This window comes from Camelus dromedarius, chromosome 2, assembly GCF_036321535.1.
Source record: "Camelus dromedarius isolate mCamDro1 chromosome 2, mCamDro1.pat, whole genome shotgun sequence".
Classification (NCBI taxonomy): domain Eukaryota; kingdom Metazoa; phylum Chordata; class Mammalia; order Artiodactyla; family Camelidae; genus Camelus; species Camelus dromedarius.
The window spans coordinates 117,423,217-117,566,900 of NC_087437.1; the positions used below are offsets into that span (position 1 = coordinate 117,423,217).

The 143,684-nt window shown below is 46.6% G+C and overlaps 2 protein-coding genes and 1 non-coding gene across 8 annotated transcripts in view; all 3 read left to right on the top strand.

Annotated features, from left to right (window-relative positions):
• The first annotated feature begins 22,932 nt into the window (after positions 1–22,932).
• On the top strand, positions 22,933–62,998 carry IGSF5 (immunoglobulin superfamily member 5). Of its 6 annotated transcripts, none has more exons than XM_064476041.1 (9): positions 22,933–23,106; positions 26,504–26,581; positions 33,496–33,813; positions 38,473–38,772; positions 48,261–48,401; positions 51,118–51,142; positions 54,301–54,401; positions 55,674–55,747; positions 62,137–62,998. In XM_064476041.1, exons 2-9 carry the CDS (start codon positions 26,524–26,526, stop codon positions 62,230–62,232), a joined length of 1,113 nt encoding a protein of 370 aa, XP_064332111.1. In that variant the 5' UTR covers positions 22,933–23,106; positions 26,504–26,523; the 3' UTR covers positions 62,233–62,998. The 6 variants fall into 6 exon arrangements, with proteins under 6 accessions (XP_064332111.1, XP_064332108.1, XP_064332127.1 ...); XM_064476038.1 differs by lacking the exon at positions 22,933–23,106 and adding an exon at positions 23,159–23,245; XM_064476057.1 differs by lacking the exons at positions 22,933–23,106; positions 38,473–38,772 and adding an exon at positions 23,159–23,245.
• A 38,405-nt stretch (positions 62,999–101,403) lies between these two features.
• TRNAV-AAC (transfer RNA valine (anticodon AAC)) lies at positions 101,404–101,476 on the top strand. The gene has a single exon. It is a non-coding gene; the product is annotated as a tRNA-Val (tRNA).
• Positions 101,477–104,508: 3,032 nt separating this feature from the next.
• Positions 104,509–143,684, top strand: part of PCP4 (Purkinje cell protein 4) — a 54,702-nt gene continuing 15,526 nt past the window's right edge. Inside the window, exons 1-2 of the mRNA XM_031459812.2 lie at positions 104,509–104,616; positions 129,577–129,628. Of these exons, the coding sequence (XP_031315672.1) occupies positions 104,608–104,616; positions 129,577–129,628 (61 nt within the window). The 5' untranslated portion in view covers positions 104,509–104,607. The remainder of the gene's footprint in view (positions 104,617–129,576; positions 129,629–143,684) is intronic.

The following is a 143,684-nucleotide window of genomic DNA, read 5'->3' on the forward strand; positions in this document are numbered from 1 at the left end:
CATCTGGCACAGCGGTGCTCAGGCTACTGCACAGTCAGGTTGGCAGGAGCTCACATTTACCTTCCAAAATCTCTGCGATTTGGAAGGGGCCCAATGAGTAAATAAAATGGAGTCGTTTCTCTGGGAAATACAGTTTTTGATTTAGTTTCTTGGCCTGGAGGCAATTTTTTAAGTTTCTGCTGGACCTTGCCACTGTGGTAGCTCTTACCTCACGGGACAAGGAATCCAACGTGGTAGAGCAGAGTCCCGGGGCGTCTCAGATGAAGTGCCACAAGCCGAGCAGTTGAAACAAGTCATTCTCTCCCAGCTCTGGAGGCCAGAAGTCCACGGTCACGGTGTGGGCAGGGCCGTTTCCTTCCGAGGCTGCAAGGGAGAGTCTGTCCCAGGCTCTCCCCCAGCTTCTGGGGGCTGCTGGCATCCTTGACGTTCCTCGGCCTGTGGAAGCATCACCCCGACCTCTGCCTCCGTCTTCACGTGGCGTTCTCCCTGTGTGTGTCTCTGGGTCCAATTTCTCTCTTTTACAAGGACACCAGTTAGAGCAGATCAGGGCCCTTCCTAATGGCCTTAACTGATTACATTTGCAACAGTCATTTCTAAATCAGGCCACGTTCTGAGGCACTGGGGATTAGAACTTCAGAATATGAATTCTGGGGGAAACACAATTCAACCTATCACATGTGGGTTCTGCCAGCTCCCAAGTCTGTCCGTCCCAGTCATACGCGGAGGAAGGGGTCCGACCCTGGGTGAGCCTGTGCACCTGCTGGTCCTGGGCCAAGTCTGTCTTTATTTTCTAGCCCCAACGTGCCCCCAGCTCCAACCGGGGTGGCCTGCTGATGCTGCGAATCCCTGAGTATCAACAATCATAAACAGCAGTCCTCGACCGCGACCGTCCCCTTTCCTCCATGTGCAGTCACCCACGTTGGTGGCTGGAGGTCCCTTTAGGGGGACGACTGGGGAATTGTGACCAGATGCTTCCACTGTGATGTTGAGGGTCTCTCCTCCCGAGAACCCAGCTTCTCCTTTAACGGGCTTCAGCCCTGAGGACTGGCTGAGGTACAGAAAGTGGGCAGGGGGCTGGTACCGGTCCTTGGCGGCTGCCCTCAGGGTCCCCATCACCCGTCCTGGATTTTGGTTGATTGTAGAGATAGGGCACTGCCCCACCGGCTGCTCGTCTGTGTTGCTCCTTGGAACACAGTCCTGGTACCACCACCTCCACCGCTCTCCTCGAGCTGCACCCCCAATCTTGTACCTGTGACGATAATTGCATTTGAGTGGCTGCTGACTGAGAAATGCTGCCCCCAGGCCTCTGAAGTTTGTGGGTTCCCTCCCACTGCTATCAGGGAGCCCCGACCTGCTGCAGCATCCTGATGTCAGCCACCCCTCAGCTGCCCAACAGTGCCAGTGGCCTCTCACCTGAGGACTCCTCACCACTGTCCTCCAGTCGGTCCCCAAGAACACAGCGGATGCTCGGCTGGGCTGGCGTGGTCAGTGTGTTTGGTGTGCCCACGTCTCTGAGCCGTTTGAGCCTCCTCCGTCTTCTGCATCCTCAATTCTGGCATTTCTACTTCACTTAATATGGACTGTCCTCTCCACGTTTCCAAGGGCTTCTCCCAGGGGCACATCTGGAGGTCTTGGCAGGGCGCTGAACTCTGTGAATATCCCTGTGATGTAGGAGCATTTCCTTATGATTGTGAATTTATTCTGGACTAACAATACACATAGCTGGTTACCAAGTGGAATTTTCTTTTTGTTAAATTTCAAAAGGCCCACAGGACCCAATGTTCGAAAATGCTTCTCTTCTTCTGTTTTGCAGATGCACATTTTTGTAAGGTGCTTTTTCTGTGTGTGTCATTTATTAACAGAACTGTAAAAGGAATGATTTACTGTTTTCCCGGGTGCACTGGCCTGGAAAAATATTGTTCTCTTGGACCAGTTTTTGCTTAGTGTCTGCTGGTTCCTGAACACTGGGGTCTTCAAATCCCCCTTGAACGTGCTTTTCTCTCCTTTCCAATAAAGCGAGAAGAAAATCCTTCCTTTTTGTATTGAGCTTAGAATAAGCAAACATCGAGTTGGTGAATATTTTAGATTTTTATTCTAGTTGACCTCTTTTTCCCAAGGAGAGTATTTGATTCTCTCAAGACATAGAACTGATGCCAGAAACCTCTCTCTAAATGTAAAGAAATATGTGCTTTTGTTTTCAACTGAGTCGTGTCATTCCCACTTTCAGAAAATTTCAGTCCGAGCTACCGAGGTCCATATATTTATCTTAATAATCAGCCCTGGTATGTGTGTATTCATTCATTCGTTCACTCATTCACTCACTTGTTCATCCATTCATTCACTCACTCGTTCAATCATTCCCTCACTCACTCATTTATCCTTTCATTTTTCATTCATTATCCATTGAGAACTTGTCTATCCCTGGTACTTTTCTAGAAGCTAACGATGTATTGCAAGCAAATGAGAAAATAGATCCTTGCCCTTATAGAGTACAGAGAATGTTCTGACTAATTTTAGCCTGAATTATGAAAGTGGGAATACAATTTTAGTCTATTTGAGAAGAAAATATGGGTTTTATAATTAGCATTGTTTACAGTCGTCTTTTTTCTGTCCCAAATTTAAGGTGAGCATTCATAGAATTACTGAGTCATCCAGTCTCACTGAATAAAATGAAGAGTGTGTGTGTGTGTGTGTATAGGTGGGGAGTGACACCTAGATATGTTTATTAAGGTAAAATTTTATGTGCAACTTTCCCCTTCAGTTCATCACCCTGCAGTGCCATCTGGTGGTTGAAATTAAGGAAAACATTTCAACATACATGGAGACAATTACAGTATAAATTGTAATTGACAATTACAGTGTAAATTGTACAGTATAAACATTTGGTCCCTGTCCCTGTCGTGAACATATAAGCTATCATCCAAACTGGGAGAGTTTTCAGTGCAAAAACGGGAAACTATTAATGATTTCCCAGGAGCAACAGGGATAAACCAAGACTGTCAAAGGCAAACCTACACGAGATGGCAAGAGTCTGATGTTAATACATTGGGCATTTCTGATGCACCCATATTCTACATAGATTATTCAATAAAACCCACATAGCAACCTCATGAAGCGTAAGTTCAATTATTATCCTCATTTTGCTGTTGAAGCCATGGGACTTGCAGATTTTCCAGATGAAACAGAGGATGTCCATTTAATTTCAGACAATCCACCAATGAAGTTTTAGTATAAGTATGTCCCTAGCAGTCAGGTAAGCCACAATCATTTTTAGTATAAGCATACCCTATGCAATGTTTAGGGCATATTTATACCAGAAAATTATCTGGTGTTTATCTGAAATTCAAATTTCACTGGATGGTCTATTTTTGTTGTTGGTGGCGCTGTTTTTTTCCCTAAACCTGGTAACTTGAGCTTGGGGAGGTTAAAGAACAAACTTAAAATCATTCAGACTGGAACTAGAATTTGAAACCAGCTCTTGCTTCAAGTGAAGCTCAGGCTCTCGAGTGCCTGACTTCCGTCTGGCAAACGCGACCCCTCCTGACCAAGGTAGGGAGGCGGCCGGCCGAGCTGCTCAACTGTTCTTCCTTCTCCAGTGAAAATGTAGGGCTGGGCTGTGTAGCATGTGAAGGCCCGGACCGTAATTTTTAGCAGTATAGTTTGTTTTAATTTAGTGACCTTCACAGAATTTGGGGGTAGAAAGTGTCTTTGAGCCGTGGAAGGATGCCGGGAGACTCGACAAAATTCCCACATGGTCAGATGGAGGTGCCAGTTTGGAACTTAGGTGCCATGTGGAGGATGTGAAGGCAGGAGAGTCACACTCAGAGCCCACAGTGTGAACCAGAAATTCTTTAAAAAGATTTTTTGATTAAAAAATGCTAAATTATTTATTATTTCTAATTTTTTAATTAAAAATTTTTATGAACCAGAAATTTTAAAAAAATTTTAGTTAAAATTTTAGTTATTTATTTTTAAATTTTTAATTAAAATTTTTATGAATCAAGAATTCTTTAAAAAATTTTAATTAAAATTATTTATTAATTTCAATTTTTTATTAAAATATTTTTATGAACCACGTGTTCTTTTGTTGTTGTTGTTGTTTTCAGCATCAGAGGATAGTTTCTGATGTGCAGGAATTCTTCCTTTTGAAAACCTTTTTTTTTACGTATATATTTTTCACATATATATATTTACATATATGTATTTTTTCTTTTCCATTAGAGCTCATCACCAGAAATTGAATATAGTTCCCTGTGCTATACAGTAGGTCCTTGTTGTTTATCTGTTTTATATATAGTAATGTTTATCTGTTAATCCCAAACTCCTAATTTATCCTCCCCCCCCCCCGCTCCCCCTGACCCCCAGCACAGTTTGTTTTCTATGTCTGAGAGGAATTCGTAAAGGGACTTTCCACACTCACTTCCCAGCAGGAGGGACACAGAGGAGGGGACACACTAAGGTCCCCAGGGATGGAGGCCTCTCTGATCCAGGCTGGAGGCCAGTCTGTGGTCGTGAGTGCTGGGCCTCAGCCTGAGCCACAAGCTTCTAGAATGTGTGTTTAGAGGAACCTCCTTGTCCACAAAGGCTTCTTAAGAAACTTACCCTCCAACCCACAGATAATACCCTGGCAGCTATTTTTGTACTTGGTGGCCCATCCCTGTGCCCACAACAGCAGGTGGCAGTGGGGACATCTGACCCAGGTGGGTGATCAGAGTCCATCCCCCAGGAACTTAGAACAGGGACCAAGACATGGGTTAGTCTCTAATGGGCCCTTGAGGAAGAGATGAAACCTGGGAGCTGGGAGGGGCCTGAGAGGGGGAAGGTGGGATGGAAGAGAAGGAGAAGGGATGGAGGGAGGAAGGGAGGAGAGAGGGAGGAAGGGAGGGAGCAGGGAAGGAGGAAGAGGGGGAACCTGTGGCTTCAGCAGCACCTGAGAGCCAGGCCTGGCTTCCTGTGGCCCCCAGCTCTGGGTCTGGAACCTGCTGCCCAACTGAGCATCATGTTCAGTTCTGGAAGCTCCTGAGACCTCCGTGCGCTCCCAGCAGCAGCTCAGCCTCCCTGTCTGTGTGATGCTCTCAGCACCGACATCCTGGGTGACATCCAGCACGTGGCCCAAGAACCACAGCCCCTGCCCACAGGGCTCCCTCTCTTGTTATATGCAGAGGAAAACTGCGTTATCTCAGTTTACCCAGAAACAGGCTTCTTTGGAGGCTATTCTCCCGGGACGTCTCCCCTATCAGTGAAATCCTGGATCTTAGCCTGAGAACCATGCCGAGTCTACCTCAATGACGTCAGAGTTCCTCAGAGGAGGCGGCCCTCGGGCCTGGGCTGCAGGGCCCTCACCCCAGGCCTCTGTGTCCGCTCCCCGCGTGAGCCCTGCCCTGCAGCCACGAGGGGTCTGTTACATTCCTGCCTCGGGAGCAGGCACTGTCCTAGTCTTCTGGGTATCCTCTCTGTGGGACTGGGGAGTCTGGTGTCAAAGAGGTAACAGGTGACTCTGGCTCCCTCTGAGGTCTTCGCCATCTAGTGGTCAGGTGTGGCCAGTGGCGAAGTAGTGCACAGGACAGACGGCGTCCGCTGGGAGGGTGAAGTAGTATCATCCGCGAGCCCCCAGGAGAGTCAGAGGGCCCCTGGGGACCAGCAAGTGCAGTCAGAAGCCACGTAAGTCAGAGAACAGGAGACTTGCATCTGTCGGCTGCAGCTAGAAACCTGGCCGTAGTGGACACAGTGTTGGCTTGGCCCCCATCACCCCGCTGTGGACTGTGTGGAGTGCCATTTCCTCTTGTGACCCTGCTCATCAGCCCACAGCGGACTCGCCTGGAGGTGAACACCAACTAAGATGGATCAGTGAGCTTCTGTCCTGGAGCTCTGGATGTGGCCGGAAGGATACAGTCAGCCTTTGTCCAGGGCTGGAGGTGAATGCCGATGGACTGGGGCTTTTGATGGAAGGACAGCAACAGGAGCTGGTCCTCATCCACACACAGAGGCGAGGGTGGCGGGGAGACGGAAGGGGTGTGGGGTCGGGCTCCCCCTGGGCCTGAAGCACGGCGCTGATTCTGTCCGCGATGTCGGGAGTCACTCGGCGGTCGGCGGTCCTTACAGTAAGTTGCTCACTTTTGTTCAGATGATCCGTGTTGGATTTCTGACACTGGCAGATGACCAGACTTGGATAAATGCACATTCAAAGCTGATGGTCACCCCCCTCAGTGAGTGCTGATCAGACCCCTGTCGTCAGGGAGCCGAGGCCCCTCCAGTCCCCTGAGGTCCTGGACAAGCTTGTGGGGAACCCGCCTGGCCGCGGGGTGGATGGAGGAGCCAAGGCCTCTGGGGTGACCTGAAGGGCGTTGGAAGGCCACGCATCCCCCTCCTGCCTACATACCTTCCCTTAGCACGTGTCCCAGCGCCTGGGACTCTCCCAGTAGGGACCCGTCACCCAGGTCTTGACTCTCCTCCCTCCTGACCATCCCCTAATACATACACCTTGCGGGAGGGCCAAACCGCATCGCCCACCCCTCGCTGCTGTTAGACTCCACACTTACACTTGTGGGATTCATTTTTATTGTACACCTTTCTCCTCCACCTGACTGTGAGCTCTCTGAGGGCAGAAACCATGTCTGTTTATGTCTGTGCGGCACAAAAACCAGACCCTGACAGGCAACAGGTGCTCCACGTGTGCTGAGGAAATGAACGAGTATCAGGACTGCCTGTGTTGTAAACGACAAAATTCTGGAGGCGACTGCCCCTCTCCCAGGCTTCACTTGGGCCAGTTCTAGCACAGAAGGAGACCCCAGGCTCCCCCTGCCTACATGTTGGCTTAGCCGAGGGCCAGCCTGGCCTACTTCTCTTGCAGGTCAAGGTCAGGCTGATAACCGATGGGCGTTAACTGATGAGAGACAGAAGTAACAGACAGGAAATAGAACACATATATTTCTTGTGTATATAATACCCACAAATTCGATGCACACAGTGCTGCCCAATAAACGTCATTTGTCCCTAATACAAATATTACGTGTAGGCTACATGGGGCAGCCCGCTTGGCTTGGCATTCCTGTGCATTTTCCTTCCCGCTGTAGGTCCTGGTGTGCGCGCTGGCCCGGAGAGATAGAGACGTCATGCCCACCAGCACGTGAACGCCCAGCACTGATGCTAATGTCACAGAGCAAGTTTTGGCAATTTGACCCATGAAGATGGTTTCTTGATGATTTAGTTTTCAATTGACCTTTTTTTGGTCTTAGGTGTTTTAAAATAAACTTTAAATTTTAGAATTGCTTTATTTTTATTTTAATTTAAATTTTAACCCTTTTAATTGAAGTGTAGTCAGTTTACAATGTGGCATCAATCCCTGATGTGCAGCATAATGTTTCAGTCATACATGTATATACATATATTCCTTTTCGTGTTCTTTTTCATTATAGGTTAGTACAAGATATTGAATAGAGTTCCCTGTGCTCTACAGTAGAAAATTGTTGTTTATCTATTAGAATTGTTTTAGATTTACAGAAAAATTGCATATAGTCCAGAGGGTTTCTATATACTACCTGCTTAATTTCCCCTATGAAATGAACACCCTATATCTGTATGGGACATGAAAAACATCCAACCCCAAATGAAGGACATTTTGCAAACTGTCTGTCTGGTTCTCCTGAAAACTGTCAAGGGCATCAAAAACAAGGAAAGTCTGAGAAGCTGTCACAGCTAAGAAGAGTCTAAAGAAACATGATGACTAAATGTCATATCGGATCCTGGATGGAATTCAGGAAAGAAAAAAGGACATCAGAGGAAAACAGGAAATCTGAGTAGAGCCTGGGCTTTAATTAATAAGAATGAATCATTAACTGTGACAAGGGTACCAACTCTCTTGAGCTATTAGTAAGCAGGGAGGGGGTGGTACATGAGAACTCTCTGTACTATAAAAGGGATTTTTCGGTAAATCGAAAACTACTCTAAAATAAAAAGTTTATTTAACAAACAAAAAATCCATGTGGAATCCGAAAGAAACCAAGAAACCACCAAAAAACACCCCTAAGCTTTAGATACAGAGAACAGATTGGTGGTTCCCCAGAGACAGGGGGAGGGCGAAATGGGTGAAGGTGTCAAAAGTTACAAAATTCCAGTATAAGTCCTGGGGATGTCATGTACAGCATGGCAACTGTAGTTAATAATACTATATTGCATATTTGAAAGTTGCTAAGAGAGTAAATCTTGCAAGTTCTCATCAGAAGAAACAAATTTCGTTAACTATGTGAGGTGATGGATGTTAACTAGACTCACAGTGATAATTTCACACTATATACATGTATTGAATTATTATGTTATACACCTGAAATGAACATGTTATATGTCAATCATATCTCAATTTTGAAGAAGTCCAGATACTTAACAAAACAAGCCACCACCTCCCTACCAGAGAGGAACCCTAGTATGCAGTGGTTGATGGGTTGACCAGCAGGGGGCAGGAACCTGGCCTGTAGAGAGACACCTGAAATCACATCTTTCAAGATAAGGGCAGTTTTCTGGGTGAAGGATTCGGTTAGTGAAGCACCTTCTAAACTTTACCATAAATTTCCTAATGAAAAGACTGTGCAGGAGAGCAGGAAGAGCTCGGGGAGACTTCAGAGTCAGAGACAGAGGCAGAACTCCCGGCTTACTGATGGTGTGACTCTTGGCCACGCAATGAGATGTCTAGAGCCTCAGTTTTAGTCTCTGAAATGGGTATGATAATACCCACCTCTCACGACTGTTGGGCTGATTGAATGAGACTGTAGAAATGGCCCCCTACTCAGTGCTGGGCCCCAGGGAAGCAATTTCTCAACTGTTCACCAACATTGAGCCCCACAATGGGTACAAATCACAGGGAAAGCACATTTGAAAGTGGAAATACTGTTTGAAAAACGTGTTTAGCTCAATAAGTTAGTTTTTTTTTCAAGTACCTATACTATCTAAAGCTGGAACACCAGTATTTTATTACCTGTTATAGGTAATTGGGATTTGCCTGCCAATAATTGATTAAAGTGCTTTAAAAATTATTTACAAAACAGAAACAGGTTCCTAGACATAGAAAACAAACTTTTGGTTACCAGAAGGGAAAGAGGTGGGGAGGGATAAATTGGCAGTTTGGGATTTGAAGATGTTAATTACTACATACAGAATAGATAAACAACAAGGACCTACTATATAGGACAGAAAACTATATTCAAATACCTTGTAATAACCTATAATAGAAAAGAATATGAAAAAAATACATATATGTACAACTGAGTCACTATGCTGTACACCAGAAAATACAACGTTGTAAATCAATTATATGTCATTAAAAAATTAAAAATAAATAAATTAAAAAATTATACTCTCTGCAGTAAACTTCTGTATCTTATTTGTGTTCTTAATTTGGTTCAGAACAGTTTAAGTTAATTCTAAGTTTGATATTACCATAAATTCCAAATTAAAGAAATCTAAATCCATGAGATTTTAATTTGTGGTGAAAATAACCAGGTACTTAAACAATGTGGTGTCCTCCGCTCCGTGGACCACATCCCTCTCCTGATAGCATCAGGTCTGCATCTAATGTGGCGGTGTCAAATACGAATAATGCACTTCTCTCCCACTGCTAAGCCAGGTGGTGTACTGATCAGTGGGGAGCAGGGAAACTCACATCCAGAACACCCTGGAAAGTGTCCGAAAGACCAAAAAGGACTCAGAGTGACATGGTAAAATAAACAAGCATCTAGCCAGCCAGGGTGGTTTCAAAAAACTTTCTTTGTTTTAACTTTGCCCACAATGATGCTTTAAATGTTGAGATGTGTGCTGAGAATCTTCTGTGAGAAGGAGGAGCAGAGAACTCCAAGGAGCTACAGCGTTTCCAGAATGATCCTCTTGCTTTCCCAGATGACAAAGTGGTATGTACATTTGTAGCAATCTTGGAATGCACAATTAAGAAAAAAGAGAAAAAAATGTAAACATCCTTTGTAGCTTTCCTTTTTCCTGCTCCTGCTACCAGCTGAGTCTACAGAGAAGACAGAAGGAAAGACTCTGTGAGCTGGTCCAGGACTCCTACCTCTGGACTGCTCTCTGCAGGAGAAAATGCCTTATGTGCATGAGCCCTGTCATCTGGGGTTTCTCTCAATATGTTTGAAGCACGTGTGGCTGACATCATAGCAAACATTTACAACCTAGGGATGTGTAATAACGAACCTACTTGCCGTCTCATCAGGTTAGCGAATGCTGTGAGGTGTTCAGTAAGACTCAGTTGGTCTATGTTTTGTTTTCTGCTAAATGTGCCTGATTCAGCCATTGTGATTTTCCACTCTTTCAAATAAAGAGATCAGGGGTCACTTGCCCCATGGCTTTATTACAGAGCCTGCCGTACCCAACTGGAATGGAAAACTCTACTTCTGTATTGGAGGCCAAGATGTTTAAACATTTTTGGATACTTTTTGCAAAGTCATAAAACACAACTAACACAGGAAATAGTAACAACTCACAAATAGCTCTTGTTGTTAATCATTTCAAACGGAACCAGGATATTTCTCCTTTCACTGTGCAAAGGCAAGCCCATTTGTTCCCCTGACATAGAAACTCCCAAGTGATTTTCAGCGTTTGAAAATGTTACCTCTTTCTTCTCTGCTGGGCTTAAAATAAAAGAGCTTCTGACAGTCCCAACATGTGAACCAAAAATTCACGTTTTAAACACTTCAACAGATTCAAAAAGAAGACAAGTTTCTTCCTCTGGAGACAAAACAGGACTAAATCTATAAAACTTGACTTTGGGCCAGATGACCACTTTTTCTACAACTAGTCCATTAAGTGAATTTGGAAGCACAAACACAATGTTAATTTTAGTAACTCTGACTTTATTTTAGTGTCAATTAGGAAATCATGCTCATAATTCCACAGATACTCCACATAGATTTAGGATGAGACCAAAGGAGGTAACTGTCTTTTAAGCCGGAAATCAAATCAAATTAAAGTATGAGGCACACGCTGGCTGTGGGTGGCGGCTGCTCCTTCACGCTGGGCTCCACGGAAGGTGAAACTGGTCCAGGTGACAAGAGGTCACGGGCGCCGAGGACCTGCAGGATCCCGGAGGGAGTGCAGGCAAGGACGGTGCCAGGCACTGGCTGGCGCTTTAAGTCCCTTCAGTCCATCTGAGTGAAATGTGATAGACATGTTTAATGTGAGGATTGACATTGACATGAGGTTGATATGAGAATGACACGGGGGCTGTGATTTTTCCGCCACTGCATGTTGTCTGGTCCCTAACTCCCTCTTACTGTACTAATTTTTAACCGTGTGTGTGTGTGTGTGTGTGTGTGTGTGTATGTACACATACGTGCAATCAACTCCAGCGGTTGGGGGCGGGGTGGTGCAGAGCGGGTAGAGTCAGAGAGGTGATGAGGAAAGACCTTGATTCATAGGTATGGACTTTGAGAGATCTCCCTCTCATTCAATCTGTGAGTCAGAGCAGTTAAAAAATTAACCAGAAATTCAGAAATTGGTTGGAGACCTCTGGTAGGGACCTAGAAGAAGGTACTGAGTATAGTTCCCTGTGCTGTACAGTAGGACCTTGTTGCTTATCTATTTTACATACAGTAGTTAGTATCTGCAAATCCTGAACTCCCACTGTATCTCTCTACACACCCCTTCCCCTCCGGGAACCATAAGTTTGTTTTCTATGTTTGTGAGTGTTTCTGTTTTATAAATAAGTCCATTTGTGTCATTTTTTTGGAGATTTCACATATAAGTGATATCATATGGCATTTTTCTTTCTCTTTCTGGCTTACTTCACTTAGTATGATGGTCTCTAGGTCCATCCATGTTGCTGCAAATGGCATAATTTCATTCTTTTTTATGGCTGAGTAGTATTCCTTGTCTAAATATGCCACAACTTCTTTATCCAGTCATCTGTCGATGGACATTTAGGTTGTTTCCATGTCTTGGCTATTGTAAATAGTGCTGCTATGGACATTGGGGTACATGTGTCTTTTTGAATTAAGGTTCCTTCTGGATATATGCCCAGGAGTGGGATTACTGGGTCATATGGTAGTTCTATTTTTAGTTTTCTGAGAAACCTCCATACTGTTTTCTGTCGTGGCTGCACCAAACTACATTCCCACCAACAATGTAGAAGAATCACTATTTTACAAAAGAGAAACTGGGTCTGGTAGTAACTTGCACCATTTATGGCCCTCAAATCCATATCCTTTCTAATTACCCAGGACCAAAACTTTGTGTAGCAAACCTTGAATTTCCCTAACGGTCTCCAGCTTTTACCCGTGAATCCTCTCATGTTGGTTGGCGTAGAGATTTGGCTGCTAAAGAGACCAAAATAACAGTGTCTTGAACAAGGCAGATGTTTATTTCTCTATGCAAAAGCCTCCATGGGAGGCAGCCCTGCTCTCCAAGAGCCTCCTCAGACCCCTCTTAGTGCTCCCAATGCCCCTGGGGGTGTGGTTTACACTGGCTCCTTCTCACCCCACTCTCCAGCTGGTAGGAATGTGCGAAAACAGAGACAGGAGAACAGACTCCTCATTAAAGGCAAGATCCCCTCACATCCCACTGATGGGAATCGAGGTGCCCAGCCATGCTTCACTGCACAACAGAAGGGCTGGGGAATCAGCCTGTATTTGTGCACAACTGAAGAGCAGGATTCTGTTGCCATAGAATATGAGAAAGTGGATGTTGGGGCATGTCTGCCATCGTGCACGGGGTACCCCTTTGTGCATGGTGCTGTATCAAGCCTTGTTGGGAAGAGAAAGATGAACATATCTTAGTCCCTGAATTCCGAAGACAGAGACCACAAAGGGGAAGTTCTGTTAGCAGGCAGAAATGGCCAACGTGTTCCATGGAATGGGAAGAATACAGGAGCACAGATAACCCAAGTGTGATCAGCAGCACGTACTGGATGAGAGAAAACACACAAAAAGAAAGAAAGAGGGAAGAGAAAGTAATATTAAGCTAGTTCAAGACTTGAGATGCAGATCTCCTCGGGATATTATAAAAAACCCCGAACCACCCACTGACCTCAACTTCCATTTCTGGAGGCAATACAGCAGGTGAATAAATCAGAGTTGGGGCAGGAGAGAAATGAGACCAGAGAAGGTTCACTGGACTGGGGAATTTCAGTGACTGGTGGCAAGCCATTGGGGAAAACAGTGAGTTCAGCCAACACTGGTTTGTATCTTGGGGCTGCCAGAACAAAGAACCACACACTGAGCGGCTTGAAAGAACGGAAATGTATTGTCTCAGTTCGGAGGCCAGAAGAAAGAAACCAAGGTGTCTGCAGGGCCGCACTCTTTTTTTTTTTCTCTATTTTTGTGGTTTCTTTCACTTATCATGTTGCTTTTATTTACTTATTTATTTATTTATTTATTTATTTATTTAAACATTTTTTATTGATTTGTAATCATTTTACAATGTTGTGTCAAATTCCAATGTAGAGCACAATTTTTCAGTTATACATGAACATATATATATTCATTGTCACATTTTTTTCTCTGTGAGCTACCATAAGAGCTTGTATATACTTTCCTGTGCTATACAGTATAATCTTGTTTATCTATTCTACAATTTGGAAATCCTGGTCTATCCCTTCCCACCCCCCGCCCGCTTGGCAACCACAAGTTTGTATTCTATGTCTATGAGTCTATTTCTGTTTTGTATCTAAGCTTTGTTTGTTTGTTTGTTTGTTTTAGATTCCACATATGAGCGATCTCATATGGTATTTTTCTTTCTCTTTCTGGCTTACTTCACTTAGAATGACATTCTCCAGGAGCATCCGTGTTGCTGCAAATGGCTTTATGTTGTCAGTTTTTAATAGTATTGAATAGTATTCCATTGTATAAAGATACCACATCTTCTTTGTCCAGTCAAGGGCCATACTCCTTCTATAAACCTATAGGGGAGCATCCTTCCTGGCCTCTCCCAGCTTCTGGTAGACCCAGACATTCCATGGTTGATGGCAACAGGATTTCAGTCCCTGCCTCTGTCTTCATGTAGCCTTCCCCCGGCGTCTCTTCCCACTGTCTTCCCTCGCCATATGTCTGTCTCTGTGTCCAAGTTTCTCCTTTTCATGAGGACATCAGCCAAGTTGGATAAAGGGCCAACTGAATGACCTCATTTCAACTTGATTGCTCCTTAAAGGCCTTATCTCCAAATCACCTCACATTCTGAGGTCCTGCAGGTGTGGATTAAAACTTTTTTGGGGGGGAAACACAACTCAACCCATAATGGCTTGCTTGATAGATGTTCATAGCTGAAGGCAAAGTCAGTTTAACTCTCATCCTCAGAAGCAAGAAAGATCCCACAACCAGAGCCCACGTTACCATCCAGCGAGTTTCATTTCCCAGGCAGCTTGGAGCCCTTGTGTCAGCACGAATTGCCAAAAAAGGGCGATGTAATCATTTTTAAACCACACGCACCTGTGATGTGTCAAGCCATTTTGACATGCCTAAAATGAGAACTCTGCTGTAAAAATAGGAGAAATTAGATAACGGTGTTCCAAAGGCATTTGATACTTTCCTATGCTTTGGAATTCGTTTTCTAAAAAATTATTTGTCTTTGAATTGTCTACGTTCACTTTTAAGGGCTACTTTTATTTTGCTTTTTGTTCAACCGTTAATGTATGAACTGTATCAGGCCGTGAATAGGGCAGTAACTAAAATGCGGACCCCCTGGCTTGGGGCTAGGGCACCACTAGAAGACTCCCTAATTTAATAACTGCTTTGAAAAAATTTTGCACATTTTGAAGCCCTCTTACCCATCAGCAGGCACTACTCTTTGCCCAGCGACAGAAACCAGGTTGCCCTTAGAAAGCCTCTTGTCACATGGAGGACACCTGCTGCCTGAGGTCTAGAGCTGGGAGCCTGCTTGGTGAGGATGTCCTTGTAAACACAGGTCATCCCTGCCATTCCTTCAGGGTTTCTCCTCAAGCCAAGATGATCTGAGGGTGTGATGACTTTAAAACATTGACACCCCTTCCCCAAATTCTTTGACATCTTCCATTGAGGAGGCCTCCCTGAATCTGGATTCTGTGACTTCTCAGCCAATAGGATACAATGGGATGATTGCAGTAGGAAGAACTCTAATGACCCCGCAATAACCCCCATCTTTGTACATCCTCTCCCTTTTGAGTGACGCCACTCCTTGATTATGTTACATTACAGGGTGAGAGGGAGACTGTCCAAGTGGACCCCGTCTAACCGCATGTGCCTTTTAAAAGCAGAGCGGTTTCTCCAGCTGGCAGCACGGGGGAAGCTGGAGATTGGAAGCAGAAGGGGGTGTGATGCATCATTGTCGGCTTAGGAGATGGAGGGGGTCACGTGCCAGGGAAGGCAGGTGACCTTTAGGAGCAGGTAGTGGCCCTTGACTGACAGCCAGCAAGGGAACGGGGACCTCAGTCCTACAACCACAAGTAAGTGAATCTGGCTCCCAAAAGAAATAAATTGGCCAGACTTCTGACCTATAGCACTGTGAGATAGTAAATGGTATTGTTTTAAGTCACTAAATTTGTGGCAGTTTGTTATCAGTAACAGAAAACTAACACAGTGACATTGCCAGTTTCTAGGTCCAGGATTTAAAAGACTAGTAGCTCCCCATCTCTTGTATGATGGGGCAGTTGCTCTTGGAACCCAATTGTCAGGCTGTGAGGGAGCCCAAGCAGTGCATCAAGAGGCCCATGTGGAAAGGAGTGAAGATCCTCAGCATCAGGACCAACCTTCCAGCGTGTGAATGAGCCGCCTTGGAGGCTGGTCCAGCCCCGGCTGATCTGTCCCAGCTGACACTGTGTGATGCTGGGCAGGTCGTCTCTACTGAGCTCTGCCCAGGTTGCAAAATAAACGATGGCTCTTATTTTAAGGTACTAAGTTTTGGGGGTGATTTAAATAGAGTGTGAATTTTCTGCTGTTTGTCCTGGGCCAAGGCAGCTCATTATGTCCCTAGTGACATGATTGATGTTAGAAATAACCTAAATAAAGACATGCTGGCAGGAGAGGGCAAAATGGCCCTTGTGACTTTAAGGACACATTTTTCTAGTCAGCTTTCCTTCTGAGATTGTGTGATTGAGGAGTGCAATGGACAGAGAGCGTTCTGCGAATTCCTTCTTGCAGAGGGATGTATTACCTTTGTACCCCAGTTAACCGCACTCACGAGAACGGTGATCTTCAGTGCTGCTGAGGGGGTGGTGAGGGAAGCCGTCTCAGACACTGCATGGGCTTGTAAATTGGCGTAGTTCTGGAATTGAATTGAACTCTTTCAATAATTGTAAAATGAATAATGTTTGGACGTAGGATTCTAATTCAAAGGGCCCAAGATGAGGTACATTACCAAACGTAAACAAAAAGGCAAAAAACCCAACCCTCTACATAAACAAATACGTTCATCTCAGTATCATTCGCGATATTGAAAAGCTGGAAACAACATCGTGTTTAAGGGTTTGGGCATTCTCCCAGTTACTATGATTTACTTATAATGATATTATGCAACATCACGTAGCATATTACTATGAAGCTATTAAAGCAACCCTCATACATGGTTTTTAATAATATGGAACGATACTTATTTATTGTTAAATTTAAAATGATTATAATATTGTACAAACAACATCATATTCTATTGTACAATACATGAAAGTATATATGGTTGTTCAAGGAAAAGATTTCTACCTATTAAAATACAGATGCAATAAACCCACACTTGGAAAAACAAAATGAAAAAAATAGAGATGCCAAAAAAAAAGTAAAAAAATACAGATGCAATTTAATGTTTAATAATAATTACTTAAATAACTGATAGGACATCCATAAAACATAACACTTTTTAATCCACTTAAAATTATTTCATAAAATGCATAAATTTATGGAGAAACACGGAAGCCATGCAGGCAAGTGGCTGCATGAGCTTCTTAGGGCTTCTATTACAAAGCACCACGTATTAGGGGACTTAGAACAACATGCGCTTATTGTCTCACAGACACGGAGGCTACAAGCCTGAAAGCAAGGTGTCGGCAGGGCCGGGCTCTCTCCGGAGGCTCTAGGGGAGGGCCCTTCCTTGCCTCTTCCAGCTTCTGGTGCTGGCTGGCAATCCTTGGCTCTCCTTGTCCTGGGACCGTATCCTTCCTGTCTCTGCGGCCGCCCTGTGTCTTCACATAATCTTCCCCCTGCGTGTGTCTCTGTGTCCACACGTCTCTCTCCTTGTAAGGACGCCAGTCATGCTGGATTTAGGGCCTTCTGTAAGCCAGTATGAGCTCACCTCGCTTTAACTAAACACTAAGACCCTATATCCAAATAAGGTCACCTTCGGAGGTTCTGGGTGGACACACCTTCTGAGGGGGACACACCTTCTGAGGGGGACACTATTCAAGCCAGTAGAGTAGATTAAGTGAAAAAAGGCAAGGTTTGTGGGCAAAAACATATATAATAATTCATTAAAAAGTTAAGAATGATCCATGACATACGCAGTCACATGCTCAGACCCACAGGTGCACATCCATACACGTAGAGGACTGGAGGGTTTATGGCACTCTATGGTGGGTCTCCTTGGGTGGCAAGGTCCTGCGTTCTGCTCAATGATCTTTGCGTACGTTTCTGAATTTCTACATTTACTACATTGACAACACATTCTTTGTGTAATTAAAACAACAACGACTGAAAAAAATTTTGGCCATTTAAATTGTCAAAAATTAAAATAGCTGACGGTGTTGGCTGCATTGGACATTAGCTGCTAGGGGTAATGTAATTATCTTGGAGAGCGTTTTGCTAATCTAGGATGTTTCGGACTTCCTACAGTGTGCATGTCTTCCGACCTAGGGACTGCATTAAAAAGAAAAAAAAAACTTTGTTCCTTAGTGTAGTTTTGGGTTCACAGCAAAACTGAACAGAAGACACAGAGAGTTCCCATGTATCCCCTGCCCTCACACACGTATAACCTCCCCCCATCAGCCCCTCACCAGAGGGGTACATGTGTCCCAACTGATGAACCTACACTGAAACCATCCAAAGTCCTTAGCTGACCTTAGAGTTCACTTTTGGTGTTGTACATGCTATGGGTTTTAGAAAATGTAAAATGACATGCATCTAATATTATAGTCTCACACAGAGTATTTTCACTGCCCTAAAAATCCTCTTTTATCCTCCCACCCTTAAAGATCACCGATCCTTTTACTGTCTTTATTGGAGCAATTGCATTTTTCAGACCTGATCCCAAGGAAATCATTCGGTGTCTAAGCTCTGACCCAGCTGTGAGGACGTGCACCACCAAGTGTAATGGTCGGAAGTGCAAGTTACGTGAAGCCCGACAGCAGGAATCTACTGAAATAGGTGACGCATCTTCATTTGACGAAATCACGCTTAGCCGTTAAAAATAATGCGAGCGTTCACTGACCGGGGCAGAAGCTTATAATGTATTAAGTAAATTATGATTACTAAGTAGTAGATAAAATATGAACCTTTTATTTTTAGCAGATACATGCCATGCTACTGACTGCTTGTCTTTACATGTTGAACTTGAGAGCAATCAGTTTTAAAAATTTCCTCCTTTTCTGCTCACCTGAATTTTTTCTAGTTTCTCCATAGTTAATATATATCATTTGTAATAAGGAAAGTAATGGAAGCTACTTGTTAACAATCTATAATGCTTACTTAGGGGTCATGTTTTCAGATGAATTTTGTTTTCCTCTTTATATTAGGTTGAGCCTAATATGAAATTGCTGTCTCTGTAGGTGAAAAAGAGTTAAATGTGGGCACTTTTGTAACAGGGAAGAACAAATTTGACTTAATATTGGATCTGTTTCTTTTGCTTTAATCTTTGTATTCTATTGCTTTTGCTACAGGTTAATCACTAAAAGAATATTGCCTATGGCTGGATATATACAGGACAGCCCATTTTCAAGGCTTAGATCTTTAAAGGTACAACACTTTTCCATCCATACGGAGCTAAAAAGTTGCAGAAAAGAGAATAACATTTGTCTTGTTGGAGATTTATAGGAACATTGTGACCAGACCTGTGTGGGCAGCTGCAAGAACAAAGGATTCCAACACCAAGAAGTCTGTGACAACCAGCCACACCTGGCCCCTTTTTAATATAAAAGAAGCCTGAATTCTAACTCAAGTAAGTTTGCTCTTTGGGGTCCCAGTCCACTATCTTCTCAGCCTGCTGGCTTTCTGAATGAAGCTGTTATTACTTGCCCCCACACCTCATCTCCCGATTTATTGGCCCGTCATATGGTGAGCAGTATGAGCTTGGACTTGGCAACACTTTTATATGATTCAATCTAAATACTTTAAATATTTAAAAAATATTCTGCAGAGATCACACCACATGTTCACTTAAATTCCTCAAAGAGCTCCTGTAATGGGTTTGAAATCATGGCTCTCATACAAATCTAAAAGGAATGTGTCCCAGATTTTATTTAACTCAGTTAATAAGGGAACAAGCAAGGTGTTACAACAGATCCAATGGAAAATTCAAAGGACACACACGTCTATGTACCATCATGAATGCTGAAAAATTTACAGATAGATGCAAAACTGGTTGATATCTGCAGGGCAAAAGTCAGTTGCATGTTCACCAAGGTTCATTTGCATTTCTACACACTGGGATCATCTGTATTACCATCCGTTTGTTACAACTGTACATTAGTCAGTGTTCTCCGGGAGCAGAACCAATCGGTCATTCATTCACTCACTCATTATGAGAAATCGGCTCATGTGATTACAGAGGCTGAGAGTCCCACAGCTGCCAGCTCCCAGAAGAGCCCATGGTGTCATTCTAGCCCAAGTCTGAAGCCCTGAGCACTGAAGGACTGACTGTGTCAGTTGCAGTTTGAGTCCCAAGGCCTGAGAACCAGACGCACCAACATCCTAGGGCAAGAGAAGACTGGTGTCCCAGCCAAACGGTCCAAGAGACGAGATTCCCGCTTCCTCCATTTCTGTTCTATTCAGGCCCCCTGTAGATTAGGGGAGGCCCGCCCCCTCTGGGGAGGAATCTGCTTTACTCTGTCTACTGACTCAAGTGCCACCTTCGCAGACACAACCAGAAATAATGTTTAACCACGTATCTGGGTGCCCCATGATATGTCAAGTTGACACAAAAAGTAAGCATCAAAAAATTAGAATTTTCAGTAGCTCAAAGACAGCAGCTAACCCCACAAACTTGTTTGCCCATTTCAAAGTTTTTCCACTTACCCTTTTTATATCTGAAGATCAAGACAAGCCCCTTGCCTGAACCCTTGGTCTGGACCCTGTGTCCCCTCTGGGCTCATCTGAGGTCCCCTTGGCTCCCCACCTAGTAGCATTCAGGTTCCATAAGTCTCTTTAATGTTCTCAGGGTCCCAGGCCTCCTGCCACCTATCCTGCTGCGGAGGTGCACATTGTTCCCTCTGCCCCAGGAGTGGTTCCCCAGCCTCCACCTTCCTACCCAGTTAACTCCTGACATGCCCCCCCCCCACACTGACCCCGGCTCAAAGCCAGTTTCCTCAGAGAATCTCCCCCCTCCACCCCACCTCTCATCAAAGCTGCCTTCAGAGATTTTACTGCAATTTGAATTACAGTGTAAATATGCTTTATGTAAATTTGAGCTTTGTGATTTTAAAATAGCCCGGGCTAAAAATATTAGTAAAATCTCTGAAATGAGCACCTCCCAGATTAGAATAAAAAGTCCCTCAGGACCACACAACTTGAGCTGCATTTCCAGTGACTTGTAGGTAGTGTCTCCACTTTGCCCCGGGGTAGCCTCTCAGTAACTGGTGGACAGGAGTACCCCCCCACCTCCCCGGGCTGGAGGGCCCTGCTCATGCTGTGGAACTTCTGGGCGTGGTTATGATCATTACACATGCAGAGCTGTTATGGCACTTGTAAGGGGTCAGAACGTGCAACTCTAAAGTATGCCACTTTGGCAAAGGATTATTTTAAGCTGAAGATAATTGAGAAACAGCAGACACCAAACAAACTCTCTGCCCTCCTTTCTCTTTTGTACCAGGAAGGGCAAAAACGATCTTAATCGCCGGAGGCTTGTATCAGAATCCACATGACAAACCTTATCAAGACAACCCTTATCTTACAGTAGTTTCGCCCAGACGCTCACCTTCCTGCAGTTTGCCCCCCCCCCCCCCAAAAGCCGAAACTCCTTTTCTTGTCACTTCTCTACGAATTCATTGTCTTGTTAGATACCATTTAAGCTTGAGCCCTAACTCACGCTTAGGGCTTGTTTCTCCTGCGTGTTTGTGTGCAGCATGTGTTAATAAACTCCTGCCAATCTCTTGTTTTTTTTCTTGTTAACTTAGCTTTGTCTATTTAATTTCTAGGGCCACAGCCATAGGCTGAGGGGGGTAAAGTGTTTTTTCCCCCTCTCCATATGCACTTTGTTATTATAACTTGAAATTTTCTAGAAGCTCTAACAATATTCTCTCGTAGTCGTGCTGAGGCTGAGGGTAGGGCTAGAAATCTTGGTTGATACTGTGCTCTGAAAGCCAGTCCTCATGACTCCTGGTGCCGACTGATACTCTAAACAACAGGAAGGACTAAAACCAAGAAAATTAAAAAAAAAAAAAAAAAGCAAATTAGGACAATAACGAGCTACCTTGGCCTTAGATTTTTATTCCTGTGGCTCATTGTTGGAATTATTTGAGTTTTGAATTATGCTAGGTCTTTGGGGACACAGCTCCTAAACAAGATCTACAATCTTACGTGTATTTATGAAGTTGTTTGATGAATATATTGACTCCCCAATTCTACCTGCCTATTCACCATTCTTCTGACCAGGTCCTAGTACAGAGCCTGGTAGGGAAGGGGAAAGAGTACTTTCCTCTACCCTTTTATGTTCTGTGAAAAAGGCTTGTGAATTAAACTGACAAAAGACAGATTAACAGGAGAAAAAAGTATATTTTGTGTGTATATGGGAGCCAACAAGGGAAGCACCTGACTCATTAAATGGTTAGGGTTAATGACTTAGTAGCTAATTTAGTAAAGGAAAGGGAAGGGTTAAGAAATATGGGAAGAACATATACATTTCTTCAGGATGGACAGGCATTAAGAAAGCAGTAGTAATATTTGTCTGTGCAGGTATGAGCAGCCTTTCCATCTTATTCGGCACCATAAATTCTGCTGCAGAAGGGATCTGGAGTAGATTTGTTTGTGTTCCCCTAGGGGGAGGAGATCCACCCTGGAGAGGAATTCATGGCAGCCTTGGAGTTGGTGGAGTTGCTGCTTTTAGTCAGAAAAAGGGAAGCTCCGGGAAGGCCTTTTTTTTTTTTTTTTTTCAATCTGTTCAATTTCAAAGGTCTTCATTTTAAAAATAATCCTTGTGCAAAAGTGGCATACTTCAGGGTGGCATATTCCAATCCCTTTCAACTGGAAGACGCAGCATTTCCCCCTATTTATTTGCTTCAGGACCTTCTCTAAGTGTATAGTCCACATGTCCCACTGGCACCTATTCTGTGCGGAAGCCCTGGACCCTGAGTCCCATGACAGAATTAGAATGTGGTGGGGACAAGCCACTTATTCCAAAAGAACCGTAAGAGAGCAGACAGTTCCATACAGTGCTGTGCTGCAGGATTTTGGGGGGTGGTCTTTTCTGGGAAGTGCCAGGGCTCTGAACAGCCAAGTTCCCTTGTTCACTTCCAAGGGGCTGGGAGAGGGTGGGTGTCTGCAGAAACCTCTGAGCGGTGGCTCTGCTGGGAATTGAACTTGACTTCTAAACTGGCCCCATCCCGGAAGACTTCGCCCTCAGGACTATTTTTTTTCCTTTCACAAAAGAACTGTTCTTGTGAACATGGAGGAGCCGGGCTGGCCAAAGGAACCGGCTTGGCCAGCCTCGGGCCTGTGCTGGAGCCCAGGGAGCAAGGCTGGCGGGCAGCAGGCCACGTCCACGTGCACGTCCACGTGCACGTCCACGGGCAGGAAGGGGCCGCCGGCCTCCCGCCCGGGCAACAGTGGGGCTGAGAAAGGCTCCGGGCCAGAGAGAGGGTGGAGGCCAAGTGCAAGGGCAGCCTTGGCCCCAAGGCGGGGCGTTCTCAGCTGGGCTGATGATTAACGAGGCGTCTGCTGCTCCGGAGGAAGGGAGGCCACCTCTGTGCGCACAGCCCGGCCTGTGACGCAAGCAACTTCCTGGTGACAGGTGAGCGCGGGCGGGATTCTCCGGTGGCTGGCAGATTTGAGCCTGCGTCTGCGTGAGGAGAGCTGGGAGGCAAGAGAGAAGCTTTTTGGGAATAGAGGACCTTTGCTGAAGCCCCGAGGGGCCAATCCACCTGCCAAAGGTGAGGCAGACCCTGGGCGCGTGCGGTGTGGCCAGCAGACTCCCCGCAGGTACCCGCTCTCCTCCCAGAAGCCGGTGCCCAGCCCCCGCCGGCCGCTGGCTGGTGTCCAGGGAAATGTTGGACGATCGAACGCGCATCTGTTTCCCAAATTGCACGGAGTTAAACATTAAAAGATCGGGCTGCTCTGTGAGTTTAGGAATTTGAGGCTATTTCTATCAAGCGTCCCTTCTCTGGGGATGCGTGGAAAGCCGGACTGGGCTGGAATGTGGGGAGATGGGGATTCAAAGGCTGGAAAATTCCTGGCTCTCGTGCTGTTCCCTGGACAGACTTTAAATGCCATTGTTCTTCCCCAGTGAGAGGCCTCATGGAAAGGAAATCGCTCTCAATCTCTGGAAGTTCGGAGACTCCCCAGGTCTGGCCAGCAGTGCCAAGACACCTCCGAATGTGGGGGCACCCAGAGCGGGGGTGCCGGGGTATAGGAGGGACCTCGGTGCCTGGCTCTGTGCACACAGAGGTTTGCAGGGACCCCCTCGCCTGGATTTCGCTGCAGCTGTTTCCCACTGAGCCCAAGAAACACCCTCCCTCCTTCTTTTTGGGTTTGGGCTTCATGCTGAGCCTAAAAACAGGATGTCTACAGCCTTTGATTTTGTGATATCAAGCTGTTTCCAAGAACCCAGACATAAAGATTTGTGTGTGGAGGGGTAAATGAGTGAGACGATCACATTTAGCAATTTTCTTCCCAAGATGACAAGGCTGGTGACCCCAGACAGGTCTTCTGAGTGTTTGTTTTCCCCTTGTTGGGGCATCGAGGAAGTGATTGGCATTTAAATCGTGTCTCTTTAAGGCACTTTAATAAGATTGAAGATTTAAAAAAGACTTTGCAGTTTTTTTGGCGAAAAGTTGGCAATTCAAATCTTCTATAGTGAAATGAATGAGAAGTTCCATCTCAGACTACTCCACAGAAATATTAACTGGCAAATTACCTGGCAGAGGCCCTCATTTAATTAAAAGGACTTGTCTGAGTTCAGTTACGACTTGAACCAATTTGATGACAGTTCCTTCCTGCACCCACCCGTCAAATACCGTCCCCTCACAGATGCACATCTGGGACCCTGTAGGTCTCAAGGTGGTCCTGCCCCACCTGCCCTGGGGGCTCTGCTGGGCTCTTAGAAATGGACTCATTCTGTCATACAGAGAATAAGCAAGTTAAGTAATCCGGTCCTCGTCTGCCGCCTGGCTGACCTTGGTTTTCAGTGAGTAGAAGTGTTTCCTAGTGAACCTTAAGCTATGGCTGCAGTTTCAGTAACGTCGGGTCCACATGTCGCATTTATTGCTTTTGGTAGAATGTGTGACTCATAACTCGATGGCTCAGTTTCTCCTCCATCCTCTGCTGGGGCTAACACCCTAGATGACTGACTGGAGAGCGACTGGCTTATCCACTTGCATTCACTGAACCTTGAAAATGAGTAAATGATTTATACGGCATTCGGTTGTCGGGGATGTTGAATTGGCTCTGGGGAGCTTGCGATTTCAGTTCGGTCTGGGTTCAGCTGCTACACTGCTTGGTACTGAGTCAGGTTGGTAGGGATCCTCTGAGTCTGGTTTTGAGGATTGCCAGGGTTTGAGTCACACGGTGGGAAGGTCCTGCAGCCCAGGGTCTGTGACCCTTACATTACACCTGGCCGCTATGGTTTACTACACCGCCTGGACTTCGCCTCCCGAAGACATTAGAGAACAAAGAAGAGGAAACCCTATGTTCCCTCTTGTGAGCTGTGAGCATCCAGTGACGCACTGACATGTAAAACTGGGGGGAGGGTCTCGGGACAGGGCGTCCCTGAGCCTTCACACCCCGGCTCTGATTCATTCAGCACCTCCCATGAGGTGCCTTCCACAGGTGGAGACGGGTGGTTATTACCTGCGCCTGTCTCCCTTCTTGCATTCCTGCTTGTGCGAGGCTGTGGGGTCTGCCTCCTACAGCCCTTAAGAGAGGACAGGAGATCCATCCGTCACAGAATCCTGCATGGGGTCTCTGATGGAACCGGTGCCGCACGTGTTGGAGGGATGGGGTGGATCCCCCCACAGGGCTGTGAAATCTGTGTGGACGCCAAAGTGAAAACTACCCCCTAGGTCACGTCTCTGTGCTAAAGACATTTGAAATAAAGGGACACTTTCCTGAGGCCGAGGAGCCGAGTTTTTGCAGACAGTTCACAATACCTTCAGTGGCTGATTTAGTCCAAAGTGCTCCAGTGGCACCAAATGGTGCTGGTGACTGCCTTGAATGGGCCTGTCCCAGTGAGAAGGAGAAAATAAAAATAAAAAAATTCAGGGATGGAGAGTGAGCACAGGGTTTATCAAAGAGCAAAGGGGTTGGCAGAGAGGTGTACATGCCAGGGCCCGTGTGTGCAGCCAAGGGACCAGTAAGGCCTCACCTCATCTACTGTGACCTTACTCACACTGCTGTGACCTGCCCCTGCCCCTTGTCCCTCACTCTGCCCCAGCCACAAAGCTCTCTCTGCAACTCCTCAAATGCGCCAGGCATGGTCCCACCACAGGGCCTTTGCACCTGCAGTTCTAGCTGGGATGCTCTTTCGCACACGTGGCGGTCGTCTCCCCTTCTACACTTCGTAGAGCCCCTTCTTGGGATCCTGTCTCTGACCTCCCTGTTCAGAACATCAGCCAGCCCATGAACACCCTCCCACCCGCCCCTGTTCTATTCTCCTCCCGACCTCTTACTACCTTCTAATAAGCTTATGCTCTAGTTCTTCATTCTTTGTCTGTTTTCCCTTTTGATAATGTAAATTTGTGGTGGGTAGGGTCTTTTTTTCTTTTTCTTTTTTTGTCCTGAATGATCAAAGCATCGTGATTGAAATGAGTGGCAGGAAGCCCACGCTCCTATCCCTCGGCCAGTAATTCCGTGGTAATGCTACAGCTTCTGCTTCCCCTGATTTATACACAGGCTTGGGAGCTACATCGTTTAATACAGTGATTCTCGAATGTGAGCGTCTACTGGGATCGGTGCACCGCTTAACTCTTCAGGCAGATTTCTGGGCTTGCCCTCAGAGTTTCTAATCCAGCAGGTCTGGGGTGGCCTGGAGAATTTTGCTTTTCCAGCAAGTTCCTGGATGAGGCTGGTGCCTTGGAGAGGTTAGTCAGGCTGAGGAGGGCTGACTAACCTCTCCAGGGACACATACGAGCAGGGAGGGTCCCCGTAATCTCTGGGTGGAGACACACAGTTACCTGCCTGCTTTGCTTCCCCAGGCTGACGAAGAACATTCGAGATGGAGGGCGGCTGCAGAGGCATCCTGGCCACGTTGGTCGTCCTGGCCGGGCTGGCAGGTAGGGCCCCAGGAGCTCGGTGGACAGTTCCTGGGCATCCATCTGGAGTGGGTAGAAGGGACCCGAGGAAGGCCACCTGGGTGTGTGGCTGCCAGGAGATTCTTCTTTAGGCACTTTCCACTGCGTCCCCTTCCCACCCCCACCTCGCCAGCGGGGACCACTCTAGTAGGTTCCTTCAGGTGCACCGGACCCCAGGGGTCCTCCTCACTGGGGTCTTTGCCCCCGGGGCTTGCTTTGCTACCTTCTCAAAGTCATTGCTCTTGTGGAAACATCCTGCCCCCAACCTGGATTTGCTCCTCTTCTGTTTCTCTCTGGTCTCCAAGGAAGACCAGACTCAGGTGTCACCTCCTCCCTGAAGCCCTCCTGACCTGGCAGTTTTCAGGGTGATAATCCCGGTTCCCATGACTGACAGGGTGGAGGACCCGCAGCCCTCCCAATTGCCCCTCCTCATCCTGGAGCTTTCCCAGGGTGTCCCAGGCTAGGGTGTCCCGATCAGACTCCGCACTGCAGGACACGGAGCGTTCAGACCACGGGGCCCGAAGGGTAACCGGAGTCTGTACCCTCAGCTTTATTTTGACTACATCTTGCCTTGATTTCATCGCTCCAGGTGCGTTTGTCTTGTTTTCCCAGTTAGGCTTCCGCCTCCTCAGGGCGCTCGTACCGCAGGGGTTTGAAGGCATTGTGTGGAAGGATGACATACCTGCAGAAAAGTGCTGAGTCACAGGTACAGCTCGACACACGTCTACAAACTGAGCGCCTTTGCGTACCCGCAGTGTGCCCCAGGGCCCTCCACAAATGCTTCCTGCAGTCCTCCCGCCCCTGCCTGCAGGGCCTGAGTTCTGGCTTCTGGCTGCACTGATCAGTCCCTCTTGCTTTATGCTTCATACACCTATAAGCTCTATTTCTGGTGGCTAGATAGTTAAAAAAAACCCACAAAAACAAATACAAAACTCTGTCCATGACAGCACTGAAAAAACAAAATCAATAAAATAGCGTAGTGACTGTCAGAGTGTGTCACGTGCGGTAAGGGCTGTTTTATAAATTTTGGTGCTGGGTATGTTTACATATTAAACCAAGGGGACGAGGCTGTGGTGATAACATGTATTTGGGGGCCAAAGATGTTTGGAAGCCCCTGTCTTGTCGTTGGAGGCACTAGGCGTTTAGTAAGTACTTGGCATTTGTTTGTAGAGGGGGAAGCAGCGTCCCTGCGGGGGTGGAGTCAGGGACCACGGGCTAGCAAGCCAGGCTCAGCACACGTTGCAGGGACGTGGTTCCGACGTGGCTGCCCCAGCCACGCTGGCGAAAACATCTCTGCCCGTGGGAAACAGATAAGCTCTGGGTCTGCAGGTTTTCTGAGACATTTTCCCTGAAATACTGTTTTGAAGGCAGGGATGGCTTTGGTTGAGGCCTGGGTGTGGCTCTTCCAGGAGAGAAGAGGATTTGGGGCTAATTCTGGAGCCCCCTGGGGGATGGGGTCCATTGCAAGCATCTGAGCCCCTAGGATGCTTCATCTTGGAAAGAGCTGGCTAGAGACACCTCCATTTGTAGACTTGGCTTTGAATGACTGAAGGCAGCCTCCATGTGCACCCAGAGGGCTCCTGCCCGCCCTCCCTTCTCCACCCCAGCATGATGGGTTATTAGAACTCGACCAACCTATTTGTTCACTCAGTGAATATTCGCTGAGGGCCTCTTATGTGCCATTTAGTTGCAGGCACTGGGATGCAGTGATGAGCAAAACCAGGCATAGTCCCTGCTAACAAAGAGCTTAGAGCCGGGCAGCGGATGGAGGTATCAACTGATAAAAAAATCAACATAAAATCACCACCATGACAATTACCTCACTGATTGAAAAGCCTACTATGGATAATTTGACCTAAGCAGGGCAGTCTGGGAAGGCTGGGAAGGCTGGGAAGACTTGACTGGGAGCTGAGGAGTAACTGAGACCAGCTCTCCAGGTGGTCACTGCCTGTGCAAAGGCCCTGGGGCCAGAAAGATTTGGTGAGTTTGAGACACTGAGACAGAAGACATAGTTTGGGGCAAAGTGAAGTTGGAGAGGAAGTTGATGTGAGACAAAGTAGGGTCTTAGGATAACGTCAAGGGTTATCTGGTCTGTATATAAATGATGGATATATTTTAAACAAGGTCTGGGCTGTGGAGGAGGGAGGAAGGGAAGGGCACCTGGCCACATGGGTGCGTTGAGAAGATCTATCTGGCGGAGAGCAGTTTTGGGCGGTGGCATAATAGTGATGCTGGCATCTCCTGCCGTGGTCCGCAGGACCCCTATTGGCAGCTCAGATCCACCTCCCTCCCTTCTCAGTGTCCTTCTGATGGTCCCAACCCCCAGTGTGCTTTGACTCCCATTTTCGTTTTTGGAGCTGCCTCACCTGAGCACTTCCCTTCCACTGCCCTTAGCTTTGTTTCCCTTTCTCCCTTCTGCTTTTGATTGTCTACTTTTCTATTCATCTCCAGTGTTAACTAAAAGAAGGGAGCAGGTGAGGGGTCTGTAGGTGCAGGAAGGAAGCAGGAGACGAGGCGAGTGGAAGAGCAGACTGGTTGGTGCAGACCCTCCATCCCCCATCCCCATGCCAGGGAGACACCAGCTGCTCTCCTAGGGAGCTGAGAAAAAGCCAACGCAGAAGAATGGTACTTATGTTTGGGATCACTCTCTGGAGGGCTGGGAGGGGCCCGGCAGCTGGCCAGTGTGCCGCCATATGAGTGATTTCAGTTTCCCAAGTGTTAGGACGCAGCAGGTGGAAGAGAAGCTTTTCAACCCTGGGTGGTGGCCAGTTGTTTACGCAGAGATGCTGATGGAGTAGGATTTGCAGGGCAGGAGAAAGCAAGGGCTGGAGCCCTGGGCTTGGAACTGGAGGGTGTTGGTGTGAGTAGGAATCTTGCAAGTGGATCAACTCCTATAACGGAGGACCCGGTGATGGGAGATCGCCGTAGCTGGTGGCCAGGGGCGGGTGGGGGGACACGGATCACTCCGTGGCTCTGCCCCCACGCGGGCCCTTTGCTCTACAAGGTGAAAGGGAGAGCACAGGAGAAAGGGAGGCTCTGCGCTGAGGTGGGGGACAGTTTGACTAAAGGTCTTATTTACAGTTTTCTCATATTTGCTCTGTGGAGGGCAGGTTACACACTCCATAGCTGATAGGATCCAGGTGAGAGAGCGGCGAGGTTCCAGGGCCCCACGTTACCAGAAACAGAGCTTCTGAGTCTCAGAAGCAGAGCCGGAGAGGTTTACTCCTGGGGGTGGCAGAGTGCAGGCCATGACGTCAGGGGGTTTAGTGATTAGGATTTGGTGCCGCCTGTTTAACTTAAAGGCTGAGTTCAAACTCCCACATCCCTCCCTCCCTCGTTCCCCGCTGCACATTCAGGTACGTACCTGCGTGCATTCCTGGTCCCACATGCAGTCTAGAGGGGATCTACGCTTGGAGCGCATAGTGTTCTGAAGTGGATAAGCTACCTGGCACCAGGCAGTGATGGAACCTGGGTTTCAGATGCTTTGCTCATCCTGTTGGAGAGATTTAGACTCAGCTCCTGGCAGGACCAACCCAGGTGCCCCCGTCCTTGCCCTCCCAGCTCCCAGCCCCGCGGGCCCTGTCCAGCCAACCCCCGGGACCAGAGTCAGGAGTGGGGAAGGCTGCTATCTCAGTGCGGAGAGTGAGAGCGCGGCCTCGGGGTGTGGATGTGGCCATTTCTTTTCGTTTCTTCTTAAGATGCAGTTCAGGGCTCGTGGAAAGATCCAAGTTGACACTGCAGCTGTGGCTTCCCTGGGGAATCATTTTGACTTCCTTTCCTCAGGGATTTTTTTTTTTCCTATTTTAAAATCCCAGCTCAAAGGGATCCTTGGATCAGAGAGCCGTGCCCAGGGGCAAGGGAGGATACCCAACTCGAGCCACATTTTCTCTCTTTTTCTATCACGCCCAGAGGCAAAACAAAGAATTGTGATCATGTTTACCCCCGAACGGGATTGGTCCCGGTTCATTCTGACCTTTCCTCAGTTCCGCCTCTTGGGAGCCTGCGGGCCCCTCCTTGACCCTGGCTGCCTCGCTGGCTGGTCCTGCCGGCCTCGGGGGCCCTGTCCCTGCAGCGCGTTCTCTCCCACGGGCCTGGCCCCGCAGTGGGCGTGCATCTCGCAGTGCACGCTGGGTGCTCAGCTGGGTGACGGTGTGGTAACCGCGTGTCCGGCGGGGAGGCTCCTCCCCAGAAATCTTTAGAGGGGTAATGAGATTCTTTTAGAACTTGCCTTACAACTTGACCTGATAAGACTGGAAGTGCTAACTAAAAACTGGCACTTGCCATCTGCCTCTACAAGGATCGGATCACGTTGGCACTGGCCATCTACCTCTGCTTGGATTAAATCACGAGCCGCTGCAGCCACTGACCTCCTACACCCCCTGCACGGAGTTCAGGGTGGGGGTCAGGAATGAGGCGCTCTGCGCTCCGGGAAACATGGCTGAACAGGCCTTCAGATAATTAGATGTTTTCAGGAGAAGATTTTATGAGTCCAAATTCTTGCATCTCCTCATATCTCGAAAAGCACTAAAATCATTAACGGTGATGTCTGCTCCTTGTGACCAGCAGCAAGCCTCTGCCTGAGCATGTGCTTGACTGCACGTCCCCCCTTCACTGAAATCATACATAATGTTGAGTTGCCCCCGACTCTTTGGGACAGTTTCTCAGAGCTATCCAGGATCCTGTCTCCCAGGCTATAGTCCTCATTTTGCCCCAAATAAAACAACCCACAACCCTCATGTCGTGTGGTTTCATTGCAGTTGACAGAAGGAAGAAGGGGCTGCAATTATTTGGGGCTCCCAGTGGAGACGAGGGCTGCCTGGTGGACCCACAGGGGTCAGGTGGCTGCAGACAGTAGCGGGAGCGCATCGTGGTCTTACTGATGGTGGCAGGCATGGCTGCGGAGAAGCCGGGGGGTGGCCTGCCGGGGATCTCTTTGCCCTGAACTCAGAGTGAGATCAGAGTGGGTGAAGTGGGAAAGGGGGGAGATGCAGAGTGAGGAGGTCCTGCCTTGCGTCCCAGCACCACCGCTGTGATCACAAGTCCTGAGATGTTGCTGGTCTTCGTTTCCTCAGCATTAAAAGCAGGTGGTGAAAGATGAGAATCAGAAATCTGTATTTTATTCATTTTTTTAAAAAACTGAAGTACAGTCAGTTACAATGTGTCAGTCTCTGGTGTGCAGCATCATACGCCAGTCACACATATACAGACATATATTCATTTTCATATTCTTTTTCATTAAGGGTTATTACAAGATAGTGAATCTAGTTCCCTGTGCTGTACAGAAGAAATTTGTTTTTTAAATCTATTTTTATATATAGTAGTTAATATTTGCAAATCTTGAACTCCCAAATTTATCCCTTCCCACCCACCTCCCCCTGCCCACAACCATGAGATTGTTTACTACGTCTGCGAGTCTGTTTTGTAGATGAGTTCATTAGTATCTTCTTTTTTCTTTTTTTTAGATTCCACATATGAACGATCTCTTACGGTATTTTTCTTTCTCTTTCTGGCTTACTTCACTTAGAATGACGATCTCCAGGTCCATCCATGTTGCTGCAAATGGCATTATTTTGACAGAAACCTTGAAGGCTCTCAATTGCTATGCAAGTCCTACTCTGAATTATAACTACAAACATGGGAAAGTCTAGGAAAACCCTGGCCACCCATTTGCTCTTCTAGGGTGATAAGAAAATCAGTGTTAAATGCCCCCCAAATTTCTTGAGATCTTTAGGAGCAGAACAGGCTCCATCATGAGTGATTCTGACCAAGTTCCGGTGAGCCAGAGAGCTCTGGATGGAAGCCCAGGTGGAAAGTTTGTCAGAAGCTGTCATTTTGGTTAAAACCAGAGCATTTGGTGAGCAAAGAGCAGGATGCTGTGAAAAGTGTGAAGGCAACAATTTTACTTTAATACAGGACTTTCTTGGCTCGTCTTGCAGGTCAACCCAGTCCCTTCTTCCAGGTCACATGATAGTGAGTGTTTACTGAGTGCTTGAGGGTCACCGGCACAAGGCTTTACACAGGTCATCTCACTGGGCCCCAAAGACACATTGCTGTGGTCCTAGTGTCCCTGCTTTGCAGCCGAGGGAGTGGGCACAGAGAACTCACCCAGTGAGCCAGGACTCGCTCCAGAGTCCACATTGTAGGTTCTAGAACCACCTACCCACCCGCTGGAGTTTTAAACTCAATACGAGATGTGAGACTCTCTCTGAGGCTGCCATGGGTGTCCCCTGACTCATTAAGGAGTCCCCCCTCCCACACACTTCTCCGTATTTCCCTCTCTGTGCCCCCCCCCCCAACTCTGCCGTGTTTCTCCTAGTCCTGGGTAAGAGGGGTGTGGCCTCAGTGACACTTCTGCCCTAAGAGTCCAGGGAGCCGTGATCATGGCAAGCTGGGATTCCCCACCCTCTGTGTAAAGAGAGGCTACCCCCTGCCCTGTTCCCCCCTGAGCCTTGGGGTCTCCCAGAGGTGGAAATCACAGGTCCTTCCCATTTCACTGGGAAGGAAATTCTCATTTCATAGTGAGGCTGAAAAACTTGCCTAAAGTAACCGAGACAAGATAGTGGTGGCTCTCCAGGCCAGGCGGGGGTCAGATACTTAAGGTAACAGCCCTCTGGAGGTGGGAAAGGGGCACCGCTCCCTCCGCCCCCAGTCCTGCTGGGAGTGGTGTGGCTGTGGAGAGAGGGCACGGGCGAGATCAGGAGGGCACGGGCTGGCTTCCTGTCCACTGGAAGCTCCCCACCCCCCTGGGACACCTGGTGTCAGGGCCAGTAGAACACGGAGTCAGGGTCATTGGATGGTCATGAGGGGCCACAGCTGGTCCGCAAAAGGGTTAAATCGTACACTTGACTTCTGTAGAGTCATCCACTCACCACCTTGAAACATCGGTTGTCTTTTAGCTTTTGGATCTGGCTATGAAATCATAGAAGGTCCCAAGAACGTCACAGTGCTGAAGGGCTCGGAGGCTCGTTTCAACTGCACCATCTCGCCGGGCTGGAAGCTCATCATGTGGGCTCTGAACGGCACGGTGGTTCTGAGCATCACGCCCAGGGAGCCCATCATCACCAACGACCGCTTCACCTCCGAGAGCTATGAGGTGGGCGGCAGCTTCATCTCCGAGATGATTATCCACAACGTGCAACTCAGCGATGCCGGGCAGGTCAAGTGCAGCCTCCAGAACAGTGACCGGGAGGGGGTTGCTTTCCTTTCCGTCCAAGGTGTGTATTCAGGTGGCTCCCAAGAGGAGCATCTGGGGTCCACTGGGTTGAATAGATGTCAGGGGCCTGGAAGGGACCTTCTGAAGTTCATGTCATACGTGGAGGCGTAGAGGGTCTAGCTTCAGCTGGTGCTGCACTTGGGCTTGCTCTGAGCTGGCCGATGTTTGCTGCTTTGCTGTTTGTCTGTCTCTCCCCTCCCGTCCCCACTGACCCTCTCCCTGCCTCCTTTCCTCCTTCTCTCTCCCGCTCCCCTTCCATCTTCCCTTCCCTTTCCTCTTATTAGGACTATTGAAGACGGGTATTCATCACTTTCCCATCTGACCCACTTCAGAACTAACAGCTTTTCTGAAAATACACCGGAAATTCCAGGGCCATTTGTAGTCACTTGTCTGATTTGGAGAGAGAGCTGATAATCATCCGCCCTTTTTCTAGTTCTTCATGTCCTTGACTCTATTTCTTTGCCTGACATCATGTATCCACTGTGAACCATGCTTTAACTTTTCCTCTTTCCAGATGAATTTTCCTAATCTAGTACCCTTTTCTGCCCCTCAGGGGACCTTAGAGTCAAAAGTGTGTGTTCACTAAACCATATTAAGTCTTTCAGAGAAAAGAAAAGAGTAAACACAATAGATACGATAGATATCTCAGTCTTCCTTTTATCATTTATTCATTTTCAAAGTAAGATTGTTTTGAGGTGCTGAAGATTCTGCTACATAGGGAAAAAAGTAAAAGGGTACTTTACAAGGATTCAGGACATCTTTATTGAAGTTTAATCACTTTGCATTCCTTAAAAATGTAATTATGTACATTTATAGATGCACTGGAGCTTTTAGAGGTCCTGATTTCACTGGCAACATTTCTTAAAACAGTCTAGAAACAGTGTCTTTGCTTTTTTTCTTACGCCTATTTGTTTGTCTAGGAGAAACGTCTAATGATTTGGTCTATATTCGTAGTGCTATCAAATCAGATTTGATAACATTTCATGGAGATACATGTCTACCTATTATTTCTCTTTGTATTTTTTTTTAATTTAGCCAAATTGTTGTATCTTTACTTTTATATGTCTTTAATTTTGTGTGGTTTAATTAAGGGCACAATGATATTCTCTAAATAAGTGATTCTGTGCGGCTACCTGGATTTTTGACCTAGTTTGCATGACCAAATTGTTTTCATAGTCATTTGTGGTATAAAGGAAAGAACGCAGGGCAAGGAATCACAGATGAGAGTCCCGGCTTTGCTCTCATCAGTTAGCTATCTCAGTGACCCCTGACCTGGCTCGATGTCTTCACCTTTACGGTGGGGGTGAGTCTCCCCTGCCCACACCACCGGTTTACTGTGAGGATTAGATGGAAAAACCACTGAGGGCAGTTTGGAGACTCCAAAGCTCTGTCTGTTTCCACTTCCTGCACATGAGGCTTGGGGGCCAGGGTGGTCCAGTGGTTAACAGCACAGACCTGAGCCAGACCGCCAGGTTCAAGCACCAGCTTCGTCACTAACCATGTGACCTTGGGCAGGTTGCTCAATGACCCGGTGCCCTAGCTTCCTCATCACAGGGCAGCTGTGGGGCCAGGTGAGCAGGTCTGCACACAGCCTTTAGAACATCACCTAGTTCACGGCAGTCTTCATGCTGTCATTGGCTATTATTTACTGTGCTCCCCATAGGAGCACGCCATTGCGTTAGGCATTTAAGGGGGATTCAGGGTTAAATGGAATGAGACATAGTCCTGCCCTCAAGAACCTTACATGGAGAGCGGATAACTCAAGTGTGTGAGTACCAGTGGTGCAGTGTAGACGTTGGCAAGTCCGATGAGACGGAGCCAAGGCCAGGATCAAATTGGCAAGGGAGCGACTCAGCGAAGCCTTCTAGGATGACTCCATGGAGAAGGTACCATTTGAGATGTGCCTTGACGGTCTGTAGATGACAGGCAAAACGGGGAAGCGAGAGAGGAGGGCACCCGGGGTCAAGGCAACCCGATCAAAGGCGTGACTCACTGGTACACTTGTGGTCTGTTACGTTCATAAATCCATGTGGTTTTATAGCCTCTCCCCCAAAGCTCAACACCTGTAAAGTTGTCTGAACACCCCTAACATGCACGTTTATATGTTGGTAATTCCTTTTGCTTTTGGCTTTAACACAGCTGGAGGAACACGCGTCTAGGGAAGTTAAAGTCCTCCCCAAGGGCACACGGAAGGAACCCATAGAGCAGGACAGAACCCCGTCATCCATTTACCCTGGATGCGTTGGTCTGAATGGTGCTTTGCACTTAAAGGCAGAAAAGTTCGCGGAGCAACAGGGTCTCTTCAAGGGAAAAGAATCACAAAAAAGGAGGAAACATCCAATTTATTTCGCAAGTGAATTTTCCAAAGATTGTTTTTTTTTCCCTTCCCCAAGTGTCAACAAGAAAAATAAAGAGAACTTATATAATTCCACATTGAGTCTTCCAAAATCTGTGTGAATGTTCTAGCCATCACCCTGTGTGAAGTGTTTGTCCCGCTACTGGATAACCCTTGTGAAAGCCAGTGGGAAAAAGATGGATCTCAAATATATACTGAAAAAGGAAATGCTTCAGATTGCCACATTTGTCTGTTTTTTGCCCAATCCATCAATTAATCCAAACATACCAAACTCTAGACCTCCTGTGTTTTGAGGGCCACTAAAACTTAAGTTCAAGATCATCTGTTAACTGACTGAAATAATACCATCCCCGCCTGTCCCCCAGTGTCTCTCATCTTAAACCTCTCCGTCAAGGACACCGCGAACGAACAAGAATCAGCACAGAGCCCATTCGCCTTAAGGGACAAGTCCGCTCCTTCCTCACCGTTGCATTTACAGTAATCCTTGCATTAACACAGGCGCTTTACTCGCTCCAGCACCTATTCAGGAAAGGAGTGGCTGGAAGTGTAACATCGCAGAGTGAGGAGAGCTTTCAGAGCCGAGCCAGCTCAGCCTAGTCTGGAAACTTCCAGGTGTCCCCTAGATCCTCTCAGGTTGGGCTGTGAGCTCACAACTGTTTTCACAGTAATAGTAAGATGTGACTTGCCTTTCCCACGCTCCTGGTCACCTGCGCACAGGGAGTTTTCCACGGTACATTCCAAGTGACTGGTGTCTAATGATACGAAATCAAACCAGGGTAAAAAATCCATTCAAAGTGACAGATAGAGCAGTGGATTCCAATGTAACAGAATGAAAGTTCCTCTTTCATTTTTCAGTTTCCGCAGCGTAGCTAACCTTTAAGAAACCACTACTTGTTAAGTTTTGGTATAGGATCAGAGACAATCCATGATTATCTGAAAGGCCTTCTCACCATTTCAACTATATAGCTGCCCAAAGTCAGATTTTTTTTTTATATACTCTAAATAAAGCAATCCTTTTGCAACAGATTGAAGGCAGAAGCAGATATGAGAATCCAGCCATATGTTAAAGAGATTTGCATAAATATAAAGCAATGTCATTCTTCTTACTGGTTTATTTTGGTTTATAAATTTTTTTTCATAAAAATATGTTAAGCCTATTAGCATGTAATGGGTTATTATTGGTATTTTAAAATAAATATTTAAAAATAAATATTTAATTCTAACTTCAAATATGGGAAATACTGATAGAACCCACATAAACCAGAAGTCTTTGGAGTCCTCAGTGCTTTTTTTTAAAAAGCATTTCCACCTCAGTAAAACCAATGATCTAGTTAAATTCTCTTGTTCAAAAAGTTCCAGCAGAGAGCCTGAACATTTCAGGGACTTGCCCAAGGTGATGGCAATTTTGGGGGGAAGCCAGGATTGAGAACAGATTTTTTTTTTTTTTGGATTCTTAGTTCAGCGTTCTTTCCATTATACTACATGACACAGGGTTTTAGGATATTTTAATTCGAATGTTTCAATGTATATACATTTCGCTAAGGCTGTGTCTTTACCGGAGCCAGTCCTCAGGTTACTTTAGTGATATGAGCACACACAAGTGCTATTTGCAAATGAGTTCTTTACAGTGTGAACGCTGGCTTGTGCAACGGGGTGCTCACTAAAAAGTTTAAAATGATTTATCTGAGTCATATATTCTGACACATGATTTAAGGTAATTATTTCTCTGATTATATTAGATTTGATTTTTATTTAATTGGTACCTAGAAAAAGATTTTAAGGCAATATAAGTCATAGGAAAATGTATTTAAAATGTGTGACTCAAAAGTAAATGAAATGCATCTGACTGGCCAAAGGCCAGGAGAGACTTGCCTCTCACGAGATGCTGAGCTGTGTCCTCCTTACAGTGAAAAGAATGCAAAGGTTATTTCCCTTTTTGCTTTGGCCCCCAGGTCAGCCCCGGATGACTTTGGGATTCCACTGCTGTGGTCGTGTATCCGTCCACGACAGGCGCAGCTTCTCTCTCCTTCCCATGGAATTTGTATTCCCCCGGATCCTGATTCTTATTTACTCATTTTCTCTGATATTTATGCTTTCTGGGGAGCAACCTCACCTTCTTCTGTGAACCTGGCAGGTATAAATAAAAACAGATAAAACCTGAGCTCAGGTTTCCGGATATAGACACAGCCAACTGGGGTTTGGGAAGATGGCTCTCACGTAACGTGATTTGAAGGAAAAGTTTTTAAAAGTCTGGCACTGCAAGGCATGGATGTTTCTTCAGAACATTTCTCTTTTCTTCTTCAGTTGTGGGGCAGTTGCTCCTTCCTGGAGGCAGTCTGGTAGTCATTAAAGATGAGCCTTGTAACGTGACTTGCCGCGCAGTGGGCTGGACCCCACTCCCAGATATTTCCTGGGAAGTCGGGGTTCCGGCGAGCCATTGGAACTATTATTCCGTTCCGGAGCCGGATGGTCGTCAAAGTGCGGTGAGCGTCCTGGCGCTCACGCCCCAGGGCAGTGGCACTGTGACTTGTGTGGCTAACACGAAGGGGCTGCAAGTCCACGAGTCTGTAACTGTAAATCTGACTGTGGTTCAGCCTCCCTTGGGTAAGTGAAGACTTTCCACTTTATATAAAGTGCATCATTATTGCATGCTTTGTGCTTCCTCAGTGACGCCTGGGAAAATCATCGGCGACCTTGATTTCAGGCAGGGAAGGTAACGGAGACAAGTGTCTGGTGTCATGACCTTGTGATTTCACTTTTAAAATTTCATCTTCAGATGTTTCTTTTCTGTTTACATATGGACACCATTAAGAATCTTGACAATTAGTTACCATAAAACAGGATCAAGGTCAGATATAGATACTTAAATTCAATGTTTTTCTTCAGCTTTCACCTGTTGTTCTGGTCTGATTTCATTCCCCGGGCCAATAGGATGCAAGCTCTTTTAATATCTGAGAAGGATGTGCACGTTCTCAGGGATTCTGCCCAATCTTAGTGGAATTAAGAGGGTTCTTTTTTTACAAATCCAGTGTATCTGAAAGTACTAGGTCTATGTATTTTTTTTTTTTTAACTCAATAGAATGACTCAACAACAAGTTTAGATCCCAAAGAGAATTGTGGGAGGGTCCCTGGTAAACCCCAAACTTTGACCACACACGTTTACCTTCTATACCCCTTGAATGACGCTATTGAGACCACGGCTTCCTGGCTTCCTTTTTAGCTCAGTCTCCGGCTACAAGGTCTGCCATCCCCAGAAAGAGAGAGTTAATAAATCCATTGGAGCACCCATGCTAAAAATCACTCCCCCCAAACAAACAAACAAACAAACAAACAAAAACAAAAACCAAACCCTTCACAGGGGCTATTGAGCTACTTGAGCTCAGAGGCTGTATTCCAGGTCACATGCGGACAGCACGGAGCGGCCCCAGCACAGGAGGAGCTTCTCCCTTGGTCCAAAGCTCTTCCCGCTATGAATACACCTTTACTTAAGATCTTCCAAAGTTTGGAACAAAGCTACAACCATAGCAAGGTTAATAATAATAATAATGATGATGATGATGATAATAATAATAAAAACAGCATTACTTATAAGTAAAGATACTCTTTTAAGCTGTTCTCAAATAGTAACCAGATTCTCCCGCACAGCATTCCTGTGAGTGACCCTGTTATTGGCTATTATTCCTGTTGTAAAGACCGGGTGACAGGGCTGCGGTGTTGTCTGGAACTTGCCCATGTTTATAGTAAATGGTGGAGGTGGCCCTGCCAGTTTGTCTCCAGAATCTGCTCGCCTGCCCCCCCCCCCAACGTGAGCAGCCCCTGGAAGGTGTGTGAGTGTCCTGGAGCGGCCGCGGCAAAGTGCCTCAGACTGGGGGCTTGAGCAGCGGATACAGTCTTTCACAGTTCTGGAGGCTGCAAGTCCAAGATCAGGGTGGTGGCAGGGCTGGTTCCTTCTGAGGACCGTGGGGGCAAACCTGTCTCAGGGGTCTCTCTGGCTTCTGGTGCATTGCTGACGCTCTCAGTGTCCTTTGGATTGTAGATGCCCCACCCTGATCTCTGTCTTCATCTTCACACGGCGTCTCCCTGTGCACGTGACGTGTCCAAATTCCCCCTTTTCATGAGGACATCTGTGATATTGGATCAGAGGCCACCCTGTCCAGTATGCCCTCATCTTAACTAAATTACAGCTGCAACAACCCTGTTTCCAAATAAAGTCACATTCTGATGTACTGGGAGTTAGTACTTTAACACACGAATTTTGAGGGGACATAATTCAACCCAATGTCTTTGTGAACCTGTGAAAAGCTATTCAGTGCCTGGTCTGTGGTCAGCACCGATAGCCTGTGCTCTGCCCTGCGGAGACTGACGCCCAGTGTAGTACCAGCACAGGCTCGTTCTCCTGATGTCTGGCCCTTGTCCCTTGTCTCCAACTCAGGGGTCCCCAAAGACCAGGCAGACAACAGAAATGAAAGCATGAGTGAATGCACATGTCAGGTGGAAGACAGAGTACAGGGGCCCGTTGCAAACCAGACAGCATGTTCCATCCACACACAGTAGTCATACCAACTCCAGCTGGTTGTTGCCAACAGAAATGGAGACCCATGACCTCTAGACCTTTGACCTAGTTCTGGTGAATACCAGTACTTTAGAGATTAAAATAACATAGAAATCTGTGCTTCTTTGGTTTTAAGTCAAGGTTAATTTATTTTAGCTTATTAAATTTAAAGGAATTTAACATATTTTCTACCAAGACTGTATATGAGGATGAAGCTAGAATTCAAATCTAGATTGCTTTTCTTTCTCTACATTGTTATTTTGAACAATTAAAAACCTTCAGAAAAGTTTCAAGAATAGAACCGTGAATACCAATGCACCCTCACCTAGATTCAACAGGTGTTAACACTTTGTCATGTTTGCTTCTCTCTCAACTTTTCTTCCCTTGTCTTCCTCCCTCCCTCCCTTCCTGTCTGCCTTCCTTCCTTCTCTCACCATCTGAGAGTTAGTTGAGGACTTTATAACATTTTACCCCTAAAAACCTCAGCACGTGTGTGATAAGAACAGGGCCGTTCTACACAACCCCAGTGTTGTTGGCAGTTTGGGGATTTAACATCGAAACAATACTATTGTACAATATTCAGTCCATGTTCAAATTTCTTCAGTTGTCCTTTACAGCTGTTTTTTTCCCCAAACCAGGATCCAGTTAAAGACCATGCTGTGCCTTGTCAGGTCTGCTTCAGTCTCCTTTCATGTCCAGTTTTCCTCCACCTTTTTTGTCTTTCCTGATATAAACGTCTTCAAAGGATCCAGGCTGTTTTTGCAAGATGCTCATCAATATGGATTTGTCTGAGTTTTTCCAACATACTTTGATTTAGGCTAAGTATTTTTGGCAAGACATAGGTAATGTCATGTGGGGACATGATGCCAGTTTCCTCTGTCATTGGTAATAAGTTTGATCACTTGGCTGGGGTGTTGTTCCCTGGATTTCTCTGTTGTAAAGCTACGTTTTTACCTTTATAATTAACACATAATCTATGAATACAGTGTGACTATCTTATTTCTGGACAGTCTATCACCTAATAACATTTGCATTTATCCATAAGTCATTACTTGAATCACTTATTTTTAAGGTGGGTGTAAAGGAATGATTTTATGGTTCCATCATTTTTCTGTATTTATTAGCATCCTTTTGTAAAAAAGAGACTTCCCTTTTTCCTTTTTTTTTTTTTTTTACAGTTTTGGTATGGACTTATTTTTATTCAATACATTATAATTTACTTCTGTCATTGTTCATTTTGATGCTCAGATTGCTCCAGATCTGGCCAGTGGGAGTCCCTTCCAGCTGGCTCTGGTGTCCTTTTGATGTGTCCCTCTTAGTTTTTGAGCACTTGGCTCAGTAAGATGTCTCAAACTTTCTTTGTATTTCCCCTGTCCCAGCATGGAATCAGCCATCTCTCCAAGGAGCCAACCCAGCTTGCTTTTAAGCTATTTAAATTTGAAAAAGTGTGGTCCAGGCTTTGAATGGGAAGACTGGAAAAAAGTTCCATTAGCCCCAAACAGTGAGATGAAATAGTTTAAACCACGTCTTAACAAGGTGATAACGCAGCAGAGAGCGCTGGTCTGATTGAGGAGATGGATGTAGAGATTAGCTTGCCTGCAAAGTTTTCCTTTTGTGGGAGAAGCGCGAGGGGCGTCCGATTTCCCTCGATCAGGCCTGGTTCCGCTGAATCCCTCCCAGCCTGGGACCCGCGAAGTGAGCGGCCTTAATTACGGCAGCTGGGGTCCCAGCAGCCCCACAGAGGAGAGCGCGGTGGGTGCGTTGCGGTGAGCCTGACTTTATTGGGCTCATTTGGAGAAGGGTAATTTGTTTCTCAATTATTCATCAGGATCTAGAGCAGCTGGTGGCTGGCGGTGTTTTGTGTGTTTTATGCAAGGTTTAGTAGCTGAAGACCTCACTACGGCCTTGGCTGGCGGAGCCGGCTGGGGGCTGGTGACGGGCCGGCTTCAAGGAGCCCAGGCAGGTTTACGAAGCGCTGAGGATGCGCCAGGCTGTGCCTGTTCAGGCTTCCTCAGGACTTGGATAAGCATCAGTCCTGCCACCCATTTCCTGAGAGTGCAAGGAATTTGTGTCCTTTTCTGGAACCGTCCATCTGAGTCGTTGGAAGAATGGCCCTGGCGGCTTAGGAAGCCTCGCTACTTCAAGCCAAAAGGTTGTGTGAACTACTTATTGATTCTTTAAAGAAAAGCCCATTGCTAGTGTTTTTAAAAAAGCCGATCTTCTCTATCATGGAGGTATTACAGATTTTAAGCACTGCAGACGTACGTGCTGGAAGAGGAAGGCCTGTCTTGCTCCTGCTTTGAGACAAGCCCCTCAGCCCTCTGTCTGACTGTCTGGGTTGTTTTCTCTATACGTTACCAAGTCCGAACTCGTCCTGCTCACCACACGACAGGCCAGTAAATCAGGAGACGAGGTATGAGGGCAAGGATTAACAACTTGATGCAGAAAGCCAGCAGGCTGAGAAGATGGGGGATGAATGTTCTGGAGAACCATCTTCCCCAGGTCAGAATTCAGGCTCCTTTTATACTAAAAAGGGGAGGGTCTGTGGCTAGTTGTTGCAAACTTGGTGTCAGAATCCTTGGTTTTTGCAGCTCTTCACGGGGGGCAGGTCACAATGTCCCTCTAAACCTCCAATGAGACAAGCGTTATTCTCTATTCTGCAACTTTTTAATCTCTATACGAATGGCAAAGTGTTCTACCCTTAAAGGTGAGAGCCTTGAGAATGGGCTCTCCTGCGGATTTCAAAAGGTGCCTCACCAGCAGGACTCAGTACAGGAGACAGAGCCCAGGGTTAGACCCAAAGGAACAGGTGTAATGTGGAGTCAGGTCTGTTCTTCACTATTACATTTATACGTACCCAAGTGTGAGGGCTGTGGAATGTGAAAATGAAGCAGTATTTCCAGGACACACGGTCAGCTTGTAGAATGGAGTGATTCCTGGTGTGATCTGAGTTCTGTGGGAAGGGGTAGTTTCGAAGGCAGGGGAGAGGGGCGGCAGTGACTGGGTGGTGGCTTCGGCACCAGCTGTGTGATGTTGGGCAAGTCACTGACCTTCAGGGCTCAGGTTTCTTGCCTGTAAAACAAGGTGCGGAGGAGAACAGGGCAGGTGCCCCTTCTCCTGGCTGCCCGTCAGCCTCTGGGGAGCTTTCACACATACGCTCAGGCCCCAGCCTGAGGTTCTGATTTAATTGGTCTGTGTGGGGCCTGGGAATTGGCATTTTAAAAAAAGCTCCCCAATTACTCTACAGGCTAGTCAGGGTTAGGGGGCTACTGAGATGGATGATCTCGAAGGCCCCACCTCATCAGGTGCTACTATCCACAGAAACTTGGACACTGGACAGCCTGGACTAAAACCCCAGCTTGCCTACTTATTTGCTGTGTGATTTTAGGCAAGAGACTTGACCTCTCTGTGCCTGAGTTTTCTCATCTGTAAAACTGAGATAATAATAATACCTACCTTATAGAGTTGTTGTTGGTGTGGGAAGTAAATGGGTTAAAACACCTAAAGCAATTAAGACCATCCCTGCCCCAGAGCCCACGGGACAGGAGAGTGAGTGATGGCTATCGTTTATTTTATTGATTCAGAGATCTCCCGTGTCCCTTTTAATCAGCACCCAGCATGCTTTGCATGTGCTGGTGGCCACATTTTGTAGTCACCCAGTTGGTTTTGAGAAATTCTATGTGCCCTTTTAGAACACCGAGCATTCCTGTGGGAGCATCTGGGAAACACTATTCTCCTTTTCCTCACAGATGGGAAAGGGACAGTCTGGGAGCTGAGTAAGGTCCCACAGTAAGTTCAGTCACGCAGCCCTAGCGTGCACACGGTGGTGTGAAGGAACGCAGGGAGGAGGGCAAGCGGTGTTGAACTTGGAGATAACCTTCCTTGGTCACTGTTTGTGGGTTCTCAGGCATGGTACCCTCACCCTCGCCAGCGGACCTGCCGTTCACCTTGCATCACCACGCCCACACCCCTCACTACAGTACAAGTCAGGGACTGGTGTCCACCTAGACTCCCCATTTCTTATAAGACCTGGAATCTAACTTCCCCAGAAGGAGCCTTCCACACTGGAGGCCCAGCGTGGCAGGACGGGGGGGATGCGAGTCAGCGCCTGGGGCTCTCCTGCTCTCAGCACCTTTGACCCGCTGGCCGAGTCTCTTTGTCTGGAGTATCTTACCTGCGTGACACGGGGCTGGGCTATGGACGAGATCGTTCCAAGGGTCTGTTTTCTGTCCGCTGTCATGATTTTTGATTTATTGGTATGTGACTATGGTTTACTTTTCTTTGAACCCACCATACAGGTGCTCATTTAAAAATTAATCTCATACTCAACAAAAATACCCATGATACATGTGCCTGCGTGTATGTGAGTTCTAGATGGTAAATTGAAAGTTATTATTAAAATAAGAAAGGTTCTTCTGTGCAGCTCCAGTGCCAGATTGCACCTCTTCACAGCACAGACACCCTGCTTTGCTTGGGGCTCCCCTGGAGTGGAGGAAGGGCGTACAGTTTTCTTATGCGTGAAACTCCGTGGGAGATTCAGCCCCAAGTGGGGCGTGGCTGATGCCAGCTGCCATTGTGGGGGGCGCCTGGGGCTTTGGGGGGAGTGCAGGTGTCCCTTCACTGAGCTTGCTGGTTGAATTAAGGGACAAGGGAGGAAGGGAGGCCACACTGTCATCTGCTCTCTGCCTTGATTCTGTCTCCACCCTCAGTGAGGTGGCCTCCCTTCCTTTAAGCAGGCCCTCCCTGAGGATGAGTGGCTGTCCCCATGTGAGACGAGAGGGAAGATTGTTACGCCAAGACTCAGCTGACAGAAGCCGGCACGCTGACAGTTCTCTCCAGGAAGAAACCACCCTGATAGGGAGGGCGTGAGTAAGCCAGTGGCGTGCTGACTTTCTCCAGGAAGAATTTCAAGCCTGTCTCTTGAATTTTGAGCCAGACCTTACTGTTTAACCCCCGTTGGCTCCTTTATTATGAAAGCTCCTATTACTTGCAAGCTTCAGTTTGTAAAGAGCTCATCAGACTGAATTAAGATGCCCACAGCAGTCTTGAACACGTGTGCCACAGCACATGGACATGCATCCTTTGAGTCTCTGAACAGCCTGGTGGGGCAAGAATTGTTACCGATGAGCGAGCCAGAGGCCAAAGGGAGCACAAGCGCACGGCGGCCGTGAGAGCTGACTGGTTCCGTTAACATGAGGGCTGAAGGTCTTTGTCAGTTGTGAAGCTTCCACTGAGTAGCCTAATTTCAAACTGCAGGTTGTAAATATCCTAAATGCAGTTCTGGGCTTAGTGATTTTATCACCACGTCTGTGGGAGGGAGGCTAACCCTGTAATGTAATGGGCTGCTTGGGCAGCATTTACATTTTGGCTGCACACAGGGATGCTCAAAGCACCTGCATCGGTCACCTGGGGTTCCATCCCAGACCCCCGACTCAGCATCTCGGGAGGAGGGTTCTGAGTTGGTGCACGTAACAAGCATCCCAGGTGGTGCTCGGGATTCTGCCCTCGGTGGAGCAAGGGGATGAGCCATGTTATCGTCTGGATGTGAAGAGACTGGCTTGTTTTAAAGCTCCACTTATGGGGCTGGGAGGGGTGCCACGGGGAGGGTGTAATTCTGTTCCCTCCCCCTTCATCGTTCGTGGGGAGAAACTCTTGTCTTATCTGTCCATCCCAGCTCACCTCCGAAAAGTGGTGGGTGATGTGGAGATAGATGGTTTTAGTTTTCATTTTAAGTCCTGTAATTCTTCTCTGAGCATCTCAATATAGGGAGAAAGGTGAGGCCTAGGCCTGGCTCAGCTACAGCTGACTGCCTGGTGCACAGCGTTCTCTTCTCCATAGAGTCAGAAGGAACTCAGTCTCTTTGTCTGTCCATCCATCCATCCACCACGTCGCCCCATATGTGCCAGGTGCTTGGGGTCTCAGGAAAATAAGACACAGTCGTTGACCCTCAGGGGACTAGGTCTAGTTTAGGTAGTAGCAGAGGTGTGGAAAGAAATGGAAGTGACAGCGGTCCCTTTCAGAGACATTTAAGATGGCATCAGATGTGAGATGTTAAAAAAAAAAGAGAGAATTTAAACACCATTGCAGGTAATGCAGAGAAGCTTTGCACAAAGGGCAAAAGGAGGCAAATATCCCTTTCTGGTATGTAGTTCTTCGAAACACAGAGTTCCCTGAACTTTAGCACTTGCTTGGAGAGGAGTCTGTGGATAATCCTGCAGTGGGCAACTTATTCTGAGCATTTAACTTTGACACCGAGATAGAAAAGTGCGATTTCAAGGAAAAATCTAAGGAAGAACATCCAAGAGACCTTTTTCAACTATAATCTCTGGTTCCAAAGTGCTGGACGGCTACTGATTTAAAAGGAAACCTGATCTTCCTTCTAGGAAGTCTGTTGTTTTTAATATTTTTCTGATGACTAGCATCTAATAAAATAGCACGAACTTATACTGAGTTGCTACCCAAGCACTCAAGGCTGAGTGAGTGACTTTACTGACTAGCAATTCACATTTAAACAGATCGACCTAAAGGAGGCTTGACGTGTTTCTGCAGGGGAAGCGCTGCGGGATTGGGGCTTTTTGGAACATCGGTGCAGTTCCCGCAGCCCACGGCTAGGCGGCGCTGCCCCACGGGACTTCCCCAGATGGAGGCAGAGCTCCTTCCCCATCTGTAGCAACTGAGCCCTTGAAATGCGGCCAGTGGGACTGAGGCGCTCTGTACTTAATTGTATACAATTTAAATTAACTTAAATTTGAATTTAGACAGCAACATGGCGTGTATAGGAAAGTTCCGGCAGGGACATGGCTGTGAGAAATCGAAATGTCTTTTCTTCTCTCCTTCTCTCCCCACCACCCCCCACCTTTTTTTTTCTGCCTGTCCTGCCCGACCTGAAACTTCCTCTCTCCTTTATCCGTGACTCCTGGATAAAACAAGAGAGCAAAGTAGACACTAAAGAAGGTGGGTCTTGGAGAGCCACGGAAGGAGCAGTTACTGGATGAGAAGCGAATGGAGGTTGGGGGTGGGTGGCGCTCGGGGGGAGCCTTGCCCTAAGTTCCTTCCGGAGTGACCCTCCCTGGGTTTGTCCTGATTTCCTCTCGGCTGGCTTTTGACTTTTGATGGGCGGGGACATGGAAGCAAGAACCAGCGTCACCCTTCCAGCCTTGTCCAGCAGTAGCGCCTCAAGAAATATTTCTTGAATGAACAAGGGATGCTGGAGCTTGGAAGTCACTGCTCCGACCGCAGGGCGTCATGGCCCAGCCCAGCCTATCTCCCTCTCGGGAATGTAAGAGGCGGTAACCAGCAAGTGCTTGGACCGTGTTCCTAAGCAGGCATCCACTGGGGGCATTAAGCGCTGTGATGGAATGTTGAGTGTTTAAGCACACTGAGCGGAACTTGGCCTTTGACACTTGGCCGTAGCAGACCGAATAGCTACATTATTGGAAAACATAATCTAGTTTACAGTGTGGCAGAACCATTGATCATACACCCTTGACACTGCCGAGCATCACTAAAACGTTTCTTTTTTCTTCTTTCGACCTTGTAGGCAGTATTGATAAACCAGAAGCATCGTTGCCTACCTGGGCCATAATTCTACTCGCAGTATCGTTGTCATTGCTTTTGATCCTGATGATTGTTCTGATTATAATATTCTGCTGCTGTTGTGCCTCCAGGAGCGAGAAAGAAGGTAATTTTTTAGTTCGTATCGATTTGTATGTATGTTTGAACTTTTGGTACACGCGTTTGAAGTTCATCAGCTCATTGGCTCTTTTAAAAGAGACACTGGCTTTTAGAGTTCTTGAAAGGACGCATGAAATTCACAAAGAGGGAAAGGACTTTCTCAAGGAAGGAAGCCCTTCCTCCGGGGCCTGAGGCAACCCCTCCAGGAAGACAGATCTCCACACTTTGAGAAGGTAGAGAGGTGGTGCCAAAGATGCTGACTAGTTGAGTTTTGGGTTTATCTGCAAGGATATAAGGCTATCGCAGTCTGTCATTTAGATGCTGTGTTTTGTTTTTTTTTTCCTAGAATAATTCCCACCTCTCTGAGCACATGAAAAGATTATTTTCTATTTTGTAGAATTTCCAGTCTCCTTTTGTAGGTGAATACTGTTGTAGTGGTAGAAAAAAAATATGGTCTTCTGTTAAGAAAATACAAATAAAATGAGTAAAAATAATCACACACTTCTTCTAAACGAGATCTTTTGATACAATTGAAGATAAATTTTGTTTGCGGGGCAGGCTCCGCCCTGGGCTGTCTCGCCAGCACTGGGGTGGTTTGTGAGTTCAGAAACCACAGGGTCTTCATCACGCGGACAGCTCAGGGCTTTCCAAGTGCTGAGTGTGTGTGTCCATCCTTGTCTCTCTCTCCTGAAACCGTCACCTACTTCTATTTGAATATTTTCTGAAGTTAAATTATCTTAAAGTCAGAGTTTTGACATTTGGCTACATGTCAGTTTAATTGCACTTTTAATTATATTAATACTAATTGCCCTTCGATGAGCACTTTTGCAAGTCTGCCAGGCACCGTGTTACCTAACTCTTTTACCCGGAGCAGCTCTCTTAGTGAGATATTCCGTGTGAGCTGCGTGGTCCAGCATCGGGCTCATAGCCTAGCCTTAGCTCCTGCTTGGATTTGGGGAATTGATTCTGTGATAGGCTTTTATTCTCAAGGAAACAGAAATGAAAAGTAGTAAGCAACTGTTGACCCAGATATGATGGAAGTTTCTTTTTACCTGGGAATTACCCTGGACGCCACAAATGCGTTACTCAAAAAAAAAAAAAAAACCAAAACACTGGATTTTAATGAAACTGTTGCATAACTTAAACTTTAATTCAGAACTGACGAGGATTGGTCGGTGCCTTCAGACGGTTGTTTTTGACATTAGCTCCTGTGGTGTAGCTGGAGAGCATCCTGGTGTGTGGACTTCAGCGTCTTTGAGGCTTGTGTCTGTTCCACACCAGTCCAGCAAATCTTGTGGTCCACACAGGATGTGCACTCAGGTGATGGTCTGAGTCCCAGCTCCTCATTTACAAAATGGGGCTAAATACCATCCTATATATTGGTTATGAGAATTAAATAAATGGGTGTGATAAAAGTTCGTGTGATCTGTCCTAGATTTTATCCTTTATTTACCTTTGAGAGAAAAAGCTGATGCACAGCGGATTCCTTGACATAAATGTGAGGCATCCAGTGAAGTCCTGGATTTCCCCATGATAATTATTTCTATGCTTAAAAATATTAAACATCAAGATTTTTAAAAAGTATTTTCTGGGGCTCTGCTTTCTTGGTGCCTGGAGGAGTCTCAGTGCTCTGGCTGGTTTCCGGGGGGCCGACTGAGGATGGCTGGGGCCCCCGTGCAGCGTGGCCTGGAGGCCGTGGGGTCTCAGCTTCTAGAGCAGGAGGACCAGGGCCCATCTCCCACAGCCTGGCCCTTGCGGTAACACTGGTGGCATCTCCCTATGACCAGAGGGAGACCAGACAATCTCTCTCCTTCAATTCAAATAAGATTGCTTCTGAGGTTCAGTTTGAGGCGTGACTCAGGAGATGTGATTAGAACAGAAAATAAGTGAGAACGGTATCAAAAAAAAGTAAAGAAAATGAGTCTTTTTTTGGATCTCAGTAAAGCTCAATGCTTTAAAAAAGGCAGAGGTGCAGAGCGCACTGGCTTTAGAGACAGATGGTGGGGGGCTGCCGTGTGGGCTCAGTGACCCCTCATTTTTAAATGCTAAACTCCCTCCAGTCCAAGAATCCATTGATTAAAACCATTAGCAATTTAATGAAAGCTTTTGGGGGATGGATACAACTGTCTGAATTGATACCATTGATTCATACTGATTGAAAATGTGTTTTAAAATGAAAGAAATATAGTGCTTAAGGGATTTCATTCCTTATCTGTTAGAATATGGGTATATTTGTATAATAGTATCTAGTTTGTTAAAAATATGAGAACACTAACACCTGCTTCTTGGGTTGTTGTGACGTCTAAATGGGATAAGACCTTGCACGGTGCTGGCGTGGTTTCCGCACACGGTAAGTACTGAGTGACTGACAGCAGGGACTGGGAGCAGGGGACCTCTTCGTGGTGAACAAATGGAGTCTTTATAACCTCATGTATCAAATTCAGTATTCACTCAGCACGTATTGGGTATCTGCTCTATTTTGGGTACCTAGGTATTATAAATACTTATATTTATGATAGTGAATAGTGAATTCTACTTTCCTTATGCTTGGAAGTTATTTGATAGCTCATTGTGGGGGAACTTAATACCTACCAGATCCCAAATACTCAGTAATGTGCGTATTTAAAATCAGGGCGGTCTATAAAATTGATGAGATTTTATTTTCAAAATAACTATCCTGATTTTACTAATGTGATTTTATTTCTTTTTTCTTTTTTTGGCAGGATCTAGTTATCAAAGTGAAATAAGGTAAGTTTGAGATCACGTCAGTTTCCTAAATATAAGAAGAAACAAATGAAAACCAGCCAACACACACACACACACACACACACACACACAAACAGCTGTGGGATTTTAGGATTATGTTACTCAAAATTAAGTACTGAAAACGAACAACTCTGACAAACACATATGCCAATCACAAACTCATAGGGCAACATTAATTGTGGAATAAAGTAGATAGGTTCCTGCTGCCTAAGTTTGACTTGTGCACTTTGGAAAGTGGAGCCAACTTTTACTTGGCATCTGGCATTTGCAGCTCTTTCCACAAGAGGACGCTGTGCACCATGACTGTTGGCCCTCCTGCTTTGTGTCAAGGTTAAGGATGTGAGGACCGTTTCAAGGATGCTAAAGAACCAGGTGGAGGTCCTGCTGGAATTTCTGGGTGGTGGAGACCGTGGGGCCAGCTGGGTACCTTTGGGCAATGGAACAGAGCAGGTGGACAGATTAGGAGTTGTCACTGCTTGTAGCGCCCAGTGGGGAGGGAGGGAAAACTCCTGCCATTCTCACGGTTGCCTGGAAGTAGCTGCAAACACTTTTAAGGTAACTGTGTCAAGGACTACAATAATCAATTTAAATGTCTGCAATAATTATAAATAATTATAATTATAAATGCATGCAGGGGAGGGATTTTTAGGCAGCAATGGTTTAGTTGGGGGGTGTTAAAACAAAACCGCATCTAGCTTTCAGTATTTTATTAGATAATTTAGATTTTTTAAATGCTGTAATTTAAAACATCTTCCAGCTACATGTGGGGAATAAAGATTATATATAATCATCATGTAGCAGACTGTTGACTGTGTAACGTTTTTCATTTCTTCTTACAACAATTTTATTTATTTTTTGGAGGGGAGGTAATTAGGTTTATTTATTTATTCTTAGAGGGGGTGCTGGGAATTGAACCCAGAACCTCGTGTATGCTAAGCATACGCTCTAGGGCTCGAGCTATACCCTCCCCGCCACATTTCTCATTTCTTTTCTCTGGGGTCTTGGGTGATTTCAAAACCTAGTGCAGTGACCTACAACTGTTTGGGGAAATGGGTAGAGAATAATAATAACGCAACATCATCATGACGGGGGGGTGACAATAACACCTGATATATCCTGAGTGTCAGCACGTGTGCCAGGCACTGGTCTACACTGAGTAGAGGTCATCTTGCTGCTCACAATGATTTTATGAGGCTACGTTCCCTTCCTGTGGCTGAGGAAGCGGAGGGGCACAGACAGGTGAAGTGATGTGCCCGGAGACTCCGGAGCCCGCGGACCTGCTCAGGGCTTAGCGGCCCTCCGCCTGCAGCCTGGCCCTTAGATCCAAGTGCTCCAGGCCCAGGGAAGGAAGACGGGGCCGCTCCCTGGGGCCCCCGTGTTTACCTGCTTTCCCCTCCCACTGTGTCAGCACTGCTAACCTCGGTTGCTCACAGATTTCTTCTGTGTTAAAAGAACATCTGTATTTTTTCCCCATAGAATCAATGCATGTTTATTTTAGAAAAAATACTGATAGGTGTAAGCAATGGCTTTAAAATCACCCCTCATTCTGTTGCCCAGAAGTAATTATTGCTAAGTATCTACACACCTACACACGTGTGTTCACACAGACACACACACATGCATTTTGTGAAAATTGGATCATAATAAATGCCATTTTATATGTTGCGCCTCTCACTTGACACTATTCTGAAGAGAATTTCTGTTGACAAACACTTGCCTGTAATGTTCTCATTTCATTTGCTTGATAAAGTCTTTTTATTGAGATATAAGTGTACACACATCATAGATGTGTGGCTTGATGAATGTTCACAAAGCATGTGCACCTGCACCTGGTCTGCAGATGTGCAGAACCCACACCCCAGCACCCCCACCTCTGCTCGGGCCCCCGTCAGATCATCTCCTGCCCCGTCCGCAGAGGTCACGTCTAATGACACCCACCCCCACATCCCCAGAGGTTAGAGTCACGTGAACTTGATATAAATGGAGGCATGTCCTGCTTCCTCATTCCCGCCTGCCTTCTTGAGCTTCACGCTGTGAGATGGAGCTACACTGTTGACGTAGCTGGTTTATTATTGCATAATCCCAAGTTCAGGGCGTGGACGTGATTTATTTTCCCATTTTACTTTCTAAGGGCATTTGGGGCCACGATGAACACTGCTGCACGAAGCAATCTAGTCCCTGTCTTTTGGTGACATGTCTGCCAGCATTAACTCCTGCTCTGTATCCTGTTGGGTGTAACCAATTAGTGAAAGTCGGGCCATGGGGTAGGGACGTGGTCAGTGCTAGGTGAGGCCGCCACGCAGTTTTCAAAGCAGGTGTAGCAGTTACACTTCTACCCGCAGCACGTGAGACTTCTCATCTACAATAATTCTCACAGTTGGCATGGAATTCCATTTCAGGGATGTCTCAGCATTTATTTCATGAGTCCCCTGTGGCTGGGCACCTGGCTTGTTTGCAATTTTTGTAACATAAGTAGCTCATGAATGAATCTTCTCTAGTGAATCTTTGCACATATCCTTGCTTATTTCTGTTGCTTATTATAATCAGTTCTTAGTAGTCAAATAAATATTTTAGATCTTTGGAAATCCATTGCCAAACTTCCTTCCCCTGGGAAGCTGCCATTTTTGCTTTATTTCAGGGGTTGGTATCCTTTTTTCTATAAAGGGGCAGATAGTAAATATTTTTGGTTTTTCAGGCCACGTGCTCTCTGTCCCAGCTCAACTCTGCTGCTGTAATAGGAAAGCAACCATAGACAAGATGGAAGCAGAAAGGTTCCAATAAAACTTTATTTACAAAAACAAATGGTGGGCCAGATCTGTGGGTCATAGCTGGCCAACCCTGCTCTATATGGTCACTGGTTTCTGAGAGCTGAGTACCGCCTGGGGACTGGACGCCATGCACCTATCATGATAAAATTCCATTTCTCCCTGCAGTGGGAGTGTGTGAGCAGACAGGCCGTCTACACAGCCATGTAGGGGGGCTGTTAGGGTCCAGCCTGACGCTGGCCACCCACCAGAGGCCAGCACCCGAGCTTCCACCTTGTGGAAAGTCCACCGTGGGAGAATGCTCTGGGTGGAGCAGGGTGATCAGGACATCTGTCGCTGATTAACATTTGGTTTTTTAAAATGGTCTAATTCTAGGAAATCTGCAAATGTGAAGACAAATAAAGAAACTTTTGAGACAAAGTTAAAAAGCGGAAATGAAAACTATGGCTACAGTTCCGATGAGCCAGGCACTGCCAGTGAGTGGGAATCGGGGGGGGGGGCTGGGGGGAGGGGGGCAGAAAGATCTGGAAGGGTGCGTGTCGGGGGAGGGGCTGGCTCACCAAACACCGGCTTCTCAGGGCAGCTGCCTTACTTGGCTGTTGGTGGTCATTATTTTGGGGGTAATTTTTAGAAGAAGGAGAAATTCCAAAACTAGAAACACTCTAGGAGAAGGTAACAGTAAAAAATCTACCTATCTGCCTGACATTTAAAAGAAGAGTGAGGTGGAAATCTAAGAGTTTTAAAAAATAATGTTCCAGTTTTTGTTTTTTTCATGCTTTTTCTTTAAAGGCGTCTACCTTAAAGTGTGTGAGGAGGACTTTTAATACATTTGAGGGTAATGTCCCCCAAATGTCAATGAAAATAGAAACTCAGCAAGAAATCTTTTCCTCTTCAACTTTACAGGCTGTTGGAGAATTCTGGAACCCTAAACCCGGCCTGGAAGCCTTTTTGCGGCACCCAAGTGTCTTACCTTTAGATGATGCAGTCATAACGGGGGAGGGGTGTCATATCGAAGCCACTGTCACTAGTGAGCAGCAGGGGTAGGATTTGAACCAAGAGCCTTTTGAAAGCAGAGAGAGAGAGTCTACAATGACTCCTTAGCAGTCGGGTAGGGAGACCAGCCCTAATGAGCTGCTAGCAAAACAAATTCCACGGGAAGACTCTTGGTTAACCGATTCTTGCCGAGAGGCCTGGAAACACTTTTTGCACTAAGCCTGGGACTGTCTTCTTGGTAGACCCTCTCTCCCCATCCTCCGGTGGGTGCCTTCCATGAGCGTTCCAAACTGTGTGCTTCAGACTCAAAAAATCCCACAGAGCATCAACAGTTTCCTTTGATAATCTGATCACAGCCTTTTGCAAAATTTCCCGTGGTAGAATATGTATTCATTAGTATTTTGAGTGATTAATCAAATAATTTTGCCCAAAATCATGGCCCAGACTGAACCTCTGGCTCCCTTCCCCCATTTCCCCCTGTGTTTATTTTCCTCCATCAACTGTTGAAACTATGGATTCATCTTGTCTCTGGATGAGACTAACAAGCCAAGAGAAGAATTGATTTCATTAGAAAGATAAAGTTCTAAAAGTATGTAACCTCAAGAAAACTTTAAAAGAAAACCTGTTTGTGGTTGAGGATGCTTTGTGTCAGGGGAACTGCATAAAAGCGAACATATTTCTTTTTAAATCAAAATTGTTGTAATAGGTCATACGGTTTTCGGCACTTGCGACTCTCAGATCACTTTCTATTGCAGAGACGTCCTCTCTCCCTCCGAAGCCCGCGGAACCCGGCGTTCCCAAACAACACGGTGGCAGGCAGCCTCAGCAGGTGATTCAGACCGTCCTTCCCCATTTCGGGTTTTTCCTTTTTGCTGTTTAAAAGCCCCTGCCTTGTGGTAGGTGATTATAACACGGTGCTTGTTTTATGTTCGTGATGGAAGAATGTGGCCTTTGCTCACCTCCAAGTCACCTGCCAGCATGGAGGGAACGGGGCCAGGACACGTAGCATCTCTCCCTTTGTAGCGGTGTTTTTTTTTTTGGCGGGGGTGGGCTAGTAGTTTTGTAGTGTCTGTTTGACGTCCACACAGAGGTGTGGAGTGTGCAGGTGGGTGTGTGAGTCTGGGGTCCCAGGCTGAGGCTCAGTCACAGATATTGCTGTGGTTGACGCAACTTTTCTTGGGCGCCATCCTTCCACGGGACATTAACATAAAGCAAATAGTCAGCTGGGACCCGTGAGGACCCAGGACATTCATTTTCTGACAGGAAGTCAGTACTGGTTGTCAGTCATGAGTGAATCAGAGTTCATATGCAGAACATACGACTCTACATTCAGACGCCACATTAAGCAGATGTACTTGCAGCCAGGACTGCTTTGTGGCCTGTGCCGACGCAGCCTCAGAGGAGAGGCACTTGGATGCCATTCTGCGGTAGTGTCCCCATACGCAGGGATGTTCTCCCGTTTAATTTTGGGGAAAGCCAGGCTCTCAGACTGTGGTTCCAGCAGCTCAGTGGGTTACACGCCCTTGGCTTCGTTCTGCCTCAGACTCGCCTCGGGCCCGCGGTGCTGCCCGGCCGGCTGAGCGGGGGCCTTGGCGGCCCCACCCCTCCTTCCCGGCGCAGGGATTCATGTGCGTTTCCAGAAAGCTCCAGGCCGTAGTGTCCCTCCCTGCAGCTGGGCTTCAGCTCCGTACATCCATCTTGCCAGTGGTGTGTGCCTCCCAGGCCTCTGGGAGGAAGGGGAGCTTTGATGGACGCTCAGCCCTGCGTCGGGAGGAACTAAATGATGCTATTAGTGGCAACCCAGGTAGCCAGGCACCAAGACATATGAAGGGTCCTTGGCACAAAAGCAGTTGGGCCTACGTGATGAATCGTCAGCTTCCGGGACGAGTCAAGCTACTTCCTCAGGCCCCGCAGCAGGCCAACAGAGAGAGAAAATTCTTCCCATCAAGGCACATGTATCATCCGGCTGTGGAGATGGCAACCATCTTTCCTTCGAAGGGCCCATCTCTTGACTGAGAGGCGGTGGGTAGAAGGGAGTAATTGCCTGGCTGTGAAGGATGTTTCCTGTCCAGGTTCTACCTCCCGACCTGAGTGGGGGCTGTGGACTGATGTAAGGGGTTCTCTAGTGCCCCCTCACCCCTCCAAAAGTTGTCACCCCAAGAGCACATATAAGCCAATTGTTATTTCCGTGGCCTTTCTGTGGTTACCTTTTCAGCTGTGTGTCTTTCCACCAGACAAGCCACAGTGCTCGGGTCTGGGGTGATTCCGAAGTGGGTCATGTCAGATGGCTCCCCTCAACGTGAATGCGGAAAACCGGTAGCTCTCCATGCTTGCAGACACAGGAACGGGGGGGGGGGACGTCTGGGGCTCTGAATAGATGCTTCCTAAGCTTGAAGTGCTGCTTTGAAGCTGTGCCGGGTGAGAAATTTAAGAAGTTTCTGCTACTGAAACATGTAGCCGGTTAAATCATCTGTTGGTGGAAAAAGAACAGTGGCCACTGAGATGCTGGGCCCTGGGGGCTGGTCACACACACCTGTGCGTCTTGAATTGTTTGTCCGGCTTCTAGGGGAGCTGGGCATCTCGGCCAGAGCAGCAGGGACCCTCAGAAACAGAGGATGCAAAGAGGATGGACTCTTCCGGTCTGAGCTAGAAACTGATGAAAGATTTTTGAAGAGCTGGAGTTTTCTCAGTGCGGGAACTTAGGACAAGCACATTTCTGAAGAGAACTGTCTTTGATCATTAAGCCAAGGGTTCCCGGGGGGATGGGCCCCGGCACTGCCTCCGGGATGCCCATTTGGAACCCGGATGTGAGGCACCGCCAGCGGGCTGTGCTTCCCTGGAGGCACTTAAGGGAGGGAGGGGGCAGGATGGGGGTAGCGGAGAGGGCTGGGATTTCAGGAGCTCCCTTCTGCGTCTTCAGTCCAAAGAAGACCTAGTCCTGCGTGTGGTCAGCTGCCACGTCTCGCAGCCACAGCTTGTAGACGCCGATCACCTTGACCCTGAGCCAGAGGCTCCTTGAGCACTTGCCAAGGCCAGGCATGCAGCCAGCCTGGTCTGTGTGGCCGCACCCCTGCTGTGCCGGCCACGCATGTGGGCCTCAGGGGCCGGTGGGCCTCCTGCCCAAGGAGCTGGCTCCTCAGCGTTCGGGATTGTTGACTCCAGATTACACAGTTTTGCAGAAAGTCTGCCCTAGGCTGGGGGCCTGAAAAGCCCGTAGGTTAAACCGAGAGATCTCCAGCCTTGAGTCAGCCTGCAGCAAGGACGTGGCCTGGCCTCCAGCTGTGGAGCTGGTGTGTCAGAGGCGCGTCCCATCTGCCGAGACAGGGTGTGTCCGGCAGCACGGAGGCTCCGGCCCGGCGTGGACAGGTCTCAGAGCAGGGGGTCCTGGCTTCGGCTCACATATGCGTGTCCTCTGCATGCTGCCCCCTCACCTGCTCAGCCGGTGTCTTATCTGCCCTGAGCATTTTCAAGAGGTCTTACGTAGTGGACGGCCACTGACCACACGCGGTCTAGCACGGCCTTACTGGGCGCTCGTGACACAGTCATTCCTTCCGGTGGAGAGTGTCCCCAGCACCCAGCGTTGTGGTGTCACAAGCAAGCCAACACCAGGAGTGCGTGTGCCAGGGGACTGATCATCACAGTGCTGTCACGATGAGAAGTGTGACTTGACCGGCGTCGACGAATATGCAACGTTATACTTTGGATCATTGGAGAAGAGTGAATAATTCCACATCAGAGTGTCATTTTACTCCTCTGTGGTCTTGGTCACTTTGGTTTCTTCAAGGCTGTCTTGTTCAAACAGGAGCCACGGCCGGGGCAGCCTGAAGGGCCAGGGCCTGCGTACCGGCTGAAGTAAACGACCTGGCCTTCGGGATGCCCAGATTCTGGGTCCTCACCTCCGGGCCTCCTGGCTCAGTAGAGCTGGGCTGGCCTGAGCGTCTTTGTGTTTTAGAACCACTTGGGGGCTGGGGTTCTGACACGTGGCTAGATGTAAGGGTTACTGGCTACCTTACCGTAAGGTGGAAGTGGGGCTTGCAGGAGGGGAGAGTGGGGCGTTGCCAAGATCAACTTGCGTACTTTGTAATTTCACCCCACCCAATACTTAGGATTTGCTCAGAGTCCAAGGCTTTTATGATAGCTGTGCTAACAAACTCCACTGGGCAGGGGCTGTCCCGGAGCCTCCCGGGGGTCGAGGGTACCTGTGCTCTTGCTGCAATCACGTGGCCTCCCCTACAAGGAGCGGAGGGTGCAGACACGGAGCCCTTCAGTCTGTGACCACGCCTGCTCAGGGCTGAGCCCAGGCGCCAAGGAGCAGGGCGTTTTCTGGGTCACTCTCAGCCTCACCTTCAGTCCCACGCAGAGCTCCACACATCTGTGTCTGCAACCCCAGGCTTCAGTGAGCTTCCACACGCTGTGTTTTCATCACGCACTGCCAAGCAGGATTGTAATTACATCTTACACCCAACAGTTACTAAAACAGGAGACTGGAATCTTAAGACTGTAGGAGGGGGCAGAACCCCCACCCGTCGCGGCACTGGCCTCCCACAGCTCTTGCTCCTACGACATCCTTCCGATTAGTCCAGAATGCCCGAGGCCCACACTGCCACGGGGGAGGTCAGGGTGAGATGTCGTGGGGGACTTTTTTTTTTTTCACATCTCCAGTTGTCTCTTGATGCTTTCAGTGCTGATGGTCCTTGGAAAACTTCAGAAGGGCTGAGGTCTCAGCTCAGGGACAGTGTCACTGGGGACCGGCTGGAGGCTGGAGGCTGGCCCCACCGAAGGCCAGGCACTGTGATCACAAGCTACAGGGAGGCTGTGGCAGATGCAGGTCAGGTCAACTGGGAGTCGATGGCTCGTGAACTATGGTAGGAAGGCGGCCCCTGCCGGCTGCCCGGCGTTCCCTCCCATGGTCATCCCCACCCCTCAGCCCCCAGCCCTGCGGGGTCTCCCCCGAACGTGGGCTCTTTATCAGAGGCGGAGATGGGGAGTCCTTGTTCCTGCCAACAACTGGTGGAAACGGCAGGTGCGTTTCCTGCATCCTGGATCCCAAAGGACGCTTGCTCAGAGGGCAGGTGCATCTAGTGCCTGTGAATGCCTCCATCTCGGTGCCTGGTGGCTGAGCAGTGGTTCTCAGGACAGAGAAGCGCTTCGAGTGCTTGTTAAAATACTGGCTCCTGAGCCTCGTCTGGACTTTCTGGGGCAGAATTTCTGGGAGACAGAGCTGAAGAGTGAGTATTTTTTACCACGTTCCCCAGTCAATCGTCTGGGGAAATTTTTTGTGGCTCAGTGTGAAAACAAAACAGATGTGCCCTGCATTGTTTCTCAGGGAAAGTCACCCCGGGGTTCTGGAGGTTTTCTTAAGACTGGAGTGACCTGTGTTTATGACCCCACTGCACCAAGATTTCCTCAAAACACAGAGAATTTGAGATGCTTGTATGCGGCTGTGATGAGGGTCAGGTGGACGAGTCTCGGCATGGAAATACTCCAGAACCAGGCGGCACCGTGGCTGGGGGACACTTAAAATCTCCCATGTGTTTTAGGGGGATCCTAAGGTGCAGTGCATTCAATGTGAATGAAAGAAAGAGGATTTTAGGCTATGGAGACCCCAGTCATGCACTAACTTGTAGGAAGGATCAGAAGGTTAAAAAAAGAGACTGATTTTCAAAACTGACATAAACCAAAATAGAACCCTTTATTTTAACCGATTATTTTTCTTCTGAAAATAATCTACAGTGAAGATATATACCTCTGACATTATTTTCCAGACAAGAGTTTCTGTTGGTGAAGTATAGTTAACGCAGGTTTAACTGTTCATGAAACATGTTAGTGCAAAACCAATAAGTAAAATCAGAAATTCTTCCTAAAAACAACAGTTCGTGGGAAAGGAAGGTGCCTTTTATTTTTATATGAAGCCATGGGGTTTGCCAATGTTTCACATTTTGAGGAATGCTTAAAACAAACAATCCTTCTTTTCCTCTTCTTGACTCACTGTCAGTCAATTTTTCTGGTTATTTCAGGCCATTCTGTGTCTTTTCTCTTGAGTCTGTTAGTTTTAGGGGGGAGAGCTTGGGAACAACTTGAAACCTGGAGATCACGTCTTCCCCCCTCATCTCTCCCCTTTTGAGATCAACTGAAATGAACTCGATAAATTTACAAAACGACAATGGCTCATGCAACCGTGTAGTGGGAACACAAGGCATATGACAGCAAAAATCCCAGACGTCATCACAGCAGGAGCACCACCTCGCAGCGCGAGGCTGAGGCAGCCCCGCAATCCCCCACAAGGGAAGGTTATCCCGGGGTCCTCCTTGTGTGATCGGGGGTCAGTGAATTAAGACCATGAGCCAGAGTGATTCCATCCCCAAGGCTCACTGACACTCTGCGGTGGTGTAAATAATTTAGGAGGCCCAGTTACATTATTGAAGATGTTAAATGCGGCTACGGTGCCCAGGAATCTGAACTGGCGTTGTCAGGACCGGCAGGGAAATGTGCTGCGTGTGTGTGGTTAAGGCAGTCCTCTCCCCCTGGCCCTGTGCCTCCGAGGAGGGAGTGGTCTGCGTGGGTCTCATTTCAGAATGAGAAGGACAAAGACTGCCTGCCTGCCTCCTGGAGGGGAGCCAGGACCCCACACTGTCCGAGGACACATGGGTCATCTACATGGAGTCAGTTCTTTAATTTTGCCTCTTTCCTTTAAAAAGAGTGTGTGTTATTTAAAGAAGGTTGGACAACAAGGACCTACAGTACAGCACAGGGAACTATAATCAATTTCTTGTAATCAGCTGTAATGGAAAAAATCCTGAAAAAAATATGTATGTATATGTATAACTGGACGTCTTTGCTGTACACCTGAAACTAACATTGCAAACTGACTGCACTTCAATCAGAAATATTAAAGAAGGTTAGAGATATTTGACATTTTCATACAATAGTGAGAATTTCCATAGGAATATTGAAAAAACAAAACAAAACACTGAATCTTTGCCATTAATTTGCCTTCACACACACACTGGATTCTTTGAATGAGATAGTTTTTTAGGCCCTGAACTCGAGAAACGTCTACAATGTGTGTTACTGAAAATAATAAAAGAAACACGTGTTAACATTCGTGTTCTGCTCTGTCCCTCATTTTATCTCATCGGACGAGTGGAGCCTCTTTCTCAAACACGCCCTTTACGGTGATCTCGACCACTAAACCCACCCTGTTCTCTCTGTCACCAGGGACCTGATGACCGCCGGCCGGCCCCAGCAAGTCCCCCACAGGTCTCCGTTTACTTGGGCAGTCCTAAGAAGGTCAGGAATGTGACTTTGGTATAGCACAGACGTCCCTTTGTCTCCACAAGGCACTTGGTGGACGACCTACGTCACGATGATGCCATCACTGCTCACGATGATGTCACTGTGCTCACAGTGACGTCACCATTGCTCTCCTGAAGTCCTCAGGCTGGGCTCCAGCTTTGCCAGCATGACCCGGAAGACACGATATTGCTTGGCATCATCAGAACGGATATGTTATAGCGAGAGAAGGAATCTATTTTCCCAGCTTCCAAAGCGGGATGTGACTTTTAAAATGTTTCAAGATTTCAGTGAATTCCATAGTGACTAAGTCAAAGCCGCACATTCATCATGACAGTGATCCTCATCACGCAACACTCCTGCTTGCTCATCCGACGGATGGTAGCTAAGTCTATATCCCACCATGACGTTTAAGAAGTTTTTGTTACCTTAAATTGTATGAAGATGATATTTATGTATCTTTAATATATAGATATTATTGCATATTGTCTGTGAAAAAAGAGGATAAAAATTAGAATGAACAAGGAGTCTAAAATTTCCCAGAAAACCAGAACTCACAGGTTATAAATAATATTACATTCTAAAGCTGACGTTCACCTTGCGAGATGCCTTGTTATTGGATATTTATACGAAGACATCATTTTTACCTGCTTCCTCGTCAGTCGTGCGCCCGTGTGCTGGAATGAGTTAGGTGTGGGTTATTCTTTGTGGGGGATGTCCCTCGAACCATGGAAAAACTGGCAATGGGCAATATAGTCTTTCATAAATAAAAGCCACCACAAAAGTTGTACTGCTTTTCTGAACTCTTTACTCTTTAGCTGGTAGTTAAAGCATCATAGGGTTTAGGAATCAAGCATTTTCCAAAAAACAAAACAGGAGACTTCCATACATTTTTTTTCTTTTTTCATGTGGAGATTCTCAGTGCATTTCACTGCACACCCCATCATTTCACATTTAACCTGGAGGCTGGGCGATTATTTGGCTGAGGTCCTTGCAGGTTGGTACAGATTTCTCTGATGGTGAGTAATTAGGAACTTCTCTGAACCCTCCATCACCCCCAAGCCCAACCATGCCATTGCCAAAGTAGAATTTGACTTTTAAATAGTGTTAAGACATTAGTGAATTCCTTAAAATTACCTAGCAAAAGACACAAATTCATCGTTTTGATGTTTCTTACCACTCAACACTCCCGGGTGCTAATCCATGGTTAGAGCAGTCTCTACAGGCAGACCTCGGAGATGCTGCAGGCTCAGTCCCAGATCGCAGCAACAGAGCAAGTCACATGAATTGTTCTGGTTTCCCAGTGCCTGTGAAAGCGGTGTGTACACTACACCATAGTCTATTAAATGTGCAACAGCATTATGTCTAAAAAACAATGCACATATATTAATTTAAAAATATTTTATTGCTAAAGAATGCTCACCATCATCTGAGGCTTCAGTGAGTCACAATCTTTTTGCAATAGTCACATCAAAGATGACTGGTCACAGATCGCCATAATAAATATAATAATAATAATGAAAAAGTTTGAAATATTGTGAGAATTACCAAAAAATGACACAGAGACTGGAAGTTAGCAAATGCTGTTGGGAAAATGGCACCCACAGACTTGCGCTGGGCTGTCACAAACCTTCAATTTGAAAATAATGCAGTATTTATGACACACAATAAAACAGAGCACAATAAATTGAGGTATGCCCATATATTATAATGATTTGTAAATTTTTTTTTAGCTTTAATCATATCAGCCCCTACCCTGGACTCCCTCTTATGAATCAACAACTAAATCAGGGATATTTATAATCTACTGCACAACACGGGGCTGTGTTGTCTTGTATCTGTTCTGATTGGCTGGTTCCCATACAGTATCCATTCTGATTGGTTGGTGCCCATACACTATCCATTCTGATTGGTTGGTGCCCATACACTATCGGTTCTGAGTGGATGGTGCTCCTGCCTTACAGGTTGTCCAATATTTTGAACATCACCACTTAGAGGATCTTGAAAAATAAAATCATCTCTTCTAAGACTGTGTCCCTGATGTGAGGGAACTGGTCACGTATTTTCTTTAGAGAAGAACTAAAAATGCAAAGCTTCAAAAACTGGTGACTATTGCTACATCCTTTTCCTATGAGTCCTTTTTATGGGAAAAATTGCCAATTCAACTGCTTAAAAATGAGACTCTTGTTTATTATAATGACTTCTTTACTCCCTGTCAACATGATTCTGTCTCCTGCCACCATCCTCAAATGGATACAAGTCAAGGAGGAAGATCAGAAACTCTAAGGACCCTTCAAGCAGAGCTGTTTGATGAGCGACCTCCATATTTTTTGCTTCATAGTTTACTCTCCTTAAATTGCCACAGAACCCGGATCCCAAGACAAGGCAAATGTCACGTCATTTATGCCTTTTGTAACCTTTACAGAAGCTGGCATTCAGTAGGCATTGAGTAAATATTGATCTCAAACAGGTGAATATTGAGAAAGACAGTATATTGAAGTATAATGAATATTTGCCATCTGCCTGCTGTAAGAATCATATTCCCGTGGGGTTATTTTAGGAGTCGGTGGGGGCGGGGGGGTATTGCATGTAAAATATAATTGAACTTAAAGTTTTAAACTCTGGAGAACAATGCCAGATGATATTTGTTGAAATTTCTCCAACTTGCTATGGGCTCAGTGAATCCGTCTATGTGATTTTTTCATTCTCCCAACTCTGGGAAGTTCTCCAGTGTCACTAGTAAACAGGTTCTTAATAGTAGCTTATTCCACAAACAAGTTTTCTCGAAAGGACCCCCAGCCAGATTCTATTTCACAAGAGGGATGTATATTTTGTGAATAGAACTACCTAGAGTTGCGCTGTTCAAAACCCTAGGCACATGCAGCTATTTGCACGTAAATTATTTGAAATTAAATAAAATAGAAGATTAATTTCCTCCATCCCACTGGCTACACATCAAGTGTGCAGTAGCCACGTGTGGCTAGTGTTTACTGTATTGGCCATGCAGATGACAGGTTTCATTGCTGCAGGAAGTTTTATTGGACCGTGCTGACCTAGAGCCAGCTCCTCGGAAATGACCTTGGCGTGTCCAGGATGGGCCCTTTTACACAAACACGTAATCCGTGTTTTCTCTCAGGGTTACGTCTGTGTACTTGCCAGTTTCTATTTAGGAGTCCTGCAAACCCCAAGGCAGCTCTCAGCTGATAATGGGATTTCACTGATGTGGTGGATTCATCGCTCACTCCGGCGATGTGGAGAGCTGAAGCAGGCTCAGGGGCTGGGGTGAGAGGGGTCGAAATGTCATGGCCAAGGGCATTTCTCAGAAAGATAGATGTGACTCTCTGCTCATGAATGGCCAGTGAAGCTAAGATAAATTAAACAGATTCCTCAGAGTCTCATTCATAACATCCTACCCAGAGGGACCCCATCTGCCCATCTTTCCAGGGATCTTTGACCTTGGTTATGCGGTCACATTGCAAACCTACCCCATGAAGTCAGGGATTTTCCAGAGTTTACTTAGAGTAGGACTCACTTGAAAATGCCAACATATTGAAGATGATCGGAGCTCAAACAGATGCACCTCCTTTGCCATGTGCGGTCCTGATCTGGGAAAACCATTAGGGACGTTAAAGTTGTATTGCTAGTTCCTAGGCAGCGATGACCTAAAGGTGAGTGGATTTTGCCAAGCATCCGGGAGATGCTGTGTCAGCATCCGAACCTACCACTTAAGTGAGTAAAATGTCTCTGGATAAGAACGCCGTGTCCTGTGAGGAGCGGGAGTGTAGTCCTTTCTGGGGAACAGATAAGGATGCAGAGCTCAGAGATGAGAGAAGTCAGTGAGGGGCTGGAAGGAAGGGTTCAGGGGTGTGTAGGAGGGGATGGAAGGCGGTCTGGCATGCCTGAGGCAGGACCCGTGGGCCTGGGGGGCTGTTATGCTCCACAGGGCTCACAAGGCAGGGAGAGGAGGGCAGCCCTGGATGGAGAGGGCCCCTGCCAGTCGCTGGGGCACAGGTAGAGGGACACAGCCAAGTCGTGGAAGGGAGTCAGGCGACAAAGCCTCCGTCTCCTCACTTTCTTGCTCCCTGTCCCCAACCAGAGCCAGGGGTCCAGGTTGCCCACTGATACCATCGGGCTGGAGGAGGGTGACACACGGATGGGGAGAGGAGGCAGTGACACCCAGCCAGGAGGACGTGGATGTTTAGGAAATAGAAATCAGGGCCTCGAGAATGCGCCTGTGACGTCATGGGGAGGACGATGTGTCAGAAGGGTTCCACTTCTTCCTCTCCTTGGGATGAATCCATTTACCAAAAGAGGACACACGTGGGGGGAAAGGAATCTGGCGGCATTGAACTTGAGTGGGTCACGGCTCTGGTGACACATCGGTAGAACAGAGGGATTGAGTGCACCCCCATCCTACCTTCATGGAGATGTTCACACACACCCACACACACACCTGTGCCCTGTCCTCATCGGACACGGCCCGGCTTTTGGGACCGGGGCTGCCCCCCTGACTGCATTCAGGCCTCCCTCACTCCTGCAGCGTTTGGAGGGAGCCACGCTCCCCTGCAGATAGTAAATATTTAATTCTCATCTCACCCAGCTTGGAAATCATGCGGCAGACCATGACCTCGGGGAGACTCACTTTTCAGCGTTTACGAAGTAGGGGCTCCAGCCTCTCGGCCTGGAAGTGGGCAAACCCGAGGCAGCGGGCTGGGGCCCGAGCAGAAGAAGCCCCTCGTTGTCTTCTGTCTCTTGTTGAGTAAGACGTGTTATCTCTAAAAACGCAATGAGACTCTGAAGGGGCCGGTGGGACAATGTGTGAGAATCGTTGCTCAGCCAGTGGCTTCAGACGGAGAGATTCATGCCTGTCCTTGTAATCCACCTGGGTTGATAAAGCAGAAAATTTATAAGACTCCAGAAAAGTCTCTGGGGAGACACGTAGAACAGAAGGTGTGGATTTTATTCCTCCTCGGAAGCCTGAAGGATGTATGGTATTTCCTGGGGTAACAGTCTGGGAATTCAGTCACACTGGGCTTCACTTTCATGGCTAACACGGTCTCAGGGAGTTCAAATAATGGCGCGTGTTGTCTCAATCAGAAACAGATTTTAGAAACCGCAGTTGATCTAGTTTCTTTTTTTCTTTCCCTCAGAAAGTACACACTGGACTGGGTTAAGTGCAGTGTAGTCAGTGTCAAGCCTTGTATAGCGGCAGGAGCATCTTCACAGCTGTGTGTGTGTGTGTGCGCGTGCCTGTATACACGTGTGTGTGTGGTATGTATACACGTGTGTGTGCACACGAGTGTGTCAAGGGCCAGGGAAGGGGAGAGACGCTGGAATAAGTCATCCATTCTGCAGGCACTTAGCCACCCGTGCGGCCCTGGGGGCGGGGTCCCGGCTTCTGCAGGGCGCCTGCGCCACGGGGGGCGGGCGAGCTGAGGGAAAGGCAGGGGTCCCGGGCGTTCCTCCTGGGTCCAGGTCTGCGGGGCTGCTGGCCAGCTTCACCTCACGTCCCGCTCTTGTGCCGACGGTGTGTCTGCAGGGGCCGCGCACACCGTGGACATCACAGCTTCCCTCCCAGACCCTGGTTAGTGACTCTTTTCTGACCCTGTGAGCCTCCCCTTCTGGGCCTTTTCCTCCCCACCATCTCCTACGCTGTGGGAGGTGGGATCCAATAACGAATCCCTTATTCCCTGTCACTCAGAGCCTGGCGGGACTCTGACTCCCTCCCTGCTGGGCTAATGCCTCGACTGTATTACCACGTTGCCTTCGACGTCTCCTTCACTGTACTAATGATGTGCCTATGTAATCAATCACCGATTGCCTGCTTTCCCATTAAATTCCTCTAAGGTGGGCAGGCTTCACATCTGCCTGCTCCCCCGTGGCCCTGGCGCTGCTCCCATCAGGGCAGGGGTGTTTCGTGCGGTCGATAAATGCTTGCAGAATGAACGATTTATTCCAGAAGCAGCTTGGGGACATGGAAATGGGTTTTGCTCTTAGGCGATGGTTACCATTGTTTTCAGAACCTCCAGGCTGTCGAGGCCTGTTGGGTAACGTGTGTCAGAAGCCACTCTCCCCTCGTTGGCCCACCTGGTCCCACAGCATCTCCAGCAAAAGGGGCACAAGCACCCACCTGCAGCTGAAAGACACACCTTTAAGGTGACCATGAGGATTTGTTTGGTCTGGGGGAGCTGTTGTAGAGTTGGATTTTCCCTTGCAGAGGACACAGCCTGAAAACGAGCCATCGGGCTTGCAACCAACTTGCTGTGTGACCGTGGGCACGTTGCCTGACTTGTCCGAGCCACGGGCTCTTTGGTCAAAGGTGTGGCCCTTCCTCTGATGCACGTGTGATCCTTGAACTTCTTAGTGATTGACACGTGCTGGTGACTTTCAGTTGCGGGCGAGTTCCTAGATGCCCTGCCAGACTTGGGAGAAGCCACAAAACTTTCACCTGTCCCGTCAGGCGTCTATATAAGTGATAAATCTGTTTATCTGAGCCTATTTTTCACTATACATATTTCACAATAAATAAAAACATAGCATGTTTATCATGCGTGGAAATTACACTGAACTTTCCATGAAGGCAGCTACCCTGCAAATCAAGCAAAGATTAAAGTTGGTTTTGGGAGGAGCTTGCTCAAGAGTTGTTTGCCATTTTGGAAATCTGCACCACTAGGAGCACCGCCGCCGGCAGTGTCCGAGTTGCTAACACGATGCACAGGGGCCCGTCTGGGTGATAGTGGCTGCATCCCTGCATCCCTGGTGAGTCTAGGCTGGAGGCAGGAACTTCAGTACTTCCCGTCTTCTGGTGTGTCCCGTTGAGCGTTACACTTGCTGTCCTGTGAATCCTTTCATACCTCCTGTATCTCACATAGTGGGCGTTATGTTGGAGGTTTTCATCCTGAAATATAAATAAGTTATGTGATCTATGACTTCAATTTCAAAAAAGCAAAATGGGCATTGCAAAAGAATTGTGACTCCTATGGCACTGCATTTGAAAGCGTAAGAGACTTTAGACTATCTGCGTGTGAATATCCTTTTAAATTTAAAATATCTCTGCATTTCTCACCTTCCACAGCGTCACATGTGGCTTCTGAAGGAGGTTTGGTGAAGGAAAAAGAGAGGTTTTCCCCTGATTGTTCAGATTGGTTTAAGTAATCGTTTCTTCCCTTCCCCCTCTGTTGTTCTTCTCAACTGGATGTTTCCAAATTCCGGGTTATTCTTTGGAGCAATGGAGAACTATCAGTGATATCAGAGCCTCGTGGTAATTACAGTGCTGGGCTTGGCGTTGTCATGTTGGCAAAATACATCTCTGCTGGTGCAGAGCTCAGCATTTACCTCCAGCCAACGTGCCGCTTAAGACTGGACTTGGGTTCCTTTTCTGCCTGGAATGTAGAAAGCTGCAAGGACCATCACTCAGACCATCATGAGAAAAGGCTGGATAAGCTGCAAAATCAGAGCTTTTCCTGAGCCCATCAGAGGGGCAATCAAGCAGCCAGAAATCCAAGGTACTAGAGACTGGGGAGTTTAAAGCAGCAGAACTTAATTTTCTCACAGTTCTGGAGGCTGGAAGTCAAGGTCACAGTGTCGGCAGGGCTGGTTTCTCCTGAGCACTCTCTCCTTGGCTTACGGACGGCCGTCTCCTCCTGGGTCCTCATGTGGTCTGTCCTCTGTGCATGCGCATTCTTGGTGACTCTTCCTCTTTTTAAAAGGACACCAGTCAGATCGCCTTGGAGGTCACTCTTATGACTTCATTTAAGCTTTATTTCCTCTTTAAAGGTCCCATCTGCAAATGCAGTCTTGTTCTGAGGTTCTGGGGGTCAGGGCTTCCACAGGCAGACTTTTTGGGGAAACAGTTTGGCCTCTAACAGTAACAATAACTAAAACAACCCAAAGCCAGTTCAAGCCTAACTAGATTTACTCAACCCCCCATGTTTTTTTCAAAAAGTCACCTCTCATTATACTGCAAATATTTTCCCTGTTGCCGCACAGTCTTTGTAGTTGCCATTTTTAATGGCCACATAGTACTTCTCTGCGTGGCTTTGTCATTCTTATGCCCCTTACTGTTGTCTCGCATTTTAGGTTAGTTCCATATTTTTTTCTGTAAGAAAAAAATCTTTTGACACACATTTTCCCTTTGTTTGGAATCCTTCCTTATGATAGGTCCTAAAAAGAGACATTGTTGCATCAAAGGGCAAGACCCCAGTCATGGACTGAATTGTGTCTCCCCCAAAATTCATGTGCTGTCCTAACCCTGATACGATGGTATTTAGAGGTGGGGCCTTTGAGAGGTAATTAGGGTTAAATAAGGTCATAAGAGTGGGGCCCTAATCTGAAGGGATTGGTGTCCCCGTAAGAGGAGGAGGAGACACAGAAAACTCTCTCTCTTTGCACTCACAGCCATGGAGGAGAGGCCACAGGAGCACAGAGAGAGGAGGCAGCCTCCTGCAAGTGAATTTCCTGGCACTTTGATCTTGGACTTCCAGCCTCCACTACTGTGAGAAAATAAATGCCTATAGTTAGAGCCATCCCTCCCATGGGATATTGTCTGGCAGCCTGAGCAGATTATTACAACCCCTTTATACACAGGCATTAACTTACCTATAAATTCCCTTGTCTATGAACAGCTATCTGCCTTTTTTTCTGGCTGTTTTCATGAACTTCTCTGTGCCTGCACCTTCACAATGGACTTTTCTGTCATCTATAAACATAGGATATTCGAATGTGCTTCCCTCATTTGAACAATTTTTGAAGATATATGCCAGATCCTAACACTGACATCCCATAATTCAAAATTATGAATTTTGTGTCTCTAAGCTTATCTGTAAAAGAGTGGTGCTGTCATTCTGATTATTTCTTTTTCTCTTTTAAAAATCATTCCTTTAACATACTAGGAAACAAACAAATGACCAAATGAATGAACAACTGAAGCAAAGAACAAAACTGAAAAAAAAACCCCACACCGCCCAAACCAAAACACCCTAGAGTTACAGAAATTCACGTCTGGAGGGGAGGCTGCAGCTCAAGTGGCAGAGCACGTGCTTAGCACGCACGAGGTCCTGGGTTCAGTCCCCAGGACCTCCTCTAAAAATAAATACATAAACCTAATTACCTCCCCTTCCCCACAAAACAAACAAATAAAAACTAAATCCATGTCTAAACCATATATATATTTTAATATAGACATTTCTCAAAAGTATATTTTTATACCTTAATACACAAGGACTGTTATTTAAATACTTGCTGCTGTGACATGATTTGTGTTCATTTGAAAAATAGAGGGAAATTTTTGGAGCACAAGGGATTTTTAGGGCAAAGAAATTATTCTACATGATACTATAGTGGTGGCTATATTATGCATTTGTCAAAACCCATAGAATGTACAACATCAAGATGAACCCTAATGTAAACTATAGACTATGGTTGATAATAACGTGCCCACGCTGGTTCATCGATTGTACCAAATATGCCACACTGATGAGGGAGGCTGAGGGTAGGGGAGTATATATGTGTGGGTGGGGAGGGCTGTGTGCAACTCTTTGTATTTTCTGCTCAATTCTGTTGTGAACCTGAAATTGCTCTAAAAGAATAAAGTCTATTTTAAAAAATAGAGGAAACTTTTAATAAAACATTTTTCTGTCCTGTGAGTCAGCAAACGTGAGTGAAAGTCATATGATAATTAAAAATGAATAGTTGAGAAGAGATTTAACTTCATTGGGTGATCTGACTTCTAAGATAATCCTTTGATTTGCTCTGGGACAAAGCTTCTCGGGGGCTATAGACGTATCCCACCCATGGAAGGCCAAATTCGCTTCAGAACCTTTATTTTGCTATTATCAGTTGAACTTGAATAGCCAGTCAAATAGTCATTGATTTTCCAAGGTTCCTTTGGACACAAAGACTGAGACACTGTCCGCATCGACTTTTCCAGTCATTGGTTTGTCGAAGTCTTGCTTTGAGGTTGGCTGCTGCTTACCGTGGTCTCCCTGTGGACCTGCATTTGGGTTCTCACATGAGCTGATATTGTCTGAGAGGGACAAACACCTTCTCTGCTTCTTGGGCCTGCTTTCTGCTCCTTCTGAGACTGGCTATCTGGCAGCCAGCGTACCGGCAAGGGCTTTTTGAGGAGTTAGGGAGGGAAATTTTCAGATGATCCGAAGTTGTCACTTAACAAAATCGGCTCATAAATTCAGTTAGCCCTTCAGTCAATTTCCTGACTACACAAAATAGGTGGGGGGTGGGGCTTGGTTTGAGTTTTCACCTCCAGCAAAGAAGGGGATTCTGGGAGGCAGGAGGCGGGGAGAGGGGAGAGGGGAAGCCGACAAGCAGGTGTGGACATTCACCTGTAAAGCCAGCAGGGGTGCTCCAGCGCGGGAGCTCCTGCGAGGAGTAGGGAGCCCAGGAAAAGCCACGCCCCAGTCCCCCAAAAGGACAGGAGGCTGCAAAACTCGTTCAGCTGCTCCATCCCCATTGATGGGGACGTTAATTTCCTCCTCCTTCCCTCCAGCTCCTGAGAAGACCCTGCAGCACAAATGGGAAAGCCTCAAGGTGGCTGCCTGGGGCGGGAGCCGGGGGCACTGCCAAGTGTGCGATGAATCTGAGGCTCCCCTGATCCTTCACCTCGGGCCGAGAGACAGGGTCGAGGAGGCGGGGCTCCAGGCACCGGAGGCATCTGCCTCAGGCATCTTCCTCTCCCTTAACTTCGTTCTATCAATCGATGGACTCCGCAGTCAAACAGGCAAAGATTGGGGAGGCCTAGAAGAGGAGGACTTGGAAAATCTCAGACCTGAGGTATACAGCTTCTGGCACAAAGTGTTGGATACTTAAGTCTTTCTGCTTTATTGGAAAACCGCAGAGAAACTGTGCAGGGCACGCAGCTGCTCTTCGCTTATGATAGTTACGAGGAAGCAAAGGAATGGAGAACCCTGGGGGGACTTCCTTGTCACTGGTAAGCAATTGGTTCTCTCAGAGGCCTATGGGAGTAACAGGGCCGCAACATGAATGAGTGTAACCGGCTTTAAACTCGTTGTTTCAGGGCAAATGTGGGCAGGTGCAAACAGCGACCTGCAAAATGCAAACTTTAGATCTGTTCTCTGGAAAACGCACACTTCTAAGCTTCAGGGACCAATGGAAGATCGCGGTTACAGCTGGCCACACGTCAGGGTAGCGCCAATGTACTCATGACTTTTTATTTCATCATGAAGATAAAAAATTGTAATGTCTAGAAAGATGTGATTTATGCCCTCTTAAAAGCTTAAAATATTATATGTTTTATTTAAAACAATATATATTTATTATAAGGAATTAGCTCACATCATTATGGAGACTGAGAAGTTCCAATATCTCTCCAGCTGGCCAGCTGGAGACCCAGGCGAGCTGGTCTGTGTAAGGTCCCGTCCGGGTCTGAGTCTGAAGGCAGGAGGAGATTGCTGTTTCACCTCAAAGACAGTGAAGCAGAGGATAAGGATTCTTTCTTACTCAGCCTTTTATTTTATTCAGACCTTCCACTGATTAGACGAGGCTCACCCACACTGGGGAGGGCAACCAGCTTTCCTTGTGTTGACCAGTTTATATGTCAATCTCCTCCAGAAACACTGGCACAGACATACCCAGATTCACGTTTAACCAAGTGTCTGGGAGCCCTGTGGCCCAGTCCAGCTGAGGCATAAAAACAGCCATCACCCCACACTTGTCACTGTCCTCAGCTCATTTTTGGGTCACTTCTCCTGGTTCATGGAAGGTTTGAACACTCAATTCATTCTTATTATCTGGGCACATGCTGAGAAAATATTTTTATGTCTCTGTCTAGTTAGGGTTCTCTGAATACATCTTACTGAAACTTGGGACTGGGGCTAAAAGAACAAGGCTGGGAGCTTAGGGGTGATGGGGTAGGGGCAGACCTTTCTGAGAGACTGCCCTCCCTGGAGGCGTGTGTTTATATTTCGAGCTGGGGCCGAGACTCGGGACCTTCACTCGTCCTGGGTCCGAAGCTGGAGACACTCATCTTCTCGCCTTCTTAGAGTCATTTATTTACATTCCGAAGGATAAGAACCCAGGATCCTTTCCAAGGAGGGTTTATTTACCTTAGGGAGTGACAAAGGTTCTTTCCTTGACCAATTTTAGTCAGAGTCCTGAGCCTTGTCCTAGATCCATCGGAGCATTTCCTTGTAGAAGCCAGTTTTGGCAAGAACCGTGCTAAGTCAGTTTAACCAGAAGGCCCCGTCCTTGCTATCTGACCCAGTTCCTTGTCCTCCACCATCCCCCAGATGGCGTCTGCTCGCCCAGGCTGCCTTCAGCAAGACCCTGATGGCTTAATTTGCCCAGCAACCCCCGACCCCTGATGCTTCCTCTCAGTAATTTTCCCTCCGCTGTCCCCACTCAGCTCCCTGGCTGTAATTCCCAATTGTCCACATCATACTCAGAGTTGAACCTGGTCTATATGGAGGTCTCATTTTTTCCACAATTGCAGTCGTTCTGAATAAAATCTGTTTTTACCACTTTACCATCCAACTCTGTTTTTCCTTAGACAAGTTTTAATTTTCCTTTTTAATAAGGGGAGGAGGGCTCCTATACCAGCCGTTCTATATAACAACTCAGATGCCCACATCTTCATTTGCAGCTGCAGTGTGCACAGGGGAGCATCTGGTGTGGCCCCCATTGCATCACCCCGGGGACAAGAACTGGGCTGTGCGGGGAGGGGTGTGGTTATTATAAGTAAGTAAAACTTCATCTGTTCTTATTCTGGAAACTCACATCTACCTCCACCTTAACATGAGCAGATACGGCTACCGAGCACCGAGCACTGTCTTCAGCGCTGCTCTTCCGTTCTTGGTGTTTCAACGTTCATGTCAAACCCGGCACGCCAGCTTCCCAGCTCCTTCATTTCCTCGCTGCTCACACACCAGGTTTTCTCTCCTGCGCCTCAGCCACCTGCTCCTTTGGTCATTTCTTAGACCTTCAAAATTTTAATCCTAAACGTGCTCCTCTCAGACTCCCACTTCTTATCTTGACTGGCTTGAGCCCGCTGCCCTCGCAATGCTTAGTCTACACTGGGACCACCGGTTTATTCCTCCTTTTTCACTATCTTTTTTTTTTTTTTTTTTTTTTTTACCCACTTTAGAATTCATGGTCCTTAACTATAATCACTCGCTTTGCAAACACCCTCAGCTCTTTGCCCCTCTTGACATCGTTTGGCAAACCTCCAGCCTTGGCAGAAGTAAAGTTTCTGACTAATTCACACTTGCTTCCAAGCAACTGAATGTGGCTAGAAATGTTTGCCAATAGTGCTCACTGGTCCCACTTTGAATTCATTTCATGATTTCCCTTAGTTCCTCAGCACTGCCCGGCTACCCTGTTACTTCCTCTGGTCAATTCTTTCTCTCACATCTTCACACTTTCTACTCTTCCTTGGAGCTGCCAGTATCCTTGTGCATCAGTCAGTTTTTGGCGTGTAACAAGCAAGTAGAAAATCCCCACTACATACAACAGCCAGTATTTGTGATTGCACCTACTAAGCCATGGATCAGCCAGGTTGTTTGTTCCATGTGTCTCTTCTTATTCTGGTGGCCAGGGAAACACTCTTCTCATGATGGTGACAGAATCAAAGAGATCAGCCCAGCTGGGTCAGATCATTTCAATTCTCTGTTCACCTCACATTCACTCACATTCCATTGGCCAAACTAAGTCACAAGAGCAAGCCCCACATCAGCATGGTAGGAAAGTTTCCTCCTCAGGTGGAGATGTTGGAGGAAGGAAGTAAATATTTGCTGAAGGATAATCACTCCCAATTGGTGATCTTGCTTTAATTCCCTGAACAATCAAAAGACAACTATCTTATATTTTCCCCACCAAATCGCCAGCCCCACAATAGCCTCTGTCTGACTCATACCCTGTACCTACTTTCTTTGATAGAGTCTGCTGTGTCAAAACCACCCCCCACCCCAACGTGCTCTGGATCTTCTCTCTACTGGCTACTGTCAGTGGCTTCCGTGCACCATCAACATCCCCTTCTTGCTTGGATCACTGCCATCGGCAGATGTGTTGTACCACCTCCCACACCAAAACGTTGTCCTTCTTTGACTTTTCATCCCACTGTAGTCATCAACCCAATTTGCTGTTCTTTGTAACAAAAATCCTCAAGAGTTGTCCCAAATGACAATTCCTACTGTCTCATCTCCCTATTCCAATAAGCTTTTCACCTCCATATTAAAATCACACTGGTCAAGGTCTCCAACAACCACCATCTTATCAAATCCAATGGACGCCTGCAGCCTTCATCTTGCTTGACCCACTGGCAGTATTTGGTACGGTTGATCACTTCCTCCTTGAAATCTCTCATTTGGTTTCCATGAGGCTCCATTCTCCCCCTCCCACTTTACTAACTTCTTTTTCTATGTTATCTGTTTTGTAGGATTCTCCTCTTCTTGTGACGTCTAAATGTTGGTTCATTCTGGGCTGAGTTTTTATTCCTCTTCTCTATCTACAATCTTTTGCTAGATGGTTTCACATTTTACTTAGTCTCATGGCTTTAAAATCCATGCATAAGCTGATAGTTCTACATTTTTATATTTGTCCTTGACTTTCCTGCTAAACTTCAGACTTGTTATCCAATTTACTACTTATCTCATTTTGCTGTTAAATAGATGCCTCAAATCTACCTATCTCCCCATTGCCCATCACATCTACTGCTTCCCCAAATCTACTGCTCCTCGTTTCAGTAAATGATGCCACCTGGAGTCAGGCCACCTGGCTTTGGTTTTCCTCTTCAAATTTTTTATACATTTTCTTATTGGAAATATCCTTTAAATACATCTGGAATCCATCTACTGTCACCACCTCTGTGGTTGGCAGAATAATGGCTCCCCTCAAAGACGTCCATGCTCTAATCCCCAGAACCTACAAATGCCACCTTACATGGCAGCAGGGACTGTGCAGATGCACTTAAGGTTACAGACCTTGGATGGGAGGCTATCTTAGATTATCTAGGTGACCCAGGTTAATCATATGAGTCCTTAAAAATGAAAGAGGAAGGCAAAAGATGGATCAGAGAGAGATGACATGAGAAGGACTCAACCACTGTTGCTGGCTTTGAAGATAAAGAAAAGAGGCCATGAACTGAGGAACGCTGTAGCCCTCATTTTAGAGTCTGCAAAGAAAGAGGAACCTTGGCCCTGTAGCTGCAAGGAACGGAACTCCGACAACTCAGATGAGTAGGAAACAGTTTCTTCCCTAGAGTTCGTTCTGGACTATAAAGTAATAAATAAGTGCTGTTTTTAGGCACTAAGGCACTAAGTTTGTAGTGAATTGTCACAGCAGCCATAGAAAACTAATACAACCTCCATTACTATCAGCCTGTCAAAGGCAACACCATCTCTGGGCAGTAGCCTTCCAGCTGCTTCTGCTCCATACATTAACCAAAGTGGTATTTTAAAATTTAAACCAGGTCATGCCATTATCCTGCTCCAAAGCTATTCTGCTCTAAAAGCTTCTTTAAAAATTTTTTTTTTTAAATCCGATTTTTTTCATTATGACGCAGAAGTCTCTCCATGTCTGATGCCTGGGTAACTTTAGAATCTTGAATTCTTTCATGTCCTTCTCTCTCATTTTGCTCCAACCATGGAGCTCACAATTTCTAAAACAGGCCAAGCTCACCCCTGCCTCAGAGCTTTTATCCTTGCAGCAACTTTTCCCTTAAATCCATGCTATTTTCCCAGATAGTCACCAGGTTGGTCCCCTCATTCCATTCAGTTCAGTGCTAACACAGCATCTCCATGGGCAAGACCCTTGGTTGGCTGTATCTATAATTGTCCCATGTCCCACTCCTGTCACCTCTGTTCCTTCACCTGTTATATTATTTTTGATAGCATTTATTAGTATTCAAAATGAGTGTGACAGGCTCATTCCTTTGCTAGTTTATTGTCTGTCTCTGCCAGTAGGAAATATGTTTCATGAGGGCCTCTAAAAGTTTGTCCTGTGTGTTGTTGCTCTGTGCACTGCTGGCCAGAACAACTTCTGGCAGGTAATGGGGGTTCAATATATTTTTGTTGAATGAATGAGGAAGGGCAGAGTGTAGCTAGAATATCCGGGTCTTTGATTCAATGAATCCATCTCTCCCACATTTCAAGGGCTTGGAGAGGGAACAGAGAGACACGCCTTCAATTTTCTACATGGTTAATTGTTTATCAGGCAGGTTGACACCGCAGTGGCTCACTGGGTGGAAGGTCTCTGCAGAGCTTGGAAGGCAGTGGGGCTGGACTAGACGAGCACGTTGCTCATGTCCCAGCCCAGCAGGACCAGAGCTCAAGGGGGCAATTCACATGGGGGGAGCATCTGGTGGTGCTGGTCAGCTGCTGCCCCAGGGATCTGGGGCTCAGAGGTGTGAGAGGGCAAGGCATTTTGCTTGCTCCTTTGATTTTCCGCTGAAATGTTTTTGAATATGATGATGGCCTCCTCATACTTACAGAATGATCTGGCCCCATGCTGTCACAGCCTACAGGAGAGGTCACCGAGTTTGCCCTTCCAATTAAGTCACACATCCAGCATCTTTCATTTCTGATGACACTGCTGAAGTGCGGAGACAGCAGGGCACGTGGTGTTAAAAGATACTTACTCACAGAACAGCTCCTTCGTCTAGGGAGGGTGCCCTCGGGTCTGCATGGCCAGCAGAACACCTCCATCTCACCGTGCACGTCTTCCTGCTTATGTTTCAGGACCCAACTGGCACAGAAAGACTCGAGCTTCTGCAGCCTGTTCATTTACACCAGGAGTTTTCTTGTGGTTTTGACCAAACATTTTTTATTATGACTGCAACATAGAAATTTACATTTCTTTCTATAAAAATATTTTGTCCTGTTCAAGTTCTTCTGCTGGTACCCATTTCCTGGATGGAGTAGCATTTTGGAGTGCATGTTGACTTGAGGATTCCTGTCTGTAGCGATCTACAGCTTAGGAGTCTGCACAGGAACCATGCCTTGTGGTAGACAATGATGCATCCTGTCATCCATTGGCGCTGACTCTGCGCCGGGCTCTATGCTAAGAACAGCACCATATATGGACGGTGCCTCCTCCTCCATTCTCTTTCCCACTCAGTCTAGCTTCTGTCCCTGGTACATCAGGGAATCAGCTCATGGTCACCAATGACCACCATCTTGTCAGGATCCAGGACATCCACATGGGTTCCTTCAAAGGTCCTCTTGGCAGTGTTTGGTCCAATTGACCACTTACTTCTCCAGAAACACTTCCTTCTTTGGCTCCCAGGTTGCTTCATTCTCTAGATTTTCTTCCTCTCTCAGATTGCCTTCCTTATTGCTTGTTTTTACCATATGACATGTTGGAGAACTCTTGGTGGTTGCCCCTCCTTCCTTCTTCATTTATATTTTTCCCTGCGGTGGTTTGCTATGGTCCCATGACTCTAAATAACATCTACAAGGTCCTGTTCATCCCTCACCTCTTCCCTGAACTCTAGTCTCATATATGCTGCTGCTCCCTTGCCATCTTTGTTTCAATGTCTACTAGGCTTCTAAACCAGAAAGTCTGAAACACAACTTTTGATCCCTTGTTATAAAATTTTAAAAATTCTAGAAATATTCCTTGGTTCTCCTCTTTCCAATATGGCCACATCCCGATCCATGAGCAAGTCCTGCCAGCTCCACCTCCATAATGTACTTGCCCAGCCTACCCACTGGGCTCATCTTAACAGCTCCCAAGCATCAGCGCCACCTCTCTAGGTACTCTAGCCTCTGTCCTGGTCTCCTTGTCTTCAGCCTAGCTCCAATATATGCCATTATCCAAATAGTAAGGAGAGTCTTTCAAAATGTAAATCAGATAAGACATATTCCTTTGTTAAACCATTCAATGGCTTCTCATCAGATTTAAAGAAAAATATCATCCAAGCTCTCTTAACATGGCTGCACCTCATTTTTCTTACTTCAACGGCATGCCTACCCTGACATCACCCATCAACATACTTACACAACGTGACCTTGTTTGGAAATAGGGTCTTTGCAGACGTAATAAAGTTAAAATGGGGTCATTAGAATGGGCCCTAAATCCATTAGGCTAGTGTCCTTACAAAACAGAAGATTTGGACACAGAAACACATGCACAGGGAGCCCCATGAAGACAGAGGCAGAGATTGGGGTGATGTCTGTAAAAGTCCAGGATCAGCAAGGACAGTGGTAACCACCAGAAGCTGGAAGAGATAGAAGGTTCCTCCCCCAAAGTCTTCAGAGACAGCAGAGCCCTGCTGGTACTTTGACTTCAGTCGTCTGGCCTCTAGAACTGAGAGAGAATGTCTGTTTGTACAGACACGAAGGTTGTGGTCATTTGTTACGGGAGCCCCGAGAGACTGACGCAGTGCATCTAAGGAACTGGACAGCATCCGATGCTCAATGTAAGTACAAATCGCTGTTTTGGTTGTTGTTGAAGCAGCTTATTTTTATTTTAAAAAGTGGCTTCCAGCAATCTATATGGAGAGACAGTGCATTCACATGCTTCTCAATAAAAACAGGAATGCATGAAAAGCCTCGCTCCTTCTTCTGTCCCCATGTTTCCTCTCCACAGGCAATGCGTTTAAATTAGTTTCTTGTGGATTATTCCAGGAGAACATTGTGCATATACAAACAGTTCAAGGACATATTCTGCCCCCATTAAAAAATATCATAGCATGCTATACACTCTGCTTGGCACTTTGCTTTTTTTCACTCAATTATTTATCTTGGAACACTTTCCAAATGAATATATAAAGAGCATTTTGATTCATTTTTACAGTTGCAAAATATTCTACTGCATGCTGGGAAGGATGATTTATTTAACTGACCCTCTCCTGACGGCCATTTAGATAGCTTCCAATATTCTGAATAATGCTAATAATGCTAAATAATGCTGTAACACATAAATTTGTATTTGTCATTTCATGTATTTGTGACTATTTGTAGGATTAACTCCACAAAAGCAAAATAGCATAATCCTAAAGGCATGTACATTTATTTTTAAAAATTATTTATTTTATTGTGATTAAATACACATAACATAGAATTCCCCATTTTAATGATTTTTAAGTGGCACTAAGCATAGCGTACATTTCAGTGGCTTTAAGTCCGTTCACATTGTTGTGTGACCATCACGCCATCCATCTCCAGAACTTTTTCATTTTCCCAAATTGAAACTCTGTGTCCATTAAACGTTACCCTTCCCCTCTTTTCCGCTTCCTGTAGCTCCTGGCAACCACCTTTCTACTTACCGTCTCCATGAATTTGACCATTCTAGGTACCTCATACAAGTGGAATCATATACTGTTGTCCTTTCGAGTCGGTGTATTCCACTTAGCTTGACGTCTTCAAGGCTTTTCATTGTTGGAGCATGTGTCAGAATCTCCTCCCTTTTTAAGGCTGAAAAATACTGCGTGGTATGTATATAAGACATTTGTTTTATTCATTCATCCATGAATGGACATCTGGATTGTTTCCATCTTTTGGTTATTATAAATAACGCTGCTGTGAACATTGGTGTTCAAATATGCATTCAAGTCTCTGCTTTTCTTTCGGGTGTGTACTCAGAAGTTCCTCTCTGAGCCTGGATACTGGAGAGTCAAGGTTGCCACCTCTTGTGTTTTCCTTCCCAAATTTATAATGTCTCTGTTTTCCTATTTTGTTTTGAGTCAACAATTCAGTGTGCTTGTCCCCGAGAAAATGTTATTGGAAGACAGGCTTTGATCTGATGGATGAGTTCACACATCTGTTTGCATCTTGTTCATCTTTTATCCCCAGCTCTTGCCACAGCACCTGGGACACAGTAGAGGCTCATAAAACATTAGCTGGATGAACGACTGAATTTACAGGAAGCTGGAGTCTGCAGCTTACCCATCTGGTGAAATAACCAACGCCCAGGCAAAGAGGGATACTCTGAGACACAGGGACTCATACATTCACTCATTCATTCATGCATTCATTCAACAAATGTTTATCTTTTAGACGAGGGGCATGATTCCCTGCCCCGGGGAACTTCCAGTCTCATGAGGGAGACATACCTTGGACAAATAAACAGTAACTATAAACTGATAAATACCAGGAAAGAGGGTGCAGGAAGGACTCAGTTGCATGGTCCCAGAATTGGCTGGTGCAGAGGTGGGGCGGAGCTCTGCGCTCAGTCACTCACCTTGGCGTCCTCCGAGCCCTGACACAGGTCCCCAAGGGGAAGGACCAAGGGGCCCAGGAATCTGCCAACCATGATACATTAGAGGCCCTGGGTTCTTAGAGCGAACAGCTCTCTTCCAAGAGAGAGCAGTGCATTATCTAACACGCTCTGCGGGCAGAGCCAGCAGTTTGGATGGAGTGTGCTTTCTGACACCATTAAAATTTTATCTGCTGAGACTTCTGTTCCAAAGAGGCAATAAACTAAATATTTAAGAGAGCTCTGAATTAAAATTGATAGGCGGACCCAAAGAAGTCTCCTACTTTGTAATTATAAAAATTAGCATAGTTTCCACTTCATAAAAATGTACACTTACAGGCTTTATTGGTTCTCATTTTATGGTGGCTTAGCTAAATCTGAGCCCTCAGAGTTCGGAATTCTAAAAATTTTATAAAAAGCGTGACTTCATTCTCTTCTTTTTAAAGCTTTAATTTCTTTTCTCCTCTTTATGAAATGATGGGCCAGTTTCCAAATCCTCTTAAGACTTTGGAATGCTTATTCTGTTCTATTGGTTTTCCTTTTTCGTCTCCTCTCTTTCTCTCTCTGCAAAATATAAAATTTGAACCCTAAAATAAAACTCCTAAAATTAAACCCTAAAAAAAATCTAGAACCTGTATTCTCTTTACTAACACATTCCATAAAGTATTGAGGGCATAAGACAAAGGAGACCGTTTAAAGTCCCTTCTACTACAAGAATATTATAAAAGCCAGTACGTTTAAAGATTTAATCTTTAGTGATCCTCCCTTCATGTGACCGTAACATTGATTTCAAGGGGGTCAATATTGTCAGTTTTCCGTTTGCTTTTTTTAAAATTTATTTTTTATTTTTATTTTTTATTGAAGTACAGTCAGTTACAATGTGTCGATTTCTGTGTACAGCATAATGTCCCAGTCATTCATGCACATACATATGTGTGCATTTTCATAAAAGGTTATTACAAGATATTGAATCCATTTGCTTTGGTATAGCAAATCTACCCATTGTTTATTCTTCCTCCCTGATCTCTGACGTTTGTGGACCCCTCATTTCTTCACTGGTCTTGGACAGTGTTTCTCAAATGTTCCTCTGTGTCCTCTTTGCAGCAGAGAGAGATGTGTGTCCCCACGGTTCTGGGGGATCACCCAGGATGACTTGCCAAAAGCACAAAATTTTTGTGTAATCTCATATTTCAGTTTCCCATTTCCCCCATGATTTGCATGCTTACCATATTCCTACTTATTTTAACATGAAATTGTCTATTTTCCCAAACCCTCAAATCACGCTGGTCCTTTGGGATGCTGGGCCCGACAGCCATGCATCTGAGGAGCATTGGGGGTACTCGGCCCAGCTGAGCCGCACGGCATCTGGGGGTAGGACTTAGCCCGAGGTGGACTGAGAGTGCCACACTCTTGATGAGAGGGCGAGGACCAGAGCCTGGCCTCTGGTCGCCCCAGGAGCCTAGCAACAGGCTGTCTTGATAGTTTCTTCAGTCTCCTTCCACATCTCCAAATGTCATCTCCTTCCTGAGGTTTCCTGTATTATCCCAGCTAGAGGTGGACTCTCCCCTTCCTTTAAGTCCATATGGCAAAAAGCAAATCTGAACAAAACAAAGGGAGACAGAATTAGTTGGAAAATGATGGAATGAGAAAATTCTTATTTTGCAATGATCACTATAACCGAGTCAGCTGAAAGTCATGGGATGAAAGTTGTTGGGGAACAGGAGAGTCACACGGTCTTGGAGTAACCCTCCCTGGGTTATTCATTAATCACAAGGGGAAACTTCCCTTCCCAGCCCAGCCATCTGTCCGCATCAGGGTCATGCGAGGAGCTGACATCATGGGCTCATGCTCTGATGCAAGAGGAAGGGCCCAAGCATCAAATATTTAGCATTCTGGCCCAAATTGTTTTTAACCTGAATCTAACATTGAGGACACAGGACAAACTCAGACTGTAAGACCTTCTACAAAACAACTGGCCTGGATTCCAAAAATATGTTACAAAAAAATAAAACAGAAACATAGGCAAAGAGCCTGTTCTGGGTACAAGGAGGCTAAGGGACGAGTGACAAATACAAGGCATGATCCTTGATAGGGCCTTGGATGACCAAGACACTTGAATATGGACTGTGTATTTGCCAATATTATTTATTAGTGTTAAATTTCTTAGATGTGACAATGAGATTCAAGTGATGGAGGAAAACATCCTTTTTCTTAGAAAAAAATATTTGGGGATAAAACATTTGGGAATGAAATGTCATAATGACTTCAACTTACTTTCAAATGATAGGTGGGGAGAGAGAGAGAAAACACGTGCAAGTTGGGAAGATTTAACTGGTGAACTGGGATCAAGTGCATAGTTGTAAACTTTGGCTTGTTCTGCAGGTTTGAAGTTTTTCAAACTTCTGCAAAAAAAAAAAATTTAAACACCTGCGTAGCAACATCTCCATCTGCAACTCTCGCCTGGCAACGTTAACCTTGCCCTCCAGTTGTTTGTGGGCGTTCTACTGCCCCGATGAGATGCTGCCTTTTCTAGGATGAAGTCCCATCTCGTACACTCTCCAGGCACCCACAGGGGCTGATTCGTGGCTTTCCACACAAACTGTGTTCATTAAAGGTCACTTACATGAGTGCCGAGTACTCAATCTTCACCTGTTGAATGAATGAATGAACCCCTCCACCCACCCTAGGGCAGTAAAATGGCTCAGTTGCTGTTGCAAGGGGTAAGGAATTTTAACCTCTTGGGTCCTGAGGATCTTGTGAGCCTTTCCAGTAGGCTGGCCCCACATTTGGGATGCTGGACTTCTTGGCCTCGAAAGCCTGACCTTCATCTATACAAGATGAGATGTGTGTGCGTGTGTGTGTGTACACCTTGTGTGCGGGAGTGCCCCAATAGGCTGAGAGTTATGTAATAATAACGCTTTTATAATCGAGGAGGATGATGCACTAAGTTGCAGAGGCTGAAGTTTTTATGAAGTTCTGTTTTGAGGACATAGGGCGTGAACAATAGGAAGGAAACGCACATTTGAGTTAACGCGATCACAGTTTTTAGAGTGCTGTGTCTACCCAAGGCTCAGGGATGCTGTGGGCTTTTCTCATGCTCATGAGACTTGGGGAGACTTGATTTGTTTTCTGGAGGGGCTCAGTGATGGAGAGGGAGGGCTCCAAACCTTCACACGGCTTGTACCCTGTTTTACTGACTCCATCCTGGATGAGGTGGAGGTGGACGTATACAGTTTCTTCACTGAAGGGCCAGGTCTATTTTGGGAGACCGCTCCCCTTCCCTTAAGAGGACTGGTTTCTCCAGCATGGCCCCTCCACAGGGCTTGAATTCTGAGAGCCTCCAGGTTGGTCTGGATGCTAGTGGAGAACACCGCTGCTGCTGAGACCCCAGGGGAAGGGTCATTACTCTCCTGGGGGTGCGCAGACCAGACCCCCCACCTCTGGTTCAGTCCAACCATACAGGCAGCTGGCCGCCTTTCTAGCTCACCAGCAAAGCTGGCACACCTTGCCAAGAGAGTGCTATTTCTTTTTGGCGACAACGCAGTTGGTCTCACCCAATGAAAGCATGTTACTCCTATTACATGACCTTGTCATTGCCCCTTGCAAAACAATAAGCCCTGGCATCATTGTGCCCAGCAGTGCCTGGCTTCTCCCCAGGACCAGCTTCCATTACAAGTGCCTCCTCACTGGCTATGAATGGGTTTCTCTTCGCCCACAGGCAGGAGAAAGTTGCTCTAAAGAGATTGTTTTACCTCTAAATCTTCCCTGGTGATGGTACAAGGGCGGTGATAGGGGATATTATAAAGTATAACCATAGCCCCACATTATGTACCACTCTTTGTTTTTGTTTTTCCATTTTGATTCCATTTTGATGCTTTGATTCTACTCTGGACCCATGGGGACCAGCGAGGGAGAGGGCAGATGGATGTAATTCCCCAAGTCACACTGCTGTCTCTTTCATTCTGGGTCCCATTTTGTCCCAATGCTTGGCTTACTTGAATATTTAAATTTTACTTTATATTAATTTATTTGAACAGAAATCACATTTGCATGATACAAAATTCAAATCAATACAAAAGGCGTACTCTGAGATGTCTCCGCCCAACCCACCTCCCGCCTCCCCTGTGCCCTCCACTTGCCCTCCATGTCCATTCTCTACCCTCTTCTGCCTGCTCTGCCTGGAAGCTTCCCCATGGAGCACACAGACCAGGTTTCTTGGCTCTGTTTAGCCAGTGGGAGATGCTGACAGAGGTTCCTGAAGTTGTTGGTCTTGGGCAGTTAACTTCCTCTTCTGCTTTGTTAATCCTGCCTTGACTGGGTACAGCCTCTACAGTAAACTCTTTTCTGTTAAACCCATCTGAGTGGATTAACTGCTTATGGTCAGACCCAAATTGACTGAAGGGAGAGAGAGCAGGGCTCAAAGAGGTCACTCAGCTCTCTCGAGGTCACTCAGCTCTCTCGAGGTCACTCAGCTCTCTCAAAATCACACAGCTCCTTGTGGAGCAGAGTTCTGCTGTGGACTGAATGTTTGTGTCTGCTCTCATCCCCAATTTATATGTTAAAGCCCTAACCCTGAATGCGATGGTATTGGGAGGTGGGGCCTTTGGGAGGTGATTAGGGTGGGATAAGGTGATGAGGGTGGGGCCCTGTGATGGGATTAGTGCCCTTATAAGAAGAGGAAGAGACACAGGGGTTCTCTCTCCACAGGCAGGCACCAAGTAAAGGCCATGTGAGGACATAAGAAGAAGGTGGCCCCTGCAAGCCAGCAAGCAGATTCTCACCAGAAACCAAATCTGCCAGCACCTTGATCTTGGACTTCCAGCCTCCAGAACTGCGAGGAATCAAGTTCTGTTGTTTGAGTCCCTCAACCTGTGGTATTTTGTTAAGGTGGCCCAGGTGATCAAAACAATCCTGAAAGCCAGGAAGCCCTGTGTGTTTCCCTGACTTAGGACCCTCCATCCTCCTGAGGAGGGCATGGGGGTCAACAGGGGTTTGAGGTTCAGTGTGAGAAGTTCTAGAATCAGGGAGAAGCTGTTGATTTGATGGTGGCTCAGTGGAGATGGGAGGGCCTCAGCAGGAGGCCACTGGTTGGATTCTCTGAAGATGCAGAGATGGAGAACAGAGGGGACACCTGGGCAGGGCTTGAGGACAGCTGGACTGGGCAGGGGGCATGCCCCAGGCTGAGGGACTTGATCATGTGCACAGAGGTTCAGGTCTGTTTCCCCTCTGTCTGAGGAATGAGTGTCTTTGACCATAGAGTGGTCATGGTGGTGGTGTGGGGGGTTGCTCCTCTGCAAAGCTTCCTCCTCAGCTCTTTTGTCTGTAAGGATCTGGGGGCTTCTCAATTCTGTGACCTCAAGAGGTGCTAGGTGTCCAGCAGAAGAGCTACAAAGTGACCTACATTGGGGTCTATCAAATGAAAACAGATGCTTTTGCTACATTTGACCCAGGTTTTAGTTTATTTGTGGGGTGGATGTCCTCCCAGCATGGCACCCATCTGACGTCACCTAATCATAGGAGCTGAAAGCCTCTGAATCTCTTTTCCTTTCCATTCTCAGTGGCTGACTTACTCTTATCAAGTAAGTGTTACCAGTACAATTTTCCTTCCTAGGAAGGAAAGGAAGGGAAGAAAAGGCTGGTTCTGGAAAAAGGAGGGAGAATATCTCAAAAGGAGGTTTTGGAGAGGAAAAAACCACAAGGTCTCGACGACTCAGGAAGCGCAGTAGAGAGGCACTGCTGTCCTCTGGGCAGCTCTGCACTGTGAGAGCGGCAAGGTGACGGGAGAAGAAGTCCCCTTATTTTCCTGCTGGGGATGTTTTTCTATGAGCTCTAGAAGCTTCTGAGTGTGGAGAAAATTCATTCTGACTTCGTGGCATTCCTACTTGCACTGAGAAAGCCAAGCTCTGTGGAGGGCGAAGCAGGAATAAACTAAAGAAGAGAATGGTCTGGAAGGGGGTCGGGTGCAGGACCATCTCCCAAAGGTGACCAGCCCGCCCACTGGTCCTTTCTGCTGGCTGAGGTCCCCTTCCTCCCGAGGTTATCTTATAAAGGGGCCTTTAAATCTCAAGCCCTGGCACCCAGGGATTGGGTATTAAATCTCGAGCCCTGGACCACAGGGGTTGGGTATAGCTGCCCTGACATCCCAGTTTCCTGAGACCAGAAAGGAAGAGAGCGGGCAGAGGTACACTTTTATCATCACCACTTTTCTAAACTGCAAGAAATAATTATCGAGGTCTTTTTTGAAACACATTAATTCCCTTGTCTGAATAGAGATTGAAATTTGTTAACTGATAATTAATGTCTTTTTTACCTTTTAATTAAAAGTTAACTGTCAGTGAAAAGTGCCAAGGAAATTCCTGGGCTGTACCCAGGCAGTTCATGCTCTCTGGGCTCTCCTGACCTGCCGGCCAGTTGGCAGCCCAGAAGGTGACATTTGTATGCAAGTAATTAGGGACTTGGGGAGCTTGGAAGAAAAGTTATTTCTTTTATGCAAAATTATGCAAGAGGTAAGGCTGAAATAAGGACAAATGAAAATCCTCTCCCCATCCACAGTGCCGTCTGCTACCAGCTGCGGCCCCACTTCCTTTGCTTCTGGAGAGGAGAGGAATGGCTTGCTTTGTCTTCCCAAGGATGAGGGATGAGTCATCATAATCGCTTTCTCCAGTGTCTTCCACAAGTGAAGGACAGCTGGCCACCATGCTGTAAGGCTCCACTGGGACAGTGCCTCCTTTTTGCCCTCCCGATTGTCATGAACTGTCACAGATGGCGTTTAACTAAAATTTCCCCAAAGGATACTTTCTTCCCACCATCGTTGGTACCTTAGTTCATGGCATGTGCTATGTTCTGTCCAAGGTTGGAAGGTGGAAGGCAATGTTTTTACCTAGAAGCTAATTTTTTTTATTGTATTTTGCACAATCCAAGTTTAATTTGCATCCTCAAAGAATTCATATTTACCATTTTTTGAGCTCTTATTATGTGCCGGGCACTGTGCTATCGCTCTGAACTCTTATGAATTTTATGAACTTTATGGAATTGCAGATTTCAACTGCAGTTTAACCTACAAAACCAGATACTTCCTATGGTTCAGCCTAAGATCTGGTTTCACTTTATCCTCACAGTAGGTCTATGGGGGAGGTATCGTTAATTAACTTTTGGGGTGGTGAGGAGCCACTGTTCAGGGAGGTTAGGGGGTTCGCTTAGGCTCGTGTGGCCAGAAGGCTGGCTTGCGTGAACTAGCTTGTGCTATTTTGCACCTTACTCTGGGGCTCAGGAACCGTACTGTGGGTTTCAAGAATTTTGGACTAAAATTCAGTGCTTTTCAACAGGATGCCGTGCTGTGCTTAAAACAAAGTAGGCAGGTTCAGAGTCACAGCAACTGGGGTGGGGGCCCTCCTAGCATTTACTGGGTGGGGCCAGGGGGCTCAGCATCCTGTAAAGGGTGGGGCGGTCCTGACCAATGATGAGTCATTCCAATCCAAGTGCCAGTTTCCTCCTCTTTAGGAACATGGGCTCGAGTGAATCCCAGGTTTCTTTAGCAGTAGAATCCAGCCATTCTGAGCCTTCAAAGGTGGTGCTTCTTTCCGTGAGTAGCTGACAGGCTGTCTGACCAGCCCCCCTTTGAGGATGTGCTGGTCCTGCCAGGCTCAGGGCTGGCTCCTGGGGAAGATGATTCTGGTTTGTGACCACATCCCCCAGGCATAGTTGACTCACCCAGGGGTGGACACCGAGCCAGGCTGATTTCTAGGAAATCTGACCACATGCACACACAGAGACCCCACCTGGCTGTAGCCACTGTGTATGAACTTGGGCTCGTGGCGGTCACCTTCCATCCATGTGGGCCTTGAGTAGCCGAGAAGCCCAGTTTGCAGTGGAGGAGGGTGGAAGCCACCTGTCAGAGCTTCCTTGACTCCCCAGCGGTCTCAGCCCCCACATCCAGCCTGCCTTGTCCATCATCTGCCTTCCTGTTCTTGGGTTCTAGGCGGCAGACTGCTTCCCTAAGACCAGTCCTCCTCTTTGGCTTAAGCCAGTTGGAAGTGGTTGCTGTTTTTCAAAACCAAAACAAGGTTGAGCAAGGGAGCTCTATCTGCTCTCCCTTCGCACTCACTGTGGAGGGGGGCTGTGAGGATGAGCAGGCTGCAGGCTCCATCCTTGGGAAATAAAGTTCAACTTCATGCAAATGTGAAGATGCTCATCTTAATTTGACTCCACAGGAGACTGATAGTTTTATAGTAGGAAAACTTAGCTTTCATTGATCGAGGTGAATTTTCCATAATTAAAAAGGCAAATTAACTTGTGAAACTGAAAGCTGCGATTAATTAACACATTTTACAAAGGAAAATCTCGTTTCCCAACTTAAACACATCTTTTTTCCCTTGAAATTCTTCTTTGAAATTGGCCTTGTTATTTGTCTAAAACTGTATCTAATATTCACTAATTTATTGTGCAGCTAATTTTAATAATGTGGACAAGCATGATCATAATTGAGCTATAATTCAAAGTAAGAACATAGGTGTTTTCCATATCAAATAACTATTACTTGTGAATGTTTTTCATCTTGTGGATTTTGGGGGGGCAATAAAAGCTATTTTCCTTATATTTAGATTATCACTGCTAGAGTATTCCGACTTAATTACTTTCAAGGTTTTATCTTCATAAAAGTCACTGAACTACTTGGGAATAACAGTTTCAACATCCAGTGATAGAATTGTATGTGAAAAAATTCCATCCTCGGATGCTGAAAGAAATGATTACAGCAGTAGACATCTACACTCTGCTTCTTTTATTTTTATAATTAGAAGTACTGGAACCCATTATTATGAAAAAATAATATGCTTAATTTATTGAAAAATGGATTGTACCTGTTACATAATAGGAACCAGATTCTCAGCTCATCAGACAGTTAGGGAAATTCTCTGAGATACATGAATTTTCTGGAACAATTTTTTCTGCAGTTGACTTTCCAGGTGAGTCATCAGCAATCTAGATAACTTCTAGAATTTTAGAATGAAGCCCAGCTCCTGCAGAGGCCCCGGCTTTGCTTCATGTCTTGATCTGGATTGTTTACATCTGAACCCACTTCACTGATTTATTTTTCCTCACTCCTTCTGGGAGGCGGGGCAGGGAAGGGCTCATTGAGTAGAGTCTGGACGTCTCATGGTCCAAAAATGGTGGCAGAGTGCGTGTGTGTGTTTGAGAGAGAGAAATGCAGGGGAGTGGGTGGGGGCGCCACGATCTCCATCTTGGGTTTCACCTGCATCTGCTTGGCCGTCAGCCTTCATGACGATGATGTGATGGTCACAAAGGGTAAGATCAGCACCCTCATCAAAGCAGCCGGTGTGAACATTGACCCTTTCTGGCCAGGCTTGCTTGCAAAGGCTCCGGCCAATGCAGACACTGGGAGACTCTTCAGCAACGTAGGGGCTGGTGGACCTGCGCCAGCGGCTGGTGCTGCCCCAGCAGGAGGCCCTGCTCCCTCGGCCACTGCTGCCCTCGTTGAGTAGAAGAAAGTAGAAACAAAGAAAGAAGAATCTAAGGAGTCTGATGATGACATGGGTTTTGGTCGTTTTGACTAAACCTCTTTTGTAGCATGTTCAATAAGGAGCTGAACTCTTAACCTTGCCCCCCCCCAACTCCCCAAATGCAAAACCCCAGCAGCCTGTGGCGGTGGTTCTGCCCAGAGACCCTGATGCACACGTCCATGCGGATGGCGCCCCGGCTCCAGGCGTCTTAGCGGCTGCAGCGGCCCTTGTTCTCGCACTTCTCAGAGGTGGGCAGTGTGGTCAGCAGAATGATGACTCCCAAAATCTGCCCGTGTCCTAATTCCCAGGGCAGGTGAATATGTTACCTTGCACGGCAAAGAAACTTTGCAGATGGGATTAAGTTAGTGATTTTGAGATGGGAAGGTTTTCCTGGATTAGCTGCATGGACCAATGTCATCACAAGGGTGCTCAGAAGATAGAAGAGGGGGTAGGAGGGTCAGAGGAGACGTGACAGCAGAAACAAGTTGGAGTGATGTAAGATCATCAGCCAAGGATTGAGGCAGCCTCTAGAAGATGGAAAAGACAAGAAAATAATTCTCTCCTCAGGCTTCCAGAGAAATGTAGCTCGACTCATTCACTTTAGACTCCTGGCATCTCGAACTATAAGATAGTAGATGCGTGTTGTTGGAAGCCACTAAGTTTGTGGTAACCTGTTACAGCAGCAATAGGAAACTAATACAGACAGATCGCTTCCCTTCTCTGAACCTCAGTTTTTTCATATTTAAAATGGGCTAATTCTGCCTGCCTCAAGGTGGGAGTAAATCTCATAAGGCAGATGAATGCATTGTAGAATCTAAAATAAGACACTAGGCCACTGAAACCTTTGCAGTGTGATCTGTCTGTGATGACAAGAGGCCATGAGGTCTGTAACCATGGGGCTGAAACGTGGGCCATCGATTGCTAGACTTCTGGTTTCCACACTGATGCTGTCCCTTTGGGTTTGGGGGGCTTCCCCTATGTTCAGAGAGCAAACAGGCAAGGACAGGGGGGCACACACACACGCACACACACTACAGAAGCTGAGCCGGGCTCGCTGCCCAGGCCCCCGGGCTAAGCTGGAGGCACGTGGAGGTGAGCTGAGGCTTTGGAGCAGACTCCCTGGTGTTGAAAACCAACACCTGCTGGCTCTGAGGCCGCGGGCTGTGCTCAGCTGTGGTGAGCCTCATCTCTACCCTACGGTACTGCTCACCCTATTAGGATGCGGTGAGAAGTAAACGAGACTGTGGGTAAGAAATGCCAAGTGCAGGAGCCCTTGGTAATGTACCCACCTTGCATAACTCCTGCTTCCTGGGACAACCTGGCATTCCTGTCCCCGCCCAGGTTAACTCGGGGATGGGGGCGCGACTGGGTTGGTGGGGGGATAAACCCCGCACCTTCATCACCCCAGGGGGAATGGTTATCCACATAGTCACAGATGTGAAACTGAAATGCCATCTTCCCAAATAAAGTAAAATAAAACCTAGAACTGCCAGGACCGACACTGGAAGAAGAAGAAAGCTTCCTTTCTTTCTCCCGGGGAGTCTGCCTCCCTCAAGGCCTCTGGCTGATGCCCCCACTCTGCCGTCCGTGCCGGCCCTCAGAGCACGCTGTTCTCTTTTGCCATCTGTAGACGAAAGACCCTTTCCTGTAATCTCTGTTGCTCCAACAGGAGATTCATGTTCGAGAAGACTTCACAAGAACGGCTGGTGGATATTACAAAGGCAACATAGATCCGGAAGGACCAGGACCCTAAACATCTGACTCGAGACAGAGCCTGTGGCCCAGGCTCCCAGGAACTCCATTCCTTCTGGGACTGACCCTCACCCTCTCTGGCTGCTGGCTCGTGGGGAAAACCCAGACATCCTGGGACTCAGCAGGCAGGGACTCTAAAATAATGCCACTTGCAGTGACCAGTTTTGGTCACTCCATCCCCACTGGCCTCCTGCCTGGAAATGAGTGCCAGTGTCCCAGGAGCCCCTGGTGTCCACAGCCGTGTGAGAATCTGCCTCTGCTCGTCCTTCCTCTTGGCTCTGGCTCCCTCTTATTCACCATCGCTGCCTGCAAGCAGCATGTTACAGGTTCACCTCCGCCACCATGACAACCCCCATGGAAGGGCAGTCTTTAAGCTGAGATCTCTCCAGATGCACCCAGAACTTCAGACCCTCCAGGTGCTGGCCCCACGCCCAGGTAGGAATGGCCCCGGCTCTGGCTGTGAGCCACACTCGCTGCCACCAGGCTCCAGAAGCAGCTCTGCTCTGCACCTGGCCTCATCAGTCTCCTTCGAATGGGGGCACCAGACACCGACCATCACTCCGTGTCTAGGATCTCACCAAGACAGCTCTTTGAGCAGGTGGTGAGGCTCATGGAGAAGGGAGTGGGGCTCATGGAGAAGATGGTGGGGTTCATGCAGAAGGGGGTGCAGCTTCACACGACTTTCTCCCTAATCAAACTCTAGTCAAGCCCTCTGAGCCCTCTTCTTGAGTAAAACTCAAAGTCCCCCTGTAAAATCTGCAGCCTCTCAGCGCAAATGATTTAACCTCCCCGCTCCCCTTCCACCAGCATGCGCGCGCGCGCGCACACACACACACACACTCATTCAGAGGTTTCAACAAACAACTAAGAGAGTTTCTAACAGCTCAGGGCTGTGGACAGTAACGCAGCCCCCTTAAGTTCCCATCTGGGAGAGGTCAAGGGCGTCAAAGGAATGTACTTTTGCTCCAGGGAAAACCTGGTGATGGATAGAACCTACCTCCTCTGGACTCATAGAACTGTTACTTTGGAAAGTTTGTGATTATAGATCCTTTCTCTGCTCCTTTGAGATACAGATCTTCTACCACACATGACTGCCCTCTCAGGGACGCGAGTGCTGTCTTGAGCAGGATTCGTGGGGTTGACTCCTTACTCTCAGTCCCAGTCCCGGGGGTGTGGGGAGCACCCAGCTTGGGTGGGCACCATGCTCTAACTTGAACCCCTACGTCCTTTCCTAAAGTCATGGGAAGTTTGTTTCTCTGAATAAGCATTGTGGACAAATCCAAGTGGCCTAGTCACCTAGACCCCCTCCTCTCTGCCCCCTTGTTGCCCCTCAGTGCCTTCTCTGCAGCATCTAGGCTTTTAAAGTCTCCTGGCTTTTGTGTTGGTGAAGCTGAATTCAATTCAAGCCAGTCCCTCTTCTCTGTTGCAAGAATGCGTGCTAATAAAATCCATCCTCGCCCCTTCAGCTACTGTCCGGCTTTATCTCAGACACGCTCATAGTTCCATCCATTTCCTGCTTCCACCCCGCAGAGAGGGACAGACTCATACTGCCTGCTTCATCCAGCCCACACATCTCCTTGGTCCCTCCTCATGGCCCAAAGTCTCACTCCTCCTGGAGCCTCAAACCAAAGCCCCTTCACAGGTGAATGAGGTGAGTCGTCTTAGCCACCGCTGCAGGGTACAGGGACGAATGTCGCCGGGCAGAACCTCTTTGTTGCCCTTGCTCTGGGGACCAGCCTGAGAAAGAGATGCCTTTCCTGTTCGCTCTGCAAACTCTGCTCTGGTTCTCCTGACTTCTGGAAGTGAGCGACCCCAGCGCGGTCCTGGTCCAGTGTTATAACCACACTGTGCTTTCAACTGGAGAGACACAATGGCCAGAAACGGAAGACGTGTTCCTAGAAAATGTCCTTTGGGTCGGCTCTCAGGCAGCCAGTACTGGTGCCCAAGAAGTTCCTCCCAGTTCACCCCTGAGTTTAGCCCACTTTTCACCTGTAAGAATTCTCCATGCATAGTGGACACTCCAGGGTCTCATAGATGCAGTTTTTCCTCATCAGACCAATGTCCAGAACAGCCCCCCTTCTCCTGGCCGCCTGAGTCCGAGGTGCTGACCTCGCGGGCCCTGCCCAGCTCCTCTCACCCGAAGCACGAGGCACGTGCTCGTAACCCCGGCCCGCCTCCGTTCCTCGGCTCTGGCCTCTTCCCCTCTCCTGCACTCAGTGGCTCTTTGGGAGACTTTTGGGGGAACTTCCACTGGATACTCTCTTCCTGTATCTTTTAAAAGATTTTTAAAAATCTTTTTAAATTTTTTTTGTTGAGGGAGAGATAGTTAGGTGTATTTATTTATTTATTAAATGCAGGTACTGGGGATTGAACCCAGGACCTTGTGTGTGCTAGGCGTGCACTCTACCCCAAGCTATACCCACCCCCTTGTATCTTTTTTTTAGCTGAAGTATAGTCCTTGTACGATGTTGTGTTAGTTTCAGCTTAGTGATTCAGTTACATATTCATATCTATGTTCTTTCTCATATCCTTTTTCATTATGGGCTATTACAAGGTATTGAGTATAGCTCCCTGTGCTGTGCAGTAGGACTTTGTTGTTTATTTTATATATAGTAGTTTGTACCTGCAAATTCCAAACTCCTAATTTATCCCTTCTTGTATCTTGACTCAACCCTCTCTCCAGTCTCCGCTGGTCCTTGGTCCTCCCAGGACAGACTTCACATATGGCGAGCGCCACAGAGCCACCCTCCGTCCCCACTGCTGGGCACCTCCCTTCTCCCGAGGGTGAAGCCCGGCCTGTAGCCATTCATCTTGCGCCTTCTGTCTACCCACCCTAGCCTGGTACTCTCACATATTCCAGGCTGCTCTTCCAATGGTTGAAGTACCTCATGAATTTTCAGTATCTTCCCATGGCCCTAGAGATCAGGGGATGCCCAGGCTCCTGGAGAGCCCCGTGTCCCCGTGGATCTTGTTAAAGGCGTTGCTGTCACTACTGTGGACTGTGTGCTCACGGGGAGTGGGCAGCCAGCCTGCACACTTGAGTGCTTTGCATACTGATGTCGCTATAGGTGTCACTCTGGCCCTTAACCTGTTCAGGCCGGAAAAGGGCCACTGAATAGAATGTTATCACTCTAAATATGTTTTGACTTCTGGGTACCCGCTTGCCAAAACCATTTTTCAGAAGAGGAATGAGAGCTTTTTCTTTTTCTGGTTAATTTCTCTATGTGATGAAAATGGCCTTGCCTTTCGGGACCCAAGTATGCAATGACACTGATGCATTTTTCAGCTTCTTTCTCCACAGTTATGCTTTAGTCCAAATGTCTCATTTATGAGGCTGGGGACTCTGTGGCCACTCTGGGAGAAACATCACACTTGTGCTCCCCCAACCCCCAGATGCTTAATTAGGGAATGAAATTTTTCTAAAGACTTTATTTCACTGACTTTAATTGACTGAGATCTTTTTTCTAATTTTACTACATCAGTAATAAGCTCTTCAGTGTGATTTAGCACTTGGAATTTTTTAAAGCAAGTGTTCATATTAAGTGGAATGAACTTATCACTTTTTATGCTAATGGTTTGCAGTCTTGAAATGACTAAAATGACACGAAGGTTTTTCAGGAGATCAAATTTGGACATCATTTTTGCTTTCATTTTGAAAGATTCTAGCACAGTTTCCCAGGATCTATTGACATGTGCATGAGACCCAGATAGTGGGAACTATATATAATTCTTTAATGACCCATTTAAACGCTGTTCAATTTAGAAGGTGCCACTGGGACTATGTTATGGCTGTTTACTTTCTGCCTGCCCGTTTCTCCAGCCGCCACCGTTGAGACGCCCCCCCACCCCCCAGATCTTTGTCCTGTTGGCTGGGCCAGCACAACCCCTAGTACAGGGAAGGGACTCTGTTAAGGATTCTGAGGGAACAAGACAGTGGTATCCATTTTACACCCAAGAAGGAAAACCAGGATCGAATTTTAAAATTTTGCTATCATATAAACTTTTTTTTTACTTGAGGGTAAATGGTTGCATTTTCTGAACTCAGGGAATTCAAATTTATATTGTGGGTGAGTAACAACAGCTAAATCGCCTGTTCCCTGGTATTTTTATTTCCAGATCACTTGGGGTTTCTCACGGACATACTGTCTGAGGTGCAAGACACGTTTCATCCCACAGGACCCTGGTGGACTTTTCCTGGATGCTCTTGTGATCACAGACTGACCGGGCAGTACTTACAAATCCTACTAACCCCACTCCAGCCCCTGACGGACACTCCCCCACACCAGTGGGCCCAGGCGTGTTACCATGTGTGCCGCTACGCAGCCAAGCGCACAAATTTTGGAGTCAGTTTGTTTCTAAAAACAAGACTTCATAGTTACTAACTGTGGGACGCTGAGCAGATTACCAACTTCTCTGAACCACAGATTCTTTATCTGAAAAAATGAGGCTAATAAAATTACCTACCTCATTCAATTTTGTGAGCACTAAATGTAATATGGCATTTCAGGGGCTATACAGGTGGGTTAGATCAGGAGGCAGAAACCACACCAGTTTTCGCTCAGAGTGGAGTTAATATGAACATTGAGAATGTGGAGCAAAGTTGTTGGCTAGCTGACCGAAGCGGCAAAAAGAGAACTCTAAGATATTGTAGAGGGAGTGGGTACAGGGAGCAGCTCCTACCTGTGGGGCTGGGGGAACAAAGGGAGGAGTCAGGATTATTAAAATTTAGAAGCTTAGAGGAAGGGCCTCATGGAGCTGAAGTTTGGATCCTTGAGGTGGGGGGTTGCGGCTTGGCTTGTGTCTCTGGAGGGAGTGTGCTGAGGCTGGTTCTGTAAACATAGGGAAAATCACAAAGTAGCCAGGTAGAACCGCACTGCCGAGGTACAGAATGGCTGCCACCAACAGGAACAGGAATCAAACAGGAAGGGAGCAAAGGAAACATGAAGGAGGAAAAGGAAATAAAAAGGAGGAAGAGGAAACAGAAAGGAGGAAGAAGGAAACAGGAAGGAGGGAGAAGGAAACAGGAAACAGGAAGGAGGAAGAAGGAAACAGGAAGGAGGAAGAGGAAACAGGAAGGATCACCTGCTGAGGAAACAAGAAGGAGGAAGAAGGAAACAGGAAGGAGGAAGGAGGAAGGAGGAGACAGGAAGGAACACATCTCTCCTTCCTCCTCCAGCTTCGCGCAGTTCCTCCTCTGCTGCCTCTTGGCTGATTCCGGGAGCGAGTGGCTGGCCAACCTGAAATGTGCTTCGCAGCCCCCAGATAGAGGATGGCAGAGCAGAGGCACAGGAGAGCCTACTATTTCCATCCCTTCTGTGATTTGTTTCTGTGAAATGAACGAATCGTATTGTCCTGCTTTTTTTTGCCTGCCTGGTAGTTTTTGATGCCGGGCCCTGTGAATGTCGTGTTGCTGGGTGTGAGATTTTACTGCATTCCTTCAAAGAGTGTTGGGTTACTTTTCTGGCACACAGTTACGTAACCTGTGGATCAGTGTGAGTTTTTGAGGCTTGCTGTAAGGCTTTGTTACGTGAGCCAAGAGGAGTCTTTGGGGCTAGTTTAACCCTAGTACCAAGGCCCAGCCCGCTGAGGCCGCAGCCTGATGCCTGTGTTGCCTGAGGCCACTCCTCTTTGGCTGGTGAAAGCAGGCATGGTTTCCAGTTCTGGGGGACCTTCCAGGAACTATTCAGGGGCTCTTTCCCCAGCGCTGGGAAGTTTCTTCCACTTTGACTTCAGTGAGTGTTTTTTGCACAGATCAGTGTTCAGATAGATTCAAGGGACCCTCTGCCCATCTCTGCAGCTCCATTCCTGCAGCAGCCTCCTTCCTGCTCTCCAATCTTGCAAACCTCGGGCTCCCTGCTGCCCCTGGTTTCACACTTAGCCTTTAATTCCCGATTAATCAGCCCAGCCTGCTTTATTTCTCTCCAAAGCCTTGATTTCCCCAGCAGCAGCCATCTCATTCCATCATCCTTAAAGTTACCTTTCCTACTTATTTGTCTAAAGTCTGAGATGTGGCTCCCACCCTGTGCACTCACTTCCACAGGGAGACCACCCCGCCTTACTGTGATGAGTGTTTCAACCACCACCAGGCTGCACCCTTGGGGTCTTCGTGCCCCATCTGCTGCCACTGAGGGTTCTGGTGGCCATCTGGCCAGCAGGTGATCCAGCTCCCGACTCCAGGGCAGGGTCTGCTTTCTCCCGCCACCTGGTCCGACTGCGTCAGGTCGCACCTGTAAGCAGACCCGGGGGTGGAGGTTAGCAGGCAGGGTGATGCTCGGGGGTGCCCTGTCATCACACCCAGGGGGATGAAGGCCAGGATGGGGCAGAGGGGGAATGTGGACTGTGGTTCCAGCAGATCCCACAGGAAACTTTGGAGCTGGGATGGAGGACCCTGCAGAGTTCTCCCGAATTGGGACAAGGGGGCCAAGACTTTGTTGGATGTGTCTGAATGGCATGGTGACTCTGGGCAAGGCAGCTCCCTTGGGCTGAGAGCAGGCTCCCTGAGGACTGAGTGGAGCACTGAGCCCATCACCATCGCCAACGGGCAGTAGCTGGGGAGTGAGCGCTTCCGTCCTGGGAGGGCGGGGGTCTGGGGCATCCAAAAGGGTGTCCTCTCCAGAAAGAACCCCAGCCACAGACTGGATGTCCCAGTCTGCTTGGGTTTCCACAACAGAGGGCCACAGATGGGGGCAGCTTAAACAGCAGACGCCTTTTCTTTCATGATTCTGGAGGCTGGATGGCCAAGATCAAAGTGCCAGCAGGGCTGGCGTCTCCTGGGGCTTCTCTCCTTGGGGTGAGGATGCCGTCTCCTCCCTGTGTCTTCACGTGGTTGCCCCTCGGTGTAGGCAGTCTGTGTCCTGACTCTTCTTACCAGGACACCAGACGTATTGGATTAGAGCCCATCCATACGACTTCATTTCACCTAATTCCCTCATTAAATAGTCCCACGGGTCTTAGGATTTCCATGTGTGCATGGGAGGGGGTGGGGGGCCATTACAGTTCAGCCCGTAGCACCGGACAAGTGGGCTGGCTCTGCAGAATCACTGATTTGTTGCTGGAGAGTGAACTGGAAGACTTCACCTGTGTCGGAAGCAAAGATAGAATAATTAAGGACACAACAAAGGACCCAACAAATTAAGGACCCAACAGTTCTGACCGCTGACCCGGCTGCGAGATGGGAGAGCCCTACCAGCAGGCCATCAGATTGGCCTTGAGCAAGGGACCCGGGCTGACGTGTCGGAGAAGGGGCTCTTTGAACACAAACACCCACTGACCTTTTCATCAAAGAGAGCGCTGTGGAGGGCAGGCATGCTGGCTCTGCGGGCCGTCCAGGCAGTCCCCATCCCAGGGGCAGATTTGGACATTTAATTGGGCTGAAAGGGACTGCCGGCTCTAAGGTGACCTTTTCATCCATAAACTGGGAGGGATTTAAACCTTAAGAATGGTAGAGGCTTCAGGTAAGATTGCAACCCTTGGAATTAGCCAATGAGATGAGCAGAGTTCTGTGGAACTGGGGCAGATGGATGTGACTGTACGTGTCCACCTCCTGCATAATCCCTCTTTCTCTCCTACTGGTGATGCCCTTTGCAAAGACAGAGTGACCTCACCGAGGGTCAAGGTGGGGTGGAGGGTTGGATATGTAAACGCAAGTTATTTTAGGTGAGAAAGAGACACGGGGGCAACAGGGGGCAGAGAAGAGAGAACTCAAAGATAAACTTTCAATACCTCCCAGAAATAATAATATGTATGCATCTAGAGGGGAGGGTATAGCTCAGTGGTAGAGTGTGTGCCTAACATGCACGAGGTCCTGGGTTCAATCCCCAGTACCTCCATTAAAATAAATAAACCTAGTTACCCCTCCCCAAGTAAACTAGTTAATTAAACAATAAAACAAAATATTAAAAAATGTATACATCTATTATCCATGTTGGCCAGTGAAGGGCAACCTCTAGGGCAGAGAAGGGAGGGGACAACACACGTGTCAGGCTGGGGGGAGGAAGCGGGACTAAAATGCAAGGTATTTGCTAAACCCTTGGAAGGCCACCACTGAACATGTCTATTAATCTATTTTTTCTTTAAAAAGGCAGTAAAACCCAGTCATGTAGGTTGAAAGCAGGTCAGTCTTGACAGCAATTTTTTCAAAAAATGGTTTAAAAAGTTGGCTTAAACTCTGACGGCAGAGAGATGTTGGAAATACCCTCTTTTCTCATTTTCAAAAGAGAAAATTCTCAGATGTTAGCTTTGGAAAGTGAGTCTAATTTTGTGGGGAAAAAAGAGTCTTCTTTACAGAGCGGCGTCCACACTCAGTGAGCGCAGAACATGGGCTTGTGCGGTCAGGGCGACAGCCGACAGGGGCGGGGTAGTTTCATGCTCCTGCAGGAGGTTTAAAAAGCCAAGGAGGTGGGAGACCAGACGTGGTAAACGGCACTCACAGGAAGGGAGCATTACAGTAAAGAAATGCTTCCAGGGGAGGTTTGTAGAATTAGGTTGCGTTTCCGCACTTGTAGGTAGAACCTGGGTAGCCTCCTGGCTCTGGGCCACGTGACGTTTAGAAGTTGGCACAGGGCTCCAGCCTGTAGGCGGGATTCACATTCAGGGTAGCAGGAAGCAAGGTGGGGGATGGCAGGCAGGAGCCCGCCAGGTCCGCCCATCAGGGTGGGGAGGGCTGAGTCTCTGGGGTGGGGACTGTGTAGTCACCAAGGGACTATATTTGGCTTGTGGTTGATGAGCAGTGAAGGCAGAAGGGAGGGATGACACCAGCCAGTGATGCTGGACCACGAATCCTCCATGATGGCCCTCCACAACCCTCCCGTTGTGAAGCCTTCCACATTCAGGGATTCGGATCGTGCTGTATGAAAGTCTGCTGGAAAGTGTTAGGTCATCAATATACACTGTCCCTATAAATAAGCCCAGAGGAAGATTTTGAAAGATTGCCTGGTCCAACCCAGCACCTTCCGGCAGGCTCACACTTCCAAGAAGATGAAAATAATCTATCCACATTACATATTTTTTCATAAATTACAGAACCACATGTCTGTATTTTAATTCAGCAAGGCTGAAGTATTCCCCTAGATCTAATATATGAAGCTGTAGATCTAATTCTCCTGAAGTTCTTTCAAAATTTATTTCCCAGCTCAATGTATTTAGTGTATATATTTTCACTTAGGTTGGCAGGTATGAGGTTTTAATATCTCTATATTACCAGTGGGGGAAATGAGACACTGAGGGATGGACAGGCTTGGCCAAGGTCACAGAGAAAACTATCGCTCACTTCAAGGACCAAAGTCCTAAGCTTCTGGTTCATGATTCCATCTGCCATGTGATGTGGTGTTTGGCTGACCTGAGGAACATCGCATGGTAGTGATGTGCAGAAGCTGTTTAAATAGGATTGGTGCCTGTAAGAGCCAACAGGGGCCATGCAGATGCCAAAAGGAGGTGGGGTGGGGGAAGGGCAGATGGGCAGGAGGGAGCCTGGAAGTTTGGAAGGAGTGAATGAGTGACGTGTGTGTGTCCTATGACTGCCTCAAGCAGTGTTTCTCAGATCCGACTGCTCATCAGAACCTCACGGCCAGGTTTGAAGACCATCTCTTTATTATTACGCTGGTCCCTGGGGATTCCAAGACAAGGGTGGTGGAATCTTTGCAGTCCTTGGTCTGATGCAGTCATTGGTGTCACTGCCCCAAGAGAATGGATGGAGCTCAGAGGTGTGGTCCAGGTGCCCAACCTGGGACATGACAGAAGGAGCATTCAGTGCCTGGGGAGCTGGCCAGCGAGCACACATGGAGATGTGCTGGGGGCACACTCATATGCATCGGGTGTAACCTGTGGGCGCTGATTTTCCCTTGGGCAGCTAGGTTCTCTCTCTCTGTGGCTGCACTCAGCATTTGCCTTGTGTTTTTTAGAACAGACACAAGCCCACAGGTCGATTTGCAAGAGGGCTCCCTGACCAGTGACCAGACCCAGCAGCCACACGCATCTCAGTTCCCATCACATTGGCCGTGATGTCTGCCTTGTACAAGTCCAGGGCCCACTTGGATGCTCTTCAGGGTCTCACGAGTCCAGGTGTGGGCCCAAGAATCTTCACAGCCAGGCTGGACAGGCAGATTCCAGGGTCAAAGCTGTGGTCACAGCGTGACTCTCCAAGTCCATGACGCCATCTGCTCACGTCCTCCTGCCAGGGGATGAGTACCCGGGGTACAAGCAGGCTGGCGGATATGGGGTTGGAGGAGAGGAGTGGAAAATATTCAGGTCTGAAGGCAGAGGCTTGTGCTACAAAGGCAGGGGAAACGGCAGCCCCGGAGAAAAGCAAGAGGCGGGTGAGATGCCTGGCCTCCGTGTTTCCAGAACAGCTCTTCCTTCGAGAAACAAGCCTCCAGTCCACTGCCACTGAACATGCATTTTCCCACACGTCTAAGTCCTGTAACCTCTTGAAATCATGAACAATGGCAATCCTAGAATGATCTGTGTACCTTCGACTATGACTCTTTTTTTTAAATTGAAGTATAGTCAGTTACAATGTGTCAATTTATGGTGTACATAATGTCCCAGCCATGCATATACATGCATATATTCATTTTCAGATTCTTTTCTCATTAAAGGTTATTATAAGATATAGAATATAGTTCCCTGTGCTATACAGAAGAAATTTGGGGTTTTTTAATCTATTTTATATGTAATGATATGTATATTATTTGACTCTCTTGTAATCTGTCGTTTCCTCTCCCTGGCTGGGCTTGGAGCTGGGACCAAGCCCGCCTTCCTCCTTTGCTCCACTAGGTGGCCCTTGCTGCTCTCAGATATCTGCCAGGCGTTCAGACAGGTGAATGCATTTCATTGGCTCACGGGAGGCATGATGCCATCGGGCAGCCCTTTTTAAGAGAAAAGCCAGGACCGTGGAACAGCGACCCCTGAGCAGTGCTGTCCGTGCGAGCAGTGGGGATCCCGGAGCTGCTGTTAAGGCATCATGAGTGAGGTGAGCGGGGCTTCTACTCTCCCAGGGAAACTTGGGGGTGAGAAGGGGCTTTGCGGAGCAGCAAGGCTCAGCAAAATGAAGGGATTCCAAGTGGTGAGAGCACATCGACCCTGTGACTGTTGGCCTGGAGGACGGACACTCCTCCTGTCTCGGTTTGCATGGCAAGGGCAGAAATTGGTTAAGTTGGCAACTTTTAAACATTCACCTCAGATAGAGAGAGGGATTAACTGTTTGCTTCCGATTTAAAGGTGACTTTGGAAAGTGCTTTGAGATTTAGACCTCAGAAGAGAAAGCTGGGTTTTTTGGGGTTTTTTTCAGTCTCTTGTGAAGATTTGCGCTACACGCAGTGTGATTTCACGTGCCTTCCTTGGTGGGTACCTTTCAGAGCGCTAGCAGGCAGGCCATCTGGCAGACGTCAGTCTTGGAAGAGAAGTGAGGGAAGGATTGCAGTGCATGGCCGTGTGGACGCACTGCCTGCACAGACTACACCTGCAGTTAATCAGAGCACCAGTGGGAGAAATGCAGATGGTGTGAACCGCGAAATATCTGTGTGTGTGAGTGTGGGGCCCAAGACCCGAGAGACCCTGGCAGGAGACGAGCTCCAGTTTTCAATGAAAAGTCACTTCTCTGAATATGTTTATCCAGAAGATAGTTTGTTGGGGCAAACTGATAGTTCATTGTATTTTTAAATGATCACATTCTCTGTCTTCCTTTTAAAAATGGCAGATTTGGGGTTTGACAGCACCACCCTCTAATTTTACTTGGTAATCGAGACAAATTCATTTTCATTTCCTTTTGGTTGGCACTTAAATAATTACTTTTAAAAATCTTTTGTCTGTCTTTTTTTTTTTTTCTTTTTTTGACAGACTGGTGATCCTTTTTTTGGACTCTAGAGTAAAATTAACAACTTCAGAAATAAAATGCCTCTTCCTGGCTTTTATCTCTCTGATGGGTGGTTTTTGGTATAAACATGACAGGAATCCTGAGCTGGCAAAACGTTATAAAATTTAGAAATGGGGTTTGGGATGGGGCCAAGGGCTTGGGCGAGGATGTGGGCAAGTGTGTGAGGAGGAGGGTGGGGAGGCTGAAACCATCCAGCAGCAACAGCAGTTATCACCACAGCAGCTCCCGCTTGCCCAGCGTCCCCAGTGCGCAGCAGGGTGTCTAGTTACCTTATTTGAACTTCCCTGACAACCTGTGAGGTAGGTGCCATTGTTATGCCCAGTTGACAGCTGAGGCATGGAGACGTTCAAGGTCAGCTGGCTCAAAGCCACCGGCTAGTGAAGGGCAGGGCTGGGACTTGGGTGGGTCTTGATGGCCAAACTGCGCGTGGAGTTCTCTGAACAGGGTGAACCATGGATGCCAGTGCAGGAGAAAGAGGCGGAGGGCGGGAGTGGGGACCCTCCCACTGGCTGTCACCCCGTCTTCAGCAGAGGCTCCTGAGCTTTCCAGAATGCCTCATCTTGGCGGTGTCCACTGCACAGTGGGTCCCCAGGGAGAGAGCACGGGTCCCAGAGCTCACCCATGATAAGGATCACAACCTCCTTCCTGCTGAATGTGTAATTAGGGCAGCTTTGCAGCCTCAGCCCCGCCCCCGCCTCCCCATTCCATCAGTAGGCAGGCAATTGCAAGAACTCTGCAGTAGTTCCCTTAATGTTGATACAATCCCACAATGTGAGCAGCTCACACCTTTGCCTCCCTTTGCTGCCCATCAGATGCCTTCCAGTTCCCTCCACCTTTCTCCCTCTGGTCCTGGTCCCGCCTGCTCCCATCCCCCCACCCCCACCTCCTGTGCAGCCCCCATCCTCTGGCCACCCGCTGAGTGACCAGCTCTTTGGCTGATCTCCAAGTTTCCAGAAGCGTGGTCCTCGGAGAGCGGGAATTTGTCCTTTGGCTAAAACTTAAATCTGCGTAAAACATTTAATAAAGTTGAACAGAAGCTCCTTTCTGGGAGGAGAACTGGATCCCTTCTCCACCCCCTCCCCAGTGTCTCCCCAAGCTTTTCTTTAGCTGGATGAGTTACACGTGGCTTCTAGTTTTAATAACTCTCAGCGGCGATGGATTTCAGATATTGTTGACGTACCCATGTAACTAATTACCCCGAGGGCTGAATAAATGGATTTTGTCAGACTTTCCTCCGACTTCAGGATTTACTTGATTCTGATGGGAAAACAGATCCTGATCCAGCTGTTAGGGCTTAGCTCCAGCTGCAGAAATTCCCAAGTTCACAGCTGCGTCTTGAGTCAGTGCAGGAGCTGGGCTGGGAGGAGAGGTTGCCAAAGAGCCAAGCGCTCCCCGGGGTGGCGCTGTTCTTGCGGGGCCTGCTGCCTTTGGTGGGGGCGCTTCGCCTGGAGCTGGCTCTACACTGGGCGACTTTACAGGGGCAAAATGTCTTCTTTCTCCCCTTTGACATTGCTTTTTAGGGGGAATGGCACGTGATTGAAAAGAGCAGCTCAAGTGTAGCGAGGAAAGTGAGGTCCAAATTTAGGGCAACGTGAGAGAATGGAGGTGGTTTGTGGGGGTGTCTGATTTGCATTTCAGTATTAAAGTGTGTCAGATGTGCCGGAACAGTCTACGAGATGAGCTGGAAGACAATTTAGCAGGGATCAAAATGCAGGCTTAGGTGCATTCGCTGGATCAGAAATCCTAACCACCAAGGTGGAAGTTTACAAAAGGCATTCTTGTCTCTCCCTGCTGGACTCCCTGCACAGAAGACGAAGAAAAAGAGCCTCCCTCTGTTTCAAACAGACCTAAACTGTTTGACAACAAGTCCCACCAACAATGACAGGCAACCCCGTTTTCTCATTCAGGCATCTGGTTTTAGGTTGCTTTTCAAAAGAACTTATTCAGAGGAGCTAGGAGCAACATTTGAATGCACAGAGGCACACATTTGGAGAGTTGATTTGAAACATGACACACACCATCACCCTGTGTGTGTGTGGGCCTCCCCGCTGTGTAACGCGTCAGCTGACAGCCATTAATTAGACTTGAGGCCCTTTGGGGGCACGGTCCCCAAATGCTTGTGTATTGCTGCCACAGCCTCTCTTCTTGCTTCGGCTTGGATGGGATGTTGCAACTCCGTGCCGGGCTTCTCGGCCTTTCTCCCATCCAGACATTGGCCACAACACAAGGACCACACCTGTCAGAGGCGTGGCTTGAATACACTGGGGGCATTTAAGGGCAAATCTTGAGACTCTCAGGGCTATCCTTCGCACAGAATCAGAAGCTACTTGCCTTACCATAAAATCTCTAAATGCAAGTGGAAAGCAGTGAACAGCATTATTCCGGACAGAGGTTGCCAGGGGAGGCTAATGCCACTTATGTCTTGTGATGAGGGCATGGAAAATAAATGATGTTTTCCCAAAAGGAGCCATTGATTTAAAAACCACATACGACGCTGGTTTAGGGCTTCACTTGTTAGCTGTCAGGGTGCCTCTTTGGTGAGACAAATAATAAGATGAAAAAGATCTAAAATAAGAATTACACTAGTTCCTATGATGTAACAGTGAGCCAAAATGCCAATGAGGGGGTAAAGGTCCTCAAGGGACCGTGCAATTTAGACCCGTTAAGCACAGATTCTGAGGGTTACTGTGTAAGACGTAGATTTTTGCACCTGGCCCCAAAGGCTTAGCAAGATGAGGTCCAATGAAAATTCAATTTCTTATGTAATTTTGACCTCCTTTGGGGTTGTACCTGCAGCCAGGAAGATCCAGAAAGATCCATACAGTTTTGCTGGATCACGTAATGGTAGATGCTCTCTCTACGCCGACTGGGGACGTTAGGTCTTGAAAGACACCGATTACAACTTGGGGTCAAGGTTCAACATTTCCCAAGTGGGAGGAGGCCACAGTTCAGCCAGAAGCTGTGTTTGCCAGGCTGATGACTGCAGTGGATCGCTGTAAGGTTCATTTCCCCAATCCTGCATGTTACTAACGCATGCTGTGGGACTGAGAAGCCTCACTGCTCTTCTCTTTTGAATTCTAAGAATGCCAGAATGCAAGATGGCTTGTTTTTTTTCAGAAAGAAAAATTGAATAAATGACTCACAATTGATTTAACTGAAGATTTGGTGGAATAGTGTGACCAAGATGAGGCAAAGAGTGTGGCTTTTTGTCACGGAAAGTGCCTTGAATTTACGATGAACACGTTTTCTCTGCAGTATTTTTTTCAAATTCTAGTTTCTGCGCTCGGTGCTTTGTTGGGGGTGTTATAGGTGAAAGGCATTCATGGTTTGTCTGGGGTCCTTCTGTTCTTAGTCCACTGGGCACACTGTACTGTTTGAACACCTGAGTAATATGAGCCCAAGCCTGGGGTTTTCCATTAATTTAGAATGACTTTCTAGAAAGGGCCTCATAATGAGGGAGAAGAAGGACTTTCGGGGGTGAATATCTGCAGGTTTGTATCGTATTTGACTAATACTTTCATAAAACAGCAATAAGGTGATGCTGTCAAAGTGTTACCTTAATCTGTCTGGGCTGCTGTAACCAAGGACCACAGACTGAGTGGCTTATAAACAATAGAAATTTATTGCTCACAATTCTGGAGGCTGGGAGTCGGAGATCAGGTACAGCACGGTCGGGTGAGGGCTCCCTTCTGAGGGGCAGAGGTCCTGCGTCCTCACGTGGTGGGAGGGGTGAGGGAGCTCTCTGGGGTCTCTTTTATAAAGACACTAATCCCGTTCGTGAGGGCTCAGATCACCTCTCAGAGGCCCCGCCTCTTAATGCCATCACCTTCGAGTGTTGGGATTTCAGTGTGTGAATTTGGGGGGGACACAAACATCCAGATCATAGCAAGTATTACTGGCTACACTTTTTTTATTAGAACCACCTTACCTAGACTGTGAACATCCTGGCATCATCCACAGACTTGGCTCCTGGTTTGGCTCTTGGCAAATTTCAGTTACTGGATGAATTACGAGATTTCAGCGTGTAGACTTACCCGTTCATGTGACCAACGGACCAGCACCCTCTTTTCTAAATGTTGAGATTTGTGGTCCCGGTAGGTTTGGAGAGGAAAATTTCTCCCTTTTTTTCTTCACTCCAGGTTTGGAACCTGTGCTTGCCATTTAAATCCTTTTACATTGGAAATGGGTGCATTGTTACACCTGCAAAATAAATGCTTTCATGGCAGGCAAAGAAAATGAGAATCTCAACAGAAAGAACGCGTGACATTTGGGAAAATGTCAAGGAAAATAGGGATCTGAAGGAGGGATGGAGAATTCTAATATCCTCCAGTTTGGGGTTGTTCGCTGAGACTATTTCACTTCAGATAAATTCTGTGAAATTCAAACAAAGAGGGATGGTGGCCCCAGGGGCAGAGCCCATGAATACCTTGAAGAAAACAGCTGCTGTGTTGAAATAAAAAACCAATTTGACTGGGGTTAGAGGAGAATAAGAAAGAGTCCAAGCTGATCTTTAGTAAGGTAGCTCCTCGTGCCCAACAATAGTCAGCCAAACCGTAAATTCTGGAAGATTGTTGAAGGCACAGTATATCTAGCATCCAGAAAACAAGTTGCATATTTAAATATTATAGTTAAATTGCCAATATTAATATTGATTAGAACAAATATTTTAACTATGGTTGCATATTTAAATATTTCAGATTCACTTATATTTGAAATAGGAATATATGGCAATTCATATGCAAAAAAAGATCAACCCATATTTGTCCTCCTGGGAAGCTGGACACTGAACTGTGCGTCAGCGCCACTCTGCAGTGTAATGGGGTCTCTCTCACTTTCCTATTATCTCCAGGCACAAAGTATTTATTATTCTTCCAATCTTTGCAATGAGATGAGGCATAAATAATGAATGGAGAAACGTTTTCCATTTGATTTGGTGCAGGCACCCTTTGGGTATGGATGTGAGAATGTTTTATAGCCCGTCGTTTTGTGTCATGCGTCAAAAACACCCATCAGTGGCCCAAACCCATAAATCCAACATCTATTTCTGGGCTGTTTTACACGAACGACTCAGCATGAGTTACACATTCCAGGCATCAGTCTGCTTGAATATTGTTTGTGCCTCGCAAATAGCCCTAAATTTATGCTTCAGAATCTCACTGAATTACTTCTTGTGCCGTTTCTGAAAGGGAAATGCTTGGCCATATTTATAACATTGCCAGTGGAAAAATCAATCACCCACTAAATGCCATTATTTTATATTTTACTCTTAAACTGCCACCTGGTAAGGAAAAGGAAGACAAATTAGAATCATAAAGCAGGAAGGTAATCACCCACAAATTGAAAACTCCCCTGCGGGTTATCTAAGGGGAAGATGCCAAAAGGCGTGAGCCGGCGGAACTACTCAAACGGGGTCATCCTCTCACGATGGCGCTATTATGGAGAGCAGGGGTCCTTCTCTCTGGGGGGGTCTCTGCTTCCAGTTTGAGGACACTGGTGGACTTCGCCAAATTTAAGATTCTTACGTATATCATTGCCTTATTAAGTAGTGTCCACTTTCTCATGAGGGGCTGTTAGAAAAACATTAATTTATCTTCTTGAGCCTGGTAAAATGGCTAAGGTACCTAGGATTTTCTTTTCCACATTTCCCCATGCCTCTTTTTTTTTAATTGAAATATAGTCAGTTCATAATGTTGTGTCAATTTCTGGTGTACAGCATAATGTTTCAGTCATCCATACACATACATATATTCGTTTTCATATTCTTTTTCATTATATGTTACTACAAATATTAAATATAGTTCTCTGTGCTATGCAGAAGAAACTTGTTGTGTAACTATTTTTCCCCATGCTTGTTTGGTGTGCAAAAGAGTCCCTGAGGCCATGAATTAGTCAAATTGTGAGTCAGCTGGAGATCACTCATGGTGTTGGCCGCCTCACCTGGGAGGGTCAGAGGTCATCCGTAGGCATGAGTGTTGACACAAACCTGCCCACATCCAAGGTGGCCAAGCGTGTTGAGCCCTGCTTTAAAAATCCTATCTCTTCATGTGTCTCAAAGCGCTAAAGATGGAGATACAACAACAAAACTTCAAACCGTGACGCTGTAGGAACTCCTCCTGCAAACAATTCAAGGTGCTTTGAAAGGACTACGTTATCTCCCTTGTGGATGCAAAAGGAGAGAAAGCGTCTATCCAAAGGGAGATTCTTTGACTTTTTACCATGAGCTGTCATTATTCTAATAATAACTATCCACAAGTATTTAAAAACTAACATTCAAAGCTTATCAACTTTTTGGGAACCATTGCCTCCGTCTTTCTGCAGATCCACGACAGAACAATGGCATAGTATCCACAGTGACCATCAGTATCAATCCTCAAAAAGTGTGGTCCTCAAAGTTTTTGATAGTGCACCCTCTCAGGAGGAAAATAAGAGCATGCATGCACAATACAGTTTTACTTACTTTAAAATTGTGTATGTACATGCTAATGTGCTCATATATTAGGTGCAGTTCTAAAGTATACAAAAATAAACATTGAAAAGAATGAGAGAATGATGATATAAACTATAGATACCTTGCTGATTGTGATGGCTTTACTAACCCAAGTCAAAATTTCAGGGCACCACATATACTCATGAGAGGTGATTGTTGATGGAAGAGCATGGAACTCTAGGATTCAAATAGTCTTGGTGACTTCATTTCTTTTTAAGCCGAATTTGTTGATCGTGGTTTTAAAGCTTGTATTGGTGCTTGTGTAGACATTCCAATAGTAGAAGGGTTATGTAGAGATTCCATCATTTCCTTGTTTCTTCAGCTGGGGGTATTCGTATTACTTTCAACCTGTGAAATTTTATGCAGGAATGTTTTAATTCCTGTAAAAAACATCATAAAATGTATCACCTTATTCATTTTTAAGTGTATCATTCAGTAGTGTGGTTCACTTACTTTGTTGGAAACAGATCTTCAGAACTTTTTCAATTGGCAAAACCGAAATTCTACCCAATGTACAACTCCCTTTTCCCCTCCGTCTATCCCCGCTAACCACCTGTCTGCTTTCTGTTTCTTTGAATTTGACTACTCTAGGTATCTCATATAAGTGGAACTATACTATATTTGTCTTTTTGTGTGTGTGTGTGTGACTGGCTTGTTTTATTTAGCATCATGTCCTCAAGTTTCATCCATGTTGTAGCAGGTGACCATGCAGGAATATTTTAAAGCCACTTACCTACTGCAGGGAGATTAGGTTGATTACAGGTAGATTGTATAAGCTATAAATCCTCTTACCCGAGTGCAAGGACCCGCAGTGCAGCACATTGTGATACGCCAAGAACAAGTTAAGGGTGAGGGTGTTCTGGACAATCCTCCATCATGGGAGTTCCACTCTTTCCTACCTACCAAATGATGGTGTCAATATCAATCCAGATATTGGCTGTTGATGAAATCTTATTTCTTTCTTATTGATCCTAAACTGATATAAATAGACATTCTAAAATTCTCTTTATCATGCATTGTTGTGAGAGTTGAGCACCTTATAACACCAGAAGTGTCATTCATACTGCAGTCGGTGTCAGTGGCGCCCCCTAGAGTTGTGCTGTGCACAGCCTGTGCAGCTGAACATGGTGGTCCTGTCCCTGCCTAGAGTGCAGCCGGCCTCCTTAAAGACTATTGACCTAGAGAAAGACTGTCATTTCTATAGTCCTGCTTAGAATTCAGGGAATTCAAGGAGGCTCTGTTGTCATTTCATTCAAAATAGTCATTTTAAAATAGGGAACTGAGTGCCAGAAGGCTAACTTTGTTCAGAATCACAGAGTTTCTTGAGGTAAAGCCAGGCCAGGTTTCGCTTACACATTTCCTGTCCCATTAAATTTCTCATTTTCTGTCATATCCTGGATATAGCCCAATTTCTTTTATACCTGCCCCAATTCCATTCAGGACTTGGACATGAAATATATTAAAAATAATATCGTCCTGGATTTTTTTTTTAAGTCTTGAGTTAAAAAAAAGAACAACTACAGAAATCTTGACAATGTTGGCGTTGCTACCCCTGTGCAGTATCTCATAAGATCTCTGTTGACAAAGTTTTCTTCTGCCTCTCCTGAGAGATTTCCCTTGACTTTGAATTTACACCAATGGCCTTCATTCCTTACCTTGCCCTCCTGTATTCTGTTTTAATAAGAGAAACCATCCTGAATCCCCAAAGTAAAACTCATAGAAAACATCTGCCCAGGAAAGGGTGGCCTTTTCTATGGTCAAAATCATGACCAACCTCGGAGACACTGTGGATTCACTTCCACACCACCACAATAAGGCAAGTCACGTGATTTTTTGTTTTTGGTTTCCCAGTGTATGTAAAATTTATGTTTACACTGTACTGTAGTCTCTTAAGTGTGCAATAGCGTTATGTCTAAAAGAAAGTACATACCTTAATGAAAAATATTTTATTGCTAAACAATGCTAACCATCATCTGAGCCTTCAGAAAGTCATAATCCTTTTGCTGTAGACACATAAAAGATCACTGATCACAAATAGAATGATAACATAACAAAAAGAACGATAATGAGAAAGTTTGAAATATCCTGGGAATTACCAGAATGTGACCCAGAAACACCAAGTGAGCAGATGCTGTTGGAAAAATGGAACCGCTAGACTTACTTTATGCAAGGTGGCTGCAGCCTTCAGTTTGAAAAAAATGCAGTATTCTCAAAGTGCAATAAAAAGAGGTATGTCTAATCGGTAATCACTGACCTTGTCTGTCACATTTCTTCCTGCCTTCTAGATTATGAAACTTGAGAAGACAGAGACTGTCTTCTACACCCTTTCATCTCCCCAGCATGTACCATTCAACCCACAGGGATGAAGAATCCGTTATATGTTGGATATTGTGCTGGGTGAATGGCCCTACCTCTCAAAGAGCTTATAGGCTAGCAGGGGAGGCAGAGTCACCTAAAATTAACTGGATGATGGGGTCCATGCACAGTATAGGTCTACTCCCTATATAAACCAAGTGCCAGGGAAGTATTGGTTAACACCATTGTGATCAGGAAAGCCTTCCCAAAGGGTCAATGCTTACAAAAGTAGGGGCTCAGTTATATACTGGTTGGAGAATAACCTTCATAACTAATGGTTAATCTTAAGTCATGTATTTTAGAACCACCTGTGAATTTAGCAATCTTAAAGTCCAATGGATAAATACATGTCTATTAGGAAACTATTCAACCATCCCTCGGTATCTGAGAGGGACTGGTTCCAGGACCACCCTGTCCACAGATGGACACCAATCCAAAGACGGTCAAGTCCCTTGTATAAAACGGCCAAGTACTTGCATAGAACCTACACACATCCTCCCATGTGCTGTAACTCACCTCTAGGTTACTTATAATACCTAATGTAATATAAATGCTGTTTAAATAGTTGTAAGTGAAATGCAACTGTTATGTAAAGAGTTGCTGGCATGCAGCAAATTCAAGTTTTGCTTTTTGGAACTTTCTAGAATTTTTTAAAATATGTTTAATCTGTGATTGGTTGAATCCCAGATCCAGAACCATCAGATATTGGGGGCTGACTAGTTGATATCTCCCTAGAGATATAAATTCCTTTAAACGTGTCGGACATTTCCCCATCCTTACCAATGAATAATTGGGTTCTACTGACTTAACATATCTTCCTTCAAAAGTGTTGAGTGAAAAAAAATCTATTCAGGACTTTGGCAGCGGATTACGTAAGGACGATCAATAAGACTTTTGGAATTGTGCCTATTGTGTTTTTTTAAAAGTTCCATGCTCTAACGGTGAGAGACACCGACGTGAATTTAGATGTGCCTGTAATCTAGCTTCTGTGAGGGTATTAGTGTTTGTCCACGGCGGAGTATCACTGCACACCTGGTATCTCAGAGCCCCTGGCGGCTTCTTAACCATTATTACTATTTCCTTATCTCTCATGTTGGTTCCAGGCATGGGCTCATCCCTGTGTTTATAGCTCAGTTCTCACATACGCATAAATCCTGTCAAAGTATCGAGACAATGCAGCACCCCACCACAGATACCGTTCCTGGCGATGCTCTGTGCCTCGTCAATGTGGGCTATTTTCCTTCTTCTTGAAGATAGCGCCTTAAAACAGACGTGGCGGTTAGTCACTTTGTGCCCCTACCGAGTACCTCCTGCAAGTTCACTGTTATTTCTTCATGTAGATGTAACCTTTCCTGTCTTCCGAGCAGATACGTTTCACTTTGGGGGCACTGTTTCGTGAACTTCCATGTCATCGTTTATTCGCCGAGTTCTCGCTGAGTCTGATTTGGCTGAAGTACATGTGCGCGCTCCCCCACCGCCAAAGTTTGGAAGGGGATGTGGAATTCTCACATGACAGACATCTAAAGGCAGCGTAACAGAGCGGTCGGGCTATAGGCAGTGCCCCCAGGGACCCTTCCCCGGCTCCCATGTCCCTTCAGAACTACAACAAGGAGGCGTGACAGGGGCGGGAGTCGGAGACGACTCTGGGATCCTTTGCTCCTGTCCACCTCTGCCATCAGCCTCTCTTGAGGTGACGGCAGCTCGGGGTGGGGAACTCTCAGTGAACCCGCAACTGGGCGGCAGGGATAGGACCGGCGAGAAATAGAAATGAGGTGCTCCATGTTGGACATTATTAAGAATCTCATGAGCATAAGACCACGTGCGGGCCCCTCTAAGTGAGGGACCCTGTGTGCCTGCGTGGGTCACCCACCCACAAGGCTGGCCCTGGGAGGGCAGGGACAGGCAAGTGCTTGCTTTTTAGTGAAAAAAAAATGAAACAAAGCAAAAGAGAGAGAGACAGAGCTGATGAAACAGCATTCCAGTATCCCTTTGCAATGCCTGAAGTCTTTTATGTTTTTTTTCCCCTCTCTAAGCGGAAGTTTCTGGAATGGCTCAGGCCTGATTGTGGAAGCAGGTGGCTTGAGGGTCTCACCCACAAATCAGACGGTGTTTTCAGGCCAGCTTGGAGGATGACCACCCAGTGACACCCTTGAACAAGGAATGAAAGATGCTGGCTGACCCCACGTGGCTGTCGTGAGGATGGAATAATAAAACTAGTTCAAAAAGATGAGGAAAGCATGTATTTTGTGAAGACCACACAAATGCTAAACTCTAACCTCACTGAAAAGTTCCCCCAACTAGGATTCCAAATGTCTTTATTGAGTAAATGCTTTAAGTGGCCCGTTTTGTCCTGAGACTTTTCCTGTCCTTAAGCCTTCTGTCCTCACCCGTCTCTCCTTGCTTGTGTGATGTCAAGGGCACGGAGGACAAATGTGTCAGGCTTGTTCAATTATGAGACATTTTTGTGCTTGGGAAGCAAAAAGTTCTCACCGCAGGAAAAGCCGGGGTCAGCATGTGTAGGAAGGAAACAGCTGGGTGGTGTGAGTGTCTGTCATTTGAAACAGCCCTGTCCCTGTGAGGCAACCTATAACTAAATTATGGGTGGGTTTGTTCTCCAGCAAATGAAGTTGTTCTGGATTTCGGAAGGATTTGCAAATAAAATTTGGAGCAAGTATCTGTCATGAAGGGGATAAAGGTGCTAGACTGAGCTGGTCAGAGGGGCTGGGTGGCTCCGGGTAGCAGTGGGAGGTGTGTCTTTTGTTTTAAATGGAGAGAATGCTAGAATTTTCACCTCCCCCGGGTGGGGGCAGCTGATCAAATGGCCCGGATAGCTTCTATCCTGGCTTCTAGTCTCTGTCATTTCACTTCTTGAGCTGTGACAGCTGATTTAGGACAAAGCCCTGCCCTCTCTCCCAAAAGTATACAACCTCAGTCTTCTCCTGTGTTCTAAGGCTATTTTTGTTTTAGTTGAGTGGGGGCAAAAACCCTGGCTGCTTCTCTATTACCAAAAAAGAAAGCCTCTGGCTCCTGGCGCCTGGAGCCCACCCCCCCCCCCCCGCCCCTCGGAGAAGCATGTGGCACAGCGCCGGCAGCCAAGTCAACATCTGTGCTTTGTCTCGAGAAGTCATCGCGCGGGGACTGAGCTTTGTCCTTCGTAGGGGGAGTGTGTGTGCACGCAAGCGTCCATGGGGCTAGTTCGATGTGTGAAATAAATCCAGGGAGAGAGCTGTCTGCGTGGTCGCGGAGCCCTGTTCTAGCACCTTGCAGACCCCTGGGGCTTCCCAGGACGGCTGAGGCGGGTTAAATCGACTGTTGCCAGGGTGCACGGAGGTGGCTGCGTACTGACCCACGCACGCAGCCTTTTATTCAACCTCAGACGTGGGGAGGGTCTGCTGATTGGGTTAGGGCACCAACATTGTGGAAGGTGGTCCTTCCGGCATCCTTCCAGTTTCTTCCTTTGACCTTCAGCCTACCCTCCTCCCCCATCTTCTCTGTCTAGAAAAAAATAAAAGTAGTAACTTATACCAAGCAGAAACACATCCTCACTAGAAGCAAAGGCCCAGAAAACTTCACTGAAATCAATAGCTTACGAGCAAACAGGTAGAGGCTGCTTAATTTATGAAAAAAATGTTCATGCTAATATTTTGTCTTTGGAGTCTCATAATAGCCATGCGAAATGCATGCTTTATTTAATTGTACTTATTTTTTACTGAAGTTTAGTCAATGTACAATATTAGTTTTTCTTCTAATTGAAGAGCTGTCGATTTATAATGTTAGTTTCAAGTGCACAGCAAAGCGATTCAGTTACACATAGATATTTTTTCAGTTTCTTTTCCATTACAGCTCATTACAGGAAATTGAATACAGTTCCCTGTGCTGTACAGTAGGTCCTTGTTGTTTATTTTATATCTAGCAGGGTGTGCCTGTTAATCCCAAACTCCTAATTCTCCGTGAAAGGAAATTGAGCATGTGAAGTAGCCACGTGAAGTCACTCATTCAGGATCCTTCGGTCACTTCTGAGAGCCGGGCTTCATCCTTCTTCACACAGCTGAGCCTCCTGTGCTTCTGTTCCCTTAACTCACGACAAGTCGAATACGATGGGAAAGAAAGAGGGGCTGGTCTTTTCAAGCCTTTTACCATTACTTTGCAGCTTGACTTTTTTTAGGGACCGCATCCAGGCGATGTGACTCTTTTTGTCTCACTTAATTCTCACAACCTGATGAGGTAGGTGCATTGTCACTCCCATTTTATAGAAGCAGAAACTGAGGCTCAGAGAAGTTAAGTCAGGGTCACACAGCTGTTAAGTGACAGGGCTGGAGAGCCTGGACAGTCTGATACTAGGACATTTTTTTCATTCTTTTCTTTAAAAGTCAGGTTATTAAAGTATAGTTTATATATAGTAAAAATTACCCTTTTTAGTTGTACAGTTGATGCATTTTGACACATTTACAGTCTTATAATTTAGATGTAGACTATCTTATCATCACCAAAATTTATTTTGTGTCCTTTTGGAGTCAGTCCTCTGGCCCCACCCTTACCCCCAGAACCCACATTGTTGCCCCATCAGACGTTAAAGAAAAGTAAACCCAATTGGTGATGCAATGCATTTACACTGTCTGGAGAATGGCATGATCGCCCTGGGTTGCAAATAAGTTCAATCATATAGCGCAATCATTTCCAACTTTCCAGCTGAGAGCTGAAGTGGTGGAAATGTAAGAAAGTGGCCCAGGGAGTGGCGACAGTCCCTGAGCTCGTCCAGCACTCACGGAGCAAGCAGTCAGGCTGTGAAGCAGGGGAGCCTCAGCTTCTGCATGGCAGCCTCAGCCCGGTCTCTGCCTGGGTTTCCGTCCTGCTCCCTAAACTGACACTCAGCATCACCACCTGCTCCCTTTTTTCTGAGGGCTGTTGAGGCAGGATCTGCTCCCGGTCTCTGCCCTTGGCATATAGCTGACCATCTTCTCCCTGTGTCCCTTTGCCTTGTCCTCCCTCTGCGTGTGTCTGTATCCAAATTTCCCCTTTTTATAAGGACACCAGCCTGCTGGATTAGGGGCCTGTCCTAATGACCTCACTTGAACTTGATTACCTCTGTAAGGACCCGATCTCCTAACAAGGCCACCTTCTGAGATACTGGGGGTCAGGACTCCAATCCCGAGGACACACAATTCAACAACTAACACTGCAGACGTGGTGGTGTCTTCCACCCCACTTCAAGGGCCACTTAGAACCTTCCACGCCATTCCTTCTCAAAGGTAAGTGACAGCCACATAGATGTCATTGCGACTCTTTGTTGAGCTATGCTGAATAAACAAAGCGAAGTGATTTTATTGGCATGTTTGAGATACATGGATTTGAAACGTAGAGGTGTTTACTGGAAATGACCTTCATAGGACATGCACTCATCCCATGATGAAGTCATAGGACACCATGTCATCATGTCGATACAATGGATAAAATGAAAGGATCCCACACAGAAGCCGTTAAACAGCAACTATTCTTTAAATGGCAACGTTCACTGGTTGTGAAACTGTATAGGTGTCATCCACCATTTTTATAAAACAGAAGCTGTATCTACCTGTGTCCATGTTGAAAAAAATGGGAAGCAAATACTCCAGAATATTTCACAGAATATTAACATGGATGGACTCTGAATTTCTGAATTATAAGTAGTTTTTAAATTCCTCTTTGTTCATTTATTTTCCAAAATTTTCATAGTGACCATATCTCACTTTTATAAATAGAAAACAGTGTATTCAGAAAGAAAATTGACACAGAGATTTTTAAGGGTAGAAAACACAAATTTAAAAATAAATGGCTATGGGATAAAGTATCAAGCAAACTGCAGCAAGACAAGCCACACATCCCTAAAAATGAAGGCTCTCTCATAAAAGGCCTGCCTACCGACAGCAAGGCTAATTACTTCTATTACCATAAAGGTCAGGATAAAAATGCTCGGAGCTGAATATAGCATTTGAGGCAGAATTATTTGGGTCTTTCAGAGGTGAGGGCGAGAGGAGGAAGAATTAGGAAGAATTATAAAGGCTAATGCACTTGCCACTGAAAGCCCATCATTTTGTTTTTAATCAACTTTTTTTTCTTTCTTTTGAACCCTTCCAGCTGAAATTCTCATCTGACATTGTTTTTCACACCGTTAGGGATTAAATTAGGGGATTTTTTTTAATGCTCCATATTCAAAATATTACTGGGAGAATTATAGATGATTTTAAAATATCAGTGACAAGAAATTAAATCTATTCTGTCTTGATCACAAAATGTTGGCATAAAAGCCTCTTCCGCTCTTCAGACAAATTCGGGGCCTTTGATTTGCAAAAGGCCTTTAATGGTGTGCCTTTGATGTCTCTGAGAAGCCACTCCTTTCATGACTGTGGTGGCCCCAAGCAGTCACAGCCGCCTGGTGGCCGCCTGGGCTGTTTTTCCTATTTCCCTGTGTGATCGCCCTGGTCTCCCTCCTCTGTTCATTGAAAGCCTGATATTTCATCTGAGAGACTCACGATCTTTTGTCAATAAAACATTAAATATAATACCCTAGAAACAAGCTTTTTTGTTTTTTTATAAACACGGTGATCAAAAGAAAGCACAGAAAAAGATGCTCAGAATGGTGGACTGAGATCTTTGGGGCTGGTTCCCGTCTTGGTGTCTCTCCTGGGCAGGGTATTGATTCTGCAAAGAATATGAAACTTCCCGGTCCCTGAGTGCAGTCTATGAAAAAGACATGTGGATTGGTGTTTTCCCCCTTATTTATGACCCACCTGAGGAACTGCTTGTCACGATGCTATCATTTCAGGGGCGCCAGAGTCCCTGAACCCATTTGCAATCTGAATTTCAGGATGCGACAGCATGAAAGGAAGACAGTGCCCCAGAGAAAAATGACTTAGGAGCAAATGCATCCAGCGGGGGAGCCGGGGCTCAGCAGCACTTGCTAACAAGCGCCTCCAAGCCGCCGTGGGAACAGGGTGGCGCTTTCTTTCTTTTGTTGGCCAAATCTCTGCAGCTAAGTGGTAGATAGAGTCCAGGGGAGGCCAGATATTGGGAACAGGGGGAAAATGCTAAAAAAAAAAAGAAAAATGCCTGGAAACAAGGACTGACTTTTTCTCTTGACACAGGGATGCTATCCACTTGATGTCACCAAATAATGCCTCTTCTGGAAAGCACTGTCACTGATGGGTGAGCCGGGAGGGCATGCCTACTGCATGTCAGGTGCCTACATGTGACAAGTAGGAGCCTGAGGTTATGATCTGTCCTTCTCAGACGGAGGGGACGCAGACTCTGATAAGGGTTTCCCCAGCCTCGCACAGCTGGTGGTGACTCATACTCCTCCCTCAAGATGGGGAACCCCCCTTTCCCCCATCCACTCCAATGTGAGTTGGGGGACCCTTGCCCATGCCCCTGACCCTGACCTTGGTCATCCTGGGTTAAGTCTCATCCACCATTTGAAATAGCTGGTTTAGTCTCTGTCAGTCCCTCCAGGCTATGAGCCAACTGATGTCAGAGAATGTGCCCTTCTCCCGGGGACCCTCAGGGACCGGCCCAGTGCCTGATTATCGAAGGATAAGTAAACCATTAGTCCAGGAGTGAGTCACCCCATGGGTTGAGTCTGGGTCTCTGTCTGACACTGAATCCATGACTTTCACTGCCAGTGATCTTGCACGTTGGTGAAGGTACATAATTTTGATTATCTGCTTTTGAAAACAACCTTTTATTTCTTAGCCTGGGAGAGACCGAAGTCCTCTTACTGGGGAATTTCCCGCACGTGGCAGCAGTGCCGGGCTGACCCAGGACGGTGAGGAGCCCCTTCACTTCCTCCCCTGCTGGTTCAGTCACGGGGCTGAAAAGAAATGTCTCCATGAGCCAAAGCCCTCTGAGGGCCCCTCTGTCCTTTGTCCCCTGTGGACCTGGCTCTGTGGCAGTTGCTGTATTTTCTCCAGTGTTGCCAAAGCAAATGCATGCTTGGAGCTCTTTCCAAAATTTTGTGACACAGTGGGCGAGTTGCTTGGGGAGATGGAGGAAGGAGGGGTGAAGAGTTGGGGGGAACTCTGGGGACTCTGGGGACCCTGGGGATAGCCTGGGACCCTTACTGCTTCAGGAGGCTCTTGGTTCCCCAACTTTAAGGGGCCTTTGGAAGTGGTGACCCTCCAGTCAAGTCAAATCTCACCAAATACCAAGCCAAGTTCTTGGAGTGAAGGCAGGCTTGTCTAATTAAATGGTATAGGTGTCAATTCAGAAAATATTTTTGGACTGTCATTTGTGCCCCAAATTTTACCTACTGGAATTCGTTTCACATTTTATTCTCTTCAACTTTCTGCAATGAAAAATAAATGTCTTTTAATGGGAACTTGTGTTTTATCCTAAAGATGAAACAGCGTGTCCTGGCTGAATGCTTTTCCAAGCAGACATAATCTGTCTGGGGTTCTGAGTCCGCATTAACGAGGAAGCAGGTGTTTGTGATTCCGTTTCCCACATGACGTGTGGTTGGCGTACTCGGTTTTATGGGTATCATCGGCAAAGCATGAAAGATGGGACTCTCCACCGAAGTATTCTAGAAATCATATAATAAAAACTGGCAGAATGACAGCACAGTGTCGTAACCTACAGCCATGGCCCTTGAGACAGCTGTAAATGGGGGATTTCAAAGACCGTATTAAAATAATTTTCTAAATCCTTGAAATCACTTGACTTCTTGAATCTTTTACTTGCTTTAGGGAAACATGTGACCAGTGCCTGGTGGAGCCGTGCAGGAACCTCAGGCAAAAGAAGTATTAGTAATAGGATCGATCCTGTCTTTATGTAAATTTTGGTATTTCCTTTATCATGACTTTCTGCAGTACTTTTATTTTTATTTAAATTTAAAAATTTTTATTTTTATTTTTTTGATGGGGAGGTAATTAGGTTTATTTGTTTATTTATTTCTTAATGGAGGTACCAGGGGTTGAACCCAGGACCTCATGCATGTTAAACAGGCACTCAACCACTGAGGTCTACCCTCCCCCTGCAGCACTTTTGATTTTCTAGAATATTGCATTAAAATAGTATTTATTTATTTTTTGCAGCTTTCATTGAAAAATAAAACATACTTGAAGCACACCACCAGATGAGTTGATACACGTGCACATTGTGGAAGGATTCCTACCATCGGGTTAATTACTGCATCCATTTACCTTCCTTTTGGCGAGAACCCTTAAGTTTCACTCTCTGGCAAATTTCAGTTACACAACTGAGTGGCCCCAACTACCATCCCCGTGTTACACACGAGATCCTCAGACTTAACTCACAACTGTGTGTTCGTACCCTTTTACCAGCTTCCTTTCCCCTACTCCAGCCCCTGGCAGCCACCGTCCTGCTCTGCTCCTATGAGTCTGACTGTTTTTGTTTTCCAGGTTCCACATAGAGGTGACTCCCCTGCAGCAGCTGTCTTGATTAACGAGTTTCTTGGTTCCCTCTTAACTTCCGTGCCTGAGGCGAATGCTCCACCCACCTTAGCCGACGGTGACCACTCCAAGAACACTAAGACTCTGTAGCAGATTTCACAAGGAGGAAGGGGGGGGAGTAACAGAGCCACTCATTTTCACAGGCGCATGGGCTTTGTGATGAGCACGCAGTGAGATTATTTTTGAGTCTGTCTGTGATGGTCCGGCTGCCAGCACACTTGCTATTCGAGCTGACACCGCTAAGACGGGTGTTAACTGCCGTGCGTACAGCTCCTCGGCGTAGCCTAGAAGGGGTGGGGTGATGCCCTCTCTAAGCTCAAAGTCCGGGAAGAAACGGCTCCAAAGCCAGTTAGGAACCGGGATGCTGGTGCGGCCTGTTCCACTGTGGCGTGTCTAGCGTGGAAGGGCTGTCTGTAACTTTGCAACTTGGTTGAAAAGAGCCCCGCAGCCAAGTTGATGTGCTGAGTCAGACACCTCTCCTGAGTCACTCCAGACCCTACCAGGGAGGCCCCTGCGGGTGGCCAGCTGGCATGGCTTCCGCGGGCTTCGGGCAGGTCTGACGTGACAGCACGTCACCGCCTGTCCACGCCGCGTGTCACTGCCTCTCCACCTCCTGCTGTGGGGCTTCCTCCTTGTCCCGGCCAGATGCCCAGTTGGAGACGTGGCCCAGTCTGAAAGCATCAGGTCCTGAGCTCCGTGGTGCTCATCTTGAACCAGTGAGAGACAGGAGCTGGGGGATACTCTCCCCCCTCACCAGAGGGCTGTCCCCAGACACGTTTGTCACCGCGTGCAGTGCAGGGTGGTGCAGGGTCAGGGGTCTGGGTGTGCCTGGCCGTGCCCGTGGATGACGAGTCCTCACGTGGGCTCTCCTGGCCCCACTTCCCATCCTGACCCCCTCATTTCTGGCATCTCCCTCTCCAACAAAGTTGTAGCCCAAACGGCATAGCCTCAGGCTCCGCTTCCCGGGAACCCGAGCTGTGATGTATTCCTTGTTCTTTTCCTGAAGCCCTCAGTGCAAGGGGGCTGTCAGGAAAAACCACTTCAAAAATCACCCCTTTCAATACCAGTCCTGCCTTTTTATGAACACTTGGCACCTGCTGGATTATCAGAAGGAACGATACATACTCACTCTTCATTTAGATGAAGCCCGTATTCACTGGGGTTTATGAAATTCTGGAACGCTGTCCTCTTATTTGTTGAGGTCATTGAAGAAGGGAACCTCCCTTCTGAGCCCGTGTGAGCTGCCCGGCCAGGGTTAAGGGCTGAGGACCCAGAGAAGACCTCTTCTGGCCGTGGTGCTGCCTCGTTCCCTGAGACCTCCCAGCCTGCGTGCCAGTCACCAGCGTGTGCTCACGAAGGCGACTTCTGCGTTGTGCTTTAAACTTGTGTCGTATCCTTAGATGGGGACCCAGCACGTCCTAATTGTGAAACAAGGGCAACAGAGAAGGAGAGGGGATTTTGAGGAAAATGCGTCTGTGTTCTAACGAGACCAGTGGTTTTCTTACTGGTCTAGGATTAGTGATCGTACAGACAAGCTGTGTGAAATACCCTCCCCCCCAAGACCCTCTGTACTTTAAAGAGGCCTTGGGGACGGTGACAGGGACGTGGTGTTGATGTGTGTGGAGTGGGAACGCCAGCGTCCCGAGGAGGTGGGCGCGGAGCTGGCTTGAGCAGCAGAGAGAGTTCTTCCAGACACGTAGGCAGCAGAGAAGGAAGGGGCGGTTCTAGACGCTTAGGAGAGGATGCAGGAAGGTCCCAGGTCTGTGGTGGGACACGATGCTGGGGAGGGTCCCACACAGGACTGTTTTATGAACCTGAGGTTGTTAGGGCAAAAGTGGGGCTGGAGTTGACCAGGGAAGTACCTGAAGGAGGACATCTGTGCCAAGCACCACGACCAGGGGCAAGAACCAGGGCCAGGCTCCTGGGAACTGAATTGGGAGGAGACCTGGCTCTGGTTTTGCTGTTGTTAAAACTGATGCTGATTTTTTTTGCCTGCACTTGCTCCCCCACCAAGGAAAAAAAATAAAAAGCCCATAGATTTCCACCACTGCTGATCTGGGCAGCCATCACGATTGACTCCCTAGATCAGTTTGAAAACATGGAAGCAAATTTCTGCTGATAAGAAGGCATGGGGTGGCACAGGCGGGAGGCTGTTCAGAGACACTGGTGCTTGGTTTTCTAGACCATTTCGACAGTGCAGCTGACACATCTGCTTTGACCTGGTCCTCGTGGCTGTGTACATTTCACTGATCAGAGAGGAGTTTTTTGCCCTCTGCGCATGCTAGCGCATGAGGCCGTGTTGATGTGCAAACTAAACGACGCAGTGGTGGTTCTCATGATAACACTGACTTCTTTCTGAAATTGCTGGAGAAGCCCTCAGAATCCCAGAATCTCACATCAGGGTTTGCTCTGAAGACAGTTCATAGTGTTCTTTCCCTTTAGCCTTTGATCTTGTTGTCAGTTTAGTTAGAACAGATGATGGTCTTGAGGTGTGGCTGCGTCCCTTCCTCAGGCAACACAGCTTCTCCGGGTGATGAACTCACGGTGGGGCCAAGGATGGAGGGTCTTCTCTCGCTTGGGGACAAGAGTAGGTGGGGAGTAAAGGCAGCTTCGTCCCCCCAGGGCGCTAACCTCTATCACTTTGTGAAAGAGAACCTTTTTCTTACTGGACTTTCGGAGAACATCCATCCCTTCATTGATTTTTAGAGAATCTAGTTCTGAGTTCTTGTGTTATTTAAACTTTAAAAAAGATCTCACCACAACTCTGCAACTGAGCCCCTGACTGTTGGTTTGTCTCTGCTGCTTCTGGTTAAGTCAAGTGTCCTTAAAACTCTTGCCTGAGGGTGCTAATGAGGTCGCATTGACCTTCACGCAGGGATCTCCCCACCTGCCGAGGGGGAGGGTCTCAGGAGGTCACTGGGAGATGCGTAGGCTCAGTGGTTCAAGGGGAAACTCCGGTGCCAGTGTCTCTGGGTTGGGGTTCTGTCTCTGCCACCTCCCAGCTGTGTGACCTTGAGCAAGTCCTCTCTTTGCCTTAGTGTACAATATGCAGAGCGAGGCCGATGCGGGCAGTGACAGTATCTACCTGGTTAGGGCTGTTATCAGAGTCCAGTGAGCCTGTGGTGCCCAGGGGCACTTGGAGGATGTCCGGCCTCGGGACCCAGCACCCAGCCTGACTCAGGTCCTCTCCAGAATGGGTCAGAGGAACTTCAGCCACCTCACCTGGTGATAAAACAATCATGTGTGGTGACCAGCACAGCCCGCAGGAGTAGGAAAGCTCTTGGATAGTTCCCCTACTGCTCTCAGCATTGCCTTAAAAATGTCTCGAGGTCTCGACGAAGTCTGGAACGAGATGCTTTCAACGACGAGTTCTCTTTTGTCCGAATCATCTTCTGATCCAAGACAGCATCTCCTTATGACATCGATCGGCTTCATTTTGCCTCCAACAAATAAGACCTCACACAAAAGCTCGTCTTAGAAATCCTAAAAAAGGGAGTCCTTTTCTCCCCTGAGCACATTTCATTTTGCTTTTCTTCAGATTTCTAAAAGGTGATCTTTTATGGAATGAAGTATTCATGACATTTGAAAGCTGTCGATGGCTAAGGTCTTTGAAGAGAGTGGGGTTGAGTGGGCACCTAATTTGCACTTGTATAACATTTAATTTGACTTTATTCATCTCTAAAACCCTGTCCTTTTATTCTGCGGAATTTGCTTTGTTTTCCAAGTCATCTATGAATTCTGTGGGGAAGGATGGAGGGTTTAAACCCTGGACTAGTTCAGCCCCCAGTGATTTGACCCTTCACAATGGCGATCAGATTTCCATCGCAGGCAGCAAACTTACCAACTTTGTGTTTGAAAAGAGGAGACGAAATCTGCACAGGCAAGAAGAAAGTGGCAATTTACCTGCCAATCTGCTCTATTTAAGAAATGTGTGATTTGGTTTAAATCAAGAGGATGTGTTGTGGGGGATGGTATAGCCCAGTGGTAAAGCGCATGCTTAGCTTGCACAAGGTCCTGGGTTCAATCCCCAGGACCTCCATTAAAAATAAAAAATCAATAAAAATCAAAAAAAAATCAAGAGGATGTATATTACAGATTGAGTGCTTTAGATAATAATGCCATGAGCTGGGAAACTAAAAGGAGTTTATTGAAAAACAATTAATATTTGGCTAACAATTGCAACCTTCTTTTTATACGGGAGCGTGGGCAGGTCTGGATTCTGAAAACTCAAGATGTTTCAAATTAAATGTGAAGAAGGAACCCTCAAAAGCTAACCTTTCCAGCTTGTTGCCTTCCCTTCCCTTCCTGCCGGAGACAAGTGGTTTTTCTTCTCCTTACGAGGCACAGCATCACCCCCCCCAACCCGACCTGGGTGGGCGTTTGCATACGCATGGACTGGGATGGGGTGTGTGTGTGTGTGTGTGTGTGTGTGTGTCTGTTTGTGGTGGGGCTGATGATAAACGGGAGACTTGACTTTGCCTCTCTCTCGAGATATCATCTGCACAAGGTGATGAGTGTACACAGGGTGGTTGACTTTGTTAACCTAAGTCTACGTCATTCACCCTAGTTATTTACACTAATCAGAACTTGAAAGCAAGATCCTCCCAGATGATTCAGCCACCATTAATCAAGGGTTGGCTAAGGACCTGAGAATTTCTCATGACAACATTGAACAATAATGGAAAGTGATTATTATTTTTTGCTATTGTTTTTAGGCTGAAGTCTTAGACCCAAATATAAAGTGTGAGGGCATGCTTGCTTACCGCCGGTGGGAGCCACCTGTGTTGCTTTTCTCCCTGTGCGGTGCCCTGCCTCTCCTTCCAGGATCCTGCTCAGACAGTTACATAACAATGACGATTCCTGCAAGACGCTAACCTTGGCAGGGAAGTCCAGTCTCCAGTCTTGACTGTGCCACCAATTAGCTATGTGACCTTGGACAAATCAGGCTCTCTGCCTGGCCTCATTTCTTCTCCCTGAAAGTTAGAGACTTCACATTTGCTTCAGTTTTTTCAAACAGCATATTTTTTGATAATGACCAGGAAATTAGATTGACAAAATACTTCTCTCTCCACAGACTAGAACAATTCTGAACGTGTTATTTAAAAACAGTAGCTGGATAAGCTTTACAAAACAAGCTTCTATGTCTGCATAGGTAATGCATTGCTCAAGGCTCCCCAGACCACATAGCCAGAGACTCTTTCCTGAAGATTCAAGACTAACCTTAAAGTATTCATCCTTTGAGTCAACCTGGCAGAATGAGAATACACAGAATAGGCATAAACACCGACAGAAAAATAACTCAACAATAGGAGAAACTCTGACTGTCGACATAAGATGTTTTTAGTTAATTAAAACTTATTTGAAGATAAGACATTGAACACAGCGATGAGAATAAGAACATAGCAATGAAATCACCGTCAAAAGCGATAGTTCTGACCTTCTCACATTCGGCACAGACTCTTGGCTGGTTCCCTCATATTTTTCAGCAAGCTTGTGCTCCATCAGCAGCCCCCCAGCTGGCTTCCCTTGTGACCAGTGAACTGCATTCACAAAGCAGTGAACCTGGTCGAGGGAAGCAGCCTGCGGAATCTCAGCAGCTCCTTTCTTGGGTGAATTTTAGGTTCATGAGCATCACACTTTAACCACCTGAGCTGAGGTAACACAGAACTCGACACGATGCGAGAGGTATCTGAAACAGTAAGGGGGAGAAAAATAATTCTGAAACATGTCTGATAACAGTTTCTTTTCTCTCTTTTTCTTAACTGCCTTTAGCGACAAGGAGCTGGGGCAACCAATGGAAAAGACAAGACGCCTGGCGAAAATGGTAAGACCCCGTGAATTGTGGAGCTACTTACATTTTTTTCCCATCGGCAGCCTTGGGCACGTGGCAGGTGTGGATCGTGACTTCCTTGTAAATCAGCTGCTATATATTCTGCACATTGGTATAGAGTGGATTTTAGCAATTTAAAGTGAGCACTGTGGTCTGGTTTTACAAAAACAACAACAAAACACAACAAAACTGAGCTAAATGTAGTGATAAGAATGTAGTCCAAAAGGAGGACTCCCATTTGGGGCGACATGATAATTGCAGTGCAAATATAGTTCTCTGCTTTCTTCATTAGGGTTGGTGAGAATCACCAGCGTTGTTGTGAGGATAAAATGAGACCAAATGAGATAAGTGCTTTGAAAACTGTGAAGCGCTCAGCTCGGGAAGGAGGTTTCCAAACTGGCTTCGGCGCCCCGCGGTGTACAGAGTGCAGCGCTGGTCCCGGGGGTGGTCCTGGGTCAGCGAGTGTTGCTGCGGGATTCACCAGCAGATAAAAATAATAGCAGACAGAGCATTTGCATCCTTGAGTCCAGTCTCCACCTTGGCCTTAAATTGTAGGAATGATCGTCAGATTTTATGCATGGGGAAACAGGCTGCGAGTTAGGGAGCTGGGGTGTGGCTGGGAGTGGGAGGAGCACAGACTTTGAAGGAGCCGGAGCCGGGAGGAAGTGCAGCTCCCCAGTTTTAGCGGTTGTGATGGAGGATGACTGGTGATAGTGAAGAATCCCCAGTATGTGTCAAGGGTTCCGGTTCCGGTTTCGGTGAGGATAGATTCTGGGTGTTCTTACTTTTTGATAATTACAAAGTGAACTCACGCTCTGTGGAAGACTATTCATGCTTCCTGCCGGATAGAATTTGTGCTGGTGCTCACTTGTCCAACTGTGGACAATGCCAATCTCCAGCTGTAAGCATTCCTTAGGGGCCCCAGAACCACACTCTTGAGTTTGAGTAAGGCCTGAGCAAGACAAAGTTCTAGAATGTTCCTTCATGGTGCACTCGTCTGGGGTCTGCTGGCTCACCCACCTACTTTGGCCATCCTACTGGGCGGGATCAGTGTGGTGACCCCTGGGGTGGAAAGGTCCTTGTAACAATAAGTAGAGGGGCTGGTGCTCAGGAATGTGCTGATCACAGTCCGGGGGTTGGGGCCGGGGGAGAAGGTAAGTTCTTTCACAAGCCTTTCACAACACCCACGGCTTTTCCCCTCTTCTCTGTATGGGCTGGCGTGGGTGTGGGCTATTGGCAAGGAGGTTGGACAGCAGAGGAGGAACAAATGACAGCTGCCCAAATGGAGAAGGATGGACTGCCAAACAGGACTGTCCCGATTTTCTGTGTTCATAGATTCACCTCCATCTTGTCATTGGAATTCCTGTCCATGGACCCTCCCAATCTCAGAATCATGGGGTTTTATAGTTGAAGGACTCCTGAGAGGTTCCCCTACTCCTGCGGCTGTTCTCAAACTTTTTGCTCTTATGACTTCTTTCCATTCTTAAAAATTCTCAAAGGCCCCAAAGAACTTTTGTTTCTGTTAGCTGTATTTACTGATGGTTTCCATATTAGAAATTAAACTGGAGAAATTTTTTAAAGGTCTACTTATTAATTCATTAAAAATAGGAACTATCTTCAATATCTTGTAATGCCTTATAACAAAAAAGAATCTGAAAAAGAATACATATATGTACATAAATGTATGATCAAATTACTATGCTGTACACCAGAAACTAACACCACATTGTAAGTCAACTATATGTCAATAAAAATAAATAAATAAATGACGGGTAACATAAACAACATTTAAAAAATAAAAAGTAATGATATTTTCCAAGACAGAAAAAAATACTTAGCGAAAGAGTTTTATATCTTTGCGAATCTCTTTAATGTCTGGCTTCATACATTCAATCTGTTATAACCGCAGGTTCTACATTCAGTGTGTTATAACATCCTGTGCTGTGTAGCTTCTAGAAAAGTCCACTGTGTACCTGTGAGAGGATGAAATTAAAAAAAAGCAGAATACCTTAATACTATAAAAAAAATAATTTTGATCCGGTGGGATCCCTCAAAGGAAGGAAGCGCCCCCAGGGTGCCCGGTCCACACTGTGGGAACCGCTGCTCTAGGGCAAGCCCTGTGTCATGCAGGAGGAGCCTGGAGTCGGGGTCAGGCCGAGTGGTGGCCAAGGCAGGACGAGATCCCTTGTGTTCGATGCCTCTGCAGCCCGGCTTTCCCCTGTCATCCGTAGATACTTCAGAGCAAGTCTTCATGCTCCGTGCCTTGTATGAGATGAAATTATCAGCTGTTACAGAAGACGCTACCTTCTGCTACGCTAAGGCATGAAATTTCTTTCAGATAAAAATCGATCCACTCTAGTGAAAATTCAGCGTGCCTTTTCTGAAGGTATAAAAGTTAATAGGAGGGAAAAAATCCAAGGTGCTAGGAGGTAAAGCTTCTCTTTATCTAATTCTAGATATTAGAGGATATTCATTTTTTGAGCAGAAGTCCGAGGTTATTTGGTAGTTATAGAATCATGGGGCTATGTAAACTCAAATTGTTACTAACATGTTCTACCTTCATTTCAGAAAAAAGTGCTCATTTTGATATCTGTACAGGATATTTTATTATAATACTAAGCTTGTGCTTTTGCCTCTAAAAACAGACAAAGATGAAAGTCAATAAAAACTCAACAAAAATTGGGGGAAAGATTTCTAGGTATGGTCTAAAAGACAGTTTTCTAAAAAATCTGAAGTTGCTTAATTCTTTATTCTTAAATTTGTTATATGAAAAGACCATCTTGGAATTTCTATTTTAACCTAAGATTGCATTCCCCTGAAATTCAAATTATGTAACTCCGCCATCGCAGGTGTCTAGAGAGACCTTTTATCTTAATGTATATTTCCTATTAATACAAATGAAGCTGCCTACATAGGGTGAAGGAAGAGGGACCCATGAGACTAGAAATACGAAGCAGAGATGATCAAAATGTTATGAGATTTAGATAGCAGTCAATTAATCATAAAGTGAATATTGCCACATTTCATTAGCTGACTAGAAGTCAGAATGTCCTTATTTTAACTAGTATAAATTGAGTCAAGGTCTTCATTTAACAAAAAACAATGAAGACAAAGGGAGTTAATTACGGGTGCCTTGAAATTCTACTTTGGATCAGAAGACCCAAATCAGATACATTAAAACTCCAGAGGGATCCAAATTCTTGGGCTCTGCTGAAATTTTATTATATTAAGTATTATCTCAAGAGGGCCATTGGCTGGGATCTGAATTCTTCCAGGATTTGTTTTTGTGTTGTTGTTGCTGTGGTACTAACTGACGTGAAATATGACACATCCACCCCATACAATCCAGAACAACCCTGAAATCGTCCTTACTCTCAAGGATGCCAACCTCTGGATACACAACCCAGCAGATCCAGATGCCCCTCATCTCACCCGCAGTGTGAAGAAAGGTTTTTTTCTTTTTCCCAGAAATACTGGGGTTATATTAATTTTTTAATTTAAAAAATAAGTTAATTAGGATCTTGTTGGTTCAGAGATTTTCATTCCTAGATGCACAAAGTACCTTTATTATTTGATGAGTTTATGCGAAGGACGTCGTTTGTTTCTGGGTATAATGCCCTACTTGAGGGAAACAGTTTATAGCTCCGGTTACAATTCATCTGCTACATTAAATTCAAACGTGTTGATACGTACAGACACAACCGTCTGAATCTAGCTTATTCACCACTTTAGTTACCATTTGGACACAATCAAAAGATTTTTTTTGTAAGACAATAATTTGGCTGGGTATCTTGTTGTCAAAAGACACTTTATAAATCCTTTTTCTTTGTAGTTCTTAACTAGCTGGGTGTTCTGGCTGAATATCTTGATCTGTATCTCGATTCTCATCATCCATAGAGACTTCAAGAGTTAATGTTCTTTATTGACATACAAAAGTAGGAAAATGCTGGGAGGAGAGTGGCTGCTGGGAGACTTCCAAGGAAAGATTTATGAGTAATAAACTCAGATGGAGCTTACTTTTAGAGCTTGGAGGCTTACTCAAGCTAAATTGAATTTCTAAAGCTGGAATGGATTTCTCTTGACTTAGTGAGCGGTAACATATTTGTTTCCCAAATTCTGTCGTTGGAGGCGAAGGCATATGGACATACCTGATTTAGATAAGAGACTCCCGTCAGCCCAGGCTGCAGGCACAGGCTCAGAAGGCAGATCTTGTTCTGACCTACCTGTGGGGCTCGCAGCAATTCTCGTTTCTTTGAGGTGCAAGGAGCTGAGCAAAAATTCAACCACCATATGGAAAAGAGGTTATGGCTTGAGAAATTGCTAGAAGGTGTGGGAATATGCTAGGAGCACCTAAGACTCAGTTTGTGTCAATGTGATGACATCATTACTAATAATGAATAAGATGAAATGTTACCTGACTGGGTAATCTCCTCTCCTTGTTTTGAGTAAAACCAAAATCACAGACAGTTAAGTTTATCTCACCTTTGGATTTGAGGGAACACACACATGTGCGCGTGCACACACATACACACACACACACACTCGCACAGAGAGTAATTTTATTTTTCTGCTATCAAGTAGTTGTAGAGAGAATTTGATTGAGAAGGACCTACATTCATAGACAAATAGATACCATTCATCTGAGTCTGATTTTCCAAATAAGAAGTAAAATTCAAGTATTTATTCCCAAAGCACCTCACACCCCACCCGTGCCCCCTCCCTCTTGGCTCCAGATTGCCCAGTTGATCCCCAGTTTTTTTTTCAGTGTCCTGGGTGATTTTTCCGTGCCTACAAATCGATTTGGGCAGATTTTACCTGGGATACCTTTAATCTATCACCGCTCCTTGGTTTGTGGAAGTGTGTGGGATGAGGTCTTTGTGCAAGGATGGAAGATCAGCTTGGAGAAAGCAGGGACCGCCTTTGGGGCCGGGAAGGAAAGGGGACTGTGCGCTCACTACCACACCCAAGAGAGACAGTCACTTCTGGTGGGAGATGCTGCTGGACTGATCTGGTTCCTGAACACAGGAGGTTGGGATGGGAGACAAGAAGAGGAAATGCAATTTCCAGAAAGACCACGGAGGGCTCACGCCCTGTAACTGCCTACAGCGGAGACGTGACTCAGTTCTGCCTAAGATACGGGATGTGACCGTTGAGTCCAGGGATGGATGCAGAGAATGTGGATGTGGTGTTTCTGCAGGCTGCTGTGGCAGGGGGCTGGAAGCCAGGGGCATGGGGAGCTCTGCTCCACACAGGATGTAATTCACCAATTCTGCCCAAATCTGGGTAGGAGTTTAGGTGGAAATTTACCATGCTTAATCCGTAATAAGCCTCTTCGAAAAGGGAAAGTGACACCTTAGAATGTTGAGCCGCCCTGCTCATCAGAAATGAGCTGGTTAAACTTTCAGACTGCATCTGGCTCTGGGAAAAGCACCTCCCCGAAGTTATCAATCACCAAGGTGTGCGACTGTTCCTGCGCCAGAAAGCTCTAAATTTGTTTCTTGCTAGAGCAATAAAACCGCGGGCTGCACGAAGCCCCGCATCCACCCGCGCTGAAGTGCTGTACGTGCTGCCGTGAATACCGCAGACACACAGAGCCTTCAAGGTGAAAAATCAGATGGCTCTGCTCTCCATCAGGGGTCGCCTGGCCCCTTTCCCCTTCTCTTTCTGTATTTGAAGTAACCAGAAAACAAATTCAAAACAAGGATGGATGAAACACTAACCGGCTTTCAGGCATTGTTAGCAGGATGTGCCCTCTGTGGTGTTGGCTCCGAACACGCCAAAGAATCTCTATTCCAGAAGGAATACGTGGATACACAAAGTTGCTTGTGATATTGAGTCAGACGGGGCTGGAATGAAATTGGAATTGCTTATTAAGCCAGGCCTTTCGACCGTCAGGTCTGCACACAAAGCTAGTCAATGGGTAATACTGTTCAACAAGTGAATCGATTCTTTGTGGGGCTCTGTTAGGGATCAGTGTTGACAGGGAATTTATTATTGCCAATCTCGGTTATAAGATTTTTTTTCCCCTTCAGGTGGAACATTATAATAACTTCAATGTGCTGGTAATACCTTCAATAAATACGATGCTTCTGACCCAGTGTCTAGGAGTAAACATGCTTGAAGCCTTGTTAATAAAAGCAGAGATTTTTACCTGTTCCTGGTTATGGTTCCCTACCTCTGTGTGCATTTGTGTAGGTTAAAACGCTCTCACACACAACTGATTCCATGGCAGACTTGGGGGAGGGTAGGGAGGCCATGTCAGGCCAAGTTCCTCAGGAAGTCAGGTGATAGGTCCAAGTGTTACCCAAAAGGGGAAGGGGAAAGACCCCAGTTCTTTTCTTACCTGAAAGAGAAGAATTCAGATGGGAGACAGGAGCATTGCGCAGCGAAAGATCTTAAAGGATTTATTAGCGGAGGGAAAGAACACCTCCAAGCCTGGGAGGCCGGCTGACCCAGGGGTGGAGGGCAGTGGTCTTTGTCTGCCCCTACTTCTATACCCTCGCTCAGAGGGGGTCTCCTGATTGACTGATGGCTCTTGCCCCTGGCGTGCTTAGTCATGCTCGTCCCCTTTTGTGCGTGTCCTTACCCATGATGCACACAGAAAAGCGTGTGGGGGTGGCGTGCGGGGGAGCTAAACCGCAATGCTAATTATATTACAATGAGCATTGGGTTGTGTCTCGTTAGGTCCTTGTCACTATCGTGCAGTTGTGGCTGCCAGGTTCTAAGTGGTTTCTTGCTGGCACTCATTTAGAAGAAGTAAGGCCCCTTTATGCTGAAGATGGGCATAACGCCATCTTCCAGACCCTCCTCTCTCTCCTCCACCTTATCTGCCTGGTGTCCCCACTTACCTAACTACCTAACACAAGTCGCATAAATCAGAGGAGGGAAGACTGCAGGTCATCTGGCCCCCAGTCTAAACACACCAGGTGTCCCCAAGTACACTCTTTCCTGAGTTTTCTCTTGACCAGGTGGGTCTTGGTTGTAAACTGGCAGATAGGGTGGGCTGTGGTCGGAGTCCATATGACTGGAGGAGGTTAACAGACGTACATCTTGGCCAGGCTGGAAACCATAGTCTCAACAGAACCATCATGTCATCAGTGCAGTTAACTAGCCCCTGGCAAACAGGTGAGATCTTAGACTAATGACAGGGAAAGCCATGTTAATTTTCAAAACAAAAAAATGGAAGCAATGTTCTAATCTGTGGGCTTCTCTGTATTTTCTCTTTCCTCGCCTCCTTGCTTCCTTCCTTCTTTTTGAGATGAAACATTACTTAGCTTTAGACTAACTGAAGATAGAATTTTGTGAAAACATGAGGTTAGAAATTATGCCAAAAGAATTGCCACTCCAGATCTGTTTTGGCTACGAAGTAGCTTGTACCAGGACAATGGGGGTCCTTGTCTCTTTGGCTCCAATCAGGAGACAGGAATGTTTCATATTCACTCATCAATTATTTGTTTGGAAATAATACTTCTCCAAGTGCCTGGAAGCATTTTGCTCTTTTAAGTTGGTGATGCATTCATAGTTTTATTTGTAGAATTAATTTGCACAGCAGCACGTTTTCAGAAGAGAGAACCAATTTCAGCCTGAGCTACATAATAAGATGGTTTAAATTTGTAGGGTTCCTATTGGGGGGGGGTACATCTGTGATTATAAAGGTGTGTAGAAATGCTAACATTCCTTCTTCGGAAAGGATGTTTTCGAGCAAGACTTCCTCTTAGGCTGGACCTGCTCTTCTGTTTGAGTTGTGTGGGGGAAAGGCGCCTCCGAGCCCCTGTGAACGCCCCCAGGCACATCCTTAGAGCAACCATGGGACTTGCTCAGACCAGAGGGCCGAAGTCTCCTTGGGTCTCACACGAAAGCTTTCTGCCAGAGATTCTAGAACATAGCTTTGGCAGGAGCACCTGGGGATTGTTGTGAGCTTATGTAATGTCCACGCAACACAAATGATTGGTTTCTTCCAACTTCTTAATCAGTAATGAGTGGGAGTTTCGAATCGATATAATTAATTGTGAAGATTTGGCTCAATGCAGGTGATTCAGTCGAGAAATGGTGCTATTTCACTCCAAGTACAATTGATATTCTCTCCTAAGTGGGTCCTTTGTGCTCAGAAAGTGACCACTTTTCATTCAATTAGGCTAAGAACAGACTGGCTCTGAATCATCTTTCTTTTCTTAATTGTCTTTATTGAAATATAGTTAGGGTACAACATTACATAAGTTACAGATATACAATGTAGCAATTTACATTTTTAAAGATTATACTCCACTTATAGTTATTATAAAATGTTGGCGATAGTCCCTGTGTTGTACAACATATCTTTATAGCTTATTTTATATCTAATAGTTTGTACCTTTTAATTTCCTCCCCCTATCTTGCCTCTACTCTCATCCCTCTTCCCACTGGGAACCACTAGTTTGTTCTCTCTATCTGTGAGTCTCCTTCTTTTTTGTTATAGTCACTAGTTTATTGTAGTTCTTAGATTCCACATATAAGTGATATCATAGAGTATTTGTCTCTCTGACTTATTTCACTTAGCACAATGCCCTCCAAGTCCATTCATGTTGCTGCAAATGGCAAACTTTCATTCTTTTTAATGGCTGCATAGTATTCCGTTGTAGATAGATGTATGCCACATATTTTTTATCCTGAATCCTCTTTTTAAGAGTGACTTCAAAGTGTGGTTGAGTTTTTTTGATCCTGGGCTAAAACCTAGTTTAGAGGATTGGCTGTATCAATGTGGCTTTCTCTCACAGAGGGAAGGTGCCTCCTGCTTTTTGGGGTGGAATCAGGAGAACAAAGTCCATGGGTCATCACATGGCAGAGTTTGTCTCGAGGTTGGCATGACATCACCCAGCCACAGGCTCTGGAAGACAAGCCCCTATAAGCTCATTCTTAACTGTCCCTTACCTCTTTTGCTCTCTACCAAGGACAAGGGTCCAAGGGAAAATGGAAAACATAGGCTCGTTTCTAAAAAGTACTTAAACATTCTATTTGCAGAGGATAGATAGTTAGATTTATTTATTTATTTATGTATTTAATGGAAGTACTGGGGATTGAACCTAGGACCTTGTGCGTGCTAAGCACACACTCTACCACTGAGCTATACCCTCCCCCCTTAAAAAGTATTAAGCAGAGCATTAAACAAGCCTGGGCCTTCCTGAGAGTGGGTCCCTGCACACATTACCTGCCGTGATGCTGGTCTGAGGGTGTCACATACAAATGTATTTTTAAAAACAATTAAATATATATTATTCATTTCATGATATATTTTCCCCTCATGCTTTCTACACTGCTGTCCTGCAGCTAGGTCATTGGAAACCTTTTTGTATGGAAATTAATTTGACTCTAATTACTTTTCTAAGTCAGGGGCATAAAGCTTCCCTTCCTTTTATTATTATTGTATTTATTTATTTATTTGATTTTTAATTGAAGTATAGTTGATTGACAATGTTGTGTTAGTTCCTGGTGTACAGCATAGTGATTCAGTCATATATCTCTATCTCTATCTCTATCTGGATATAGATACAGATATAGATATATAGATATATTCTTTTCCATTCTAGGTTATGACCAGCTATTGAATATAGTTCCCTGTGCTGCACAGTAGGTCCTTGTTTATTTATTCTCTGTATAGTAGTATATTTTTCCTGACTTTAATCACCATGTGAATATTTCTGGATCACTTTGTATACTGGCTGCGATTTTGTATGATTTCTGTTTTGGGATCAGATTTTGAAGAGGAGTAAAGACAGCTGCAGAGGAGAGGGAGTTCTAAGCCCCTCCTCTTGCTTCGGGCAGCTGGGACCCCTCAGGCCAACAGCACACAGCAGAGGGGAGGGAGGCCTGTGAGTTTCTGGGTTCAGACCTTAAGAAACTGGCACCTTCCACCTTTTTCTCTCTGGGAATGCTTGCTGTAGGAGAAGCCAGCTGCCACTCAAGAACTCCCACTACCTTAAAGCCATCGTGCTGTGAGGAAGCCCAGGCAGCCCGCGGGCAGCCCTGTGGACAGGTGCCCCCCAGCCCGCGGTCGTACCAGCTCTCCAGCCCGGCTGGCGGACGTGTGGGTGGAGGTCCTCCAGGTGCCTCAGCCACAGGGCCGTCCGGCTGCAATCGCGTGGGGGACTTCGCCCAGGAGATGCCCTGCTGAGCCCACGCTGGGGGAGAGAATACTCGGTTCTGTGTTTAAGCTGCTAATCTGAAGTGACTCATGCTGCAGGGATAGTCAACTGGGATGCACGTAAACCGCTTCTTTGCTAACCCGTGGGCTCCTTCCCCTTCTCTTGCTCTGCCCTCCTTCACGTACATCCCAGACCGAGCTCTACTCTTTGCTAGTTGGAATAGAATCCCTCCTGGATACAGACCTTTAGGTCCTTAGTAACCAGACAAGGGAGGCCGTAGAGTACTCTGGACTCCAGCTTGGCGCTGAGCATTCATTCATTCATTCATTCAGGAAGTACTTGCTAGGCACCTGACATGTGCTGGAGCGGCCACTCAGAGCCGAGGATGGCGGACCCTGGAAGAGCAACACCGGGAGAGTGAGGCGGGGCGTCCTTAGTGGCGGGCGTGTCAGGCGTGGTCTGGGGACGAGCTCCTCCACGAGCAATTTGAGGAGTGTTGACCACAAAGGGACCATTTGCAAAGGTGTTGGCAGGGTTTAGGGAACCTCACACAGACTGGCAGTGGCAGGGCCTGCAGGGACGCCCAGAATCCAGAAAGGGTGTGTGCGGACGGGTAACCCACAGGGGCCGTGGTCTTTTGTTGAAGGACAGAGCTGATCTTTGGGCAATTTTGCAGACTCTTAGGGTTGCCAGATTTAGCCAGTAAAAATACAGGGTGCCTCATTGAAGTTCAATGTCCAGTAAGCAAGAAACAAAATAGCATAAGTATATCCCCACAGAATACTTGGCGGTATACTTATACTAAACATTTGTTATTGTTATTTGTTGTCGTTTACCTGCAATTCAAGTTTAACTGAATAGTCCACATTTTGTCTGGCAACCCTAGAAGAGAAGGGAGCAATGAAGTAAACCACCCAGAGCTCTCTTTTTCAGTTTTCTGATTACCTCTAGTATCACCCGCTGGAGGAATCCAACCAAAGCCACAGCACAAGGCTTAGGAGGAGTGGGGAAGGGTGAGGAGTGGGGAAGGGTGGAGAGTGGATCGCGGAGGGGGGGCAGGAGGTGACAAATTGCACTGCCTCTTACCCGTGCCTGCCCTTCTCTCGCTGGGCTCTGGGCCAGGTCGCCGGAAAGCCCCCCTCAGGCTTCCCTAATTACAGACGTAGCCTGCTATACTGTGCGACTGCAGCTTTACAAAGACAGAGCAGGCGTGATTTTTGTACACAAAGTCTAGACTAGTTTCAGGAAAAAAAGAAAAAATCAGGCCATCAATATCATCTTTCTATTTTAACTAGAGTGTCCTTGGTTGGCTTAATATTTTTAAAAGAAGGAAAACTGTCAGATATTTGAGGAAAAGAGGACATAGTCGACACTCTCAGAGCAATTAGGCTGCCTCTGTAAAGATCAATGTGTGTTCACGCTGTCAGTTTGAGCCACCCCCTGGCCCCGCTCAGGTGTCATTTGGAGCCAAGGGAGGTGGCCAGAGATGGAGGGGGCGGATGCAGAGGTGTGAACATCTCAGTCTGGTCTGAAGGGAAACCCTGCTGGAAACCGGCCCGCTGGGAATGGGGGTGTGAGCGCAGAGCAGGTCAGGTTCCCCCTGAATTCAACTGTGTCAGAGCAGGAGGGAGAGGACAGAAGCCTCCAGCCTCCTGGAATTTGGGGCCACCAGGGCCTGAACAGGGGTGAGCGGCATGGTCAGACCTCCTCCAATGAGCTGAGGCTGGAAGTCAGACACCACCCGTTGTGGGCTTCCAGAAAAGCTGCCTTCAGGAAGGGAGGGCACTGTGTCTGGGGAGACTCATTCAGCTGCTCTGGCCACCGGGAAGGTGGTGAGGAGCGGGACCGCCAGGACTCCAGGTGGCCCCGGGGGAGGCTTGGACCAGCTGCCACGTGGCCTGGGGCTGAAGTGTTGATCTGCGGTGGACAGCCCTGTGCTCTCCCAGCCAGCGTTTCAGAAAAGAGACGCTAACATTTGCCTCCACTGTCCTGGGGAGGCATCAGGGAGAAGATTTGCTTTTTTTTAAGTCCCTCTTGGACTCCTGAGTTTCAGAACTTTGAGTTAAACTTCCAGCTTGTGACTGCGAGCCCAGCTGCTTAACAAAATACAAGGCATGACCATCCCTTTCTTTTAATTCAGTACGAAGCAGAGCCCAATCCTGCATTCCTCTTCCTCCCTGCACAACCAGGGGGATTGTTCTTTTGGGCACCATGGTGACAATATTTCCCAAAGAAATGAGGATTGGAGCCCCTTGAGTATAAGTCATACTTCAAAAGTTCAAGAGGGAAGAAGGATAACCAGTGTGTGGGGTCACTGAATATAAAAGGCAATTATTTATAGACTTTGCTTTTTCCAGCATTAATTTGGAGTATTTACTATTATTGTTGCTGCTGTTGCTATTTACAAAATTGCCGCTTGTCAAGAGTGAGGGCAATTATTTGCATACTACTAGATTTAATTTAATAAGACATTAAAATTATATTTCTCTTGAAGATTACCCTCTTTCTCTAAAAGCTAACTAAAGAGGAGATGCTTCTCATCAACCCTCTGGGACTCCTTTGGGTTCTTGCCACTGCCGTCCTGTTGCAGCTGCCATCTTCCTTCTTCCTGCTGGGACCTGGAATCCAGGAGACCAGCGATCAGCTGAACTATGTACCGATCCCATAGCCCCCGATGAGGGGCCAGAGGAAGGGTGGAACCCGGGCCGACAGCGACATGGCCTCTGCACGTGTTTCTGAGAACGCTCCTTACTGTCACTTACCATTACGTGCGGTGGAAGCTTGCTGCTACTTCTGTTCTTGGCAAGTGGCTCCTTCAGTATTTCCAAGGCATATTCTTCTCTCTCTACCATTCCACCATCCCAGACCCTGGGGATAATTGAAAATTGAACCGTGCTCTGGCATTCATTTGGGAAGCAAAGTCTCCTCGGATGTCAGGGAGATGCTTGGTGCTGGTGCGAATGAAGCCATTCCCGCTTCAGGCTCGTCCAGTCACACTCCGCTCACGGACCCAAGCGCGGTGGGACCGAGCGCCCTCCCGGCAGAGCCCGTTTCCCTCCGCGCAGCAGGCGCTCAGTGTGCCAATCACGGTGAGACGCCGAGTCTGCCTGCCTCCGAGCTTTCTGAAACTTCAGGGTTTCAGAGCTTCAGTGCAAACATAAACCTCCTGGCAGCTGGAGTCCATGTGCCCTCACCGAAATCCAATTTCCCACCAGTCCGTAAAGACTGTGTTTTTACAGTGTGCTTTAAAAACAGGCATGGTCATCAGAAACAGCCCCTGAAGATGCTTGCTTGTTATTATAATGCACTTTCTGGCCGTGAAGAGTGCTCTAAATGCTCCTCTCAGGCAGTTGTACTCAGTAATTGTTGCCTGTTTCACAAAGAAGTAGAGAAACGTTTAGCCTGAAATTTTCACTGGATCTACTCATGGAAGAGCTGACACCAGGCTGCCTCCTTGGCAGTGCTTTTTCTGTTTTAGTCAATTGCTTTTAAGACCCTACTTTTTAGCCATTTCCCGATTGCTGCATCTCTTAGCCGGCACGGCTGCAGGGTCTGGCGAGAAAACCTTTTCTGATTCTTCATTTCCTCCTCGTAAATGTGTGGGGGAAGGGTGAATCCCCAAGACCTCTGGTCCCAGCCATTCTGTGGTTTGGCCATTTGCTAGTGGGGGTTCACTCGTGGTGAATCGATTCATCTCTTTGGGTCCCAAGGTCCTCTTTGTGGGACGATGTTGTCTTTAGACTCTTGTCTAATTTTGACACTTTCTGATTCTGTCTTTTTCCCGGGACACTATAGCAGGTTTGACTTCTTTTGATCTTTCTGCACACATCAGGGGCTTGTTGCCTGGGAGTCCAGAGGGGAAATCACATGCTATTTCTTGGTGGAGGCCGTGGAAAGGAAAGAAGGTACAATGTCCAGAATCTGAACGGGAT

Coding starts and splice junctions, on each gene's coding strand:
- IGSF5 (XM_064476041.1), top strand. CDS start 26,524: ATGGAGGGCGGCTGCAGAGGCATCCTGGCCACGTTGGTCGTCCTGGCC. Junction 51,143..54,300: donor AGTTATCAAAGTGAAATAAG/GTAAGTTTGAGA, acceptor GTCTAATTCTAG/GAAATCTGCAAATGTGAAGA. Junction 54,402..55,673: donor CGATGAGCCAGGCACTGCCA/GTGAGTGGGAAT, acceptor TTTCTATTGCAG/AGACGTCCTCTCTCCCTCCG.